Below are 144,179 nucleotides of genomic sequence, written 5' to 3'. Positions count from 1 at the left end.
CACCTTCCCCTTTTCTTTGCATGCCTAAACTCTATTTCTAAATGCTCAACTAAAGTTTTAAATTACTTCAATTCTAGAAATTTGGGACAGAAGGAAAATTTCATTTGAAATGGCAGAATTCTTATTTTGATGGGGCAATGCCTTCATTTTGCCCCTTCTGTAGTTACTTCTTTGGGATTGAGGGAAATGAATGGCCTAGAAACTATTTCTAGCTGATAGCAAAAGGTGCCACACGATTGCTTCCCCAACTTTCTTTCCATACTTTTTATACCAGTCATTATATTAATTTGAAAAACTAACATTGTTACAGTCTCTTTGCCCTGCTTCTAAAGTAACATGCTATGTCTGGCATTGTTACTTCTGATGTGTTACTTCCAATTTCCAAAGACCAACAAAAACATTAAGAGGACTTTGCCATTTGCAGGATAGAGGTAGATTAGGACAGTTCTGCAAAACATATTTTTGATTGAGGAAAATACATTTGAACAGCACTTCAAAAACTTCATGGGAGTAAGTATGAGGAGATGGGTTCTTGGTCTTGCCACATATGTTTTTTGCACTACTTTAGATGGCTCATTGAGTATGTTTGTTTGTTTGAATTTCTTTCTCTACCTGTCTTCCAAGGTTTGCTTTACTATGAAGACCATCAAATGTAAATAATTAGCCAAGCCAAAAATCCTAGCCAACAGTTATGCAGAACCTCCCTATTGAATTGCTTCCCTCTTTTTTCGTCTTCCTTTCTCCCCATTCCCCTCTCTCTTTCATTCTTTGTTGGCTTACATTTTAGTATGCTGTAACTGTAAAAAAAGATGAAATTCAGAAACTAGAAAATCTGGCAATTGAAGAAGAAGCCAAGCTGGAAAAAGCAGAGGAAGAACTAGAGAGGGACGCTGCCATGTTTGATGAGTTCCTGAAGGAGAATGACAAAAATTCTGCCCAAGCCCTGAAAATGTAACGGTAGCACTTGAGCTCTATATGCTAGCACTTGAGGGGAAGGAAATATGTGGCCATCCAAGTTCTGTTGTACTATAGTCCCATTAATCCTGTAGCCTGTATAGCTGAAAGTGAGGAATCAAGAACTTCAGACCGACAACATATGGAAGGCAATACATTTTCTCATCATTGTTCTAACATAAGGAGAAATTATTGCTGGTTGTTGGAAGTGGGGAAGTAGTGAATGAGCTGAATGAGGCAAATGGTCCCTTTGAGTCCAGTCCCCCCCCCCCCACCTTGCAATTTGAAAGGAAAGGGTTTATGAGACAAACATGAATACTCTCTGTGTGTGTGTAAAACCTCAGGTGACTTGTATATATACAGTATATATCTGTTCATATACCCGTTCTTCACTGTACATAATAAATGAAATAAAAACGTTTGGGTACTTTCAAAGAAGAGTTATAATTTGATTGGGGATGGGAGAAGGAGTCATGGCACCTCAGTATCATCCCAGTAGATTTCCTTTACACCTACATATTCCTTGTCCTTTACAACTACACATTCCATGTCCAAATACTGTGTTCCCTCATTCAAAAAAGAGAACAGCAAAGCTGCTAAACTTTGCTGTTCTTTAACCATCACCTCTTTTTTTGAATGAGAGAAAACAATAATTGGACTTGGAATATGTAGTTGTAAAAACCAGTCTAACATTTAGAGAATAGTAAAGCTGCTAAACTGTCTTTGTTGTTCTCTAAATGTTATACTGGTTTTACACACGCACACACGCACACACACCAAAGAGGAAGTGTATGTAGAGACTATGAGTTGGACTCACATAGGTTCACAGCAAGATCATAGGTGCCTGAAGGGTACATACTATATGGATGGGAATTAAGAGATGGTTTTATCACTGCGTGGTTGTCCCCCTGCAGTGATTTCCAGTAAAACTACTCCCAATGGATGTGTGCCCACACACAAAATCTAGATGGAGAAGGTTGAGGGGGAGGGTATATCCTTAAGCAACTGTCTCTGTCTTTGAAGGCCATTCCTTTTTTCTGTCATTACTTTCCTCTTGCCACCCTTGTGCCCCTAACTACCACATTTCTGCCTTCTTTTGTAGTGCTGAAAAAGAAACCAAAGCCAAACTGGAGAAAATAATTGAGATCCGGGAACTGACAGCACAAATGATGAACCTCCAAAGGTAGCAATAGTTCAGAAAAATATCACAAGTGTATATCTTATTCCAATTTGGGATTTATTTGTTTTTGTCCCTGGTGGATATACAGAAGTACTGATATGCATAGTGGCTAGTTGTGCAACTTCACAGAGGTAGATTGAGTGCCAGAAATTTGGGGGGATGGGTGGAGTGGGGGGAATCTCAGTGAAATCCAGAGCCTGGAGAAGAGACAGTTCAAATATGATATGTCCTATTTAACTATTTGAAGGGGTGTCACACACTAGAACACAGAACAATGGATACAAGCTACAGGAAAAGAGATTCCACCTCAACATTAGGAGGAATTTCCTGACAGCAAGAGCTGTTGAGCAGTGGAACACACTCCCTCAGAGAGTGGTGGAGTCTCCTTCATTAGAGGTTTTTAAACAGAGGCTGGATGGCCATGCATTGATTGTGATTTCCTGCATGGCAGGGGATTGGACTGGATGGCCCTTGTGGTTTCTATGATTCAATGATTCTATTATTTTTTTGATGTGTAACCTATACTCTGGAAAGAGGCCACTGTCAGGACAAATACAAAAAAACCAGAATAATTTTCATTGGCCATGGGTTCAGACAGGAATGCATTTTAATCACCCTGTCTGTTTAATTATACACAAAACAAATCGAACTGAAAGTGTGATTAGAAAAAAGAGGTGCAGAAATTGGAGGAAGAAACAACAATAATTTAAGATATGCAGATAATGCCTTACTAGCAAAGTCTTGGAGCTACTACTAAAGAAAGTCAAGGAAGAAAGATCAAAGGCACATTTACAGTTGAATATTAAGAAAACAAACATAATAACCACAAATGATTTACATAACTTTAAAGCCGACAATGAAAACATTGAGATAGTGAAAGATTTCCTGTACCTTGGCTCAGTCATTAATCAAAATAGAGACACAAAACAAATTAAACAGAAAGTAGGATTAGATTCGGAGAAAGGACGTGTGAAAATTGGAGGAAGAAACATTTCAGATGTGCAAATAACACCAAATTACTAGCAGAAAACAGTGAAGACTTTGTACAATTACTGATGCAAATTAAGGAAGAAAAAGCAGGACATAGCTGAATATTAAGAAATCAAAAATAATGACCACAACAGATTTAAGTAACTTTAAAATAGGTGATGAAAACGTGAAAATTATTAGAGATTTTCTGTACCTTGACTCAATCATTAATCAAAATGGAAGCTGTAGTAAAGAAGTCAGAAAACGACTAGACTTGGATGAAGAAACTAAATAAGATCCTCAAGTGTAAAGATATATCAGTACCAACATCAAGATCATCCATGCAATGGAATTTCATTTACTGTTTGCGGATGTAAATGCTGAAGAAAACTGAGGAAGAAAAAAATTAACTCATTTAAAATTTGGTGCTTCAAGAGTGTTTTAGAGATTCCATGGTCTGCCAAAAGACAGTTGAAATGGTCCAAAATATTTTACAAGAACCTCTCCCTAGAAGCCAAAACTACTACACTACTACAGAATTACTAAAGCTGTTGTGCCTTGGACATACCATGAGACAACATGAGTAATAGGAAAAGACAATATTGCTGGGGGGAAATGGAAGGCAGTATGAAAAGAAGACCACATTACAGGCTGATTGACTCAGTCAAGGAAACCACTACCCAGAATGAGGACGATCTGAGCAAAGCTGAAAAACCAAGGTGCTTTTGGAGGTCTCTTATTCATAGGGTCAGCATGATTCAAAGTCAGCTTGACCAAGCTTTTATAAAACAAAATGTATATATAATTTTTTTAGAAAATATGTTATTTTTCTTTGTATTAAGTACTATTCTATAAACTGCTATGAATAATAATAATAAAAAACCAAAGTCAGCTTGACCACAAATAACAAAGTATCCCCATCTCTGGTGACTAGTGTCTTCTTAGGCTGAAGTAATGTCCCATACCATGGCCTGCCATTGTGTTAGTGACATACACAGAAGAAACCAAGCATTATATCTGTTTATGTACAGTAGGGTTTGATTCCAGGAATCATAGAATCATAGAATTTTAAAATCATAGGGCCATATCACATGCAGGGACTTACGTGGGCGAAACGTCATCCAAACGTTGCAGAAACGTTGCGGCAACGCCAGGGATGTGACCATCCCTGGCTCTTTTAAAGTGTAATTGAGGCTTCCCACTATGTTCCCATAATGGAATCGTTCATGGGAAAGCCAGGAGGAGCCATTTTCTGAATAATGGGATATTCCATTATTCAGAAAATGGCTTCCTTGTGAACAATTCCATGACGGGAACATAGCGGAAAGCCTCAATTACACTTTAAAATTGTGATGGATGGTCACATCCCTGGCGTTTCTGCAATATTTCTGCAATGTTTAGATGATGTTTCTCCCATGTGTGATAAGGTCAATAGAGTTGGAAGAGACCTTAAGGACCATCCAGGTCAACCCCCTGCCATGCAGGAACTCACAATGAAAGCATGCCCAACAGATGGCCATCCAGCCTCTGTTTAAAGATCTCCAAAGAAGGAGACTCCACCACTCTCTGAGGGAGTGGGTTCCACCATCGAACAGCTCTTACTGTCAGGAAGTTCCTCCTAATGTTGAGATGGAATCTCTTTTCCTGGAGCTTGCATCCATTGTTCTGTGTTCTAGACTGTCTCCCTGAGCTACTACCTTCTGCCCACCCCATGGCCATTCAGTGGCAGGCAAGGATGGCAGGTGGGCGAAAGAACAGAAGTTAAACAGAGAGACAGCTAGCTCCATTCCTGGGTAAGAAATAAATATGATGGTGGTGGTGGCAATGAAAATCTTAAGCAAACCACTCTGAGTCTTCATATTTTAGGGAGAGGTAGATTTCCACATGTTTATGTATACACTGTATTCATTTTCCTGTTGGGAGACAGTAGCATTGTGATGCAACAGTTTGCTGCTGCTGTAGAAAATTTAGTAGTTGCTGCTGAAATTAAAAGCCCTCTCTCTATTTTTGATTTTCCAGGAGTGTAGGCTTTCTCTATCCAGAAAGCCCTTTCTCTCTTCAGAGCTGCACTGGAAATGATCCCTTGTGGTGTGATACTAACATGATTTATTGTTCCCCTCCAGTGAGATAGCCAGGTTTGAGGACACTTTGCAGGAGTATGTGGTATTTAAGGACTTCCTCTACCAGCTGTCCCCTAAGGACTGGCGGGAAGATTATGAAAAGCGGCAGATAAAAGAAAAAGAAAAAATAGTGAAAATAACTCCTGGTCTGATGGATGACAAACCTGCACTGATACCATCAAAAAGTAAGCATTACAGCAAAAAAGGCTCCATTCTTTTCTTGCTGTCACTTACAGGGAACCCTGGTGGTGCAGTGGTTAAATGCTGGTACTGCAGCCATAATGTTGTGAGTTCAATCCCTGCAGGGCTCCAAGGTTGATTCAGCCTTCCATCCTTTCATAATCAGTAAAATGTGTACCCAGCTTGTTGGGGGCAATTGGGTTATAGATTGTAAACCGCTTAGAGCAGTGATGGCGAACCTTTCTTGGTTCACGTGCCGGGGTAGGGCTTCTTCCCCTGGGGGCAGGGACCGTGTGCCGGGGGCGTGGCTTACACCCTGGGGGCGGGGACAGTGTGTCAGGGGGCGGGGCTTTCTGCTCTCCAGGGGCAGGGCTTCTCCCCCCACCCTTTCCCTGGCCTCCAGCTGGGGCCCCTTCTCCTGCCCTCCTCGCCTCCCCAAACCCATGGCAGCGCAGCCATGGGTCTGGGAGGGCGAGCGGGGGAAGGAGAAGCCGGCATGGGGCCCCTTCTCCTGCCCTCCTCGCCTCCCCAAACCCACGGCAGCTCTGCCTTGGGCCTGGGAAGGGCAGCAAGGAAGGAGAAGTGGGCAAGGGCCGTTTCTCCTTCCTTCCTCCCTTTCACAAACCGAAGGCAGCGGTTTGTAGATGCAGATTTTTTCAGATAGTCTCTTTAGTCCCTGAAAATATTCCATAGAGGGATGAGGGACACTATTGAATGGGGTAGGCGGTGAAGATAGCCAGCTTCGTATAGTGGTTTCAGTGTTTGATTATGACTCTGGAAACCAGTGTTCAAACTCCTGCTTGGCCATGGAACCCCACTGGATGACCTTGTGCAAATCTCACTCTCTCAGCCCTAGACGAAGGCAAGGGCAAACCCCTCTGAACAAATCTTGCCAAGTAAACCCCATCATAGGTTCACCTTAGAGTCACCGTAAGTTGGAAACAACTTGAAGGCACACAACAGCAACAAGGTTGTGATAAGCATAAGAAGAGCCGTGCTGGGTGAAACTGAAGGTCTGTCTACCTAGTCCAACATTCTGGTCCCATAGTGGCCCACTAGATTTCTAGGGGAAATCCACAACCAGAACATACATGCAACTACCACCCTTTGCGATTGCCAGCAACTGGTATTGAGAGTCATACTAACTCTGATACAGGAAGGAATGCAGCTCACATGACTCATAGCCGCTGTGAGCCCCATATTCTATTAACTTCATCAACCTTTTAGAGTCAGCTAGGATTTGAGCTATCAGTAACAGTGAATTCCATAGCTGGTTGAGGAAGCATGTCCTGTTCTCTTTCTTGACCATCCCACCATTCTCCTCTCATTGGATGAGCTCAAATGCTAGTATTCCAAGTGGGGAAGAAGATGTTCTATCTACTTCTTCTCTATCTATCATAATTTTGAAGGAAAAAAACCCAAATAGTTGTGATAGACACTTGGCTATTTGCCCTATCCCTAGTTTTAAAAAGCCTCAGATCCATAGGTTTCTAATTTTATCTTTTCATGAGATTTTCTGTTTTTGTGCTCAGTACAAGATCACCGAGAAAAGAGCAGGCGGCGGGCCATGAGTATAACAAAACGCTCCAGTTTTGACCTGTCCGGAACAGACCTTAGCTCCTCCAGGACACCAAGTCAATTTATGGCTAGAAGGGACTCTGTCAAGCAGAGCCGAAGGTCTTCAAGGCTGACTGCCCGCTCATCTCAAAGCAGAAAACAGTAGGTATATGAACAAGTTGGGGTAGCATGGTGTGAGTCAGCAACACTATAGCACTTAGAATCCAGATAATCCAATGATGCATTACCTGATCTCACCTTTCGAATGGCGATATGCACTCTAGGTCTCTCGAAGAATAAAAATAAATAAAAGCAACCAAAGGCTGGGGAATTTTTGGAAATGAACATAAGTGATCTATTACTCTATAAAAGTCATTCAACCTCAACCTCTGTCAATACTATTATTATTAGAAGGGATGTCTTGCAGAAGATAGAGCCAGCTTATTTTCTGCTGCTGCAGAAACTAGGGCACAGAGCAATAGATTCCTACTGCAAGAAAAGGGATTCAACTTAACCTCTTGACTGTAATAACTTTCTAACAGCAGAACAGACTGTTCCTTCTTGGGGTCTTTAAACAAAGTTGGATGGCCATCTCTCAAATGCTTTAGTCATGAATTTCCTGCATAGCAGGGGGTTCGACTAAATTATTCTTGCAGTCCCATCCAACTCTATGAGTCTGTGATTCTACAGCTGCCTATCAGCTGAAACAGTGCTACGAAGTAGCATTGTTAGAAATGTGTACTTTTGACACTTCTGTAGAATTTTCTACTATAAAATAATTTTATACTGATTGTTTGCCTTAAAACAAAACCAATCCCCCCCCAACCAAGCCCTATGGGGAACGACCTAGGGAGCTGGGGATGTTTAGCCTGGAGAAGAGAAGGTTAAGAGGTGATATGTTAGTCCTGTTTAAATATTTGAAGGGATGTCATATTGAAGAGGGAGCAAGCTTGCTTTCTGCTGCTCCAGAGACTAGGACCCAGAGCAATGGATGCAAGCTACAGGAAAAGGATTCCACCTCAATATCAGGAGGAACTTCCTGACAGTAAGGGCTGTTTGACAGTGGAACACACTCCCTCTGAGAGTGGTGAAGTCTCCTTCCTTAGAGGTCTTTAAACAGGGGCTGGAAGGCTATCTGTCGGATATGCTTTGATTGAGAGTTCCTGCATGGCAGAATGGGGTTGGACTGGATGGCCCTTGTGGTCTCTTCCAACTCTACAATTCTATGATTCAAGTGGCTCACAGTAAAACATAGATAGCCCTCTCCTCATGCATGCAGTAAATCCATCAAAGTATAGTACAACTGAATATATAATGAAATGAACTATAACACAGGCCTGTTACAGACAGCCAAAATAAAGCTGCTTTGAGTCACAGTGGAGGTATGGTGTTTCAATGATGCATGCATCCTAAAAGTCCAGAAGCCACACCAAAGCCATGCTCCAGTCTGGAGCGTGGCTTTGGTGCGACTTCTGGACTCTTAGGATGCATGCATCATTGAAACACCATACCTCCACTGTGACTCAAAGCAGCTTTATTTTGGCTGTCTGTAACAGGTCTCAGTTAATAAGATGAAACAAAGATTCAGCCCATAGTAAGAGACAGCTTTTTTCAAAAGCCTTATGAGTTTTCTTTACATAAACAAAGGAGAGACCTAGACAAGTCTCTTGGGGTGGGGACAAAGTTCATGTATGTGAAAGGTGCCACAGTATGAATATTTGACTTGCATCTCAACTACCTATACCATAATGAGGAATGTGGGTAACAGAGCATGTGCCGCCATTAGTAGGAATGCTTACCTTGCCACCCCTTACTAGTGTCAGGACATACAGCAAAACCACAGATTATAAATGCTGTGGGTGGGGAGGAGCATATGAGAGGAGCTGGCCCATCCTGGTCTCAAACCTTTCCCTACCCTACCCCAAGAATCTCATATATGTTCCTAAGCCAACTTTTCACCTTTTCTGAGAAAAACATGAAAATCTGAGACACTGGTTGAAATATGAGGGACTAAGTGAACATAACTTTAGCCATGTGTATGAGCAGCTGGTGCAGTGAGATGCAATGGATAGCTTCTCAGCCACAAATGTGTTCACAAAGCAAACATTTAGTCCTGGAAGGGTTGGGGGAAGGCAGCCTATGTGGTAATAAGCAAAAGTGCCCCAGTGCATGCACATTTCTCCATAGTTAGAGAAAAGTGTGCAAAAACTGTGAAGTCGAAGGCTTTCACGGCCGGCATCCATAGTTTTTTGTGGGTTTTTCTGGCTATGTGGCCAAGTTCTAGAAGAGTTTCTTCCTGTCATCTCGCCAGCATTGTCTAATGAGCACTATCAAGCAGACACTAATCCTCTTTTGCAGACCCTCCCACCCTGAAGCCTGCCGTTAGCAACAAAACAATACACATGCAAATCACTCCTGCCTTTCCAGGTCACACAATATATATATATACCCAAGTCCTTTCCAGGCAAGCATTCTCTGAAGATGCCAGCCACAGATGCTGGTGAAATGTCAAGAAGAAACTCTTCTAGAACATGGCCACATAGCCCAAAAAACCCACAAAAAATGTGCAAAAACTGTTTTCCCTCTAAGATTCAGGCCTTCTTTTTCAAAACCAACGTTGTTAAACTGATTGCTATGTCGAGATAAGGAAACATTTGGAATCAATATTATATATGATCCCGACAGCTCAGATTACAATTGCAAAGGGATGGAAAGGTGAAAGGTTACCAGAAACAGATGAATGGTTAATTAAAACCCTAGATATCATGGAAATGGACAGACTAACAATGTATTTAAAAGGAGAAGAGATAGACTCAGAACAAAACTGGGTCCCTCTTCTAAAATATTGTACAGAAAGATGGAAATGAAGTGACCAGACTCGGAATAAGAGAGATAAACTAAGATATTTAAGGGAAAATTCTAGAAGGATGTAATAAAGAACAAAATAGAACATTAAGTAATATATGTATACTTAAAGTGAAATAGATTAATGATGTTATCTGTAAAACAAACAAATGCACTTTCTCTAAAAGCAGCAAAAGCGACAATTAAAAACAGTGAGAAGAGGAAGCAATCGATAGATATGATTTGAGGAAAATAGAAGTATAGCTAAAGAATATGGACTGCTTATTAACTAATATCCAGAAGTAGAAGATCTAAACAGGGAACTGGGAAGGGGGGAAAGTAGAGGGATGTAAATATGTACGCGACGCTACGATTATAAATATTTTGTATGTGTTATTTTAAATGTTTCAATAAATTTTTTTTAAAAAAATTGATTGCTATGTCAGTACCATGCAGCTACAAGCGAGAGACAGAATGAGGGTGTTGTCCTCATAAGAATTCTGCCCCTCCCTATGATATTTTCCTTCAGTCCCCAAATTTCTAGCATTGTAAAAGTGAAATACTAAAAATCATTTACTCTTTGAACTCATATTTACTATGTTGACATTCCCTTGGTAACTTTGTCTGCCCCTTTTCTTTGGATGCCTAAACTGTATTTCTAAATGTTCAGTTGATGTTTAACTGCAAAGCAAGCTCTCCAGGCATGTGTCCTTGGGCACATTTCTGTCATATCTCCTGTAATGAGTTGGGTCAAATTTGTATGGGGGCCTAATTCCACCATTGATTGAGAGATGCTGGACTTCATCAGAGAAAGCTTCTGTGCTGGGCACCGCCTGCTGCATCATTTATCAACAAAATTTATGCTAAAGTAGTAATTTGTGTCAGTGTCTGGCATGGGCGGGGGGGGGGGGGAACCTTGGAGAGGCTTGCAACTACAACCAGTTCTGGAATAAGATACTTGGTTTCCCCATTATCCAGTGCTGGAGTTCTGCTATAAGAGAATTACTAGACTTAGAGGTTTCTAACGCCAGTGGAAGGAGGGTCTCTTCTGCAGGTGGCCTTCTCCTTCTTCCCTTAGAGAGATCTGGCATATGGAATACTCTTTGGCACTTAGGATGGTCTTCCAGGCATTTTAAAATTGTAGCAACACTTGGGGGTTTTGTTTTTATTGTGCTTTTGTTTTATGGCATTCATATTATTGCATGGCACAAGATCTTGAGATCTTAAATAAATCAGCTTAATAATGTGTTATCCATAGTATGCACTGCAGGCAGTCACTTTATACAAGTATCTAACTCTGCCGTAATCTCTGCAGGAGCATGCAGGTTCCCACAACAGATGAAAAGTTTACTCCAGACCTATCTGATGATGATGATGATGATGAGGTTAGTGACCCTGACTCCAATTTCTTTAACAAAAAATGGTATATTTTGGTTTTCTATACACATTTACTATATGACTGATAGATTGATTTAGAGAAAAGAAGGTTAAGAGGTGATATGATAGCGCTGTTTAAATATTTGAAGGGATGTCATATTGAGGAGGGAACAAGCTTGTTTTCTTCTGCTCCAGAGAACAGAACCCAGAACAATGGATGCAAGCTACAAGAAAAGAGATTCCACCTCAACATTAGGAGGAACTTCCTGACAGTAAGGGCTGTTCGACAGTGGAATGCACTCCCTCGGAGGGTGATAGAGTCTCCTTCCTTGGAGGTCTTTAAACAGAGGCTGGATGGTCATCTGTCAGGGATGCTTTGATTTGGATTTCCTGCATGGCAGGGGGTTGGACTGGATGGCCCTAGTGGTCTCTTCCAACTCTACAATTCTATGATTCTATGATTACATAACAGGTTGTTTTTCAATCTGAGCCCTGCAAATGTGATTGAAATTCAAAAAATATGACAAAGTAATAAAATATGCCAGCAAAGCAAATTGTTATGAATTCAACCCTCGCAGTACACTATGCCCCTGGTGGAATCTGGAACCAGGGGGTAAAGGTGCTGGAAACTGCCTTCTCCCCCACTTTCCACTGGGAGGACATTTCAAATAAAATTCCACTGAGAGACATCTTTCACTAGTGGAATGAATACTGGATCTACAAGATGGTTGTTGCTGTCATGTACCTTTACATTGACTCTGGCTTATGTTAGGCTTTTCTTGACAAAATTCATTTAGAGATTTGTGATTGCATTCCTTTAAGGCTAAGAAAATATGACCTTCACAGGGTCGCCTAGTGGGATTTTAGGACCAAGCAAGGATTTGAACCCTGGCCACTTTATACAACACTCAGACCACTACACAACAGTGCATCCAACCAGGGCTTCCTTTAAAATTAAGACCTCACTTAACTACAGAACACCTGTCTAAAAATCATCTTAACATTTTACTTCAAGGGGAAAACTCCATTTTTGCTACTCTTATTTAATGCTATTTGAATATGTTTCTGAGAGATATTTTTAATGTAGCTTATACAGGAAAAGCTACTAATGCTTTGTTACCAAAGTCACCAATCAGGCACTCCAGACAGGTGTAAATTAGCAAGGCTGGTGGAATGTATGTGTATCTGTATGCAGGGGTGGGGGGAGTGAGTGAAATCTGGTACAACCTGCATTGTACCAGATGTAGTCACTGTTGTACATTTTCTTTGTAATACATCTCCCCTCCTCCCCCCGCCACCAACCCCCCCCCCCCAAAATCTGAGAAACACTGATTTCTATCAGTGACATCATTAGGATTATTGTCATCCTAATGTGGTAACTCACGGTGTCATCCACAGGCAGGCAAGGACCCCACAATTCTGGTCAGTGGGAGCTGCCAGCAGAGGGAGGAATCCAGCCTTGGTTGCCTCCCCTCAGCCCCGGAGCAAAGAAGAGCAGGAGAGAGCCCAGACTGAGACCCTGTGGATCCCTCCCAGTCCTGCAAAAGTGGGATGGGACAGATCGGCATGGAAGAGGAGTAGGAGGATGCTGCCACTCCAGCCCAGAGGAGCTCAGGGAACCAAAGGGAGGGATGAAAGGCGAGAGAGATTGTTCAAATGACAGGATGACAGCAATATTAATTAAAATTATAGCCCTAAAAAAAGTGAAAGAGGAAGGGAAAAAAGGAGGGGAAGTGGTTTTGTCCCTAGTTAACTTCTTCCTAGGTCAACAGCCACACACACACATGCACCATGACGGATATTTTCCTTGCCACTTGTCTCTTGTGCATCATCTATTCCACCTTGCACACTGCCAGTGCAAGCAGCAGGACTTTGCCCTCAGCAGCTTGGAGCTGAGCCGGTGGAGTAAAAAGGATCCTGCCACCTTCTGGGAAAGCTGCCACTTTCCAGGGAATCTTGTGTGTTTCTTTCCCAGTTAGAGTGGTGGTCATATCCTTTTCATGTATGTCATCAACAGGATTCCAGGTCAGATGCAGCTGTGTAAATTCTGGATCCCTTCTAGGATCCATTTTATCTCAGGCAGCAAAATGTCCTGCCCTGGTCCTGCCTAGCATTAAAAAGGAGCTGCCTAATAGGAGGGCCAGACCTTCTGGCTGTATGCATCTGGACTGTCTTTAGCCCAAGCAGTGTGAGGCACTACTCCAAGCAGGCAACCCTAGCTGGTGGAAGGAGAGCAGGGGTTCTTGAGATAGGCAATGAGCAACTACTCCACTGGGTGTCATCTCCATCTGATAGTATCACCTTGTGCAGTCCACACATCCAGCACTCCTCTGTGCTGGATCCTTCTTTACACATTGCTGCTGCTGCCACAGTTGCTGATAAATGTGTCATCTCTGACTACTTGGCATCCAATTTTCCATTGTCTGATCATCATTTAATTTCTTTTACTCTTACTTATATTCCACCTCCTTGTCGTACTACTCAATGCTATTTTCGTGGCCTTCAGTCTGTTAACTGTGACCATCTCAGTCAGTTCTTGGATTCATCTCTCTCTTCTCTATCTCTTGGGGACTCTGCTGACTCAGCAATGTCTTTATTTAACTCTACTCTTTCTTCAACTCTTGACAGCTTTGCCCCTGTTTCTGTACGCATGTCTTCCTCTACAAATAGGTCTCAGCCCTGGCTTACTCCCATTGTTAGGTTCCTCTGGTCCTGCTCTCGAGCAGCCGAATATCTTTGGAAAAAGTCCCGGGAGTGGGCCGATTTTACTCATTTTAAATTGGTTCTTTTATCCTTCTCATGCGCCTTCTATGGCAAAACAGAACTACTTTAAATCATTGATCTGTACCAATCAGAGGCCCCCACAGCATTTGTTCTCCTGCTTCATCTGGCCATCTGTTGGGGATGCTTTGATCTGGATTTCCTGCATGGCAGGGGGTTGGACTGGATGGCCCTTGCGGTCTCTTCCAATTCTATGATTCTATGATTCAACTCCTTGCTAAAACCTTCCTCTCTCCTCGTCTCTTCATTATTTTCCCCTACCGACTTTACCAACTACTTCATTACTATGATCACTACTATCTGATCTGAGATAGTTCTTCCTGACTTGTCTTCTATCACTAATCTTCTGGTACCTTCAACTAAAATATTCTCTGTGTTTCCTCCTGTTTCTTTGGACAAACTTTCTATGCTGTTGAATTCTTCCAAACCTGCAACCTGTTCTCTTGATGTAATTCCCTGTCACTTTCTAATCTCTATAGCCCCCTCTTTCCTCCCCTCCCCTCGCTTCTCTTTATCTTTAATCTCTCTCTTTCTACGGGCTCCTTTCCTTCGGACTTTAAACATGCTCTCGTTTCCCCAATTCTGAAAAAATCTTCTCTTGACCTCTCCTCTTTGTCCAACTATCGTCCAATTTCTCTTCTTCCTTTTCTTTCTAAGGTTTTGGAACAGGTTGTTTATTCTTGCTGTCTTGAGTTTCTTGAAGGCAACTCCATTCTAGATGCCTTTCAGTCTGGTTGCTGCCCGTGGCATTCTAGAGACAGCCCTCTCAAAGAATTCTAATGATCTTTTACGGGCCAAGGCTAATGGCCTTTACTCTATTCTTATTCTCCTCAATTTGTCTGCGGCCTTCAACACCGTGGATCACTGTCTTTTAGTTGATGTACTTTCTGACCTCAGGTCAGAACCCGGAACAATGGATGCAAGCTACAGGAAAATAAATAAAATAAATAAATAAATAAATAATTTATTTCTATACCGCCCTTCCGTTGATCAGGGCGGTGTACAACATATTACAAAACACATACAATGAACACAAATGCAATATTAAAATACAATAATAAAAACAAATTAAAAACCTAGTCAGCCAGCCAACTTGACGGGAAAAAGAGGGAGGAAGCCATCAGGGGCTTTATTCGGGGAATGCCGCTCGAAATAAGAAGGTCTTCAAATCCACCTGAACATTAGGAGGAACTTCCTGACAGTAAGGGCTGTTCGACAGTGGAATGCACTTCCTCGGAAGGTGATAGAGTCTCCTTCCTTGGAGGTCTTTAAACAGAGGCTGGATGGCCATCTGTCAGGGATGCTTTGATTTGGATTTCCTGCATGGCAGGGGGTTGGACTGGATGGCCCTAGTGGTCTCTTCCAACTCTACGATTCTATGATTCTTTGATTCTATGATTCTTGAACTCTGTTCTTGATTGGTTCAAATCTTATTTGTCAAACAGATCTTTTGCAGTGGTCATGGGTGGTCAGACTTAGTCCTCTGTTCCCTGTTGGAGTTTCTCAGGGCTCTGTTTTGGATCCCCTACTGTTTTCTCTATATACATTGTCTCTAGGAAAAGTTACCAGCTCCTTTGGTTTTTCCTATCATCTGTACGCCAGTGACACTCAGCTGTATCTTTCCACCCTTGACCTTTCCCCAGGGCTTGAACAACAAGTTTCATCTTGTCTCACCACTGTCTCTCAATGGATGTGTCATCAGCGTTTGAAGCACAACATGTCCAAAACGGAGCTTCTTGTCTTTCCACCTAAGTCCTCCCTTCAATACTCCTTTTCTGTTTCTGTTTCTGTCGACAGCACCTCTATTAGACTAGTCCAGGAAGCCTGAAGTCTTGGTTTCACTTTTGATTCCTCTCCATCGTTCATCCCCCAGATCCAGGCCACAGCCAAAGCCTATAGATTCTTTCTTTACAACATTGCCAAAATCCATCCATTTCTAGTTTTTTTTGTGGGGTTTCAGGCTATGTGGCCATGTTCTAGAAGAGTTTTCTTCCTGACATTTTGCCAGCACCTGTGGCTGGCATCTTCTCAGATGCTGGCAAAAACATCAGAAAGAAAACTCTTCTAAAACATGGCCACATAGTCTGAAAACCCCACAAAAAATATGGATGCCAGCCATGAAAGCCTTTGACTCCATCCATTTCTCTCAGCCTCTACCGCCAAGACTCTGGTCCACATTCTGGTGGTCTCCCGACTAGAATACTACAACCTCCTTCTGGCAGGGCTTCCTCTCTCTCATCTTCGTCCTTTGATTTCCGTTCAGCATTCAAGGGCATGCATCATCACATCAGCATGCCGCTTTGACCATGTTTCTCCTTTATTATCATCCCTCCCCTTTCCCTTCCATATCCAGTATAAACTTCTGTTGTTAACTTTTAAAGCCCTGTATGAGCTGGCCCCTCTTTATTTATCTGATCTTCTTTCTCCATTCCCACTCGTACCCTCCATTCTAGTAGTCAAGGTCTGCTGTCCCAGCCTAGGATTTCCACTGCCCCATCTCAGATTCATCCCTTCTCACTTGCTGCCCCTCACTCCTGAAACCTTCTACCCCTACAAACACGGGTCATCACTTCTTTGACCACTTTTAAATCTGAGTTGAAGATTATCCTAATTAGGAAGCGTTCCCAGGAACTGTATGATTATCTATCTGATTTTTGATTGGATAGTTGATGTTGATGTTTTTAATTGTTGCTTGCTTATTTTAACGAATTCTATTTTATATTATTACCTATTGCTTTATATGTATTTTTTAGATTGGCCAGCACTGGCAGGTTTTATTCTTATTGATTTGATCATTTGTATGTACAGCGCTATGTACATTTACAGTGCTTTAGAAATAAATAAATAAATAAATAAATAAATAAATAAATAATAAGTTATAACAAAGAAGAGGGCACATGGAGATAATTTTTCCTACGCACCATCTTTCCACAAGAGGAGAACAAGGCAGTGATGTGGGGAGGCAGGGGTTTATATATGCCTGTGAAATGTGTCCTGTCCCTAGTTTAAACAATTGATACTTCTTTCAGAACACAACATAGAAGGCCAAGAAACATATTTTGCGAGAAGATTGCATTCAAAATTATCCCACTAAGAAGTTACTGAATGAGAGGACTGATTTCACAGACAAAAGGAAATTGCTGAGATGGCGAACTATAAAACTCTGGAAGAACTAGCATTGGTTCTGTATTATTTACAAAGAGAAAAATATACTGAGAAATGGATTTACACTCTGGGTTTGTCATACCAGCACAATCTGTATGAGTAACTTTGCGGGGAGGGGGGCAGCTATTCACAGGGGCAATATCCTTTCATTCTGTCTACATCTTACAAGCAGGCTGATAAAAATGCAAGCTGTACCAGCAGATAGACTAGGTCTCAATAAGTAGGCTCAGAGCAGGCATTGAGAGAGCAGGTAATCTATTCCTCCACTATTAATAGTACTGATCAGGAGAGATTTCCCACCAAAACAAATACAGTACTAGCTTCAGAAGAAGGATACAAAAGAACTGAGTTTTGCATAAAATCTGAATGTGCTAATTTATATGTTTAGATGCAAATTGAGAGAAAAGTCAATTATATAGAAATTTTTAAAAAGCTGTTAACCTGTGTGCCACCTGAGTCTGCTGCCCAAATTGTGATGGGCAGCTTCATGACCTCAGCTCTTCCTTCTGGTTCTTTATCTTTAAACTGGACAGCCCTTGAGACAGAACAGGCATGGGCAAAATAAGGCTTCTAAAAAGTTGTTTTTGGTGTTATCATTCCTATAACCCTTAAAGGAGGAAATTCTGTTTTCCAACAGCATCCAGAAGGGGTTATTCGCCTTTTAAATAGGTCATGGGGCCTTCCTACACTGTTTAATGCCAAAAATATGTTTTTCAGACCCAGAAGCAAATGTGAGCCATGTCGGAGTTCCCCCTCCCCACACATTTTGTGTCTCTCTTGGCAGTCCATGCAACCCCTAGAGTATGCCAGGAGCAAAACGTTCCTGACCCAATGAAATTGCCCACCCTCAGAAAGTGAAGGAAATCATGATTCTGGTGCCACTATTTTATAAATGTATAGGCACAAGGTGATGGATAGCACATACACTATAGGTCTCCTATAGGCCTCCCCAGGCCCTTGTTTGCTATGCAAAGAGTGGTGGTCCAACAGTCACTCTGAGCTTTGGTTGGCAATGAAAAGAAAAAGTCCCCCCTCCCCCCCCACACACACACACTCTGTCCCCACTCCAGGGTGGATAACAGAACAGTTTCCTTGATGTTAACTTTTCCTTTTGCAGGAACCTGAGCTATACTTTACACATCCAGAGCAACTGTTGAATCTATTCACTGAGCTGGAAGAACAGAATCTGTCCCTAATTCAGAATTCTCAAGAGACAGAGGAAACCTTGGATGAGCTTCGACATACGTTGACTAACACACGGAATAAAATGTAAGTGATTAAAGCCTGTTTCCCACAATGAATCACTACAATTCACTGATATGCTGCATCCCTCCCCACCCCATCCAAATGAGAATGATCATTGGTGCAAAACACTTCTTTTGCAAGTATATTCTACTATGACTGAGAAATTGCTTCAATCATGTGCACAAAATAAGACAGTTTATAAAATAATGCAAATAAAACTGCTGTTGTTGCCATGCTACTGATTCCAAACCATGGCATCAAAATCTATTCTGAGAAATATACCTTGGAGAAAGAGTTAGGAGCCAGTTTGAAAGACTTGCAACAAGTTTCCCCATTACAGAGGGATGCAAGGGTGCTGGTGATGGGTCAGCTGTCAGTATGGTAGGGTCTATGTAGCATTCATTCATCTAATGAAGATGCTACTTGAAACCATCCAGATGTCCCAGGGCAAAAAGTCTAAGTTGATCACTAACACATTAACAAAAAATATACATTAAATTTGTATATGCCAATTTAAATAACTGCAAATTTGCAACCTCTTACTATAATTGAAAGGAAATATACCATAGATGAAAAGACTGTGAACAGGTGGCCTGTACGTCTGCTAAGTTTGCTATCTTGGCCTTAACTGTTGATTAATAGCCTGCTTCTACTTCCTTCTTATGGTTCTTTAAATAAGACACAGACAGGAAAGTCCATGTGTCCTCTCTAAACTAGAACACACAACTCTGTCAATCCAAGTTATATAGAACCTGTTTACAAAGAAGTTGAATGCATTTTGTGTCACTTGAATAACATTTCACATGGACCCTGCCAGTGTAATTGAAACATATTACTACAGTATATGGTGTGAAAACTCGTACAACTGAGTCTCCCCTATCTGAAATGCATGGAACTAGCAGTGTTTTGGATTTCATATTTTTGTTTTGGATTTTGGAATACCTGTATTTGCATATACCTACATAATGAGATATCTTGGAGATGGAATCCAAGTCTACACACAAAATTGATTTTTGTTTCTTATATACCTTATACAAATTGCCTGAAGGTGGTTTTATACAATATTTTAAAACGATGTTGTGCATGAAACAAAGTTTGTGTATATTGAACCATCAGAAAGCAAAGGTGTCATTTATCTCAGTCACCCATGAAAAATGCTTTGTGTTTTGGAGTATTTTAGATTTTGGAATTCTGGATTAGCGAGACTCAGCGTGTAGTGTCAGAAATCCTTCCAATAAAACTTGCTTCCATTTCTTCTGGACCAGGGACAATGAAATAGAACAGCTGAAACAGCTGACTGTCACTCTTCAGACCAACATCATTAAAGAAGAGGAGACCGCAGCAGAACTTGAACTCAAAGCACGTGTGTTTTCCTTTGGAGAATACAAAGCGGAAGTTCAGGTATCATGTGGACCATGTCAGTGAGTAAGATACAGGAGCTAGGAAAATGGATAGTACATATCTGGCTTGTGAACACCTGTACATTCTATGGAGTAGACTCTTGCTAATGTGGGATGGACAACTTGTAGCCTTTTGGAAGTTGCTGGACAACCTCCATCACTCATTATACTAACAAGGGATCATGGGAATATCTTAAGTATTATTTGCGAACAGTTGTCAATATCAATGCAAAACAATGGTATATTAGCTATACAATTTCTTTTCAATGCCAGGAGATTAATATTTGCACTTGCCTGCAGGACAAAATGTTGGTGAGCTTGCATCGAAAAGTGCTGGAAGTCTATCGACGCTGCATTGGAGAAAATGAGGCAAACCTAGGAACCGTGCAGATGCTAACTGTTATAGAACACCAGTTAGATGACTTGCTGGAGTGTCTTGAGAGGGTACCTGCAGCAAAGATAGAACAAGCTGAGAAAGCCAAAGAAAAAGAAAGACGGATAAGGTGAGAAGGCTATCAGAGTGGCGGAGTTATATCCAATTAGAGATGTCCACCAACAAAACCACTTTTGTTGGTGGGGCAGGGGCAAAGATGATGGCTCCCTTGAGCCCTTCCAAATCAGTCCCAAGGTTTGGGTTAGTCTGTGGATGAGATTTGGGTTCAGTGGGGTGCTACACCCCATTGCAAAAGTAGAAGAGTCCTTACTCAAGTGTGGATCTCACTCAAAATTGTATCACCTCTAATCTGGGTGAATAGATAAAGCTTTATGGAAAACTGACCTGTGACTGAATCAGAATCAGTTGGGTTATCCAGATCGGCATAGAAAAGACTGAGCTCTAGTGAGTGAAACAGAGGCGAAGGTGTCAGTTTCCATTGCACGGCCTAACAATGGGGCACAGAGAAATGTGTACATCGTTTTGTACTTAATACATTTCCAGCTGTATAGTGACACCTGAATTAGTATCATGATGCAGATGTAGGTAGCAAAGTCTGTTTCTACCTGTGGATTTTCCTGGCTGGGTTGAGGCTATATTACTTTATATATCCACTGCATCACAACATTCTGATACCTGGTGTTTACTGATCCATTATATATATTTGTTTAAAATATTTCTTTCTACCCATTAATGATCTCAGAAGGAGCTAAAAAGAAAATCAAAGACCATTCTTAGAGCAAAGTTGATGATACCAACATTCTGACATAGTTAAGTGAATTAACACATGCAGTACGAGAGAACTTGGTTTTGATCATACTGTTTGTTAATTAGCTTATCATAACCAGAAAATCAGGAATTATCAATACTCCTTTGTGAGTAGTTGCTTTTAATAGTGCATTTAGCAGCAACTATTCACAAAAGCACTGCTGTTACTGTACTTACTGTATTCTTTTTCTGTGACTTTACTGCTCACAATCATCACAAAACAGCATGTCCATCCCAAAACTATACACCTTTTAACAGGTAATAGAAAGCTATGGTGATTATTTGAAGGCTAAGTAAATATATTTATATAGATAAATAAATGTTATAACAACGATTTAGTCTGAGTTACAAATTTCATCTTAAATTGCAACTTCATGTAAGGTGTTGAAATTGCCATCCCTGTGCAGCAAAACAGCTTGCGTTGTTGAATCAGGGAGGTACAAACCTCACTTAAAAGTTTCTCTTGCAGTTTTGTGACACTTCTCTACTACTGTAATCTTTAATTCTTCAAGTGTATTTGGTTTTGTGGAGTAAGCTCTATTTTGAAGATACCTGACAAGAAATTATTAAGGGTACATATGGTTTTTTGGGGACACCATGTGTGTGTGTGTGTGTGTTCTTCATGGTCTCTGTGAATCATACAAATGGGAAGCTTGCATCATAATAAATGTGATAATCTATAAAGTTCCACAATTTTTGTGTGTGTCAGCATGTAATTAAAAACAACTGTCTGGTACCTCTGAATATAAATGGAAAGGAAGAGGCAGATTTGGTGCAGGAAGGAAGGTGTTAGTGCACTTGTATTGTGTAAATACCTTAAAGGTACCAGATTCTGTCTGATCTTGAAAATTAAGCAGGGTCTGCCCCGGTTAGTACGTGGACAGGACACTGCCAATGACTACCAGGTGCTATGGGCTATATTTCAGAGGAAGGAACTGACAAAATGACCCCCAACTATTCTTTGCCTAAGAAAATCCTGTGAAATTAATGAGGTTGCCATAAGTTGATAGGCGAATGGAAGATACATACACACATTGCCTAAACCAGGGGTGAGAATTATGTGGCTCTCCAGATGTTGACCTGTAACTTCCAGCAGTCCTCACCACTGGCTGTGCTGGCTAAGGCTGCTGGGAGTAGCAATCCAATAACAGTTGAAGAGCCACAGAACCGCCATCTCAGCCTGAAGCAAGTACAGTTAAAAAAAATTGTTGGTTGGTTAGCAGTAGACATTGTATTTTACTGAGAACATTTCAAATTGACAGCTTGGATTAATTCACCAGTCTACTAAATTAGGTGTGCAATACATGTTAATGTAGTGTCAACCCTCATTTTTCAAAGGATAAATTATAACTGAACATTTGGTAAGACTGGACAAAAATATTGAATTGCATCTGTTCAGTTGACTTAGATAATGTATGTCCACATTCCTTGTTTTTCTACATTCAGAAAAATAAACTGGCCTCTTTGCATGCCCTTGCAGCACTTTCAGCTGTATCCCAGTCCTTGATTAACCTATCTTAGTAGGAATTCTGTTAGCCTAATGTACCTTATATAAGAGCTAGCATTGGACTATGACTCTGGAGACTAGGGTTGGAATCCCTGCTCATCCATGGAAACCACTAAGTCGTCTTGGGCAAGTCACTCTCTCTCAGCCTCATAGAAACAAACTTTTCCAAGAAAAGCCCATGATAGGTTTGCCTTAGGGTCAATGTAAATCAGAAACAACTTGAAGCACAGAACATGGTTTTATACAGCTCACAGTTCTAGCCTTTAATCTGGTTCCTCATTTTGCCAGAATGAGAGAAGAAAAGATAAGGCAACAGAGACTATTGCAGGAGGAGAGGTTGCAGCGAGCGCTGGCAAGAGCACAAGCAGATATTAAGAAAAAGGTAAGTCATACTGATTTATTTGTACCCACTTTCATGATTTCATAATTTCAGCTAGTTATATAAGCTCTTCTCTTCGATGTTGTGCTATGGTTCCAGCGCCACTGAACTGTGTCTATAAAAAGGATAGACTCTGACTCAGTATACTGCATGCATCTGTACAGTGTTCCTGAGATTTGCCACACATTATATGCCCAAAGTAACTTCTTGATGGGTAGCTTCACTTATTACAACCCAGTGAAAGAGTGTGATAAATACAGTTGTGGTTCCAGTATACATAGCCTACTGCCACATTTAACTTGTGATCAAAAAGCTTCAGGTCAAAGTAATCTGTCTTTCAAACTGTTTTAATGCATCAGTCTTGTCCAGTCTTGTTTAAATTCATTAGTCAAAGGAGGAATGGGTTGTTTTGTAGGGCATGGGGAAGGACAGCTCAAAAAGGCCCTTGAAAAACTTTGTTCTGGATTAGAATATAAACTTCCTCTCTTAATATTTGTGAAATGCAGATTGCAGCTACATACCATTTAACTCAGAGGCTTGAGTTACTGTTCTTTAGAACAACTATGGAAGACAGAAAATTTTATCCTTATCTAGTTAAGACTTCTATAGATCATACCAAAGGCCCATTTCATCTAACACATGCACACAGGAAACCAACTACCAGGAATTCATGACATATGCATCCTCATCTCACATTCTCCAGCAAGTGATATAGAGAGGAATACAGCCTGTAGTATACAGCTATCCTAACAATGATGGCCTTAAGCTCCATGAATTTATCTATAAAGCCATCCAAATTGGCACCCTTCACTACATCTTGTGACACTGAATTCGTTTAATTATGCATGATTATCAGTCTTGATCTCCTATTATTTGGCTTCAGTTTATGGCTTTGGGTTCTGATATTGTGCTAGCAAAAAGCTGTTTCTGACATTTGTTTTTGACATCTTTGCATTATTTCCTACAAATCTGTTTTCCAAACCAGTCATAACTTTATGCTGTTTGCCATGTCCTCTATTACTCACCATTTTATTCTAGCTAAAAGGCCCAGAAGCTATTACTTTTCCTTCCGCCTGAATAATTTTGGATGTCCATCAGACCAGTCTGACATGTTTATGGTTAATTCCTTTCATAGTGAACCCTAGTACTTCACTTTTTTGCAGCTGCCACACATTGTTTTGATCAAACCATCTACCCAAAATTTCTTTAACAGCCAACAGCAATTCAAATCCTGGCCTATGTAAACACAAAATTAGAATTTTTGTCCCCATGTGTTGACTTTATCTTCATCTGATTACATTTGCCACTCTTATAATCCATTTTTGTCAGTTTGAATTTATTGTCACCTGCAGATTTTCACTTAAAGGTCAGAAAGCATACATCCTTCTACAGATGTCCAAACCTTACATTCCTCCATTAAAAGGTTTATTCATAGTGTTTTCTTCCTGTTTTTTAATGACTTATTGTTGCACAAGACCACAGTCCTCTTGCCAACATACTGCATTACTGTTTTTGTCAAAGGCTTTTTGAAAGTCTTTTAAGTTTACACAAGGATGGGGATGATATGGCTCTTCAGATGCTGGGGACTACAACGTCCAGAAGTCCTAGTCTATTGTGAGAAATGTTGATAATTTGGAGAGTCACAATTCCCACTCATTTTAGACATTCAGATCTTTGTGATCTGAAGACTTGTGATATACTGTTTTGGCAGAAAAGTTGAAACAGAACTCCAACAGTGGAATTTTATGTAAAGGTACAGAATTTCTCCCTGTTCATAAATGCAAATGTTTACTACCAAAACCGATAACCCAATACAGAAGCAAAATAGCTTACACCTTTCTTCTCTGATTTTGCCAGTCCCTTTGGACTGTTGTACAGTTGCCCTGGCTTTCTGTACAACAGCACTCATAAGATGCCTAGAGGTGCTTCTCTGGATGTCTTTAAAAAGAGGCTGGACAGCTACCTGCTAGAGATATTCTAGCTCAGTGGTTCCCAAACTTTGGTCCTCCAGGTGTTTTGGACGAGGATCCCAACAATTATCATCCAGTTAGTCTGACATCAATACCAGGAAAGATTCTAGAGCAGATCATTAAACAGAGAGTCAACATGGGTTTCAGAGAAACAAATCATGCCAGACAAATCTGATCTCTTTCTTTGATAAAATTACCAGCTTGGTAGATGAAGGGAATGCTGTGGATATAGTAAGTAAATCTTGATTTCAGTAAGGCCTTTGACAAAGTTTCCCGTGACATTCTTGCAAACAAGTTAGTGAAATGTGGGCTAGACAATGTAACTGTTACATGGATTTGTAATTGGTTGACTGGTCGAACCCAAAGGGTGCGCAATAATGGCTCCTTTTCATCATGGAGAGAAGTGACCAGTGGGGTCCCACAGGGCTCTGTCCTGGGCCCAGTGCTGTTCAACATCTTTACCAATGACTTGGATGACAGAATTGGGGGTATACTTATCAAATTTGCAGATGTCACCAAATTAGTAGGAGTAGCTAATACCCCTGAGGACAGGATCAAACTTCAGAATGACCTTAATAGATTAGAATGCTGGGCCAAAGCTAAAAAAATGAATTTGAACACAGAAATGCAAGGTACTGCACTTAGGGTGGAAAAATGAAATGTACAGATATAGGCCGGGGGACACCTGGCTGAACAAGACTATGTGTGAAAGGGATTTAGGAGTCCAAGTAGACCACAAGTTGAACATGAGCCAACAGTGTGATGCGGCAGCTAACAAGGCCAATCCAATTTTAGGCTGCATCAACAGAAGTATACTGTCTAGATCAAGGGAAGTGCCACTCTATTCCACTTTGGCCAGGCCCCACCTGGAATATTGTGTCCAGTTCTGGGCACCACAATTTAAAAAAGATGTTGAGAAATTGGAGCGTGTCCAAAGAAGGGCGACCAAAATGGTGAAGGGTCTGGAAACTATGTCCTATGAGCAACGACTTAGGGAGCTGGGGATGTTTAGCCTGGAGAAGGTTAAGAAGTGATATAACCCTGTTTAAATACTTGAAGGGATGTCATATTGAGGAGGGAGCTGACTTGTTTTCTGCTGCTCCAGAGACTAGGACCCAGAGCAATGGATGCAAGCTACAGGAAAAGAGATTCCAGCTCAACATTAGGAAGAACTTCCTGACTGTAAGGGCTGTTCGACAGTGGAACAAACTCCCTCAGATTTGGACTGGATTGCCCTTGGGGTCTCTTCCAACTCTGATTCAAGGATTCTTGGCTTTTGACCATAGTGACTGGGCTTCTTGGAGGCTCAAAGTTTGGGAATCACTGCTCTAGCTGGACATCCTGCACTGAGCAGACATTTAGAGCTGATGGCCCATGAGGCCCCTTCCAATTCGAGTCTACAATTCTATAGTTGGACAGCTCTATATAATCCATGGCATGCAATCTAGTATAGTTTAGACATAATGCCAAACGCACTTCTCCTTTCCAAACCAATTTTGACAGTGCATCTGAGCACTGCTGTTAGGTCAGAAAAAATACAGTATTCCCAATGGTGCTCTTAAGTCTCATTTTAGAGCTGTAACTGCCCACTGCCCACACCATTTAGAGCATTTACAACTACCAAGCTATCAGTTTTATAGTCGCATTAAGGCAACTCACTAGTCACTACTTCAGAAGGCATTTGCTAGCTAGCATTATCTCAGAACCAAACTATCTATTCATTCTAAACTAAATGTGCTCAACCACATTTGCAACAGCATCACTAAAACATCTGCTACATAAAGGGTTCTGCTCATGTTTAGCTGTGCAAAAAGGTACTATGATTTCTTCCAACAACTCTTTCAGTTTTGGTGGACATTGTCAATTTTTGCCCTTTCTGCTCTTCCAGCCAAACATTGGCAAAGACTATTTGGTGTTCTTGCATTGCGTCCTTCCCAAAAGATGAAATGGGATAGGAAGAAAGCTGAAGCAGGTTCTGCTTTTGCTGATGGACCTGTAGTTCACAATTTGTTATCTTATGCGCATCTTTCATGTTTATTTTTAGACTGGCAGAAGATTGATTTTCCGTTCTGAGCCTCCTGCCTTCAGAGAGAAGGAAGATGAGGATCAAGGGCTTATCGACAAGGAAAAGGAAGAACTGCTCTACTACTTTACTTAGCAGCTGAAAGCTGCAACAAACTATGAAGCATGCAGAATGTGACAAAACTGAATGGGGAGGACTTTGGGAGAGTCTGGAAATTATTTGAGAAGAAAACTACACCTCTTTTAAATTGCATTTCTTAATACTAGTTACACACGCAAGATGACAAGAGAGTGCTTTATGCTGTTTTAAGTTAGAAAATCAAAATCCTTTCACAGTGGCCTTGTTAACAAAAGTTTACAAGATTGCTGAAGCAGTAGGACCCCCAAGGTTAGCAACAGAAAGCTAAGTTGCACATATATGTAAATTCTGGAACTAAAAAAAAAAGCAGTGGCATGAACAAGTTTCTTCTGCTCAAAGCTGAAGTCTCATAATTGGGAAATCTTATATAGTCAGTCTTTTGTAGCCCATATGGAAATAACACAAAAAGCAAATGAAATGGAGAAACTGGACATTAGTTGTTTTATTAGTCCTTTTATCTCTGCAATGTTTTGTCTGCTGCCAGCAGCAGACTTTGCTGGAATCAATCTGATGCTTATCCTTCAGTCATTAGGAATTTACAGTGATATACAAAGCCAAGTAAAGAAAATTTTTAGAAGAAACACATTTACATGTCACATAGTAGTGTTGACTTGTTCTCCAGCAGGCATGACTCTGTAAAAGAAGCACCACTTAAAGTGGATCCAGTTCATACGCTTATCCAGTCAGCGATCTTCTTTGAGTGGTAAAACTGCAGCGGGGCTACTCACAACCCAGTCCATCATGCATCTAAAGCAGGAGTTTGCAACTGGATGAGATTCAGGAAATGTACAGAATCTTCCCCACACCTTGGACAGCTGCATCCAAAAACCTTCAAAATATTTTTAAAATACTGTATTTTTTAAATTTGTGTTGCCATGCACTTTTTAGGGAGGTGTGCAATAATTTTGCCATATTTTCATCTTCTAGCCCCCAGATTGTGTAGGCATTTTAAGTCAATTGAAGTTTTCTTTAAAATGTTGGGGAAGCAAAAAAGAAAAAGAAAAAAAAATAATTTATCTCCCTTAAAGAGATAAGGGACAAAGAGAATATTATATCTTGAGGCCTTACCATGAATTGCCTGTTTTATGCTAAAGCTAACTCTGCTGCTTAGGGAGGGCAAGGTTTTCCCAAGCTCTATGGAGGATCACTAACAAGATAACTGTGTGAACCACCCCACTGAGTAAAGAATTTGAGGTGATCAATTTCTGAAACTGGCATACCCTTACAGATTTTAATTTCTCTTAAACTGAACTTCAGTGTTGTAAAAGTGGGAAAAACTAAAAGGCTTTAAAATTAGTAATTTCTTCACTCCTTTTGGCTTGAAGATTTCATTTCAGGGAAATCAATAATAACTTATGCATGTTTGCTTTTTCAAAAGTACAGTAATAGGTCAAGACAGTAGCCAGGCAGATTTTGTACAGCTGAGAATGAAAAATTAAACCAGTTAAGAATGTCTTTTTAAAAGGATGATACTGAAACATGGAAATGCAAGGTAAATAGTCCCTACAAAATGTTTTCAAATACTGTAGCTGTATTTTTCTAGACATGGAAAGGCACAGTAATCAACTAGTACATATCTAATTATGGGCAAGTTGCCCCTTCCAAGTAAAAACAATTAATGGTCCAATATAGTAAGACTGGAAAGCAGTTGTTTTCAAGGCCATTTCAGCCATACTGTGTTCTTGATGACATAATGCAAAGTGACATGCGAATCAAGTAACATGTGTTAGCTATTCAAGGAAAAGTCCCCAGGGCTCCTTGGATCCCTAGAAAGGATCATAATAGCCCATGTGTTCAGGATGCTACAGCAACAGTGCTCAACAATCTACCTCTTTGCCCCTGATGCCAGGTAAGCCTAGATGGCAATAGGACAAATCCAATCATGAATTTCTCATAGTATGAGGGGCAGTTGCCAATCTGGAAAATTTGCTGACACATGCACCATTTTTCTTTCTAATTGACATACATCACTGCAAATAAATATATGCAAGGTTAAGATGACAAGCCTTCCTGTTGGACATCTTTTTTAAAAAATATAGTTCATTTGCACTCAGTCAAAAAGAATAAAACTCCATACGTACAACACACTGCTTTTTAACAAAGTCCTATATATGTGTAACCAATTGGCTAAAATTCCAGCCTTAAGATTTGTGGTTGAACACTGAGATCTTGTTTGTTCCTCTGCTTAGTTGAAATCTCAACATTTGCTCCCTATGTCTATATGATTATCTTCCTATCATCTACAATAAAATGGCTGATTTCTGTTTAAACATGCACTTTCCTTCTCAGTTAAAAAGTTACTTACCTGTTTTCTCACACACTAGTTGAAGGCTCTTTACTAAAGCAGTCTGAGTGTAAATGGCCAACAGAGGCTACAGCCTTTTGAATACTTGATATTAAATCCCACAACTCAGCAAGACTTATTTCCAAGCAAACACAGACCAGATTGGGCTATAAATAATTAAAGTGACAACTTCAAAGAAAATGGCAATACTGGCTTGTATTACTGTAAACTGGATCAACAGGTATAAGAATTAAAATCTGGTAGGCAGCTTCCTAGTGACCAACGAATAATGCAAAATGATCAGTGACATTAAGAAAAAGGAAATATTGTTCTATTTCACCTTTTACTACTATTCTTTCTGCCTCTGGCTCTTTGACACTATATCCAGCATTATCAGTGAACTGGCAGTTTCTGGCAAAATAAGAACATTTAAGTTGGGGCAGGTAACTCTGGAAGGCCTAGGGGCCAAATTAGCCCTTTAGGGTACTTTGGAGGCTGGCAAGTGCTACTGCAAAAAAAAAAAAATAATAATAAAAAATGGCCCCAAACTTTTTCACCATGTTGGGTTTCAAAAAATGCCTCTTCTGAGATTCAGTTGGCCCAGGGAGCCCTTAAAATGTGGTGGAAATGCATCACATGCTCCTAGTGCACCTTTTGGAACATTTCAGAACTTTTTAAAAAAAATATGTTGTTGTTGTTGATGATGATGATGATCTCTGGCAGGCCCAGGCGGGAATGTGATGGCAACGCCCTCTACATCACCTCAAGTTTATTTGGAGGCATTCTGGAGCAAAAGAAAAAGGCAAAGAAATATTTTTGACCCTTAGTAGCCACAAAATGGCCGCAGGGGCCACATGTAGCAGGCAGGCAGCACTTTGCCCTTCCAATTTATGTAGTCTTCACTGTCATGCTACCATCTGAATCCCAAACAGAATTGAGAAAACCTCTCATCACCTATTTCTTTGAACATCACCAAAAATTGCCAACATAAGTGTTCATTAAGCATCAGTATGGAATATTGTCACAGTATGTTCCCTCTAAGACAGCATTCCAAACGATCCACTGCATAACCTAAAAAAATTTCTGTAAGTGTCTTTTTATGACTACCAAAGAGAATATACCAAGATCTCCAAGAATCTTATCAAATAAAATTTACTGAATATCATTGCACAATAACCATCAAGCAAGCCACAAGGCAGCACTGGTGTGTGCATGCTCCCAATTTCCCACTTTGTTTTGTAGAAGAAAAAACAGTTGCCTATTTTTCAAGATTCTGCTGCACTTCAGTATCTTTTCCCCCAACAAATTCATTCAAGGTCTTGTAAATTAATGGTGCTTCCTGTAAACTGAGAATTATCAGAACTGGCATCCTCTTCAGCAGAGTTGTGTGTCTCCTGTTCAAAGACAAATAACAAAGAGAGAGAATTTCACATATAGCTTTCACTGCAGCTATTCAACTAAACTGCATAAATCACATAGGCATTGCACTCTGTGAAGCTCATGGATATTTATGCTTATTGGATTAAAATTGTAAATTTTCTCAAATGGCAAGCTTACACATATGTAGTAACAAAAATAGATAGCTGTATGCAGCATGTTTTTGTTTTTGTATTTACTGCTAAACCCATCAAACTCAAACAAGCAACTAAATTTATATACAGTAGGCCCTCCATATCTGAGGACTTGCCATCCACAGATTCCAGCACTGCGGATCGCATGCTCATGGGGGGAGGGGCAGAGGAGGAAGTGGTGGCAACAGGGAAGAGGAGGAGGAAGGAAGAGGTGGCTGCAGCAGCAACAGGGGAGAAGAGGAGGTGGGAGGAAGAGGAGGCCGTGGCGGTGGCAAGAGAAGAGAAAGAGGAAGGATGAAGAGGAGGAGTCCATGGTGGTGGAGGGGAGGAAGAAGGAGGAGGGAGAGAAGAGGGAGGAAGAGGAAGCTGTGGCAGTGGAGAAGAGAAGGGAGGGAGGAAGAGGCAGCTGCGTGGCGGAAAGAGGGAAGAGGAGGAGGCAGCCCCTGCCGCTCTGAGAGTGGCGAAGCAGGCTTCGGGTGGCTAGGGGTGGGGGTAAAGTCCTATTGTTCTTAATGGTGGTGCAGCTGCATGGCCACATTACCATTGAGGGCAATGCCACTTGAGCATTTTTGGTATCTGCAGGGGTATATGGAATGGATCCCCCATGTATATACAGGGCCAACTGTATATGGCATCTTACTGTATGTTTACAACTATCAAAAGAAAGAAAAAGAAAGAAAGAAAGAAAGAAAGAAAGAAAGAAAGAAAGAAAGAAAGAGCAGCAAAACTGACTGGCAGGACTATTGCCTTTAGCATTCAACTTGCAATTTTAAGGAGTTCTACCTGAAGAATATGAACAGGTAAGTCCACTGTCAGCTGAGAATGTGAAGAGGACGACTGAGCACTAAGCTGAAAGGGCAGATCTCCCTCTCCTGGGGAATCATCCTAAGGGAAAGGAAATAAATAATTAGATTCCCAATACGGACAATACCACAGCAACCATGCAATATTCTGCTACCAGCACATGGATATATGAGTTACTAGTCATGCATTATTAAGTCATCATTTTGAGCAAAGGAAGAGACACATATCACACCTGCATTGAATTATGGACTTGATAGAATTCCGATTACTGTCAGCATTCACTACAAGAAGGCAATTAATTAGAAAAAAGTAATTACTACTGTAAACTAATGTTGCAACCTTACACATATACTTCTTCTAGAGTTACTTTATTTCTCCAGTACTCACTACTACTACTACTACTACTAATAATAATAATAATAATAATTAGTAGTAGTAGTAGTAGCAGCAGCCGTAGTAGCAGTAGTATTAGTATTGGTATTCTCCAATTGCACATCAGTGGTCTCTTCTCTCAATACATGATGTTCAGCTTTGTACAAATTAACATCCATTTTCCAGTCTCATCGACAACCCTGCTAATCTACCACCATAGGAAAAGGTAGTTTCCTTTAATCTACTACCACCTGCTTTCCCACTGGTTTCTATGGGAGGGAATTTTGCTAGGCCACCTCAAGGGATGGAATAGTACCTGGCTCAATTCATGGACAAGGCAGCAGCAGCAGCATAAGAAAACTTAGGTCTTTGCTATATCAAAGACATTTTGGATACAGACCTCCTTCCCATTTGCGGCTTTGCTACTTACTTCTAAACCTATTCACAAAAATGTTTCAAGAGAACATGCTTCCAATAAACATAAGAACAGAAAAGTACAGTTGGCCCTTGGTATCCATGGGGGATCCATTCTTAACCGACCCACCCCCCCCCCACACACACACACACACCAATCTGCGGATGCTGAAGTTCCCTCATCTCCAATGGCGGTGTGTGCATGAGGCTGCACCGCCATCAGGAACAAAGAGATGGGTAGGTAGCTGGGTGGAATGCTTAGGAAACATTGCAAATTTATACAAGTTTCCTGTTCCTGTCTCTCTACTTCCTTTCTTTTTATTCCCAATCATAGAACAGAGAATTACAGTCACCATCCTCGCTGCTGCTGCCTCTCTTGGTAACCATCCACCTCCTGCTGATCTCTGGAAGGGGGCGGCACCTTTGGCCAGAAAGCAAAGAGGCCAGTCTCAGCAAAAGAGACTTGCAGGAAGTGGAGGAAGGGGTCACCAAGGGAGGTGGTGGTGGCCATTTTCCCTTCTGAGGAGACCTCTGCTGGGAGGGGGACCCAGGAGGTCGCTGCTACTGCCAGAGAGAGAGGAGGAATAAGTAAGGGGCTTCCAGGGCACAGTGTCACCTGGAGGGGAGCAGAGATGTCGGGGTTTTCCCTCCCCAAACTCCCCACTGCCATCCTGTCAGCCCAGTGGTTGTCCTGTGTTGACCCCACCACCACCACAGCCCGCCCACCCATCATTTTGTTCCCAATGGCAGCACAGCCTCATGCATGTGCAACCATTGGGAACAATGTAGACTGCGGATACTCAAATCCGCTGATGGCAAGTCCACCGATACCAAGTGCTGACTGTAATTTTCTGTTCTATGACTGGGAATAAAAAGAAAGGAAGTAGAGAGACAGGAGAAGGAAGCTTGAATTATTTTGCCATGGTTTCCTGAGTATTTTTTAGGTGCACATTACTGCATGAGACTATGGCCTCAAACAGACAGGGCAAAAGGAGCAGCTAGAGGCTGCTCCTGCCTTGATCGGTGTGGGATCATGGCAACTGCCCATGCCCAGCTCTGATCCAGGCTGCTACCACAGTTCTGAACAGGACACCGGCAGAGAGAGGCCTTTGTCTGCTTCTTTTGTGGCCAGCTTTTCGAAGCAGGCCGCGCTCCCTGCACATCTTCTGGATGCTCTGGGGGTATGCATCATCTAAATGCCATGCCCCCAGAGCAACCAGAAGCCACATTTACTACCCGACTGTTTTGGGCCTATGTTATGCATCTTAGTACAGTGTGAGAATCACCAGTCTGCCATGATTATTTATACAGTCAGGTGAGATTCCATAAATCATGTAAATTTTTCTTACCTGAAGCAGCTGAATTTGGACAAACTGTGTACCAGCTGATGCATCTCTCACAGTTAGACTTCCATTTGGCAAAACACTGTTGCATAACCGGTTTCCATGGCTACAAGAACTAATTTTATCAATTTTGCCTTTTCTTAGGGCAGAGTTAGGGCTCCCTGAAATACAGTATTTGACATATCTATAATACAAAAGTATGTTCTGAAGAAAGTACTCTTTATGAAACTGGGCTTCCAAATTATTTTTTCAAAGAGTTTTGAGTGTAATATATGAAGAAACCACATGATTTTAGTACTAAATAACATAAAAGCATGAAGTTGAACAACGAGGTGCTTTTTTGACATAAAAGCACCAAGTTGAATAAAGAGGTACTGTGAGTGGAATTCCAGTAAAAGGAAGGGAAAAAAGTAGATTATTCTTCTTCCTGAAGAATGCTTCATCAGATTTTCAAAAGGTTAAGGTCCAGGGACTATCTGGAACAATGTGAGAGGTTACATTCAAACTGCAATGGTAAAGTTAAGAAAACCACCTTCTCTGCCACCTCCATGAGCCTTTACTGAACCACTAGCCCTTGCACTAACATTAAGACTACTCTGGATCCAAGCCCCAGTGTAAGGTGTAACTAAATAGAACAATGCCTCAGGTACATAAGTGCTGGAAGAAGATGGTCAAGCTTTATTTCTGCCTGAAGTAATCACAATAAATTTCTCTTGAAAAGAGATGACGGCATCATCTCTTCATTAATAATTTATCCAGACTATCTGTGTACAAGAAAGGCTACAAGCAGTGAACCATCTCTAGCTTGCAAATACACTTGGGTCTTTTAATGACAGAACTGGATTCAGAAAAAACTGATAGCTCTGATCCTGCTCTTTTAGACAAAGTATGGGGCTAAACAGACAGGCAAAAAGAGGTGCTTTCAGGTTGACTTGAAGGTGTGGTGTTTAGAGGACATGCCTTGAAGCCAGCAGGAAAGTGTCCTCTAGGCGCCTTATGCAGAGAAAAACCATTTAAAAAAGAAGCAGGTTTTTTCATTTTCTTCCTGGCTTGAAGCCATATCATGTGGTCATGACATGAGCACTCCAGCTGCCTTGGGAGCCACCGGTGTGGTTGGTGGGGTTTCAATGTGGCTTCAGAAAAGGCAGCTTCAAGCCACTTTTTCCTGCCCATCTGTTTCGCCCCTATGATTCCCTCCAGAACTGACTAAATACTAACTTCATGAATATAGAATTCAGATATAGCTGTTAGTCTGTAGAATCAGTATGCAGAGAGATCTTGTAGACATATTCATGAATATAGGACCATTAACCCATAGTATCTCTTTCATGTCTCACAGGGTTGTTCTTGAAGGGAGGAACCTCTTTTGACAGCAGTAACCCATCAGGGTGACTCATGACCATTTTATGATAGAGGTAGGACTAAAACTGGAGTGCAAGGGGCTTAGTTTTAAAGTGGGAAATATTTAGCTCTCAAAATTATTTTGGATTACAACTCCCATAATCCCTGACCAATTGCTTTGCTGTCAACATCTGAAAGGACTTGTTGTTCAACAGCTCAGATAGATGTGACAGCCAGGAGTGTTTACTATCAACTTCAGCTGTTATATCAGCTGCACCCCTACCTAGACCTGGAGGACCTAAAGATGGTAGTGCATACACCGGTAACTTCAAGGCTGGACTTTTGCAATGTGCAGTGCATTGGGCTACCTCTGTACCAAGTTCAGAAACTTCCATTAGTTCAAAACACGGCAGCCAGATTGATTACTGGGACATCCAGGAGTGAACATATAACACTGATCTTAAAATCACTCTACTGGGTGCCAATTAGTTTCCAGGCAAGGTACAAAGTGTTGGTTATTACCTTTAAAGCCCTACATGGTTTGGGTCCAGGTTACCTACAGAATCACCTCCTTCCATATAATCCACCCTGTACACTCAGATCCTATGGTGGACATTTAGTCCAGTCTGCCAAGATTAGGTTGGTGACTGTCAGCCAGAGGATGTTTTCTTCAGCTGCCCCTAGATTGTCGAACAAGCTCAGGGAAGAGATCTGACAGCCGAAAACTCTGTCCAAATTTAAAATAGCATCGAAGACCAGTCTCTTCCAGCAGGCTTATCAAGATAAATTTAAATTGTGAATTAAGATGATGAATTTTAAATGTAGACTGTTTTAAATAACCTTTATCTCTACTTGAAGTCTTCACAATAGATTTATCTTGAAATTGTTGTTGTTGTTATTCTTCCCACTACTAGTCTAGATCATTTGTCTCCTTGAAGAGATTCTGGAATTCAACAGCAAATAACTGTTCAGGTACCTTTCCTCAGAAAGGGATGTTTGCACCTTAATGGTTACTAAAATCATCCAGGTCCAAGACAGCCTTCCTAAGCAGTAGCTGAATCACCCATTCCTTCAACAGATAGATCTCATCCCTTTCTCAGTATGGCATTAATAATTTTCTAAGACCACCCTGTCACTAGATCCTATTAGCTATAAGAAGCAAAGGCAGAACACACAAGAGGCTAACTGCATCCAAGCACCATGTTAAGATTCCTGTCACTATAAATGAAACTAATCCCACAGAACTGAAACAGCTAGTGCCCTGGTCACACCCATGGAGACCATTTCAGTAATTGCATCAAGGACAAAGTAGGTATAAGCAATTGTAGCCAATGGAAAAACATGGGATCATATTATCAGAATAAGCTGTCAAACTGAACAGGGAGGAAAACAAATCTACTAAGTGACCCTGGAACATTCTTCCTTAATATTCACTTGCTGTAGCCACTCATACAGGTTTTTTTTTAAAAAAAAAAAAAGGGGGGGGGGGGATACTTTTTCTCAGACATAAAGTTCTGCTCACCAGAACTGTTAGAAAATAGTCTTGTGTCAATTTTGTTCAAATACTTAGACCTATTTCATTGTGGAATGGTCCCAAACAGCCAGGCAGTAAACGCCAGTTTGGGGGCTGCATGGCATTTAGAAGATGCACACCCTGATGATGCCCCCAAGCTGGTGTCATGCTGCCTGCCCACCCAGACAGCAGGCAGCATTACAACACTCCAACAGTGTGACATTCATACAGTGCACGCCGCAGGAGCACCACAAAGCTGCAGCAGTGGCTCTTTGCTGCCTCTTTTTGAGCCAGCAAATAGCCTGATCAAGGCCGCAGTGTGACACTGCTGCAGCCCTGATCTGGCGCTCAAAAGGGCAGCATCATGCCGACCCTTTAAGGCCATCTGTTTTGGCTCAATTTCCTGAAAGAATACTTACCAATGTCACTCCCATTTCTTTTCTGTTTTCTTTTCTTAGCAAGCTGAATGGCTCGATAATCTGTTCTTGCAGACCCACCACTCTCCTGATGAGAAAAAAAGGTTTAATGTGTGTCACCAAAACAACAAAACTCCCAGGTCCCATTACATTTCTGTTTAAAACCATGAATATGCCTCCTGACTCCTAAACATCACGGAATAGGTCCCTAGCATTTTCTCTGAACATTCTAGACTGTGTTGTATTCAAACATATCTGTCTGACAATAGAATTAGGTCTACTAGCAGAATGGATTCCACCTTCCCACTACTTACCGCCACCCTTGAAAATCTGTTCTATAAAACTGAGACCTTTTAGAGCAGATGTGCAGGGATGGTACTTCAGAACAGAGGAACATGAAGTTCCACTGAACAAGATAAAATCTGCTTACAAAATAGTAGATTCAATTCTTTATCTTTGCTGTTCAGCTTAACATTTTAATGGTAATGATTCATGCAAAGGAACATTCCATACTGAGAAGAGGAAGCCACACATCTATCTGAGTTCACAGGACACTGGAACAAGTAACAACTGTCAAAATGCACTCTGCAGATGCAATCCATGATTATGCACATTGTCAGATCTTCCTCAAACTGCCCAGTGCAACTCCCAATAGGAAACCCTACTCCAGCTTCATTACAATCCAATTTTTATCACAAATGCAAAAAGCATGTGTGGAAAAAATAGGAACTAGAAGGAAGGGAACATTTCACAGTCCATTTACCTTCTTGTTCTATAAGCAATGACAAATGCACATCTTTTGCTCAATCGATCTCTAATCCATCTACTTCCCAGAGTTTAAGTACTTACAACTGCTTGGGAAGAGAGGTAATAATACTAAGTTCTGGGGTGGGGCTATTCTCTTTCATCCAAGTATGATGCACACAGTGTAACTGGATTTAATATTAGCACAGCCAACCACAATTTATACCACTTACATTGTACAAAATATACGATGACTTCGTTCATGGCAGACATTCCACAAACTCATTTGATCTGGTAGAAAGGATGGCTCATACACGGCAATATAATATCCTCAAAGCTAAGATACTAATGAAAACTACAGTTATTGAGAGTTACTGCATACCAGAAAGGAGCTGCCAGTCACGGTGCTCAGATCAGTTTCTTTCTGTGCACTGTAACTTCCTGGAGGGTTGGAGAACACAAACTGAGTCACCACTTTACTGCCTTCTTGCTGTCCCACAACATCCAGGCTAGGAAGCAAAGTCTGTTCTGATTTACTTGGAGCCAGTAATTCAGATCCACTGTTTCCACTGAGGCTGCTGGACGGGGTTAAAGTGGCTGTGTCCACAGAGAGGTTATTGCTGGAAGGCAAACCGTGCAGGTCTTGATTGGAACTCTTTGTAGACAAAGATGCTAATGAGCCTAAAGCTTCTGCATTTACTGTCTGTACATCATCCAAAGTTAAGGTGCTTTGCTGTAAAACTGTGGCAGTTGTTCCCAACAAAAGAGAGCTATCCAGGCTGTGTGGAATGTCACTGCCAGCCACTAAAATCAGTGGGTCAACCGTCTGACCAAGAGAATTGCTACTAACGGAAAGATTGCTTCCAAGTGTGGACCCCACAGAGGCAACATCTATAGTGAGAATTCCAGAGTTTATCAGAGCCATATCAGTTGAAATTCCAGAGGTGTTCCCGGACACACTAGAAAAGAGGGACACAAGATCTACATTGCTGAGGTCACTTTGTCCTGAATTGGTGAGTTCACTGCTAGGTGTTAGGGAACCAAGAGTTTCCATCTGATTTAAGAGATCTGAAACAAAGATTTGGTATGGTTACTTTACAAAATTAACAAGCTATTTTCATCTTGCCTATGGAAAATGAGAACCAAAGCCCAACAATAAGTCCCAAATGCTACCTCTATCCACAAAAGGGCCATGCTCCAAATTTCATATAGTCTGCTGCCCTCCCAGCTGTAGACAGAAACATGCATTGCAAAGGCTTGCTAGGATCCCAGATTGGCAAGGTTTGCTAGGATACCATTTGTCTATGAAACTATGATTACTTTCAAGCTGCTTTACAACTGAGGTAATTTGCTTCCTGACTCCCACTGGAGAAACTAAAGTTTATACCTATATATAGTGCTATGGCTACTATTTGAAATCATTTTCATACAGTCAAGTCCCATGAATCTGTGGTGTGGTTTGAACCAGATTTCTGCACATGCCAGCTTGACTAAGTGGGAAGTGCTACATGCCTCCAAAAGCCTACATGAGTACCTAACCATTCAGTTTAAGTGAGCCACATGGGAAACACAACCCACAAAGTTTCCAACCATACTGAAGTAGCTTTCAGTGGCAAACAAGTCATTAAGTAATATAGCTGTGAAGTGTCTTATCAGAATGAGATCAATGCGAGAAAAAAACTAAGATTTTTATTTATTTATTTATTTATTTATACCCCGCTCTTCAGTCAAAAGGTTATCAATCACTGGCTCCTGCCTAAGCTAAAAAAGAAAATAATAATAATAATATTAAGTGTTTGGGTTTGTTTTTGAAAGGATACAGCACACTGTGGCAGCAATATGCCTAAGTCCTGGTACATACTGCGAAGCAGTGGCATCCAAGCAGCGATTCTAGAGTTAAGGACCGCGCACCAACTGCATGATACCTAACCCTAGGATTCACGGTGGTGGTGTAATGACGGCCTCCCATCCATACGGGGGCCGCCATCGTGACATAAGCGACATGCAGCGTACAGATGTCATTGTGCGTCACTTACGTCATGAGTGCACCAATGGCACACTCATGATGTCTGCGCGGCGTCTGAAGAAGAACCCTTTTTTCGGGTTCTTTTTAGGGTGGGGGGATGCAGCAGACTTTGGCTGCTGCGGCATCCCTCCAGAGGAAAACCGGCTGCCTACAGCCTGCCCTTTTGGGGTGGTATGCACTGGGCCTAAGACTCAGGAGAAGAGAATGGGCAACCACAATATCGTAGGTCTCTACAAACACTAATACGTTTCAATGTTAATGTTTCAATGTTTTCTGAAACAACATTCTCCTTGAGCCATTGGAGATAACCTTCACATTACGCACATCATACCTGTACTAAAGTTGTGTTGTTTGACCATGTGAGTTTTCATACTATGCTTGGATGTGAACAGTTTATTACAGCTGGAAACAGGGCAACGGGTCTTCAACGAGTCCACATCTTGAAGGTGCTTCTTTGAGTGAATATACAGACTACTGCGTGCCGAGAACTTTGCACAACAGCCTGAAATAAGACATGATGTTTAGATACTAAATCTAAAATACTACAGTAATTTCAGCCACGACATTACTTCAAAAATGACCCAAAATTACAAATAAGATGGCATTTATGCCTTCACACTCAAATAGAGGCCTCTTCCATTTATATAGAATCATACAATTGGAAGAGACCACAAGGGCCATCCAGTCCAACCCCCTGCCATGCAGCTGTAATCCAGCAAAAGCCTGTGTCTGCCTCACTTTCCTTCAACAATCTCCCATTTCTGGTGTGGCTAAAAAAATACTACAGCAAAACAGAGGACAAGAAGAAAAAGCGGGAGCTAGGAAGGCAATAAAAAGACTTTGTAAAAGTAGTTTCTGTCAGAGGCCTCATTAACTGAGGTATGCCTGTATAACCAGTCTGAGGCTAAGATCCTACACTGAGCATTGTGCTTATAGACTTCTACATTCCTCCCATGCTCCAGCAAGTGTCAAACCCCTAAAACTTTTGCCTAGTGGAGGGGACAGAAGGCATGTCAGATGACAAAGCAGCAGCTGGCCTCAGGTAGAAGAGGGGATGAAACAAGGGTGGGCTCACAGATTTCTCTTTTTTCTTCCCCAGTAGCATCATTATTGTCAGTACTGCCTCCCCAACTAGGCTTGACAGTTGCAGGGGTGACAGAGCGTGAAGGGGTGGCTGGATAAAGCACAAAGGGATAGACAATAGCTTCCTATGCCCCATCCACAGAGACATGGGTGCATAAGCCACACTTAAACGTATGTATGTCAGTAACTCTAGAGAACAAGGTGTGAATACCCTTTCAACCATGGAAACCCACTGGATGATCTTGGGCAAGTTACACTGTCTCAGACTCAGGCAAATGCAACCCTGCCAAAAAACAAATATTGCCAAGAAAACCCTGTGATAAGTTCTCCTGACAGTGGAAATGACCTTAAGACAAACAAGAAGCTACTTTGAGTCCCAAACTGGGGAAAAGGTGGGATATTATTATTATTAGTCACAGGGGGAATCCCACAGGCAACTCAGAGTCACTAGCATAATCCAATTGGAGACAGTAAAGTACAGCACTGGGTAAAGGAAGGGGCTGAGTCTCATTGCAAAAACTGCTTTTTAAATAAGCTTGTTCTTTCTCAGCGATTCCCTCTCTCACAAGAAAGATGAAATTATGGAGAAAATATGCCGTTGGGGGCAGGATGTTTCAGCTCTTTTCTTTCAGCTGTGCTTTGATGGTCTTTCCTCCCCATTATAAGATTCAGTAACAATTCAATCATGATGCAGAAGCCTGCTACCATTACATCTACTTTGGCTCTCTCTGTAGAACGCACAATCAAGGAAGCAAAGATAAAGATACACAATCATAAGTACAACCAATACCTTCGACTGGGCACTCAAATGGCTTTGTACCAAGATGAGTTATACTATGGCCTTTCAAGTGTTCAGCTCTCGTGAAGGATTTTCCACAGCCTTCTACAGAACATGTAAATCTCCTGTCATCTTCATGTTTCCTGCAACAAGAATTAAATGGGTGTTATATTATTGAGGGCATTGTGTACAAAAAGTCATGTATCAGTGTGCTGAAGACTAAGATTTAACTTCTCAGTTGGAAACTAGCATTTATTAAAAACATCAACATAAACTTTAATAAATTCTAAAGGACCTTTTAATACAGCGTATACATCATCCCCAGCTACATCATCTTCACATCTCTCTCCTCCTCCTCCTCTGGCTAAGACCCTCCATATTCAAGAATTAGATAGAAGCCACCTGGGGACCTGTACAATTAGACTTCTGCATCAAAACAATTAATCAAGAGTTTACCTTTTGTGTCTTAATAACTTAGACATGCTGGTGAAGGACCAGCCACAACCTTCAAAGTCACAGATGAAAGGTCTTTCTCCTGGGGGGGAAATTAAAATAAAGATACTAACTACCTTAAGTTATTACCTTAAGGTCATTCAAGAAACAGTATGATTCAGAGTTCTCTTCTATGTAAACTACATGTTAAATTTAATATTTACACTAATTCAGACCTGTGTGGCTTCTCATGTGGATTTTCAATCGGCAGGCTTTGTCATACTGCTTGTTACAGCCTGGGAATGAGCAGGAGAACAGTTCTTGCTCCCTGAAGTGGACTCGATTGTGAGAAAATAACGCACTCACTGTTATGAAGGTCCTATCACAACCTGGAAAAGAGGGGGGAAATTAAACTGTGCTTTTGGAGGAAAGTAGACAAAAACAATACAACCAGTTAATGTTCACAAAAATCTAGAAAACATTATGATAATAATATTATTTAAGATAATAGCTGAAGGCAAAGTGGATCTGAATTAAATTTATCCAATATGGTAATATATTTTTCTTTAAGCTGATAAATAAGTGGCAACTTGCATTTCCTTTTATCAAGATCTTAAAAGTTTTTTTCCAAATTTAATTAATTTCCTTATTGTTTTACTAAAATTTTTCACATCTCATCTTTTTGCCAGTTTTGATGGTTTTGCCATTTCCTTCCTCTGAAATATAATCTTCAGCAGCTGGTATTCAATAAGATATTTGTGTCTTAATAATAAAAACAGTTTTGAGTATGATTGTTAAATGCAATTTTGATTTATACAGGTCTTTATACTCAGCTTCTGAACTTTCCCATGGATGACTTCTTTTGAAAACAGAATCCTGGATTATCAGCTCTGCAGTGAATGGTGAAGGGTCTGGAAAGCATGCCTCAATGAGGAAAGACTTAGGGAGCTGGGTATGCTTAGCCTGGAGAAGAGACGATTAAGGGGTGATATGATAGCCCTCTTTAAGTATTTGAAAGGGTGTCACATTGGGGATGGAGTAAGCTTGTTTTCTGCTGCTCCAGAGACTAGGACCTGGAGCAATGGATGCAAGCTATAGGAAAAGAGATTCCACCTCAACATTAGGAGGAACTTCCTCACAGTAAGGGCTGTTCGACAGTGGAATGCACTCCCTCGGAGTGTAGTGGGGTCTCCTTCCCTGGAGGTCTTTAAACAGAGGCTGGATGGCCATCTGTCAAGGGTGCTTTGATTGTGTCTCCTGCCAGGCAGGGGGTTGGACTGCATGGCCCTTGTAGTCCCTTCCAACTGTATGATTCCATGAAAACAAAGTAAGCAAACAGCTTATACGTCTTAAAGACTCAAATACCATAAAGGCACAAAAACCTGTTTGATCTTGGAAGCTAAGCAAGTCAGCTCTGATTAGTTCTTGGAGGGAAGACGGCCAAGGAATACTAGGTGCTGTAGGTTGTATTTCAGAGGAAGGAACTGGTAAAACCACCTCCAAGTATTTTTTTGCCTAAGAAAACCATATGAAATTCATGGGGTCACCATAACCTAACAGGCAACTTGAGACCACACACACAAACATACACACAGGTGAAAGACTCCCTCTACAAGCAGTTCTGCATTTTAATTTTAGATGTTGCTGTTTTGGAGTGTCCACATACGAGTCATCATTGCATTGTTTACATTCCATAATGAAACATTATGGAAGCAGTAGAGTAGTGCTACTCAAAGTGGTGGTTCATCCATGACCCACTGGCTGCTGCTCTATGTCAAGTTGGTAGGAAACACAAAAAAGAATTGTAGCCAATGGACATAAATATGGTCAAGGTGCCTGACATGCTGAAGAAAAAAGTCTGCCACTCCCACGCACAGGACAGCTAAAGCAGCACTGCCTTCCTTACAGGAGACAAGAACGTACAGCTGCCTTGGATCCCATTTTGAGAGAAAAGCAGGATAAAGTGCAGTAAGTAAGGCCCCATACCGACAGGCCCAAATAAAGCTGCTTTGGGTCACTGGAGGTATGCTGTTTAAATGTTGCATACATCATTAGAGTCCGGAAGCCGCGCGAAAGCCACAATCTAGTCCTAAGAACTGGAGCACAGGTTTGGCGCAGCTTCCGGACTCTTAGGACACATGCAACATTTAAACAGCATACCTCCAAAGTGACCCAAAGCAGCTTTATTTTGACAGTCTGTATGGGGCCTAAGTAATTTAAAATTGCATCCCATGACAAAAATGTGGTGCACAGAAGTGCTGGAAGACAGGTTAGTTGTGCAAGTCTACCCAAGGAGGTAACATATCCAGGGGTAGCTGTATTTGCATGAAAGGGCATTAAAATGAGGCTAGTCCAAGCAGTCATATTCTCCATTATGATGTATGAGGTTGACAGTTAAGAAAGATACAAAGAAAATCAACTCTTTCAAGATGTGGAGCTCTTTGACTCTAAAAATAAGGCAGGCAGAAAGAAACAAAAAGGGAGGAAGACCACATGATGGATGGCCACAAACATGAGTCAGCAGGGCCTAAGCAAAGTAGAGGAGGATGCAGGGCTTGCAGATGCCTCATCTACAAGGCTGCCACAAGTCGAGGACAGATAACAACAAGTGTTAGCCATATAGGAAAGCACAATAACATCCGGTAATACCTTTATTGGCTCAACCAAAATGCATAAAATACATGTCAAGCTTTTCACGCTCCACTTAAGATGCCAGTGCTGTGCGGTTGGCCCAATAGAAGTATCCTTGTTGTATGGACTTGGGGTGTTATCGTGCTCCAAGGAACCTGCACATCTTGCATCCCTTTAGGCCAGGGGTCCCCAAACTGTGCCCTTTTAAGGGATTTTGGACTCCAGCTCCCAGAATCCCAGACTACTGGCCAGTGCCCTTGTGGCGCAGGGGTGAAACGCCTGTGCTGCAGACACTCACTCACAAAACCACAAGACTGTGAGTTCAATCCCAACCAGGGGCTCAGGACCGACTCAGCCTGGCATCCTTCCGTAGGTCACTAAAGTGAGTACCCAGCTTGTTGGGGGCAATCAGCCAACACACTGTGAACCGCTTAGTCCAGTGGCTCTCAACCTGTGGGTCGCCACCCCTTGCGGGGGGTCAAATGACCCTTTCTTTCACATGGGCCACCCAAGACAATTGGAAAACACATATTTCTGACGGTTGTAGGAACCGAGACACTGGGTCACACAACATGAGGAGCTATATGAAAGGGTTGCGGCATTAGGGAGGTTGAGAACCACTGGCTTAGTACATCGTTAAGCGGTGTAGAAACATACACTAACCCCTCCAGAGTTGCGGATTTGATTATTCATGGATTCGATTCCTATAGACACATAGAATAGGGAAAGACCGCAAGGGCCACCCAGCCCAACCCCGTCCTGCCATGCAGGGCCTCTCAGTCGAAGCATCCCATTGACCCATGGCCACCCAGCCTCTGCTCAGAGGCCTCCAAGGAGGGAGACTCCACCACTCTCCCGGGAAGGAGTGTGTGCCACTGTCCAAGTGTCCTCTCCTGGCAGTCTCACCGGGGAACTGGCAGCGGTAGGGCCGCTCGGGCTCGAGGTGGCTGCGGCGCTGGTGCGCGGCCAGGCGGGCGGCGCTGGGGAACCTCTGCCCGCAGGCCTCGCACTTGTGGGCGGCCTCCTGCTCGTGGGCGCGTCCGTGGGCGCGCAGGTTGTAGACGGTGGTGAAGCGCTTGCTGCAGCCGGGGGCCGGGCAGGGGAAGGGGCGCAGCTTGTCGTGCGAGTGCAGGTGGCGGCGGAGCTTGTAGGCCGTGGCGAAGGCCCAGGAGCAGCCGGGCACCGGGCAGCGGAAGGGCCGCCCGGCAGACGGAGGCGACGAAGCCGAGGACGACGCTTGGCCGCCATCTTGGTGCGCCGTCATGGCGTGGAGCCGGAGGAGCTGCTTGCGGGGGAAGGCCTCTGGGCAGCTGGGCTCGGGGCAGGGATAGGAGGCGGCCGGGGAAGGAGACGGAGCCTGGAGGGGGGCCCCGAGGCTCAGGAGCCCGTTCTCGAAGCGCACCAGCAGGCTCTGGTTGTTGATGGTCAGCGTCCCGGAGAAAGAGGAGGCAGCAGGCGGCGAGGAGGAGCAGCAGGAGGAGGAAGAGGAGGAGGAGGGCGCCGTCGTGGCTGCGCTGCCCCCGGGCTCCTCCTCCTCCTCCTCCTCCTCCTGGGCCGCTTCCCCCGAAGCCCCGCTCCCTCCTCCCTCGCCCCCCGGAGGCGGCGGCTGCGGCTGCGTCTCCTCCTCCTCCTCCTCTCTTGGGGCTCCTCCCCGCACGAGGTTCACCACCAGCAGCACAGCGTCGCTCTCCGCCGGAGGCAATGGCGGCTGCTGCTGCTGCTGCGGCAAAGCAGGAGGAGGAGGAGGAGGAGCAGCAGGGGGCGATGGCGCCGCTTCCGCCACCTTCTTCCCCTCCAGCAGCAGCAGCACCGGGAACGTCATGTCCAGGCCCCAGGCTCCCGCGGCCGGAGGTGGGTCCCGCGGCTGCTGAGGCCGTCGTCGCCTGGGCGCGGAATGGGAGAGACGTTGCCCGCCGCTGAGGGGACGGGCGTCTTGGCGGCGGCCGCCATCTTGTCTGGCGCCGGGCTCGGGCCCTTCTTCCTCCTCCTCCTCCTCCTCTTCGTCGTCGTCTTCGTCTTCTTCTTCTTGTTCCAGCGCCGCAGGCAGCCCCTGCGATTCCATCTTGGGGGTCCCTGTAGCAGCGGCGGCGGATGAAACCGGAGCCGAGGGGCGGGGCCCGAAGGGGAGGAGGGAAGGAGGGAGGGAGGGAGGGAAAACCCGGAGTGCGGAACATCATGGAACTGGAGGGCAGGGTGGAAAACCTGGAGGCAGGAATCCAGTGGGAAGGAAGGAGAGGTGGCCTTGCTGCTGGAACGGAGTTGAAGGGAAAGAGAGGAGGAGGATTCAGGGACTGTAGAGACAGCTCTCCACATTACGGCTTTGATGATTAATGGATTTGCTTAATACGTTCTCTCTAGGAATCTCTCTCTGGGACACAGGGGCTCAAGTGGTCAAGGCACTGGCTCTGTGGATTGAGGGGTCAGCAGCCTGGCTGTCTGAGGCCAGAGTCATGGGGTGCGCTCCCATCACTAGTCCCAGCTTCTGCCAACCTAGCAGTCCCAAAGCATGCAAAGGCAAGTAGACAAATAGGTACCTATTCCCAATAGGATGGTAAACAGTGTTCTGTCAATCATGCTGGCCACATGATCACAGAGTAGTCTCTGGGAACGCTGGCTCATCGGCTTAGTAATGGAGATGAGCAGCGCCCCCTGTGGTCCGACACAACTTGACAACCTTGTCAGTGGGGAATATCTTTACCTTTAGGGATCTCTAGGTCCTCCCACATGACTCCATGGTCAGCTCTCATCAAAAGCTTCACTAGAGGACCTAGCAGTTCCTTCTCTGGGCATTTGTTTTTAGCTGAGAGGACACCTGTCTGGTGTCACAGCGGTTAAATGCCAGTACTGCAGTGCAATTCTGTGCTCAGCTTCTGGCAGATGTTGACCCTAGTGGACTCTGGGGGATCAGAGATTCCTAGAGAGCAATGGCAATGGCAGTAGCAAATACATTTCTATACTGCACTTAAGCACTCCTTAAGTGGTTTACAGTGTGTAGGCCAATTGCCCCCAACAAGCTGGGTACTCATTTTAGTGACCTATGGAAGGATGTCCAAGGCTGAGTTGACCCTGGAGCCCTGCAGGATCGAACTCACAACCTTGTGGTTTGTGAATGAGTGGCCGCAGTACTGGCATTTAACTGCTGTGACACCAGACAGGTGTCCTCTCAGCTAAAAACAGTGGGGTTATTTATTTGTGGTTTTTCCACTTTCACAGGGGTCCTGCACCCTTAATCCCAGCAAATGTGGAGAGCTCACTGTATTCCCCATTATCATGTACAGCTGTGACAGCTGGACAATGAACAAAGCAGATAGGAAGAAAATCAATTCATTTGAGATACAGCACTGAAGAAGAATGCTGAGGATATGTAGATGGCCAAAAAGACAAACAAATGGGTCCTTGAACAGATCAAGCCTGAAATCACCCTAGAAGCCAAGATGATCAAACTGAGACTGTCATACTTTGGACACATCACGGGAAGGCACAACTCATTGGAAAAGGCAATGATGCTGGAGAAGGTAGAGGACAGGAGAACGAGAGAAAGACCGCATGCCAGACAGATCAGGGAGACCATGAGCCTGAGTCTGCAAGATCTAAGCAGGGAGGGAGAGGATGGGAGGACTTGGAGATGTCTGATCCATAGGATTGCCATGAGTCAAGATTGACTCGAAGCCAGCTAACAACAACTAGAGAGGAACTTCCACAAGTAAAGGATTGCAGAGGAAGAATTAGATCCTGTACTGCAATAGGAGACTCAGGGCTTATTAAGCAAAAATAAGCACATGTTTGAAGCATCCAGGGAATGGGGACACCACAGCAGCTTTCCATTGCCAGATTTACCGCTGCAGCAACTGCAGGACCATAGCACTACCGTATGTACTCAACTATAAATTGACCTCTAAGTCGAGGGCAGGCTGTGGAGCAAAAATTACGGATTTTGATATGACCTGTGGATAAGTCAAGGGTAAAATTTAGGGCCATGTAACAAAATATGTAAAGGATGAAGCAAAAGAAAACAATACCAAAGAACCTGCAGAATTACAGTAGGCGTAACAGTTTGTGCTCATATTAAAAGATCAATTGATGAGAGAACAGAAGGAAGTCAGTGCTTCCAGGACAGATTATTCTCTTGCTTTTTACCAGGGGATGGTTCCTTTTCATATAATGAGTTAAAGTACAATACTTACATTGACCCATGGATAAGTCAACTCAGATTTTTGGGGTCACTTTTTTGACTAAAATTTCTAGACTTATACATGAGTACAGTATATACAGTAATTTCCCTTACAAGCAAAATTATGGTTAAAATACTGCAACATAGACTCTGGACACATATGGAGAGAGAAATCCCAGAAGTGCAAGAAGGGTTCAGGAAAGGAAGAGGCATTAAGGACCACATTGCAAACATACGATGGCTAATGGAGTGCGACAAGGAATTCCAGAAGAAAATCAGGATATGCTTTGTAGACGCTAGCAAAATCTTTGACTGCATCGATCATGAAAGGTTATGGAATGTTCTTGCTGCCTTGGCACAGTCTCCATGTGGCTTCCACGTACTTTGGGGGAAATCACATGTCATATAAATGTCATGCCCCGGAAGCAGCTAGAAGCTGCTTTATTTGCCCTATCTGTTTCGGGCCTAAGATACACAGAGGACACCATAATACTAGCAGAAAACAAACTTGGTACAACTACTAAGGAAGGTCAAGGAAGAAAGTGCAAAGGCAGGCTTGTTGCTGAACATAAAACAAAAATAATGACCACGGAGGATCTACATAATTTCAACCTAGACAATGGGGAAATCAAGATAGTAAAAGGGTTTTCATACTTGGGATCAAACATTAATCAGAATGGAGACTGCAGTCAAGAAATCAGAAGAAGGTTAGGAATGTGGAGGGCAGCCATGAAAGAACTAAACGGGATCCCAAAGAATAAAGATACACCACTGAGCGCAAAAGTTTGAATCATCCAAGCCATTGTATTCCCCATCACCAGGCACTGATGTGAGAGCTGGACATTGAAGAAAACTGACAGAAAGAAAATAAACTCGCTAGAGATGTGCTGGAAAAAAGTGCTGGAAATACTGTGGATGACCAAAAAGACAAATGGGTCCTTGAACAGAGAAAGCTTGAACTCTCCCTGGAAGCCAAGATGGCCAAATTGAAGTTGTACTTTGGCCACATCATGAACAAGCAGGACCATTAAAAAAGACGATAATGCTAGGAAAGGTAGAGGGCAGAAGAAAGAGAGGACAACCGCAAACCAGTTGGCTAGACTTAGTTAGGGAAGTCATGGGCCGGAATCTGCAAGACTTGAGCCAAGCAATGGGGGACGGGGTCTTGGAGATGTCTCATCCGCAGGGTTGTCTTGAGTCAGGGTTGACTCAGGGCAATTAATAATAATAAATAGGGGACTCAGGGCTGGATTAACCATTAAGCAAAATAAGCACATGCTTAAGGCATCAAGGGAAGGGAGGTACCACAGAAATTTACCATTGCTAGATTTACCAGGGGCAAACTGCAAATGATTCAGCTAAACCAGGTTCCACTAAAAAAAGCTCCCACAATCAATAAAACATTATGTACACACACACGATAATAAAAATAATAATAAAATAGCAATAATAGAGAATAATGATGTACATTAACCTTAGGAATACAACAAAATTAGAATCAGAAAATGATTATATTTTATTTTATGACTTATTGTTTATATTTTGAATTAGATATATATGGGGGCACCAAAATCTTTTAAGTACTTAAGTCCTCTAAAGGTCCTCTACCTGTGGGTACTGCACAAATAATAGTAATGGAATTTGCTTTTTAAATGCTGTGGAGACCTAAATATGTTTCCTGAGACACATATTTAGGAAGTCCTAAATATATTTACTAAATAAATATAAACATATTTAGGAATCCCTGAGGAAGTCCTACTGTGGGGCTTATTCTGTTGGAAGTGGGCAAAGACTCCAGGGCTTGTGCTGCTAGCAGCCTAGAACAACAAAGCAGTGCTCACTTAACATCTATTAAAGTAATTGGTCAGTCTTCAACTGTTTCTAATGTCCGCTGTTACGTAATGTTTCTGCAGTCTACTTAAATATTTAGGGACTTCTGTGAGGTTTTTAGTTTTGTTTTGCCTTTTTTAAAACAAGACTTAAGAGATCCAGGTTTATGTCTTCACTTGTGTCAGTCATTCTATCCTATTCTGTTTATCTTAGCATGACCTCAAAGCAGCTTGACAGTACTGACAGGGTCACATTTAGTGTAAAGTAGGAAAGAAAAAAATCCTTCTCTCTGAAGGAAGAGTGGGATATAAATGTAACTAATAATGTAACTAATAAATCTATAAGAAAGCTACAAAGAGTGTTTCTGTGTTTCTGTCTGTAGCCCCTGTAACTTATCAGGACATCTCAAAATTTGGTGTTGCACAAGTTGTATCAAGTTTCAATCAGATTTCTACACAAGGAGTAAAAAAAAAAGGGGGGGGGAGGTGAGATAGTCACAGCTTATCAACAAATAGTGGTATATGCCTCAAATTTGGACATGGGATTTTTGGAGGAAGAGGTTATTTACATTGCAGTGTCCAAAAGGTTGTTAGAAACAAACAAGGTGTGTGTGTGGGGGGGGGGGGGGGGGGTGGGGGGTGGGGACGACACAACCCTGCCATAACTGGAAATTTTAAGGGCAGTCCATGTGCCTTCTTTGCAAGATCCCAGGAGCAGACAATTGATCCCCAGACCCATTGCAGTTGCCCATCCAGTTTGAATTCTAGAAAAGATGCACTGCAGCTAGGATGCTACAGCGGTCTTTGGTCACACCGGCAGTAAACAGAGTGGTATCTTTGCTTCAGATGAAATCTTTGAAAAGCTGTTTTCATTAGTACTTGGACTCGGTTTCCACTGATATAAATGGGTCTCTGAGTGAAGTCAGGCATTCTAACACACACAGAAGGGGAGCCTGCAACAAACCTTGTAGTGTAGAGTGGCCCAGTCCACTGTTTCAGTCAGCCATGTGCTCTAACAGTATATTCTGTCCCATTATCTGCTTTTCTGTTTTTCCCTTAAGCAGTAAGTATTGAGTTGTGGTGCTCAATGCCACGGATTGCCAAAAGACGAATAAATAAGTACGAGAGCAAATCAAACCTGAACTCTCACTAGAGGCCAAAATGGCTAAATCGAAACTATTTCTGCATTGCATAAGTAATGTAGTTTGCCATGGCTCAGTGCTATGGAATCCTGAGATTTCGTTACTGGAAAAAGGAGCAGCTCTTTGCTGTCCCTTTTTGGGGCAGCTTCAAGGCAGTGGTCTGTTTCACCCTAGTCAAGCCACTACATCTTGCTGGTTATCGGCTTTGAAATCAAAGGCCCAGGGATACAGCAAATGTATGCACACATTGACCATACTTCAAATGTAATTGCCTGAGACATGTATAACAATCTCTGAACTGTGTCATTAAATCATTGTAAAATCTTAGCAATATTTGCTTGTCTGTGCTGTGAAATAAATTATTACTGTAATTACAACAATTTTTGCTATAATGTTATTCAAACAGCAGGTGGTGCTGTATCATCTTGCAAAACAGTGGGATGTAGAACTAACCGCACCTCTGTGAGTTTCAGTTTGAAATCGCATTTAAATCATAATATTTTATTGAAACAGGATAATAAAACAGATCAAATTCTTCTACAGAATTTTGCTTAATTCATCACTACAGTATTAAAGTTTTGTAAAACATAATGAAATTACCTTGGTGTTCTGTAGATCTATATCAGTGTAGTTCAGTTATTGAATATATATGGGGTATGCTGTTATTGTTGTGTACCTTTAAGTCTTTTCTAACTTATGGTGACCCTAAGGCAAACCTGTCGCAGGGTTTTTTGAGACTGAGAGTGTGTTACTCACCCAAGGTCACCCATAGATTTCCATGGCTGAACAGAGTTTCAAACCCTGGTTTCCAGAGTCATAGTCAAACCACTACACCATGATGGCTCGCTATCTTGGATATATTACCCTACATAAAGCTTGTGTCTGTGTGTGCATATGGGCCTTCAAGTCAACTGTCAATGTATGGCAACCTCATGAATTTCATAGGGTTTTCTTAATGCAAGGACTCCTCAGAGGTGGTTTTGCCAGTTCCTTCCTCTGAAATATAGCCTACAGCATCTAGAATTCATTGGCAGTGTGCCGTCCAAGTACTAATATGGGCTGACTCTGTTTAGCGTCCAAGATCAGATGGAATCTGGTACTTTTAGGTTATTTAGATCCCACATAAACCCTATTCAGTCTTTTGTTTTACACTGAGACAAATAAATGGCTCCAAGAGCAAATGAAGCCTGAACTCTAAAGTAGAAGCCAAAATGATTAAACTGAGGTTATTATACCTTGGGCACATTTTGTAATGGACAACATTACTCTCTAGAAAAGACAATAATGCTTGGTAAAGTAGGCAGCAATAGGGGGGTGGGGGAAGATGGACACTAGATGGATATACTCAAGGAAGCCACAGCCCTGAGCCTGCAGGACCTGAGCAGTGTGGTTGAGGAAAGGATGGCTTGGAGGTCTCATTCATAGGGTCATCATAAGTCAAACCAGACTTGATGGCAATCAAGTGTCCCTTCACTACTTGCCCTTTTCTAACCCAAACACTGTTCCCAAATTATTCCTCCACTTAGTTTTTATCTGTTCCTTCTCACCACTGCGTCGTATCTTGCCTGAAGCAACTTGGGTCACAGTCAGGGAATCACAGCTAATGTTCTTTCCATTCACCAACCCTCAATCAATATAGTATATACTAAGTGCTTACTGTTTAAACCTGTATTATTGATAAAGCTTCCATATTTTTAGCACTACCACACACAGATACAATAATCCCATTTTGAGTTGTGCTAGGATTGACATTCTGGGCTGTTCTTTTTACCACTCAGTCATTGTAGTGCCTTCTCTACTGTAAAAATATGTACATATTTCATTGTTGTGTGCCATCAAGTTATACTGAATGATTTTTAAGTGTTTGGAAAGGGATGGGTTTGTAGAATTCTTTATCTTTAAACTGATATTACAGGCTGCATTTTTTACAATAATAAAACAATTCTTAAATCATTTAAAAGACTCTAGTTGTAAAAACTATTCTGAAATAATTTGTTTTACACAGATTTCTTTAAATGACTCATAGAATTGGAAGAGCCCACAAGCAACATCCAACTCAACACCCTGTCATGCAGGAATACACAACTAAAGAACTTCTGCAAGATGCCAGTCCAACTCTTTTTAAAGTCCCCCAAAGAAAGAGAACCCAAACACACTATCAGTCTATTGCAATTTAAATTAATTTTATTTTTACTGTGACCTCATGCCAAGGAGCTCAAGATGACGCTCGCGTTTCTTCTATTCTTCTCTCCTCCTCTTCCCATTTTATCCTTACAACACTACAACAATACAGTGGGCCCTTGGTATCTTCTGGGTTCTGGTTCCAGGACCTCCCATGGATATCAACATCCTTGGATGCTCAAGTCCCATTAAATACAATGGCATATAAAATGGAAAAATCAAGGTTTGCTGTTTGGAATTTATATATTTTAAAAATATTTTCAAGCTGTGGATGCTTGAATCTGTGGAGACAGAGGGCTGACTGTACAATAAAAATGTCACATAGCTTTTTCACAAATTTGATATTTTTATCAACTCAGTTGTCACTCAGCTTTGATTAAGTGGGGACACTGGTGTTACAGTGTGATTTCTTTTACTAGTACATTTAGCTAGTAGGAAGAACTGCAATGGCAGTTCTCTTTTTTGAGTTTTTCCGAGGTTGACCATGCCTCGAGCGGCCCATCCGCTTTTGTTTCTGGTTATGTCATTGTGACAGCTGCATGCTCCTGTTTTTCGCCATGATGGAAATAGCGTATTACAGGGAGGTAATCATTACGAGATTCGGTTCCACTGTCCCAAAGGGAACATATAACAAATTTATTCCATATATATTTAAACACATGTAACACCAACACAATAACATATAATTAAAAGGGCAAGCATGGTCCCCCTTGGGTGAATTTATCCATTTTCCCACATCTTTAACATCCTCCCTGAGTACTGTATAGTTCTTCTCACAAATATCTCAGCTAATTGTACAGCCCTATAACCTTTTATATCCAAATGGTCTAATACCTCAAAATTGCCCTTAGGCCATTTCCCTCTGGTTCCGCAGATGAACCCATAAAAGGACACCCTATCGACATCAAATTGCTTTTTCACTATCCCCCTCAAGTTTTCATAGTAACATACTTTAGCAGCTTTTTCCAATGTATCTACTTAATTTTCCCATCTCACGGTAATGTCCACAACAACCGCTTCTTTCTTTCCTACAAACACCAAATCTGGTTTTCTTAGAATGTTCTTACTATTCCTGATATGTGGTTCTCTATGTACCATCCAATTAGTGCTTTTGGTGCTGTTGAATGGATTTTTGTGTTTCATATCAGCAAATTAAAGTGTTTTCGAAGTATATTAGAAGACTTTAACCCCCTTTTTACTCTTTGCAGGACAATTCTTTGCAGGATCATTTAATTCAGTCATATTTTGCAACATAGAAACCAAGATGGGATGAAGCAAACCTGAGGTCACTATAAAACCAGCTTACATTGACCCTCAGTTTTGCAGACCTGTGTATTTAATGGCAGAAGGTCACTTTCTAACATTTATGAAAAGGTCCAGACAATGCAACTTAGTACAGTTTAGAGACATGGGCAGTGTTAACACATTTCTTACAACGGAAAGCCTTCTCTGAAATTGAAATGCTAATGAAACAACAGGAGAAATGTATTTAATTCTGACACTGCTTTTGTATCTACTGAAAACAGTGGCAAAATCCCAAATCATTGTACAAGTACTTTTTTACTTCAGGCTGAGCCACAGGCTGTGCAAGCTACTTAACTGGTGGTTGTGTTTTATTTGGCAGGGATTTTTTTTCTACTCAAAGCAGTTCAGATTAAGCACAGCATGTACTTCACAGATCATTTGGCTGGGATATAACTCTGTCCAACAGCAAGCTGATGCGCCCCGACAGGATTGTAAGCAAAACAGCGCCACTGAGAAGCAAAAAGTAGATACCCCTTAGTTTTCAAGCAGATCACAAGTGAACTGTTCACAAGCTTGGTGCACGGTTTGGGACTAATCCTATTAGCTGTGTTGAAGGAGCAGGTTGATTGCATCAGCAAGGAATTAGTTTGGACATCTGCTGAGGTCCCTACCAATTCTTTGAATCTGATATAAAAGCAAACCATACAGCAACCTGGTTATAGTTTTATATTTTTGTTTCTAAACAAGCTATATGTGGTACAAATCAGTCCCCATCTTCAAACGAAACAGGATACTGCTATACAGAATTACAGTTGGAAGTACTGCATCTCACATTTAGAGAAGGGCCAAAGGAGGGATGAAAAGTTCAAGGATCATAGTTTCTAATTTTCATTGTTATATCTGAATCAGGCTTTGATATCTTTTCTGCTGAAACCTGAAAGTGACCTCCCATCAGACAACAATGCATGTACACATCACTTCAGCCATTATAAAGTACCTCTCTATACCCAGTAGAGATAATTACATAGTTGGCTTTGCCAGTGTAATTTTATTATACCAAAGCTACATGAAAAATTGTGCACATGAATGTGTTTATGTTGTTATGCCTTGTCCAGTATGCATGAAATCTTTATACGACTAATTTCCTTTTGAAAAACAAACACCCCTTACTGGAAATCAGAAGTCTTCCTACTTCCTTATAGAGCTAGCTTGGGCTAGTCAATGTTGAATGATTGAGTAAGAGCATAGCTTGTACTACATTTCACTGGCACAGACCCATGGAACAGAAGCCCTTGTAAAGACTTGCAGATTTGAAAGAACTAGAACTAATCTCTTGAAACTACAGCATGAAAAGTTGCTTTTTTGGACTGTAACTCTCAGCATCCTCCAGCCAGCATGTGTGGGAATTTCATTTTGTTTGTATTTTAATGGTTCTCTGGTCCATACTTCCCAAACCAGTGCACTTGTCAATATGGTGTGATACAGTTCTCCACCCACCCACCTCCAATGCATATAAAATATGTATGGTGCAATATACAGTGGTCCCTCCACATTCACTGGGCTTAGGAGTGAAGGACCCCCGTGAATGTGGGAAAACAGCAAATAAAAAACATTATTCTTTTTACCTAAGAGAAGGCTTCTCAGAATTTTCAGGTCCTCCAGTGTAACTCTGTGGTCAACATCTACTAGAAGTTGATCATAGAATCATGTTGGAGGACCTACACATTCCTAGAAAAGCATTTCCTTCAGGAATGTCTAGGTTCTCTGGCACAAATCTATGATCAATTTATGGCAGAGTTTAAGGCAGGTCATTGTATGACGTTGTGACTTACACTGTTGTAAACAATAATTTACTCCAAAAATGAGTTGTGATAAGTGGCAGAAATGGAATTGGTGGTGGCAGACAGCTTGCACATCTTCAGGATAAAGAATACACTTTGGGGTTTAGACTGAAGGTGCTGTCCAAGGTACCCAGTTAATTTGGGGGACAGGGTTCAGTACCTTGGATGGCTTCTGTGACATTCAGTCTAAATCCCACAGCAGATTCACTGTCCCACTGACATGGAAGCCATCAGTTGTTGCTGAACAGAATTATGACTTCTGTGTTTCTGAACTTTGCTTGGATTTCTAGACAGATAGCTAAGAACAGGTTTGATTTTGCATGACTTTATGTTTTCCTTCATATACTCTTATAAGCTACTGGGGGAAAAAACTTACATTGATGCTGAATGTAGCTGGATTTCCCCAAGCATCAAAACTAAGGAGGGAGAAAGTGTGGTCTGCAGGCCACATGCACCCCCCCCCCAAAAAAAAAACATTTCAAATTTCTTGCCCTATAAAATGCCCCCAGAACCCTCCAGGGGCATTGGGAGCACTTTTAGCATGCCCCACAGAAATCATTTGTTCCTAACAGTTTTGCTCTTTTCTAACAGAAAATCACTTCCAAGTCATTTCCTGTTGTAATAAAAATACTTCTCCTGGGCCTAAAATGTCCTGGGGGTGAAAACAAAATTGTCCTACACACCACAGAGGATATTTAGGGACATTGTGGTGGGGACAGCCCTCCAAGTTTCCCTTGGAAACTAATGCAACCCCCAAACATTTCACAGTTGCCTACCCCAATCAAAACACGGGGGGGAAACCTGCTTACCTGGAAGACAGTTTCGGAATGGCATTTATTACATCATAAAATGAGATTCATTGCAAAAAGGGAAAAGAGCAATATTCAAAGGCAGAATGAAAGGCTGACTAGTGTGAGGTTAACACCGGAGTGCTTGCTCCAGGATGCTGACATCAGTCACTTTATGGGGAAGAGTCACCTTGAGTTTCTTTTCTTTCTCCATGGCTTGGCAGATGGTTTCATAAGCATTGTTGTTACCTGACCAACAGCGTCTAGCCACCTGTCAATACAGAACACAAGAAAGTATGAGACATGTGTATTATATCTCCAAGCTAGAAGTAGCCAGTTTATTAAAATATATCTAGCCAGAGTTCTAATTCCCAATCTTTACTCATAGCAAAATGAAACCGTATTTATGGTCAAGTATGAAGAAACTAAGGAAGAGACCACACACACCTGTTAGTGTAAGGAATTCACCAGTTGAAGGGCTACTCTTGAAAAGACTCCCTTCCTACTATCTGAAAGCCTTGTTATCTCTTACTGCTAATCCCAGTGGCTAGGACCTTGTCGATCTTGAGGTCCACAAAAGTTTATAAAGGATACTGTAAACAACAACAATTCTTCCATATGATGGTGTAATAAAACTGAAATCTGTAACTTCATAGTCTAGGATTTCTAGGCCTGAAGTGGTGCTCAATAATAATCATAGATCACATTGAATGAGAATGCTTTGGGTGAATTAACATAATTTACAAGATTTGCAATTACACCCACATTCCTTTAGGCTTGGCTTTTGGCTTTAGCTCTTGATTATCCTTTTTCTAAAAGTTTTCTGTTCATCATTCTACAATTGTGTTTTTTTAAACAGAGATGAGACTTTACTAGTGATAGATTTCTAGAGACCTCATCAGACTTCCAGAAGGTAAATTTCATTATACAACAGCTAGTAGAGGATGGTAAATTCACACAGTCTTGCTAAAGACTTGCGAAATCCTGTATTTGGACAAATTAAAGAAAATGCCAAAGCAGTATTTCAAAACAAGCTGATCACATGAACTTGCTTACTCCATTGGAAACATCCCAGCTCAACATCATCTTTGCACGTTCTTCTGCATCAGCTGAGCCATCCAGCACAAGACCAAATCCTCCGTTGATCACTTCTCCCCTTTAAAATTAACCAAACAAATTGCATTCTTGATTTATTTATTTATTTATCTTGGAATTGATCCTATGTCATCATCACACTTCAGTATGACACATTCTCAAGAGGAAGGAGGGAGACATATTAGGCTGAAGGAACATTGCTGTCATTGAACATATGGGCACATGCCCAAGGATGTTGTAGTTGCTCAATTGTTGCACATAGTTAGGAAGCAGGACGAGATGGCCTCTAATAAACATGTGTTCCTATAACTGATGGCTGCTTCATTCCAATGTCAGGCAGTGAGACTCCTAGTCTGGTACAGTGAACCACATATATTGCATTTTCCCACACTCCCCAGATTTCAAGCTAAGTTCTTACTCAAGTGCCCGTGCCAAGAGTTGAGCCTGTTGTAATTCTCCTGTGTACAGGACAGCTTAAAAAGCACTTGTTTAAACAAATAATGAAAATGCCTACATGCCTGCTGATTAAGTAGCTAATATTACTAAGTTTCTTGAAGGTCAGGCCATGGTTATTTAAGTTTATTACCCTGCCATTTGGTTACTGTAATAGCAGGGGCCATGCTGGAATCCAAATCGCAATTAGTTTTTCATGTGGCAGTTAAGTAGTCTTTTTCGGCTCCAGCAATTCAGATGTGATAGACCATGATTCCCAACATCAGACTAATATAACCACTGGACTTGTTCTGGGGATAATGGAAATAGTAGTATAATACATTTGGAGGCTGCTCCAACATATGTATTTAGGAATTTAGAATCATAAACTAAACTCCTAGATCAGCTACTTAGTCAAGTATATTTAACTAAGCAGTGTCTTTTGGTCCACTTCCTTTCTGTCACCCCTGAATCTTGCTTTACCAGGCATCAGCCAATGTGAATGATGGAGGTCTTTTCTCCTGGTCAAGCAGAAAATTGAACCCTGATTTCCCAGAGGTCCAGTCCAACACTCAAACCATGATATCACAATGGCTTTCCTTTACTGCCATGTTGTTCAAAAAATAAAAGCACAATGGGGGTTGCAATTCTGTGAACTCACTGACAAAGAATTCTTTCTGTCCCCTACAAATATAACTATGAATATTACCACATGAGCCCTATTCTCACTGCAATTACACTTATCAATGAAAATGGAATTACTCCTGTTTGTATAATAGCCATTATCACATCTTCTCAATTATGCAATTGGAGCTGCTGCTGCCATTACACTTTCTTCTTGACTCCTTCTTAACCCCACCACCTGCACCTCCCTTAAGCTCACCTCCCCACCCAGCATGCCTTTTGGTATTATTTTTATTTTCACTTTTTAATGCAATTCTGGAGCAATGCTCCTGTGATGGGGGAGTGGATAATAAAAGAAAGAAAGAAAAGAAATAGCAAAATAAAGCTAACCAGCCTGCTTGGGAGTTGGAAGCAGGAGGGGGGAGAAGAGGAGACACTGACACCACGTGACTGCCAACATCTCATACCTGGGGACTTGTGCAATTGTCAGCTCATTGGTGGGTTTCCACTGTTAATGAAAAGGGACGCAGCCGTTACGGTCAGGGACACAGCTGCTATGGGTCAAAGGCCTCATAGTGTGGTAAGTATTGCCAAAGCTGTTTGTTTCTGGGTCTAATCAACATACGAACATGAGCAACCAAGCCATATTGCTTCCTGAGACTAAGGACACGACATCCTGTTCCATTCCACACACTGAAGCAAAATGGAGCATTTGTTGAACACTGATCAGTCAACAACAGCAGCATAGCTGTGTCTTCCACTACCCCAGCTTAAGGACTGTGTGATAGGGCATGTGATACACACTGACTCTGTCCTCCAAAAGAAGGAAGTAACTAGGAGACTCAAGAGAAAGTGGCTAGAGGACTCACCAGCGATGGCTGGGAAGGCTGCCTTCTCACATGTAGTTCCCTTCCCCTGACTAATGCATAGGGCCTATATAGGAAGTAGCCTCTTGTTGAGCCAAATAATTGATCCCATATAGCCCTACATGGCTATCCAAGCTCTACTGGTTGTGATTCTTTAAGCTGAAGATGTCGGGGAACAAAGAATACATTCTATGCCAGTCTTCCACAATTGCAACATTATATTTTTGTACTATTTTACCTATGGAGTTTATCAAATGAGAGGAATTTCTCTTAAATTCGAATGAAAAGAAAGTGGGGCCAGAACTCATTCACTTAAAGTCGCTAGTTTAGCACAATTACATGAATGCGCCTTGCGTTCGAATAGGCTTCCCATTGCCCAAATTTGCATGTGGCAGTCTATCATTCAATAACGGGAAACCACATGATTGCGTTTGGACTGACTTCCCATTGCCCAAATTTGTGTGTAGTGGGTTATCATGCAATAACGTTAAACCCCATGATTGCGTTCAGATTGCCACTGGATTATACTTCCAATTTCCCTTGTCTGATAAACTCCTATATTGTGTCCTTTTTTAAAGTATATGTCCTAAATTTTTCAATATTGTTAATAGCTTGATTGATTTTAATGTTGAGATTTGGTAAGTTTTAACTATATTGCAATCATTTTAATTTGCAAGCCATCTTGAGTCTAAATAATAAATGATGAGGATGAGGACTGATGCTAAGCTTGAAAAGGTGCTTTTTTTTAGATATCAACTCCCAAAACTTCATAGCAAGCACAATTTGGCTTTGCCATCTGGAAGATTCTGAGAATTATCAATCAAAATAGTTTCTTTTCTAAACTGTATCCCAATCAATACGGCTAATCAAGCCAGCATAAGAATATAAAACAGCACAAACAATACTGTGATTAAAGAAGACCTAGGCCACTGATGTAAAATGTTCTTTCAGGGACTAAATGTCTCCCAAAGATCTCTGTATGGTGCCTGGATTGAATCAATGTTTAGGTCTCCCGTGGCAAACCGCCTCTGAATGAATCTTGCCAAGAAAATCCAATGACTTCGGGTTGCCATAAGTTGGAAATGATTTTAAGGCACACAACAAGATACTGGATCCAAAACTTAGAATTATGTAATGTATTTTGATCGCAAAACCAACATAAATCCAAGGTCAGGGAGAGCTAGAATTGCCCCAATCCACTCACCTTAAAATGCCCATAAATTAAACCTACAACAAGTCATGTTTGTTAAGTTAAATTTTCCAACAAGTCTTCTCACTTTTATAGGAGAGCGCTTTGCCCTCATTAGCACTGGGTCATATATTCAAATAATTAAAGAAACATGTGGCATTTTGACCTAAGCTACCTCCTATAATTTCCAGATGTCTCCAACCAAGGTGATCAAAGAATTCCAGGCCCCTCTTGCAATCAAGACATCACACTGTTGACTGTGTACTTCAATCGGTAAATTGCTTCTGTCTCTTTGTTGGTACAAGTAGCTCTGGCCTCCTGCTAATAAACAGGCTTTCAGAACTGAGCTGCTGTAACAATGGCTACTCTTCATATAAGTCTATATGTGGTCTAATGAAAATGATACAGATTTATATGAGAAAAAAAATCCCTGTTACTGTTCAGGCTGCGCTATTGATAAAAACACAGAAAAGATCATGCTTAGCCTCTGAGTCCAAAGGAAAGATTGAAATGGGGTGAAATCAGAACACACATAGGAAAAAGGGCTGATAAATCCATGTATTGCCATGTATGTTTGTCAGTTCTCTAGCCAGCAATATCCTAATGTCAAAGGAATGCTCACACCCACCCGTACCACACAGCAAACTCAATTATCAGTGGCTAATGCTGGGAACCAAAGGACCAAAACATTTGTATGGGGAAATTTGCAAGCACATCTAATGCATCTGATCATCACAAGCCTCAAATGGGTAGTTCATCCTGATCCCTTCCCATCTGCACTAGAGATGGCAGGAATGGACAAATCTTGTTTCATTTGCTCTGACATTTGGATTTGGGGGGTTAAAAATATCTTCCTGTCAAATGTATGAAGAAATTCTTAACCATCTGCCCTGGGCAAATTCAATAAGTACTCTACCCCATGGAGAGGATCATGTCATACCGATCTGTTGTATGCAACAGAGGTTTAAAAAGAGGACCTTATCAGGAGAAAACAAAAAAGGCAGGAGCCCTAATTCAGTGTTACCTGCATGGTTGTGATGCCTTGACTAGGTACTGGAATTCAAAGGCAGATTTTTAGAACTAGACACTCAAAATATTCTGCTTGATGGGTGAATCAGACCACTCACATTCCACAATCAACTTTTTTTAAAATCAAGTTCTTTCTGTTAAATGTGTGAAGTAATTGCGGATTTTGGGAAACTCTTATTAAAAAAATATATCCAAACAAAATTCTTACCCATCCCTCACAAACAGTTCCTGTGGGGGATAAAGAGATTTTACTAATGTTTCCCACACTTCCATCTTAGTGGAAAGTGGCAAATTAAATGTATAAGATACTCACATACTCATGTGCCCTAAATCACATATTTAATATGTTAAAGACTTCATACTATATTGTCTGGTGGCCAGAACTATCTCACTGTAAGAAACACAGAGCTTGATTGAACCTATCACTTTCTCACTCTCTCCCTTCTTCTTGGTTGGCACATCATATCAGTTGGTTTATTTATTATATCTTCAGCCAAGGTCAGCAGCAGCATCTGTGGCAGATCCCATTGTTTTGCATGCAAGGAGCTGAAGATTCAATGCCTCTCATTTCCAGGCTGAGCTGAGAAATATTTTTGTCCTGCCTGAATTGCTGTTGCTAGTCAGTGACAGCAGTACTGAACTATATAAACAAATAGTCCAACTGAGTACAGGACAGATTCCTATGGACATATCCACTTTTATCCTAATAAAAATCATAATAATAATAACAGGAAAAGAGTGTTGTTAAATGAACATAACCGGCATAGCTCTTACAGTTTCTTTATCCTTTACCGCAAGTAAAACCAGGCTAGCAGAATGCATGGAAATGTCCAATGCACAGGTTCCACAGGATGGCAGTACAAGTAAACAGCCAGGTCTGTTTCCCTTTTTTTTTTTTTTTTTTTTTTTTTGCCTCTAAATGTATTTATTTGTCTTCAAAAAGAATGGGCTGCATTCAGAACTTAGAAAATACATGAAATGAAAAACACAAAGGGAACCTTCCAGATAGGCTTTTCCTATACAATAGCCTTGCCTCATTTGCAAATTATCTGGCATGTTGTTGTTATTGCTGTTGTGTCAGGTCTGTTTCCTTAAGACAAAGAATGGGCATCTTGTGGTCCTCCAGTTGAAAGACTGCAGCTCCTATCTTTCCTCACCACCAGCCATGATAATGAGAGCTGGCAGGAATTGTAGTAGGACACCTGGAAGGCCACACTGGTCTTCAGGAGTATGCAGGTAGATGATTTTATTTAATCATCTTATCTGGGGCAGAATACCTGCTTGAAAAGTAATGTGTATAGTTTCATGTACTTTAAAATACAGTTAGTCATCCTTCCTATGTTTGGAGAACTTCCTGGGCACCTGGATACCTGCCCTAAAGTCCTATCCAATCCGGATGACATTACTGCCATTAAGAAGCCTGATCTGTGAAGATATTGTGCTCTATGAAAATTCATACAGGCTCATGTTCTGCAAAAAGAGGTTTGAATTAGCCCATCCTTTGTCTTCAAAAATATATATGCTAGAACTAATTGGGGTTGGGAGTGGAGAAAAAGATGGCTGGCACCTGACCTGTTTTGTATCAGCAAACTCTTACTGCATTTTAGCATATGGGCATGTTATACTGGGGTCCAAAGGTCACAGGTTTAAATGTAGCTGGAGGGGAGTCTAAATAGATCTAACTGAACATAACACTGGAAGTAAGGTCTGTTTTAACACACACACACACAGTTTTTGCCCTTCTTTAACAAAGAGATTTTTTCCAAATAGTGCTATATATATACAAATGTATTTGTAAAACACATTTCAGACAAAATAGAAAAAAACATACAGACCATAGAGGCTGTTCTGAATGGTCAGTTTGTTGTATAACAGTTTGTATAACATTAAATGTATAGCTCCAATTCATCTGTTGCTTGCATTCCAGACCCCCACACTTAGGAGAATGAGAAACAACTGACCAAATGAATTTCAGGAAATTTGGAAAAGGTTTAATGAGAGTATCCCTCAATATTTTCACAAGCAGGCTGTTAATATATGACCAACCTTTCTTACTACTCTTACTTGTATCTTTTCCTTTCAAAGGCAAATTCTCCTTACCAGCCAACACCACCACCATTGTGTAAGGCGATCCAGGTAGCTCCTCTGAATGAGTCTCCTACAAAGTTTTGAACAGCCATATCTGTGGGAAAAGAAAGGGATGACTGAAGCATGGGAAATATTCGGTTGAAAGTTGGTGGGGTGGGGCACAAACCACAAACTATTTTTGCAGCTATTTGGCAAAAGCTTTACTCTTCCATTTAAAAGATCATTTCCAAGTATTGTGCATAATCACTGTTTGGCAACAAAGCCAGCAAGAAGCTGACAGTCTGGATGAGTCCCTTCTGTATGATCGTATTATATTTGTTACCAGTGGCCAATATAAATGTGATTGCAGATGATCCTTGTACCATGTCCGAACTGCTGTCAGATCCCTATTTTTAAAAATTATTTAGTGGAGGGACAAGGACCTTATCATACTAGATGAATCCCACTCAGAAATGGGATTTAAAAGTAGATAAAAAAACCCACAAATATGGGAGGTTTCTCAGATGACGTTTCTCCCAAACGGAAATAATGCAAAAATAAAGCAAAAGGAAAGTGTTGATTTTGTCCATTTTCCATTCGCTTTATTTTTGCGTTATTTCTGTTTGGAAGAAACATGTCCGAAAATCATCCCACATTAGCGGTTTTTTTCTACTTCTAAAATCCTATTTCTGAGTGGGATTCGTCTAGTGTGATAAGGCTCATAAAATGAGGCCAATTGCTAATTCCCATTCCTCTTTTGAGGAGAATGAAGAATAGGCCTCTCAGTGCACTGACTAGGTCAGACAGCTATTGCTGCTTCTCATTTGTGTCATCAGCCCATTTGTTTACCTGTCTACTTCCCCTCAAATGAAGAAGGTGAGCAGGTTGGCAGGAGCAGAAGTCACTGCTCTCTCTCTCTCACTGTCTCCTTGTTTCATAGCTTGGAAAAGTTACAGCTTTGGAACTACAAATTTCAGAATGCCACAACGCACATGTCTTGTCCCTCATGTCTTGCCACACAAAATAGGACTGCTGTTTTGTTATGCTCACATGGGATTTCCAACTGGTGCTGCTTCTGACTCAGGATTGAGCAGGCAAAGGCATCAGATGATTTTTATTTTCTTCCACACCACTGCCAGCTATTTTCTGTCCATTGCCCTAGTCCAATGAGTTCACTACAAATAGGTAGAATACAAATGGTATCCTGCAAGCCTTGGTTTTCTGTCTCATTCTCTCAATAATCAGTACCATGTGGCCACTTGGCATACTCATTCCTCGTTGGGATGTTTTGGGGCAGCTCCTCCCTCAGGCTGGGGGGGGGGGGGGAACCATAAAGTTGATTTGTGTGTGTGTTGTGTGTGTCTTTACTTCTCAAAACCTTGAGATTCTTCCAAGCCTGCCAATACTGGGCCTTTCTTGTGCACAGGCACTTGTACCACAAATATTAAAATGGGGGAAACAATCAATTCCATAGCATCATGATGTTGTTCCATACATTTATATTCTCATGTTTTTCTCAGTTAACAAAATCTCTGTCAGTTAAGCTAATTTTTACAAAGGAGTTTATCACACTGAGATTTATGCAGTTCAGATCTGGGGTGACTCCTGGTTCAGCTATACGAATTCATGTCATAATGTGAGTGTTTTATCATACCTGGCTGCCCTTCCGTTGCCCTTCCAAATCAAGGGGGAATCCAATCCAAGGCAAGTCACGTGATACAGATTCATGCAAAGCAGAGTGAGTGCACATTGTATCACCACACTAGTACATACCATGTGGATTCAACTTGATTCAAATCAGCACCCTTGCACATGCTCAGTGGGGGTCTGAACGCATCCTGAACCTTTGCACTTCCGAGATAAGAAGGGAGCCTGGTTCCACTTTCACGTGAATGCTAGCCTCACATGAAAGACTGCTTCACGTTTCTTCCTCCCTTCTATTTTCCCACCCTGGCAGCCAAATTCAAACGGGGTCCTCCATGTCAGAGCCCCCTTCCTTTCATCCACATCCACATCTATCCTCCTGCCATTCGCCTCATCTATTTCAGCCACATCTATATCTATCCTCCGTGTCAGAGCCCCCATCCATTTATTATTATTATTAAGGAATTATTATTATTATTATTATTATTCACTGGAAAATAGAAGTAGAAGGTGTACATTTACTTGGAAGTAAATCCTTTGGATCTGAATGCTAGCCTCACGTGAAAGAATGCTTCATGTTCTATGGGCTTTAGAGTCCGTCTTGGCATCCAAACTAGAACTCTTTTTTGGGAGATCGGGTCCATCTTGGCACCCAAACTAGAACTCTTTCTCTGGTATATGTGGTCCGTTTTTTTCCTGTCACACAAGGAGCCTTTCCATGGGAGACAGATAGGGTCCCCTGTGTCACCCAAACTAGAACTCTTTCTCTGGGATATGTGGTCCATTTTTTCCTGTCACACAAGCAGCCTTCCCCAGTGGCATCGGAAACAGCGCCAGCAAGTTTCCTGTCCATGTTAAAACGTGAATACATTCATTCCCCAGTAGCTTTCTGCCTTTTCCCCAGCATTTCCACTGTGGAAACTACATTTCCCCTCAGCAGCAATGGAAGCGGGGGAGGGAGAGTACCAGAAGCAAATGGAGCAAAATTGCAGCATGGCATCATGGGAAATGTGGGACCTTGGAGGTTTGGAGGGGTGTACCGGGACGGAAGCAAAGTTGCATTCCACACCAGACCAATTTGGAGTGAAATCGAAGCGAGCTTGAATACGAATTCTGTGAATTCTCTTTTTTTCTGATTTCACCAAAATGAGGGGTCACTTTGGAATCACTGCGGAAGCGCCACGGAAGGAGCTTCCACAGAAAGCAATCGCATCTAAAAACACAGTCACGTTATGACGTGAATCCAAATCGTGGACCCGCACTCACGATGGATCTGAGCTGCAAACCCCCCAAAAAACATCAGTGTGATATACTCCATAGTCTTCCCCTCTTTCCTTATTCTTTGTCTAGCTGCAAGTTATTGTTTTTTTGTTTTTTTTAAAGGTAACATTGGCTTTAGAGGGATAGCGAAGGAGAACTGGAGAAATACAGACTGATGGTGTCTGGTTGCTGCCTCATGTCTGCAGTAAACAATGTAGTAAAGAAAGTTTCAGCTGGGAAAGTGCAGGATTTTACTGCAGTTGATCCTACTTCAGCTGTGGGTACCAGAGATACCTACAATAGGCAAGGTAGATAGCAGCTGCCTACGGAATCCCTTACTGGGCATGTGTGAACAGCAAAACAGAGGAATGTGAGAGCAGATTAGCCTGCTGCACCATCTACTCCCAACATGTTAAAAAAAATCCCACAGATCTAGAAAATTGATCGTCAATATGGAAATAATAAGAAAAGAAGAGGCTCATGAAAGAAAAAGTCATTTCTGGATGCATTTTGTGAGAAGCCTTCGAGTGGTCTTGTGTTTCCCCTTGTTCAAAATATTAGTTGTTTCATTTCATGTGTGAATATCGTCAGTTTTAAATAAAAGGTACTTTATTAACTGAGGTCAGTCAGTCAGTTAATAACTTGGACACTAGCTATAATGATGTGTGCTGTATTATTTTTTCTTACAATTTCATTATTTTTAGCTCTCATCTAGAAATATTTTATTTAACCTCTGCCTGTTTCCTGCCTCTGTTGGAGTAGATGGTGGCTTATGAAAGCTGAGATCACAACAACCTAGTTACTCTTCAAGGAGTTGCACCTCTTTTGATATCACTGAATTGTAGACAACATAAATGTAACAGGAAACCTTCGGACGATGGAAAAATTATTTCCAGAAGCCCCAAGCCAATCATGCCCAGTGGGGGCATGGGGGGGGAACTTTCCCAGGCTTTGGAAATCTCTACCCAGCCAAATTTAAAAAGAAGGTTTTTAAGGGACATTTGGTGACATTTGTTTCCTAATCTCAGGGAATTCTAATAATCACAGGAAAGACAAGCCTGCAGCCACCCATCTGACCTGCACAAAATGCAGAACCATCATAGATGTTTGACGTTTCTCTGTAAGGACTGTCAGTCCCACTTACATCGTGGTGGTCTCTGCTAAGAACCACTGGTGCCTGTAAAGAACAAAAAAGCTTATAAAAAGGTAGTAAAGATAGTATGATCATCGCCAGTCAAACAAAAGATATATGCATAATCTCTCCCATAAAAAAGGTCAAATATAAATGCAGTACAACATGAAATTTAAAAGAAGTTAAATACAAATGTAAATGAAAATTTAATTACATTTAAGTTAAATATAAATCTAACTACATGAAGCGCACAGGAAAATCTTTACCATGGAAAAGAGACAAAGTAAAGTCAAAATGAATGTCCCCATTATCACTCCCAGAGTACTTTATGCCAGTTGGTACAGATCTCTAATGCGGGTCAGGGCAGCAGGGCAGACACAACAGATGTGGGCCAGATTAAAAAAAACTGACAAATTTTGACTCTGATTTTCTGTTAAGATTAACAGATTATCTTCATCCTCATCATCCTGCTGTGAATTAATATACCATGGAGCAGAGACCAGCTGTGGGTACTAGCTGATTTCTCTGCATTGATACCATCTTCTCAGTGCAAGGCTTGTGGCAAGAGGGATTTTTTTAATTTATTTATAATGCTGGTGGTGTGGCAGCATTTTGTATGGTGCACATGTGTTGTTACACATGGAGACATGTGTCAATGCCACCCACTTCCATGAATCATGGACTGTCATTCTTATTGGAGTTCTCTGAGTAGAGTAAATGCTGCTGATGGCTGGAGTATTTGTCGGTGTAGTTCTCAGGTGTTTTTTAAAAAGTAATCATAGAATGTTTCTATATTCACAGCATCGCTCCCAAGCGCCCTCTCAGGCCCGCTTCCAAATGTAAGCCCTGGTACACGGAAGATCTCCGGGCAAGGAAGCGGGAACTGCGACGGCTAGAGTACCGTTGGCGGAAACACCTTCGCTTAGACGACAAGGCTCTCCTAGACCAACTATTAGAGGACTACGGAGAGGCAATACGAGCAGCAAAGAACTCGTTCTATGGTGCTCGTATTGCGTCCGCAGAGTCGCGTCCGGCAGAGTTGTTCAGGGTGGTTAGGGAGCTAACTCAGCTCCCCCCCGCCCTGAACCAGATCCTTGAACCTTCGAAGGCCTGCTGTGACCGTTTTAACGACTTTTTCGCGGATAAAACCTCTCGGATAAGCGAAGGTCTTGATGCCGACATTCAAGCAGAACCTAGAGTAGAGGTATCCAGAGCCTCCGCGGACTCCATTAAACTGGATCAGTTTGAGTTGGTAAGTACCGATGATGTGGACAAGATCCTCGGAAGTGTTCGGAAGACAACCTGCTCTCTCGATCCCTGTCCCTCGTGGCTTGCGGCCCAGGGGGGGCCGGCGGTAACCTTGTTGTTACGCCGGATTATTAACACATCTTTGAGGGAGGGCCAATTTCCATCAGAACTTAAATTGGCCATTATAAAACCTATCTTAAAAAAGCCCCCCCTCGACCCCCTGGTTTATAATAATTATCGGCCAGTTTCGCTGCTGCCATTTTTGGGAAAGGTCATCGAGAGGGCGGTTGCAATCCAACTTCAGGCGATCTTGGATGAAACGGATTATCTGGACCCATTTCAAACTGGCTTTCGGACGGGTTACGGGGTTGAGGCGGCCATGGTCGCCCTGGTCGATGATCTCCGTCTGAGCATTGACGGGGGAAGCGTGTCCCTGTTGGTGCTCTTGGACATCTCAGCGGCTTTCGATACCATAGACCATGGTATCCTTCTGGGACGCCTGGCAGAGGTGGGAATCGGGGGCACTGCGCTCCAGTGGTTCCGGTCCTACCTCTCTGGGAGGTCCCAGATGGTGCAGCTGGGAGACGTGTGCTCTGACGAGAGGCCCCTTAAAACTGGGGTCCCTCAAGGAGCCATTCTGTCTCCCATGCTATTTAACATTTACATGAAACCGCTGGGAGAGATCATCCGGAGACATGGGGCGCGGGGTTATCAGTACGCTGATGACACCCAAATCATTTTCTCTATGTCTCCGACTGATGCAGTGACTGGGGATGGCGTCTCTCCTCTCGTGGCTTGTCTAGAGTCAGTAATGGGCTGGATGAGGGAAAACCGACTCAAGCTGAATCCAGAGAAAACGGAGGTACTAGTGATAGGTTCCCCTGGGTCAGGAATGGCGGTGGTTCCACCCGTCCTGAACGGGGTCACGCTCCCTGTGAAGGACTCCGTGCGCAGTTTGGGGGTGCTTCTTGATTCGTCGCTTCACCTGACTACTCAGGTGAATGCGACGGTCAAGAACACCTGTTATCAGCTGCGGCTTATTCGCCAGCTGCGCCCATACCTGACCCAGAGGGACCTAGAAACTGTTGTACATGCTCTGGTAACCTCAAGACTGGATTTCTGCAATGTACTCTACATGGGGCAACCCTTATACCAAACCCGGAAACTACAGATGGTGCAAAATATGGCAGCCAGGCTGGTCACTGGTGTTCCCAGGACCAGCCATATAACACCGGTGCTTAAAGATCTTCACTGGCTGCCTATTCGTTTCCGGGCCCAATATAAGGCGTTGGTGATTACCTATAAAGCCCTAAATGGCTTGGGTCCAGGGTACTTGAAGGACCGCCTCTCCCCATACATTCCGTCCCGCACCCTCAGAACATCCGGGCAGCTACTACTGAAGGTGCCAGGGGCTAGGCTTACCTCCGTCGCAAGGCGGACATTTTCCATCGCCGCCCCGGCCCTTTGGAACACGCTGCCCGCCGAGCTCCGCTCGATCACCTCCCTGGCCCAATTTAAAAGGGAGTTGAAAACCTTTTTTTTTCCAGCTAGCATTCCCCGCATAAAAACCCTGCGGGCCTCCCTCCTCTTCCGTGGCTGTGAGGATGGGCTACTGGGGTTTTAGCTGGTGTCATTTTACTTTTATTCTTGTACTTTGTATGGTGTTGTTTTTAACTATTGTATGTGTATTGTAATTTTATGTAAACCGCCCTGATCTATGGAAGGCGCGGTATATAAATAAAAGCTTTATTTATTTTTATTATATTCCAAAAGCATCACTTTTGTAAGCATGTTCTTTATTCTACTGGTCTTTTAAATTGTAAGCTGCTCTGAGTCCGTTTCGGGGGGAAATGGGATGATGATGATGATGATGATGATGATGATGATGATGATGATGATGGTGATGGTGATGATGATGATGCTATTTCACTGGACTATTTTATTGCAATGCAGTGGCACCAGCAGCAAGATTTTATTCCTTTCCAGAGGATGGCTACCCCACCCACCCACATTCCAGGACATTTCAGAGCAACAATAACAACAACATAGGGCTTGTGTATATCAATACCTGTTGCTCACACTGGGTTTCCTGGCTACTAAAACCTCCTTGCTGCTACTATGGAAAGAAGTGGAGGTGGGCAACTGGCAGCTGGGACATTCTCTTGCAGTTTCTATAGAGGATTTTAGATTATTGTTCCATTTTAAAAGAAGATACAACCACACTGGAGCCAATAGTGAGCAAGGCACTGAAGAGATGTGAATAATAATTAGTCAAGTTGCTTAAAGTATACTTCTTCTTTCATCCTGTGTCCCCAACCCCACCCCTGTTTTATTTTTAGTAGGGATATAATTCTTCAGTAAGTTTCTCATTGAAGGGAGCAAATAATTTTAGCAATTTTTCTTCCTCCTGCAAAAAAGTCTCTGAAAACCATGCAATTTTCAAAGCCTATTTGAAATTCAGTACTTATTCCATGCAAATTTTGCACATGGTGGTTTTGCACAAAGAACAGTATGTCTGTGTAAGAAACCACACATTTGGGGCAGAAAATAATATTTCTGCACTGCTGCATAGAAAATGTTGTTTTCCAGGCAAGTCAACCATGTGTAAATTTTACACAGAATAAATATTCAATTACAGCAGGAGCACTGTGATGCTGCGCACTGTATGGAGTGGCACACGGCATCACACTACCCTGGGGGCGGAGTCGGGCTGTGCCTCATGTGGCACATGCTGTGACTCCGGCCCCAGGCTGGCCTTTATGGCTGGTGTGCATAGCCCCTTCAGCTACAGTACTGAAAGGTATAAATTGCACTGTATTTCATAGTAACTCTTTTTTGTCCTTGAATACATTTTCACCTGCTGATAACCTCACAGTGTCTTCTAAAACTACTTTTTGGGAACATCTTAGACTGATAAGTTCTGATGTGTATTTGGAAGAAAACACAAGGGTTGTTTTTGCCTTGGACATAAGTTTCATGAAGTCAGCAGTTGGGTGATGCAGTGGGTTGCCAAATATTACTTTCTACTTTAGAATTTCTGTAGCCACTGGATGGGATTTCAGTTGGCATTTTCAAGTTGAGCTGCACACTTGAAAAGCTGGCACCTAAAACTGAAAGCTTTGACTGATTAGCAAAAGGTAGAAAACAAGTAACCTCTTGGCATTTATACCAGGCTTAGCCAAATTAGAGCATCTAAACTCTCTACCAGCTGGAGGGTATGATATTGCACACGTCTGTTTCCTTTTTGCTGCTGAAGGCCCTGAAACCTGAACAAACAAAGACTCTAGATTGGATGACCATCTGTTGGGTATGTTTTGATTGAGAGTTCCTGAATAGCAGGGGATTGGACTGGTTGGTCCATGTGGTTTCTTCCAACTCTATGAGTCTATGATCCTATGGTTCCAACCATGGAGTTCCCATTACAAGCAGCCAATACTCATAGTAATTTCCCAATATGTGGTGTGGTGCCTACGATAGAATAGACACCTGAGCTGGGGCACCCCTTTTCGGATGAATTTCTGTAGTGCAGGAAAGAGGCAACATTTCCATTAATTAAAATTCTGTATAAACCACACCATCAGTCATTGATGTCCATTAATCATTACTAATATCAATGACCATTAGTCATTATGTCAATGATTGATGACTATTAGTCATTACTAATAGGATTAGAAAAAGGAGCATGGGTTAGAAATCTTAGAAAAAAGTCATATTTGCACAGCATGTGTTTTCTTTCACTTGAGATGGTTTATATTTTGATAGGACAGATCACTGCCCCTTTCTGAGTTTATCAATCTAGTGTTAACCATTTAAAAAAAAAACCCACAGAGAACTGGACTATATGGCTTTTTCCATTACGGGACAATCTCATATGTCAGAACTAAATGAACAAGATGTAATGAACGGAAGGGAGGAGAGGATAAAAAATCTGTACCTTAATTCTTCCTTCAGCTATACCTTGATTAATAGCTACTGCAATAGCCACACGGCCTTTCTGATCCGAATACAAAATTCTTGCTTGGGATCCTACAACCTAGAAAAACAGAAATAATACAGTAACAAAGTTTCTTCTAAGTTCAGATGTGTGGGTCTCAAAGAATTTTTAAATGGAAAAAAGCAGGATTAGTGATTCATAATAACACACATTTCATGGCAAAGGATTACCATCTGACTATGTGTATATCTACAGTCATGAAAACTGATTGTAGCTGCTACAAGCCAGTATACTGAAAATGACAGATGAAGACCTACAGTCCAGTGTTTGCTCTTTGCTTATTGTCCCATAAGCATATATTGGGAATGACAGATGAAAATGAAAAGTAAAAAAGGAACTATGATCCCAAAGAGTGTGAAATATTTACTATTCTCTCTCTTTTTCTGTTTATTTCACTAGGCTTTTTAGTATTCCATAGCTGAGGCCTAAAATGGCGAATATTGGCTCCCAACAATGTATTTATCTGAGGATTTGTATTCTGTTGTATATCTGAATGGGATGTTTTCCTAGTCAAGCAAAATTGAAAAATAATTAATTATTTCCTAGTATGTAACAACTCCTTCAAATTAAACATTTTAGTGGAGTGCCTACAGAGAACTAACTGGGAAATCTAGTAGCAAAAACAAAGTCACCAGTTCTGGACCTATGTTTTTGATTGTCAGGGTCATGGGAGCTAGGAATGTGCTCCAGGCCCAAGATCCTCAGGGTCATTTGCTACAACAACATCATAAAGCTAGGGTAATCCCATTATTCATAACATGTTAGCAATTTAGAACAATGAGAAGATAACATTGTTCTTTTCTCCACAATTTAATTGTAATGGGACATTGTTCCATTTGTGTCATAACAAGTTATTGATATTCCATGAATGTTCTCTCCAGGACAGGCTGAGGGTCTGCTCCTCTAAAACTGTAGTGAATTTCTTTCTTTAAACCAAAATTCAAACCATTTTGCATTTTTGTAAATCTAACAGTCTGGAAAGCTTCTCAGATTCTTCATGGGGCTTATAAACAAGATACAGAAATCATGAGCCTTGTTTCTAGTAGAACTTTCAGAAGTAGTGAAACATTAGATTGCACAGGATTTCAAGCTTACCTTTGCAAGAGAAAGCATGCATTTGAAATCCTCCAATGGGCGGAACATGACGGTGGGTGGGAGGGAAAGCTGGCAGTGGAAGACGTGCTACCAACCCATCCCTTCCATCTTTCTGCTGTTACTCACTCTCTCCTAGAATTGCTTTTCTAAAAGCTATAATGAATCTGGTGCTCTATTATATCTAAAGTTGGTGTGAGGAATATGTGGCCCTCTAGATGTTGAATGACAACTTCAATCTACTCTGTGAGATGATGATGCCAACAGCATAATCAACTTTGTTCTTACAGTTGCTAAAAGATGTATACTCCACTTTTGGAAAGATCAACACTCAGCATCTATTGTCCAGTGGTTAGAAGATTTTAACTGCTGTAGCTGTGCATGAACATGTATTGTACAGATGTCAATTGCAGGAAAGTGTATTTTTGGAAATATACTCTCCACCTCCAAGTTCTATTCTTCCTCTTTATATTTATACTTCAAAAACCCATTAAAAGAAACATGACTGCATAAATGTGCCAACAGCTGTCAGACTCATGAACACCTACTCCACAGTTTGCATCAAAGCAGGAGATAAATAAGCCTTCTCAAATCACATGCAATATACAAGACTGCATACTTGTCACCAAGCATTTCAACAAAGTAAAACAAAAGAACACAGAGCGAAAAATACATTTTTTGCTTGGAAACAATAACTTTCATTTGGAGGTGATGTTCTTTGAGCATTATTTCAGCTTCCACATACCAAATTGTGCCTCTTGGCTTCCTGAATCCACCGGATGTTATCACAGTATTGCTGCTTTACAGATGCATTCACTAAGTAAGAAGGAGAAATAATGATGAAAGTGATATTACCATTACCATAACATTATAGTTCTAAAGGCCAGGGCCAGTATTCAAATAGGCTTTAAGATGAACATGAAAGAGGGTTAGACATACCACATCTTTAAAATGGCCACATGGATACAGAGGGCCAAAAGTATTTACCTTTGAGCCACCTTTGACATACAGCAGCCCCATGAATGAGCCCAGTCATCTGCAGTCCTGCCCTCCACATACTAGAGGTCATGGCTTCAGAAACTTCAACTTGTACAAAATATGGCAGCCAGGTTAATTACAGGTACTCGTCGTACCGATCACATAACACCGGTTTTGAAATCCCTTCACTGGCTGCCAATTAGTTTCCGGGCAAGGTACAAGGTGTTGGTGATTACCTTCAAAGCCCTACATGGCTTGGGTCCAGAATACTTAAGAGATCGCCTACTTCCATACTGTCCGTCCCGCACTCTAAGGTCCTCGGGGAAGAATCTACTTCAGCCAATAAAATCTAGGCTAACTTCAGTCACCCAGAGGGCCTTTTCCATTGCAGCTCCAATGCTATGGAATGACCTGCTGAAGGAGATCCGTGACATTTCTACTCTTACAGCCTTTAAGAAGGCTCTTAAGATGGATCTCTTCCAGCAGGCCTTCCCTACCTAGTTCTACTCCCCATTTACTGTGACTTATGTCACTCTGTCCACCAATTCTTCTCTTAAATTTAATGAGAAGAATTACATTAAAATTAATTAAAATAAAATCCTTGCCTCAAGAAGAAGAGCCCTCCCTCCATGACATCACCATCAGACCTGGGAGGAAATTAAAAAGAGAGGCCCAACTTCCATCAGGCCTAACTGTGAATGTACTCACTTCGCTCTCTTTAATTTTATTGTATTTTATTTATTTATTGTATTTTATTTTATTATCTTTATTTTTACTGTTGTAACCCGCCTGGATTCCTTGTGATTGGACGGGCTATAAATAATAATAATAATAATAATAATAATAATAATAATAATAATAATTATTATTATTATTATTATTATTATTATTATTATTATGGCTTCCTTTATTGAACCAATCCATCTGTAATGTAATCATCCTCTTTCCAGACTGCCTTCTACTTTACTGAGCATTATCATCTTTTCCAGTAAGTCACGCCGTCTCATGATATTTCCAATGTATGTTATGTATCTTCTTTGGGGCTTTTAGTGACAATTCAGGCTTGATTTACCTCTCAGACCTCTTTATTTGTGTTTTTGACAGTCTACAGTATCTGCAGAACTCCCCTCTACCACAACATTTCAATTGAATTGCTCTTCTTTCCCTGTATCACATGTATTCATTATCCATTTCCACTTCTCTCTGTGCCTTGGTGTGAGGACTTCCTATCACCCCAAACTGCTTTCCTATATACATGCCCTCCATTCAGATTTGAGTATATGACTTACATTGATTTGAATACAGAGCGGGGAAAAGGAAAGCCAGAGTTTGCCGAGGACTTTCTTATCCCAGAGGTTCTGGCAAAAGGTGAGATTTATCCTAACCAAACACTTTTCTTCCTGTGCCCATCCCTCCATCCAACTCAGGATCATTTTACAGTACTCAGTTACAGCTGTGTGATTCTACTTTAACTGCCATGGCTGCATCCTATGGAATCCAAGGATTTGCATTTTATGTAAAGGCATATCAATGCTCAACAAGAGAGATCCTCTAGTGCCTCCACTTCACCAAACACCAAACCCCAGGATTTCCCAGGTTGTTGCCATGGCAGCTGAAGTGGAATCATACTGCTATGACTGTGTAGTGTGACAGGACAAAGAATGAATATTTTACTGGAAGAAATACAGAAAGTAATGACAAAATAGTATTTTACAAATAAAAAGAAACAATGAAAATATCTTAATCTGAAATACAATAGGAAAAAATACCCCACAACTCACAGTGAATACATGTAATTGATAAATAAACAAATAATGTCCATGAGTAAAATTCACAGAAGAAAACTTCTCAAGGGACATGTTTCTACTCCCCCTACCTGTTTATCTTGATGAATACTACCACTAGGAATGGCAATGCTTGGTTTCACCTTTTCTGCATCCAAATATTGCAGTTCATTTGTTCTTTCTAGGTACGTTATTAATTATACTTTGAAAATAATTTCTTGAGTTGCTGGATCCAAACCTTTTTCTTTCTTGCTTGCTTTAAAGGTTGCCACTTTTTTCATGAAAACATTTCTACATGAGTTTACTTTGTTGTCCCTACGATTTGCTGATCTTTATTTAGGTTCCAGAAGATACTAAAAAGTACATTGTGATCTCATTCACATTATCTGTGTCAGCAAGGAAGTTGACTCCCTAGCCTCAGAGCTATTTTATTTTCTTGTATTTTATTTTTTACACCATCCAAGCCTTCTCAAATACACCCAGAACAGGAAGCAAATTCTTCCCTTACAGCTAGTTCATACCATTTCACTCCCACTGCCACTCTGATCTTATGAATAGAGCTGATCTATTTCTCACCTCATTTCCCCATTCTTACAGAGCTACTGAGTGTTGCTTGAAAGGGGAGATATGGGCAGGCTAACCAATTAGCTAATTTTGACTTTCGGAAGGTTATAGGAAGTATAGGGCCAGCCTAAGATGTTTTGTAGCTGGAGGTAAAGAAAATGTCTCTACCCCTCACTATTCAATATACAAAAATAAAATGGATTGGCACCTGAACCTTACTTCAATTGTTGCTATGGCCAATGCCCTACACCATCCTTGGCAATGGCAAGCTAGTTTGGGTGATTCTGTAAAGGTATCATCATTATCCTCAAAGAGCTCAGGGTAGCTTACAGGTAAAAATAATACTAACAGGTTAAAACATTTAAAATATTAAAGTAAATAAACAAAATCCATTTTAAACATAATTAACAAGTTAAAACAGATTTCAGATATTGAAACAGTTTAAAACTGTGAGCAATTAGTGTTTGAGAGAAATAAGTAAGGCGCAAAGACTTTGAAGAGGAATCAGGTTTTTATTTGGCACCTAAATGAAATCAGTGTTTGCACTGAGGTTCCAAGAGGAGGGCATTCCATAGTTGGAGTGCCACAGCTGAGAAGGCCCTCTCTCATGTCCCCATGCCCGGGACACAGCCAAGTAGCCTAGGTGGTGGTGGTGGGGAATGGATGCAGCACTCCCTTTTACAACCTTTGCTTTCACTGCTAGGACTCTGTGATTTTTTAAAAAAAAAAGTAAATTGATTTGTCATTTTTATTTGTGACATGACGGAAAGTAACAGCCACCATTTAAAGGGTGACAGCTTGTTTTAAAAACAAGTCAGGACTAGGCTTATTGTTGCAGTGTGCCTTGAAGTCATTTTCTAAAATGAACCTATCACAGGGTTTTCTTGACAAGATCTTTTCAGAGGGGCTTTGCCTTTGCCTACTTCTGTGGCTGAAAGTGTGTGATTTATCCAAGGTCATCCAGTGGGTTTCCATGACCACTATACCATGCTGGCTGGTTGAAAAGTTCAGGGAATACAGGAGGACAAAATACAACAAAAGTCTAATCTGGAAGAGACCCCCAAACCTTCCCTGATGTGGATTCTCAATTATCACAGTCAAGCATATTACTTAAGCAATTCTGGGCAGGAGGGACAGGCTGTATAGTAACATGACCCTTGACAAATTTAATTTTAAAATATTTGTGTTATGGGCTAGAGTTAGACTTCAACCCCTTTGCTCTGTTTTTCTGCTTTCATTTCCATTATGTTCTCTACCCAGACCAAACAAGATGTAACACTGGCAGGATTTAATAAACATGGTCATGAGAAGTAAGTTACCAGTCTCTGAAATTGCAGAAAGAAATCATAGATATTATGGCAACTGTTCTTCAAGAAGACATAATACTAAACATAATATTTACATCGTAATACTAAACATGTAACTTCCTCAAAAAGTTGTATTAGTTACAAAAAGAATTGTGAACATGAGGCTTTGGAGAATCCAGTATGTGAAAAATAGAAAAGTTTATGAATCTTTGGCCTTGGCTGCATAGGCCCAGTCCAAACCCTGGTTCTGATGTGGACAGTCCGGACAACATCTGGCACATCCTGCACCATAACCAGGGCAAAAACTGCGTTAACATGGAGTAAAATAACTTACCTTTTGCTCTGGATCTTCCAGGAAGACTCTGAGCCTGCTGTTTCTGGGGCACAGCAGTAGTCGGCCCAGGCATCCCAGTGGCCCCCCAGTGCTTCCACCACCACCATGGGTCACTTGTTCTAAGGTCAAAATGAGGTGCCCAGCATGTCACCTCAGAAGCAAGCAACTTCCCATGGCGGTTGATGTGTCATGAAGCAGAGTGGAACATGCGAGCAGATAACTGCTACAGTGCAGAAACCAAAGTCAAAGTAACAGAGTAATTGTGGGAACAAGATACACCGGGCTGCCCATGGAGTATCCTGGCCAGTGCAGACAAGGCGGCTTTACACATAGTAACTACCACCATGGCTTCTGAAGCTGTATCTACAGGTGATACAGAAAAAAAGAGTTTTGAAACCATCCAAATTATTATGGCAATGCTATGATGGAGCAAGTGTTGGGAGCAGAGAAGGAAGAGTGTGGGCCTTTAATCAACAAAAGCTTCAAAGAAAAGTCCCACATGCCCACTCAAGTCAGCACCATCTCCATCTGGTTACTGAAAAAGCTGTAGGCAATATAAAGCCTGTCAAGAAATATTTTCACCATTTTGTTATGCTTCACACATTTCTTTTCTACCATGGAAAAGTTCCAAAACAGTATGAATAAATGTTGGGATTTTAGAAATTTCACACATTGTTTAGCAAACCAAAGAATAAGATCTGTAGGACTTGGCTGCCAATGTCAAATCAGTAGTGCAAATAACTTTAGAACAGTGATACTTTTCATGAAGACTTTGAAGAAGCTGAAAAACAGCAAGACCTCAACAGTGAACAAGAAACTCAACCAAAAGATTTAAGATGATAATTATAACCCTAAAAGAGAAAAGTTAAGTAACAAAAAGATTAACAGAAAAGATTAATGAAAAAGTCATTGTTATTGTTCGTAGAAGGAAAGGAAATCTTCTGAGGATAATGAAATAGCCATGGCAGTGGCATCAATGAAGGTCTTGAATTTTGGGCAAGTAAATTCATATTTCTCTGGGAATCAAGATGAGTTTTCTGTGGCCAAAGATTTCTTAGAAAAACTGGGACACATACATGTCAATAAATTTGCCAGGAAAGAGTGGCCTTTTGAGATGCATAACAACTTCTGCTTGCTGGAAAGATTTTGGCCTTCAACACAGCCATCTGTGAATCAACATTTTCATTTCTATCTTGGATCATTTTCCAGATTTTCTGTGACTCATAAGCATTCAGCAAATCTGCATTGTTCTTGTATTTAAAAAGGATAGCCAACCTTAATTTTCAATCCATCAACCGTTTCATTTAGGCCCTGCTCTTTTTCCAAGACAGAGATGCAAAAAAGCATGCAACATAAAAAGAAAGACAAGTAAAACCACAGAGTTAGAAACATATAAAAATTTGAGATTAAAATAGTATTAAATGTCTATGTAATTAAAAATATTTAAAACATAGATTTAAAAATACAGAATAAAAGTGGTATAGCACACTTTTTAAAAAAGAAAACCTGTTACATGTAAAAAAAATCTGTTCCCCAAAGCCTTTTGGAACAGAAAGTTCTTCACCTGCTGATGAAAGACCAGCAAGAAGTTAACCTAGCATGCTAGGAATTGAGTTGTAGAGTCTGGGATCATCCATGAAGAAGACCCTTTCCCACATTCCTACTAGATGTGGCTGTGAAAGTGATGGGATCAAGAGAAGCACCTCTCCTGAAGATTTCAGAACTCAGGCAGGGTTATATAGTATATTGTTGTTGCTGCTGCTGCTGCTGTGTGCCTTCAAGTCATTTCCAATTTATAGTGACCCTATCATGGGGTTTTGCTGGCAAGTTTCTAGAAAGGGGGGTTGCCATTGCCTTCCTCTGAGGCTGAGAGGATGTGACTTGCCCAAGTTCATCCAGTGGGTTTCATGGCCAAGTGGGAATTTGAACCCTGGTCTCCAGTCATAGTCCAAAACTCAAACCACTATGCCACACTGGGCCCTTACATAGTAATATACAGTCCTCTAAATAGCCTGGATCCAGGCTGTATAAGGCTTTATAGGTCATAACCAGCACTTTGAATTGTGCTCAGAAACAAAGTGGCAGGCAGCTGTGCTGCTGGAACAGATGCCCCCTGTAATCAGTCCTCATTGCTAATTTGTCTGCAGCAGTTTGGACAGTTGAAGTATCTGAACATTCTAAGGCGGGTTACAGACCGCCATGAAAGTACGTGCAGAGCGCGTACTAGGGTTAGGAAGGGGCGGTGCTTCTGCACCCCCCCAACCCTAGTACGCGCTCTGCGTGTACAAAATGGCGGCAGCCGTTTCACATGGCCGCCGCCATGATGGCGTGACGAACGTGCCGCCTCCAAATGAGGCGGCGCGGACGTGACGCCATCGCTCCGTGCGAGGGCGCTTAATGCGCTCTTTGCGCAGAGCAGGAAGGAGCAGCAAGGAGCTTTGCGTTGCTGGGCACAGCCTTCAGATGGCTGCGCCCAGCAACACAAGGGAGAAAGGGGCCAAGCGGCCCCTTTCTCCTCCTCCCCGTGGCCGCGGGGTGTCCTTGGGGCTTGAAGCCCCAAGGACACCCCTTTCCAGGCTGCGGGGAAGCGGCCTTTTGCGGCGGATTGGGGCCTCGGAGGCTGCCGCTCTGGCAGCTGAGGCTCCGATACACCAGGGAAAGGTGCGCCTACAGGCCGCCCCAAAGGGGCGGTCTGTAACGCGCCAAGGACAGCTCCACATAGAGCACATTATAGTAATCCAGCTAGGATGTAACTAGGTTCTGTGTCACCATGGCCAAGTTAGATGTCCCTAGGAATGGGTGAAGTTGATGTACTATTTTTAATTGTGCAAAACCACTCCTAGCCACCTATCCATCTTTACAGCTGACTTCCAGAATACACCTAAACTGTGGACCTATATCTGCAAATGGAATGTAACCCTATCCAGCACAAATTGAATTCCTGCTTTCTCTCTCTCTCTCTCTCTCTTGAACAAAATAATGCTATGCCTTGCAACTGACCAGGAAAACCTTATCCGGATTAAGGTCCAAATTATTGATCCTTATCAAGTATACCAGTGTACTTTATATGAATAAATAAATTGGATTTTAATTCAGATAAGACAGTGGTTTTCCTGGTCTGTTGTAAGGAACAGCAGGGAACAAGGATTCAAATTGCTCTGGCTAGGCTTACATTCTGTTTGTAGACACAATAAAGAAGATAGGAAGAAAATCAATGCATTTGAGATATGGTGCTGAAGAAGAGTGCTGAGGATTCCATAGACAGCCAAAAAGAAAAACAAATGGATCCTAGAGCAGATCAAGCCAGAGATCCCCCTGGAAGCCAAGATGACAAAACTTGGGCTGACATACTTTGGACAAACCATGAGAAGATATGAATCACTCGAAAAAAACAATAATGCTGGGGAAGATGGAGAGAAGTAGAAAGAGAGGAAGGTTGCTTGCTGGATGGATGGATTCTATTAAAGAGATCACGAATATAAGTTTGCAGGAGCTGGGTAGAGCAGTGGAGGACAGGAGGTCTTGGAGATGTCTCATCAGTAAGATCATCATGGGTCGAGATTGGCATGAAGGCAATTAACAAAAACAAAAATCATACAAATATTGAAAAATAAAGGAGGATAATATAATTTATGGAGGTATAATTGGAATATATGTTGTAGTGGTGGTTATAGGATTGAGAGAAGTCATATTTTAATGAGGACCAGCAGGGAAGTAGTGGGATAGGCGATATATAGACTATTAAGATGAATTTCTTTTTTTCTTTTTCCCCCTTGGCTCTGTTCCCCCCCCCCCCATTTTTCTGCTTTGTTTTGTTTTTGTTTTCTTTTTCTCTTCTCACTCACCTTCCTGTTTGTTTTTATGTCTTTGTTTTTGTTCATGATATATAATTTGTATAGGTATGTTGGCATTTTAACTTTTTAAAATTATTAATAAATATTGTTTTGAACAAAATCCATCTAGATAATTTATCTCATCAAGAAACCCCTGGAGCTGGGAAGCCATTGAATGCTCTAGTACCTTGTCCAGAAAAGAAATATTGTAAACTGGCTGGTAATTATCCAAAAGATTGAAAGCCTTTTTCAACAGGGGTCTTTCAAGTACAGTCAGCCCCCCATATCCACAAATTATGTATCCATGGATTCAACCACCCACAGCTTGAAAATATATATCTTTTTAAAAATCCAAAAAGAAAACCTTGATTTTTCCATTTTATATAAGGGACACTATTTTATTACACCATTATATAAAATGGGACTTGAGTATCCATGAATTTTGGCATCCACAGAGGGTGCTGGAACCAAACCCCAGCAGAAACCATAGGTCCACTATACCTCCTTTAGGCAATTCAGAACATTGCCTTGCTGGACACAGGCATTATTCTCTCCCTTTACCCAGCCAGCCTCCTCTAGCCTTTTCACTAAGCCAGGAAAGGCAAAATCCAACATGTATCCAGTGGCTCTCACTTCTCCAGAGATACTATCCACATCCTTAGGATATTTTGATAGTTTTTTCACATGGATTTTGATAAATGTTTAAATGTAGGTAAAAATTAAAGCTGCAGCTATTCTAAAGAATTATTTTAGGTGCTATGGCGCGTTACAGATGGGCCAATGAGACGCCGTCATTACGTGCGAGGGGCGGCGCTTCCTGACGCGCCTTGCCCCTCATGCGTAATGAGTACGTCAAAATGGCGGCGGCGCCATTTTGACATCGCGGACGCACAGTGTCCGGATGTCGCGTGCTGGAAGTGGCGCCGCGAGTGCACGCCTCGCACCTTGTGGCGCCTCTTCCGGGGCACAGGAAGAAGTGCCATTTTTGCGCTTCTTTCTTGCTGTGCCCGGGAACTGCACAGTTTGGCTGCTGCGGTTCCCGGATGCAGCAACCGGCAGCGGCGCGAGACCACCCATTCTGGGCAATCTGTAACGTGCCTAAACTTTCTTTTCTGTATATTATGAGATTACCATTCAGAAAGTTTTTAAAAAAATATTTATCAAGCATTTGTATAAGTTAATGTACGGAAATGTATTTATGTAATAAATACAGTGGGGTCTTGGTATCCACTGGGGTTTGGTTCCAGGATACCAAAATTCATGGATGTTCAGTCGCATTAAATAGAATGGATGGTAAAATGGTGTCCCTTATATAAAATGGCAAAGTCAGTATTTGGTTTGTGGAATTTATATATTTTGGGAATATTTTCAAGTTATAGATGCTTGAATCTATGGATAAAGAATTTGTGAATATAGAGGGATAACTGTAAATACAGTGGACCCTTAGTATCTGCTCGAGTTTTGTTCCTGGATGCTGGTGGGCACCAAAATCCGTGGCTGTTCAAGTCCTATTATATACAGTGGCATAGTAAAATGGTGTCCTTCATTAAAAATGGCATAGGCAAGGTTTGCTTTTTTAAGGAATATTTTCAGGATGTGGGTGATGGAATCAGTGGATACAGAATCTGTGGATAAGGAGTGCCGACTGGATTTTACAAAGTGAAGGATATTCATTATGTCAAGATTTTGCATGAGTGGGGAAAAATGCTAGTAGCAACAACAGCATTTTTTTTTCATTTTAAGAAAAAGCCTTCCACATAAACCATGCCAACCCATCCCAAATTATGAAAAATCATCTTAAAATGCACATAAACTCCTGTAATTTTGTCCAGTGGAGAGAATACATATGCATTTTGTTCATTCTTGCATGCAAGGATGAAATAACTGAAGTTTTACATGTCTACTCAGTCACAGTTTTACTGTTTAACCTACATTTACCACACTCTTCAATCACACGACCCACTTTGGGCTGTTTTCTAATAGTGTAGCTAACATGGATGGGGTTATAATAATAATAACAATAATAATAGGATTTATTTGTATGCCGCCCAATCATTGGGAATCTGGGCGGCTTACAACAGAGGGGATAATAGACGGTTCCCTGCCCTCAGGCTTACAATCTAAAAAACAGTGTATACACGCTGGACACACACTCACAGCAAAACTTTCACACCCTCCCCCAATGTTCCTAACCCTGTAGAGACCCATCCCACTCATTTTCTCATCTTACTAATATGTCACTGTCCAAATTTAGGACTGTAGTTGAAGTGCTACTTCTAGCTGGCAAAGGTAAGCTAGGATCAGAAGATTCCATAACAGAGAGAGGTCAAAGGGGATTCTATTAAAAGGTCATTTTAATAGGCATGGTTTCACTGAGGTTCAGTTGTCATTTCTCTCTGAATTCCTCCATGTACTTGTCTGCCAAGCACAACAGTAAACCCAATAAAAGAGCTGCCATCACATCTGCACAGTCAGCTGGATTTTAAAATATCTTTACACACACACACACACACACACACACACACACACACACACAATTTAAATGCCATTTTCTTTGAGACATACATCATTCTAGCTCTCTCATGTACTAAATATTTGGGACCTAGTCTGAGTTTCAATTGTGAGATAAATTCAAGGTGTTTTTTCTAGTGTTATATGCCATTCCTTTACGGAATATCTGCACTGTGAGAAAAAGAAGATCTTGGCTTATCATTGTGTTGGTTGTTATGGGACACTGTGATTCTCAATACAGTTTGCATAACTTTAGTTGTCATGCAATTGCCACACCTTCCAACATTTAAAGACGACACCCCTCCTATCCTCTCCCCCTCATGAACTAATTAAGTTCAAACTACTTTTGCACTTTGAACTCAGTTTGCAGCAATTGAAGTAAAGAGAGGGGAATGGAAGAGGAGGAAAAAGAAAATGGGACATTTTAAAAGCAGCTGAAAACGTGGAATGAGAGGGGATAATTTTGGGATTATCCTTGCTAAATGGAAGATATGAATTGCACAAATCAAAAATTGCCTATTACAAGTCCCATGTGATGACAGGAAAGCAGGGAAAAGACAGCAATAACTCAATAAAGCTCATTAGTAGATCATGTGCTTTACATACAAGTGCTCCCAATTCAATCCCCCTCATCTTCAGATAGGACTTGGTAAGCGTCCTGTCTGAAACCATGTCAAGATGCTGCCAATCATGGCAGACTAAAGGTCCTTAAAATATTTGGCCCATGGGCCATGGACACCGCTACAAATGTAAGAGCATTGGCAAATCACAAAAGAAATACTATGGAGGGATGGATGCCCAATAAGAAAATAGCAACAAGAAGTTAAAAGAAAGACTTGTTGTTGTTTTTAAAAAGACAATCAAAACAAGAGTTTACATTGATGGATAAAGCCTGCACAGTAAAAATTGCAGGGCCACTACTTGCGACTGCTGTCATGTCACAAAGGCATGGAGCCAAGGCACAACCACTCCCCCATGTTAATTTATCTTGCCATCCCCTTGGGTTGCCAACAAAATCCACCCTGAGTCCAGTGCTATATCCTTCATACTGGCCCTCACCTTAGGCATCTGTTTATGGTATCTTGTTTTTGTCTGAAACAGTGGCAACACTGGCTGAAGAGCCAGACCTGGAATGAGGCAGGGTGAGGTATCTGCCTATAGCAACAGATTTGGAGTGTGGAATGTCATAACTTCAAGAATATCTGCATGGCAGCAAATTGTTAGTAGTTTACGTTGTTTTTCTTTCTTTTTTTTTTACTACCAGGAATGGGGAGAGGCACTTGTGGGGTTTTCTTCCTCATGTGCCAGAATAACGTGGCTGGTTTTGGTGATTATAAATCTTGATGGGTGGGTAGAACTGCATCATTTTCTCCTCTGCCTCAGGCAGCATATCTTGGGTCTGCTCAGGTGTCTGGAAATTTAAACTATCTGAACACTTGGTAGGAAGTGTCAAGAGTTGTAACAAAAATATATATGTTTGTCATAGAAGAGGGGGATGATATGCTGAGCATGGAAGTTCTCCACATAAAAGATAGATATGCCTGAAAAATCTTCCACAAAGTAACCTGAAGTGGATAAGAATATTACACCAAAAGGGTGAAAGAACTGGAAACCATGTCATATGAGGAGTAGTTTAGGAAACTCAGTATGTTTAGCCTACAGAAGATAAGGTTAAGAGAGTATATGATAGCCCTGTTTAAATATTTGAAGGGGTGTTGTATTGTTTTCTGCTGCTCCAGAGAGTAGAGACCTTATCACATGTGGTCCAAACATCGTCCAAACATCATCCAAATGTGGCAGAAAAGTTGTGAAAGCGCCAGGGATGCAATTATCTGTGGGGCTTCTAACGTGTAATTGAGGCTTCCTGCTATGTTGCCATCATGGAATCGTTTGTGAGGAAGCTTCCTGGCTTCCCTGTGAACAATTCCATGATGAAAACATAGTGGGAAGCCTCAATTACACTTTAGAAGCACTACGGATGATCACATCCCTGGCACTTCCACAACGTTTCTGCCACATTCGGATGATGTTTGCATGATGTTTCGCCCTGTGTGTGATAAGGTCCTAGGACCCAGACCAATGGATTCAAACGACAGGAAAAGAGATTCCACCTAAACATTAGGAGCAACTTCTTGACAGTATGTGCTGTTTGACCATGGTATACACTCCCTCAGAAAGTTGTGGAGTCTCTTTCTTTGGAGGTTTTTAAACATCTGTTGGGAGTGGTTTCGTTGTGTATTCCTGCATGGCAGGCAGTTGGACTGGATAGCCCTTGTGGTCTCTTCCAACTCTATGAATCTATGACATTCAAGCTTAAAATGCAAGGCACAATGGCAAGTCAGTTTATCTATACTCCAACATTCAATTTCCATGCTACATGGCACAATTTTCTTACCTTCCTCGAGGACAGCTTCTTCAAGCACTGATGAGGCAATACAGTCAGTGGATGCCAAGTCTTCCGGGTTGCCTGAGGTACAAACCCAACGAAATGGGCCAAACCCCAGAGAAAAAATGTCACTGAGAAGGAAATATGTACAACGATTAGAAAATAGTTTACATTCCTGCCATATTTATCCTGGCAGTAAGCAATGCTTTTCTTTCATTAACTGAAGAAGGAAGCATTTCAAATATTTGAAACAAACTAATCCAAACACAAAGCTCCATGGGCCGTTATTCCAGAATTTAAAATCATTACGAACAAACATACGCTACTCTCTGTGTGGCTGGGAAAGGTTCCTGGGGGACATCTGGAAGCTGTAGTCCAGAAAAGTAACTCTTCCAAGGTCTAGTGTAATGCATCACAGGAGAATGTAATCTGAGATATACATCCTACAGTTCAACCTATATCAACAATTACCTAATAAGTTTGCCCACATATCAAAGTGCAGGATATAGATAGTTAAGCCTGCCCCCTGTATCATCTGTCTGCTGGCTCATCCTGTCCTCAGTGGACATTAGGGTGCAAAAGGTGTGCTGGAGGTGATGACACAGAAAGAACCCTGGTGTGTATAGTGGAATCCTTTTTTGGGGCATACTTTCACTTAATGTTGCTGGTTGGGAAAAACTCGGCGCTCTTGAATGCACCTAGGAGTCCACTGGGTTACCTCAGAAGACTCTAAGCAGATGTAGAAAAAATAATATTGTCTCAAATCTACAGTATATTTCCTACACGAGGGACTTGGGGGGCATTCTTGGATTCTGTTGCCCTGATACATAAGCTGCTCTAAGAGCCTTTGCAGTTGTATCACAAAGTACAAATACTGTAGAGAAAACAATAGTACTAGAAGTAGAACAGAAGAGGAGAAAAGTTGTAGTCCTTGTTAGTCCTGTCTGTCTCTCTGTCTGTCTGTCTGTCTATCTATATACATTCTCATATATATATATGAGAACGAGAATCATACACACTGAAGGTTCCCAAAAGATTTGTAAACTGTAGCATATGAAAATCTTTGTTCAGGGGCCATGCTAATCTTCTCTGTATTGTTTCAATTTTAGTATATGTGCTGCTGAGCATGAAAATCATGTTCAAAATTCACTAGTCTATTGACAGTCTACTTATTCACAAAAAACAGCTGAGAGGATCACTGGGATACACCAGAGCAAAGTTTAGAGGGGGAATGGCTGGGCAGAGTAGTCCCCATTTCATTCTCTTCTACATACCCCATAATGTGCTGAACATAGGAAGGGTATCGGAAATTTCCTTTGCTGGTTCCTCTGTTCTCAACATCAGCACCTTCAAAAGAGTGTACAGGTCAACTATTAAAGAAAGGAGAAAACCCTAGGCTATTTTCAGATGAGTAGGACCTAATAGATCTGCAAGAAGCTAAAAGCAGGATGGCATGAGACTTAGGACTTGTTTGCACTCCACAGATATAACACTACTATTCCACTTTAACTGCCATTGCTGTATCCTATAGAATTCCAGGGGTCATACTCTACTGTAGCACTATAACTCACTAGCTAAGAATTTTAAATAGCTCTTTCTTAATCATAAATCCCAGCAATCCATAGGATTCCATTTAAAGTGGAATCACAGTGCTATAATTGTGTAGTGTGAAAAATCCCTTGCTTTCCATGCCATTGAGGACTTACTTTCCACACTAATTCCAATTGCCATTGTTGAAAATACAAGACAGGAATCTATAAACAAATTGATGGTGGTGTCATTGAAAGATAGTTGTAGCTCTTTTGCCAGAGTTAAAGGGACTTGGGTGAACTGAATTTATAGCTCTTCACAGCTGGATAACAAGTTTAACTGGAAAATGTTGTCTTTGTCATTGTTGTGTGACTTCAAGGAAGTTTTACTTACTACAAAATTCCCCACAGAAATCACTTTCACAGAGGTGCTCCCTCCCCACACACATCTCCTGGACTATGAAATTTGTCATCTGCAGCAGTTATGATCTTCTCCCTGCTGTGGCACTTTCTTGCCCCTGGCACCCTCTCTGAGGTTCACAGGCTTCCAAAAAGGAAAAAAAGGCCAAAAACAATTACAATAAAAGAAGAGGTGGCCCAGGCTGCCAATGCTTTTATAAAACTGGTAATTCTTTTCATGTTAAAAAGTGTGGCCAGGGTGGGATGGGAGTTTGCAATTTATTTAACAGGTGAACTGCTGCTTCTGGAGGCTTCCCAGAGAGGTGTCAATTAACTTTTTGTCAACATGGAACAGAGCACACTGGGGAGTCTGAAGAGATCACGGGTCACAAAAAACCTTTTCTGTTTTTGTGCATGCCACTCCTGGGCTGCCCTCTGCCTGCCCCTATATTCTAGCTGAGTGGACCTGAGTGAAGTCTAGAAGTCTTCTTGGAAGAGCCCACCCCTTAGCCAAGCAAGGCTCCTAGTCTTGTCCAATTTTCTCACTGCTGATGCCCATGAAAGCCAGTGTAGTGTGGTGGTTTGAGTATTGGATATGGCTGTGGAGACTGGGGTTCAAATCCCCACCCAGTCATGTCAACCCCCAGGGTGGCCCTGGATATGTCATACTCTTTCAGCTTCAGAGGAATGTAAAGGCAAACCCACTCTGAATAAATCTTGCCAAAAGAACCCTGCAATAGGTTCACCATAAGTCAGAAATTACTTGAAAGCACACAACAGCTACAACAGAAGTGAACCCACAAAAACAATGCTAGATCTAGGAAAGAGATCCCAGTCACTTAACAAAGATAAAACCAAGCTGGCCTCTCATGGTCATGGACTGCAAAACAGGTGTCCAAATAAATCTGGGTATTTCTTTTTAATCTGTTGTACTCAGCTGCACTTGCAGTATGATATATTAATTTCAATGCAAAAAAGAAAGAAAAAACTCTGCATACTCACCAGCTCTCTGAGCTTCTAGAAGAAAAGCATTTCCATAATCCCAAAAAAACATTCCTTGATCAGAAAGTTTGTTGATTGCAGCCACTTGTCTCCTCAGACTGAAAAAAACAACACACCACTGAAGTGTATCTTTACTGTTAAGCCCATCTTTACATAGAGAAAAAAAAAGTTTGTGAAGTCAAAGGCTTTCATGGCCAGCATCCATATTTTTTGTGGGTTTTTCGGGCTATGTGGCCATGTTCTAGAAGAGTTTCTTCCTGACATTTTGCCAGCATCTGTGACTGAATTCTTCAGAGAATGCTTGCCTGGAAAGGACTTGTGTGTGTGTGTGTGTGAATAGATAGATAGATAGATAGATAGATAGATAGATAGATAGATAGATAGAGTGACCTGGAAAGGCAGGAGTGATCTGCATATGTATTGTTCTGTTGCTAATGGCAGGCCTCAGGGTGGGAGGGTCTGCAAAAAAGGATTAGTGTCTGCTTGATAGTGCTCATTGTCTGCAATTGAGAAATCTCCTAGCAGACAATGAACACTATCAAGCTGACACTAATCCTCTTTTGCAGACCCTCCCACCCTGAGGCCCGTCATAATTCAAATCCGTATTCCAACTAAAACAGGATGTTACAAGTGGAAACTGCAACAGGTTGTTCCAGGTTCTGTCCCAGGTTCCATTGAAGCATTTATGCCTTCTTTTAGGATGCACTGAATCAGTAGATCCATTGCTGCAAGAGCAGTGAATCCACTCTCAGTTTTTCAGCCACTTCTCCAGCAGCTTCTGTAAACAGTACAAGAGCCATCCAAGTGCTGGATCTTTTCTCCAACAGAGATTAACCACTGGGAGAACTCCCATACAGCCTGAAGCAACTGCAGGAGGGGCAGCTGTAAAATCAAGAGCCAATTCACGGACCCCAGATAAACAATCTGGGGGCAATCCCAGGATACTTTATTCCATTCCAACCTCCCACCAGTATAGTGAGAATTTCATAGCCTTTGAGTATGCTCAGTCCAGACTGGACAATTTCTGGGAATACTCCCTTACAATATTCAACAGCTTTCAGCTGATGTGATGATATACACATGGATCCTGCAGTAGGGCTGGGGCTATATTTTAGTGTTTGTGGCAAAATATAGCAACTTTCCCATTCCATGAAGCTGACCAAGTGGCACTTGAGTTTTCTTCAACACTGGTGAAGAGCCAGGAATGCCACTATTCCACAGGACAACACAGTAGCTTGCGACATGTCAAAGTCACAGGCATAGTCCCATCTTCAAACATCACACATCCATTCCCAGCATCTACCATCTGAGGCAGACACCTCACTCTGCCTAATAGTATCATAAGTCTTGTTTTCATTGGAAGCAGCAGCCCCACGTGTACTACTCTACTCTTCTCCAAAGTATTTAGAATGGCAAATTACACAACACAATCCCATCAAATTGCTAATTTCCCCATTGCTACTTTATTTCATTCAGTGCCACTTGTAGGAACAGGAAAGCATACTTTATGATGCTGATAGGGGGGAGTAGTTATGCAGTTCAACCCTCTGCCATGCAGAAATACACAGTCAAAGCACATTTCAGACCTTTTTGAGAAAAAATTGCTAGCACAAAAAATTTATAATTTGCAAAAAGCATTGGCACAAAATATATGTTGTACTTTGAGTGAAAGACATTTTCTAGAAAAATATTTTGTTTAAAAAATGCAGGTTTTTTTCCCCATAATTGAAATTTTAGCACAAAAAGTCCTGAAATATGAAAAATCATTGGAAAATGGGAAACAAATCTCATAATCTCATTTAGAGGGAAGAAAACTTTTCATTCTTATGATAAAATGAGAGAAACAAAGATTCCCCTCCCTATCAGTTCTACATGCATTGTAATGTCTGTTTCTGGACTCAGCCCTGAAGGTTCATCTTCAGCAAGTTACTATCTAGGAGAGTGACACAAATATCTGTCAGGAAAAGAGAAACTACACCCACTCCCACAAAATTTAAAAATGTTGGCCCCAAAATGCCCTTTAGAATCATAGAATCATAGAATCGTAGAGTTGGAAGAGACCACCAGGGCCATCCAGTCCAACCCCCTGCCATGCAGGAAATCCAATTCAAAGCATCCCTGACAGATGGCCATCCAGCCTCTGTTTAAAGACCTCCAAGGAAGGAGACTCTATCACCCTCCGAGGGAGTGCATTCCACTGTCGAACAGCCCTTACTGTCAGGAAGTTCCTCCTAATGTTGAGGTGGAATCTCTTTTCCTGTAGCTTGCATCCATTGTTCCGGGTCCTGTTCTCTGGAGCAGCAGAAAACAAGCTGCTCATGTTTAGGGAACATGAAGGCATGTCTGGAAGCCTTTCTGAGCCCCTAGAGGGCATTTCGGGACATTTTGAGGCAAATAAAATATTTTTAAGAAAAAAATCTTTTTTTTACCCCTGTGGAGCTCAGGCAGGCTTCAAATGTGGTGAAAATGCCCTCCACACCCTTCAGATTTTTTTTTACACCCAAGAGCATTATTTTTTCATAAATAAATGTTGATCTCTGAGGAACCCTGGGGGGCACAAAAACATCTGTGGGGGATCATATGTGACATGGAGGCTGCACTTTGCCCACCCTTGCTGTCATTCAAAAATTACTTTTCTTAAACTTTCTTACAGTTTAAGCAATAAGTAGGTAAAAAATATAAACAAATAACTGAATTATCTGCAAGATTATAAAATGAAGGCTATACCAGATCTCAGGAGAGTTTATGTTTCACTTGTGTTAGGTGAAGTATAATGTCTTTTAGGGGTGGTGGGTTTAGATTAGGGTAGTGGGTCAATGTTCTATGTGTATTTGTATGTAGATATGTTTTTTATCATAATAAACTTATTTTGTAAAAAAAAAAAACTTTTCTAAGCTCCACTCGATCAGAAGTGGCTGATTTGAAAAATCAAAAATAAATCTCATGAGAAGACAATAAGCCAGCTAAAGCACCCTCAATTGCTCATTGAGAATATAGGAGCTGTGGTCCAATAAAAGTGACTTTTCCAAGCTCTGGTGTATAAAGTGCAGAGTGAGAGAGAGGCCTGATTTTACCAAAGGAGCAGGTAGGTAAAGCTAAGTAAATCCTCCCAACTCTCACTGCTCACCTTCTTCTAGTCTGGTACTCCCAGTCCTTCTTCCCTTGCTCTGCCCCATCAGTACCTGGCCCCTGACTGAAAGGCAACCTAGCTTGGGGAAGAGTGCTGAGCAATGAGAGCAGGGAAGGTCCAGTATTCCTCAGCCCAAACAGCACCTTTTATCCTTTGATCAGATTCTCGTCTGATCTTTTTCTGTGACTGTCTCACATCTAGTATGAGCCATCAAGTTCCAGTCAATTTGAACCAAAGTTTCCATTCCCAACATTGAACCCACCTCATTATGAAAGACAGACTTATTAGGAACAAGCTACAGCAAGAGACTTATTTCAACTAATCTATATGGTTTAAATCTCTCATTCCTACTTTCAAAGAGTATTCTTAGGAAAAAGAGGCAACTGGCTATGACTCAAAATCAATATAGCTGGATCACTAAACATTTGCTTCACTCTCAGAAATAAGACTCTTCTTCCTGCACATTTGTTGATTTTATTGCATTATAAAGGCTAAGAGGGGAAATAATGAAATTTCTGCAGCCTTTCTTCTCCCCTCCCCATGCTCAGCTTTGCAGGAAGTCTCTGATAATCACAACTCATTTCCAGTTGCTACTTGTTTCTAATGAAATCTTGGTGGGTTTTTTTTTAGTGTTTTTTTTTTAAAGCTCCAAGGCTATCATAAGACTTTTTTGTTGTTGTTGCCTGAGGAGGAACAGCAATCCAAGTCAAATTTCATATTACTTAAAGCCAGACAAGTGATTTTGCTACATGATGCAGAAAATCCCTTATACACATGTCCTCCAACTGTCCCGATTTGGCACAGTCATGATTAATCCTTAGTTGTTCCACTTTTTCAGCTGCTTTTTAAATGTGCCATTTTCTCTCTCCTCCTTCAATTTCCCCCTTTGTCCTCCGATTACTTCAATTGCTGCCAACTGAGTTCAAAGTGCAAAAGTGGTTTGCACTCAATTAACTGAGCAAGACGAGGGGGGGAATAGAGGAGAGGGTGTGTCTTGCCCTTCCCAGTAGGCTCAGGCAAAAGCATAATCAGGAGCGATGAATCCAGGAGCACCCCCAGACTGCAAACACAGCCCTTGGAGGAGAGTGTGACCCAATCCAAGACTGGGGGTTGTATCCCAATACCTGGGATCGGGGCTGATACTATGAGTACCTCCATTTTGTGTGGATTCAGCTTCAATTTGTTTTTCCTCATCCAGTCTTTTACTGCCTTAAGACAATCATTGAGAGGGGAGATGCCATCTTAAGTCAAGGCTATAGGCTGAGACATGAAGAAATATATTTGGGTGTCATCAGTGTACTGATAACACCCCGCCACATGCCTCCAGATGATCTCTCTCAGCAGAGAGCATCAGGGACAGGATGAGGGACGCCACAATTAAGCTCTTTCCTTGAAGAACAACTGTCTCCGAGCATCTGGAATCTGAGAGGAAGGAACAGAACCACTGCAATGCACTGCCTCCAATTCCTAACCTTCTCAGGCGATCCAAGAGGATGTCATGTCGAAACCCACTGAGAGGTCCAGTAGCACCAACAGGGTCACACTACCCCTGTCAATGCCCAGGCAAAGGTCATCAGCCAAGGCAACCATGGCAGTGTCAACTCCAAATCCTGTCCTAAAGCCAGTTTGAAATGGATCAAGATAATCGGTTTCCTTCAAGACAGCTTGGAGCTGAATAGCAACCACCCTCTTGATCATGCTCAAAAAAGGTAGTAAAGAGACTGGCCTGTAGTTGTTCATATCCAGGGGATTAAGGGAAGGTCTTTTTAGGAGCAGCCTAACTGCCACTTTTTTTTAGACAAAATGGAACATGACCTTCCCTAAGAGATGCATTGATGATGTCCCTTAAGAACATCCACAAGGTATCACCCCTCTGGACAGCCAGCCATGAAGGGCAGGGGTCAAGAAGGCAAGTTGTTTTCCTCACTCTACCAAGGAGCTTGTCCACATCATCAGTACTAACAGATTGAAAGTGATCCAGTATAACCACATCAACAGAGTTGCTGGACACCTCGTCAATTGGTTCTGTTACAACACCGGCATCCAAGTCGGCTCTTATCTGAGAGATTTTATCTTCAAAGAAGTTGTTAAAAGCATCACAGCAGGCCATTGTTGGGTTGAGTAATGGGTTCTGCACAGGTGGAACCTGTGTCAGCTCCCCTACCACCCCAAAGAGCTCTGCTGGACAAGACTCTGCAGATGCAATATGTGCAGAGAAGAATGATTTCTGCGCTGCACATATTGCCTCTCTACAGAGTTTTATCAGATAAGAGTCAAGTATCACACCAGGTGCACTCTAGTCATTGTCCAACCCGTTTCATTTTCCTCAGATCTTCAGTATACCATGGGTGATGATTTGAAGCGGGTTAGAAAGACAGAGAGAAAGAAAGAACAAATACATTTCTTGCCCATATCCTCCCTAAAAACCTGGGAGAGGGGAATCTACTCCCCCCCTCCAAAGTTTGGGCACCCCTTTCACTTCCTGAAGAAAAATAAATTGATTTGAAAGTTTAGAGCTTTGTTGATTTGATTCTACTTTGGTTAAAACCACTGGTTCTCAAACTTTGGTTGCCAGATGTTGCTGGGTGACTATTCCCAGCATCCCTGATCTGACTGGGGTCTCTAGGAGGTGAAGTCCAACAACGTCTGTGAATCTCAGTTTAGAAACTGCAGCTTTAAACAAATGTCACTGTGAGTTGAAATATAATTTTGCTGCTGTTGTTAACTGCCTTTGAGTTTCCTTCGACGGCAGGTGACCCCTTAAGTGACCCCAAGCTGCCGGTCCTCAATTGCTCTGCTCAGGTCCTGTGGGGCTCAGTTCTATGGGCTCGTTGATTGTATCTTTCCATCTAGTATGTAGCCTTCCTCTCTTTTTATGACCTTCCACCTTTCCTAGCATTATTGTATCTTCCAGTGAGCCATGTCTTTTCATGATGTGTCCAAAGTACGACAGCCTCAATTTGGTCATCTTGGCTTCCAGGAGAGCAATCAGCATGCTCTAAATCAGGGATAAGGAGCATGTAGCCCTCCAGATGGCACTAGACTATGGCTCCCATGATCCCTAGACAAGGCTGATGAAAGGGACAATCTATGCGGAGGGCCACATATTTCTCACACCTGTCTTATCCTGACACTGCATTTTGGCCCAATATGATCAGTTCTCAGTATGCAATGTTTGCTTGTCCTTCTGCATTCCTCTTTTCCCTTGAGCCATATTTCACCACTTTTCATCACTTGCATTGGCATCCATAGCTAAAAAAAACAGTTGTCTAGTTCCTGGAGTACTCCCACATTGTCTTTGTGTGTGTGTGTGTGTACACTTGATGAATAAAGATTGTGGGTGAGAAGATTAATGTTAGGGAGAATGAAAGACACATCCTCAAGTATATCAAACTGCAAGTATAAAGTTAGGAATTTTATCAACTATCACACATACTGGTACACTGATGCACTCATATATACATGTATAACTGATTTTGTCACATGGTTATGTGGCTTAGAAAAAATAATACTTTAGACTTAATTTACCATAAAAGGGTAGATCTTAGAATATAGGTTTTATGACTAACATTTTTTAAAAAGCTTACTTGCGCTTTACAAAAATAATAATAATCATTCCATATTTTTTAAAAAAACAAAATACAGTATCTAGGGAAGGAAAGTCTATTGCAAGAGACATCTGAGTTTGGCAAAGGCAGACACAGAATTTTATCAATTATGCATAACTTGCACAAAGTAGTGAAATACCTTTCTTGCACTAGGACTCGAAATTTTACAGGATTGCTGGACATGAGCTGGTTAGCCTCCTTAAAGGTGATCTGTACTGGGTAGTAGCCTCCATTGAATGGATTGTGACAAGATGTTTGGTCAGAACCCAAATCAGCTAACAGATCTCCAGTTTTTTCAAATTCCACAACAAGTCTCTCCCTGTATATAGAAGGTGAACTGTTAAAGAGCAATGGTGAACAACTACAGAACAATTAATTTCAACTTAGCATGAAGACTTTGATATGAATATATCAAAGGCACCTTGACTTCAATGACAAATCGTAACTGACCTATTAAAATCAATTTGACTATAGCAGAACCCACCTCAGGGGCAATAAGAGCTTGAGGCATTTTTATTGGGTCTGCAGTATGGAAGAGGGAAAGTGGGGAGTTATCTATTCCCAACACTGTGGTCTTATGTCAGATGATGAACCCTCCATACAGACGCATATTTTTCTTTTCTTTTCTATGTAAAGACATTAAATGCAGCTAACTATTTAACATATAATTTACTTTGGCATCTTAAAAATGCCCTGCTGAAACAATACAGAAACATTTGTTGGGTAATATATTCAACAATTAAGGGAAGTACTTGCTACATTTGCTTGTGATGTTTGATCACTTTGGTGTGTGTGTTTTTGCCTTTAGTAGTGAAGATGGATTTAAATACATATCACAACACAAGTCTGGTATAGAATAAATTGAAAGCTTGCATTAAACAGTAATTGTTAATGCATTGTCCAAATGGTCATAGGCCAGCCAGTACTTACCAGAGATCAACCACATTTCCATGATATCCTAAACTCAGAGCTGTTTTGTTCTTCTTTGCTTCTCTGAGTAAAAGTTTAAAAAAAACAGTGACATTTTAAAATGACAGCATACCAATTTTACAGAGACCAAATAGTGTTCTCCAAAATGAAATGTTCTGATAAGTTTTTAAGCACTAGTAATCTTTCCCAGCAATGGTGCCTTTGTGTGTGCGTGTGTGTTGGGGTTATAAAGTGGGAAGTGGGAATTCTATGTTAATTAGTTAATTTATTAATACAGTAGTAGCATATTCACAGGTCATGGCTCTCTAAATGTAAAATATCTTCTGATATGGTATATTCCTGTCTTCATCCCCTGAATATTTTTTTTTTTTTTTGGTTTTGCAGTCCTCGTTTGGCCTCCCTGCTTGTCTTGATTTTCGGGATGTAGTTGGCTGATCTTCTCTGATGTTAGAACAAGCCTTGGCAGAAATGTGCAAACTTTGGTGTTTTGATACTGAAGGCATGGCCAATTTTAGGCTGAGTGCTGAGGAGGTTTTAAAAGATTTAAATAAATTGCTCCAAATCCAGGAAGGCTTGTTAAACAAAAAACATGTATGAATTAAGAAGATATCATGGACATCTGATTGGTGCAAAACAGATTAGTAATTTTGGAACATTTCAGGAGCAATTTACCAATTCTTATTCTAAATCAGGGGTAGGCAACCTGCGGCCCGGATGCGGCCCAGCGAGGCCTTGGGACTGGCCCCAGCCCGGTCTTGCCGCCGATTGCCGCTGGGGCCTTTGTGGGGCAATTGTCTATAGAAGCCTCAGAAACATGCATTTATATTAACATTTTTTTAAAAATCAGCAAATTTTTTTGCATGTCCTCCATTTTTTTTAAAAAAGTGTCTTCCATTTGAAAATTTTGTCCTACATTTGTCCTGGTTTATTTATATATTTTTTTTTAAAAAAATTATTTAATTATTTATTTTTTGGCTTCGGCCCCCCAGTTGTCTGAGGGACAGCAACCCGGCCCCTGGCTCAAAAAGATTGCCTACCCCTGTTCTAAATCATTGGTCCCCAAACTGTGCTCTTTAAGGGATTTTGGACTTCAGCTCCCAGAATCCCAGACTATTGGCTAACATGGCTGAGGCTTCTGGCAGCTGAAGTCCAAAATCTCTTAAAGGGAACAGTTTGGGGATCACTTCTCTAAATGATAAGTTTTGTTGATTTTCTTATATGGTAGTGGTTCATAACAGAAATTCTTCAGGCTGAGGTTAAACAAACAAATAAACAAAATAATTCCAACAGAACCCTAGTGATGGTATCAGTAGAAGCTAATGGCAACTCTACAATTCTATGATTCCTTGATTCTAGACAAGGCAAATTCATACTGAGGTTTACAGAAGCTTGGTTGTTGTTAATTGCCTTCGACTTCAACCTATGATGACCTCCATGAATCAGAGACGTCCAAGTCACTCTGTCATCAACAACCCTGCTCAGGTCTTGCACAGCACTGTGGCTTCCTTGACTGTCTTCTTCTTGTTGTTAACTACCCTCTAGTTGATCTTGAGTCATGTTGACTGTGTAGATGAGACTTCTTGAAGCCCCTCTACCCTCTGCTTTTTTGCTCAGGTCCTGCAGATTTATGCTTGTGGCCTTTCTGATTTAGTCCAGCTATCTGCTATGTGGTCTTCCTCTCTTTACATTGCCCTCAACCTTTCCTAGCATTATTGTCTTTTCTAATGATTCATGCCTTCTTATGATATGGCATGCCTCAATTTAATCACCCTGGCTTCCAGGGGCAATTCGAGATTCATCTGTTCTAAGACCCATTTATTTGTCTTCCTAGCCATCCACAGTATTCTCAGCACTCTTCTCCAGCACCACATTTCAAATAAGTTAAAATTTTTTCTATCGGCTTTCTTCGTTGTCCCGCTCTCACATCCACACATGGTAATGGGGAATACAATGGCTTGGAAAATCCTCACATTGGTGTTCAGATTTTTATCTTTACTCTTAGGATCTTATCCTGTTCTTTCATAGCTGCCCTTCTCAGTCCTAGTTTGTTTCTGAATTCTTGACTGCAGTCACCATTTCAATCAATATCTGACCCAAGGTATGGGAATTCTTCCCCTTGTGGTCTTCCTACTGCCTTCTACCTTACCTAACATTATTACCTTTTCTAGTGAGTCATGCCTTCTCATGATATGGCCCAAGTACCACAACCTGTTTAGTCATCTTAGCTTCTAGGAAGAGCTCATGCTTGATTTGCTTTAGGATCCATTTATTCATCTTTTTAGCAGTCCACAGTATCTGTAGAATTCTCCTCCAGCGTCACATCTCAAATGTGTTCTCTTCCTATCTGCTTCCTTCACTGTCCAGCTATCACAACCATACATAAAAATGGGAAATACAATAGCATGGGCAATCCTAACTTTAGTATTCAATTATATAACTTGACACTTCAGGATCTTGTCTAGTTCCTTCACAGCTTCACTTCCAAATCTTATTCAGGGTTTTACATGAATATTTTTAAGGAGGTTTCCATGGTACTGAACCTTCTGGGTTCAGCACCATGGATAGCTGCCATAAAACATGCTTATAAAACACGAATGCAACAGAGCCAGAGGCACATTCTTTATGCCAAAGGGGAAAACACTGAAGATGTCAAGTCAAAGTCAGACTTGATTCTTAGATACATGTGTGAAAGACTTCATGGCAAAATTTCATAGCAAATACAGGGAACAGCTGTCAATGATAAGAATGAGGGCCAGTGTGGTGTAGTCATTACAATGTTGGACTCACTCTTGGAAGATTCAGGTTCAGGTTTCCACTGAAACATAATGAAACTTACTGAGGGACCCTGAACTCTGCCTGCCTTACCTCACAAGCTTACAATGAGGATAAATCAGGGAGGAGAAGAGCTTTAAGCTCAAAGGAGGGGATAATTCAGATATTGTGGATTGTATGGACTTTTTTTTTAACTGCAAGCCACTTCAATTGTCTTTTTTGACAGAGAGACGGGGTAAAAATAAAACTATTATTGTTTATTAAAGTAGGAAAGGTCCATTGTACACCATTCTACCTTGGCACAGTGGCTAGTGAGAAGTTCTCCCTCCATTTGCCATTGCTCTTGTCTCTGGGGGAGAGAAGAACAGCCAGCATTTGCTGGACTTCATATCCTCCCTCACAGTCATCCCATATACTTTATGTATCATGTCCACTCCCCATTGGCCTCCCATTCTACACCATACAGATCCCTGTATAGTGTAGTATGGGAGGAGGTCAATGGGGGGATGACACCATGAGTTACTACACCGGGTGACACCAAGCCCAGTGACACCACTGTATGATACTGTAATTTGAAGGTATAATTTTATTTTTGATAACTATTTATGTCACACCTATTACCATTACATTCAGTAATATATGGGCAGTTACTGTTAATGAGTAACTCCTGACTATCACTGAATGTAACGGTAATAGTTGTGATATAAACAGCTTGCAAAATTAAAAATATACATTTAAATTACAGTTTCATACACACAGCCTAAATATATTTATGTATACATAATTCCATGCAATAAAAGTGGTAATGTTTTTAAAGAAAATTTCAAAAGAATATATTTTTAAAAAAATAAAAATTAAAAAATATATGTTTTAAAAAAATCCTCGGGCCTCTCTTTTCTCCGCACACTGAGCCTCACCTCACTCACGCCATCTCTTCAGGGTTCCAAAGAGATGCAGGCAAACTCCACAGGCCATTTCTACCAAAAAGCAATGGTGTCATACCTGCCTTAGGGTGTCACCTGGTGTGATCCCTGCTAGTGACACCCATGGGTATTTAACTGTACCTGGACTTTTTGTCGTTAGGGTTGTTGTTGTTTTTTTACAAGTTTGTTGTTGTTGCGTGCCTTCAAATAATTTCCAAGCAACTTATAGCAACCCTATCATGGGGTTTTCTTGGCAAGGTTTATTCAGAGGAGGTTTGCCATTGCTTTCCCCTGAGGCTGAGAGCATGTGACTTGCCCAAGATCAACCAGCAGGTTTCATGCCTGGGTGGGAATTTAACCCTTTTCTCAAGAGTCATCGTCCAACACTGAAACCACTATACCACGCTTGCTCTCTCACTTGTGCTAATTCATGAAGTAAGCCACCTTGGCTCCCATGTTGGAAGAAAGGTAAGATACTAGACAGACAGACAGACAGACAGACAGACAGGAACTGAATATGTAGAATTAATACCTAAGCCGAACAATGCAGTGATCCAGACTCTTAGTGATTTCCATCAACCACCCCTGCTGATGACGCTTTAAAAGAGCAGCTTCATCCACCTGAAAGATTAGATTTTTTTAAAAGTGACTAGAGAACTTTATAAGATTTCCCCCCTTATTGTAAGCTGTAAGTCAGAGATTCATCTAACCAACACCATTTAAATCTGAGATCTAATGTGGGGCAGGCCACTCGCAGGTTATAAAACACAAATTACCACTCAGTGAAATTTACTGTTAGAACAAATATAGAAACAAGATTCTGTTCCCATCATCAACGGTAAAGTTACATGGGCCACTGAAGTGCTTTATTGCCATGTTTAATAGCAGTGCTATAAAGCTGCTATTATAAAGCTGCTATAATGGTAGGCTTGTTTCACATGAAAACATTTCAGCTCCCAGGGAAATGTTTTATCGAGTGAGGAAGACTTGGTGTATCTGTCAACCACTACAGTTGCCTGCCTCACAAAATCCACATTTGGCAAAACATTCTCTCAACAGCATATCCCCTTCATTACTCTTGGAACTTTCCCCCCCAGATTAATGGTTGATTAAAATAGACTGAGGCAAAGAAAAAGTCTAGGCTTGAAGTGGATATGATGGTGAATAGTTTATTTAAGATCATAATCTGAAGCAGAGCTAAACAGGATAAAGATGAAGCTACAGCTGTGAAATTTCCAGAAATGCGGAAACTAAAAAGAAGATACTGTATGAGCGAATGGTTTAAATCTGAATGTTTGAGGGAAACTGAAAAATAAACAATACTTAATTTTTAAATCACCTACGACAAATATTAAGTTTCTTTCTAATGTATAAATGATGTCTACACTGAATTGTTTATAAAATTATAATACTCAAGTGTATTAAATTCAATAAATATAGGATGAGACTCATTGCTGGTAAAACTTCTTCTGTCAGCTGAAACCAGACAAAGTTGAAACCTTTCACATTGCAGCAGCACAGATGCCCTCAAATCCTGCTCCAGAAAGCTGAAAAGCTTTTGAAGTGATGGAAAAAACAACAGGCGAGAGGAGAAAAGAAAATCTCTTTGCATCAACATGCATCTCTTTATGAAACACTGGAGTTTAGCATGCTATAATTAAGTCATAGGCTTCATCCACACTGCAGAATTAGTCCAGTTGGACATCAGTTTAACTGCCATGTCTCAACACTATGGAATTCTGGGAATTGTAATTTGTTGTGTTATCTAGAGCTCTCTGACAGAGAAGGCTAAATGTCGCACGAAACGCCAATTCTCAGGATTCTATAGCATTGAGCTATGGCAGTTAAAGCAGTGTCAAACTGCATTATTTCTGTAGTGCAGCTGCAGCCTACATTTCTGAACTATATAGCTTTAGCTGCCACTAACAAATTCTATATAAGCTTTCTTCTTAAAAGCCACGTGTTCATTAATACGCCTTAATAAAGTAATTAATGGAACTACACATTGAATTGTGCACATTGCCTATACAATTTTGTTCCGGAAAAGGCTGTAGAATTCCCATCATGGATATATATTATCAACTGAACAGTTCCATGTTTTGCACTTAAATATGGTATGCTGCCTGTACGTTTATTGTTGGTTTGTGCCTTCCAGTTATTTCTGACTTACAGCAACCTTAAAGCAAATCTTTCACAGGATTTTCTGGGACTGAGAGAGTGTGACTTACCCAAGGTCAATCAGTGGGTTTCCATGGCTGAGCAAGGAATCAAAACCTGATATCCAGAGTCATAGCCCAACACTCAAACCACTACACCATGTAACCAAAAATGAATGCACTCACTTTTAAATAACCCAATAACAGATAAAGTATAACCAGTGTAAAAATAACTATGTTTCGAAGATCTCATTTTACATTAAAAATACAAATAAGAGGTTTTAAAGTGTGTGTCTTGCTTTAGAGGGTGCAATGAGCAGTGCTTTGAGATGGTTGCTTCTTCCAGCAATGGCAGCACCTGAGTGGAAGTGGTAACATTTTAATTGCATTTTAATAATAACTTTTTGTAGGCTTTTATTTCTGTCTTTGCAAGTGCTTTTAACTGTATTTGTTTTAATTTTTGTTAGCTGCCTTGAGACCCAGTTTGTGGGAGCAGGGAGAAGCAGAATATAAATGAATTAATTCAAGAACAAGGAGGGGGAAAGAGGAGGAGGAAGAGGAGGAAGGAGATGGAGAGGGAGAGAAGAAACAACAAAAACAGCAAATGCGACAACAAAAAAATAGCAAATGCAAGGAACATCATATGTGTGTGTCTGCCACCTGTGGTGATCTTATCATTCTTCTAGTCTGTACACCCTTTGACATGTCACAGTTGAAAACCAGGATACATGTGGCCAAGCAACATCACAGTGTGGTCAGGATGGGGGAAAAAAACATTGTCCATAGAATCATAGAATCATAGAGTTGGAAGGGACCATGAGGGCCACCCAGTCCAACCCACTGCTATGCAACTAAAGCACACTTGAAAGATGCACATCCAACCTCACTTTAGATAAGAAAAGACAAGCTGGGGGAGGTTGCAGCAGGTTGCTTTCTCCCAATCCTACAGAGAAGGCCAAGATTCCACCTCCTTCTCTCCTTCATCACTCCCACTGAGTTGTACTTGAGTCCCACTCATTCTTCCAAGGCAAAAGTATTTTTGCAGGGTGAACTCAGTTTGCAGTTATTGAAATAAGCAGGGGACAAAAGGCCAAAATGGGAGGAGCAGAGAGAAAAGTAGAAGCAACAGCAACAATATCAAATACATGGTACTTCATGCATGTTCCGTGTGTGTGTGTGTGTGTGTGTGTGTGCGCGCGCGCATGCACACACAAACTGTGGTGATTCTGTCATCCTCCTAATCTGCTTTGTCAACTGTGGAGTGTAGAGCCAGTGGTTGTTGTTGTAGTGTGCCTCCAAATCATTTCTGATATGGCAAACCTAAGGTAAACCTATCATGGGGTTTTCCTGGCATGATTTGTTCAGAGGAGGAATTGCCTTTACCTTCCTCTGAGGTTGAGAGAGTGTGCTTGCCCAAGACCACCCAATGAGTTTCCATGGCTGAGTGGGGATTTGAACCCTGGTTTCCAAAGTCATATTCCAAATACTCAAATCATCATATTGCACTTGCTTTCCAGTAGTCAAGGTTCAAATACACTACAAATGAATATCTGATATCCTGGCCTTTCCCCAACAATTTCCAAAATGGATGAATAATTTAAAGGGAATGTGGTGAAGGAAAACCTAGAAGGGAATGGTGGTCATAAATAATAGTGATGGCAGCAGCAGCAATAACAACAATAACAAAAAGCAAAATCATACAAAACCATAACAACATCTAGGGTTACCTCAGCAATAATTCCTACGCAGCCAGCAATGACTGCAGCCTTTGCTTGAGCCCCACTCATTCCTCCAAGGCCAGAGGTAACAAAGACTTTCCCAGCGAGGTTCTCCATCCCCAAGTAGCGACGCCCTGCATTCAGCACTGTTAGCTAAAACAATATAGCAATGGGGAAAGGCCATTATTGCACAGAAGGGATCCCCTTAATGTAATTTCCCAATTATTTTACTAGTTCTAAAGCAACATTTGATTACTATTTAGAACTGATCATTTCATCTTTGAAAGTACTTGTAGGTTTATTTGTTTTTAAATGTATTTTAGGCAAAATGAAGGCGGCTTTGATGACATTTCAACTCAGGCCTTGGTGAGAATGGAGGCATGCAGTTTCTGCACTTTAAATTTGGTTGTTGCCACTACCATGTGTGGGTTTAGCAAGGCAGCCAAGGAAAAGTGGGGTCATTAGACTTCTGGATACAGTGTTCACTTACCAATGCCACATTTAATGGTACTATCAAACAGATATAAACAGGATGCTAATCATGTGGAATTCCACATGGCTAATCCATTGCTTTTTATTATTATATGCAGTCCTTAGTGAGAATGCAGGCATGAGTTTCACAGCGTTTTTGGATCAGGATGCACATTAATGCTCTGCGTACACTTAGATTTTTGGTAACAATATGCAGTGCATCTCCAAAATTGTCCTGAAAGTGCAAGGTTACATTAGAATGGATGAAACTATTGTTTGTATTATTTTTTGATAAGAATTTGCCAAAATCCAAAAATGTCTTCATAATTGGGTTGGAAAAAACCTGATGTCTGTGTACTTTTTAAAAAATAATTAAAATTATCTATACAATTTGTAAGATTTCCTCACCCTCAGACATTATTCTTTTTTGATGCTGAACAACCATGGACAGCTTCAGCATAGGACACTCTCCTATGCCATATACATACTTCTTTGAAGTTGCTGGGGGAAAGGCAGGGAAGACAGAAATTTCTCAACTAAGAAAAATAATCTAGGTTTGAATTTGGATCCTATTTGCATAAAAAGCTCTCACTGGCTGGAAGCTCATAATGTACTGTCACAACACAGCCATCTCTCAATATCAGCGTTTAGAGGAGAAACAATTATCACTGTATGTCATAGCACCTTAAGCCCATTCACATCACAAAATTATAACATTATGATTCAAAAACTGAACCTCCTTCGGAAACAACAGGCTGGCTTCTCCATGAAAAAGTACTGGGGACTCACATTTGTGACTGAATGTATGGCAATGGCTGGGTTAAGTATATTAAAATAAAATCTCTCAGAGTGCCTTAGAACAGGGATGTTAGGATTTGTCTTCACAAAAGTTTTTGACTATTTATGCAGTTTCTACAGTTAAGAGATCAGCACCTGGAAGTAATGTGTTATCATAGGTAATTCTTTACTTTTGGGGGAAATTAAGGCTAGGCCAAGTCACATTTCAAAATCAACCTAGCAAGTGAAAAAAACAGGCACAATTTTCTAGGTACCTTTGCGCATTTCTGTAATATATTAAACAATTAATTCCTTTTAAAAATCAACTTTCCAAATTCTGTAAGAGATATTATATTTATCTCCTTGATCAGAAATGATGTGATGCTGCCCTTTTTCACACAATGTACATTCTGCCAGGCAGAACTTTTGTCTTACCACAGTGCCATGGACTATTCCCTGCGGTCCAATGTAGCAATAGCTCCCTGCTGTCATCTGTCCATACCTGTTCAATAATAGTGCAAGCACCATATTTTTCTCAGTAAAATCTGGATGATATTATAAGAGAAAAAATAAATAAAACATCCCACCAAATTTACTTTGCTTCAAAAAGCAGATCCTAATGGAGCTTAATGTTTTTAATAGATTCATTTTGATTGGTTTCAATTTTTATGGATAATTTAACTGCTTTTTAATAATACTTTTTTGTATATTTCATGACACTGTAAGTGTTTTGACTATGTGTATTTTAAGAATATTAAGCTGCCTTGAGTCCCAATATTGTATGGAAAGGCAGGATATAAATGAATAATTAACAAAATCAACAGCACACTAGTACTGTCTTCCATCTGCAAGCCTGGTATAGTCTTCTCAACCTGCTGCCCTTGAGGTTGGTGTCAGATTACAATCCCCAACCCCTGCAGTCAGTATGCCCATACCCTCTATCATTTCACAGGTGAAAATCTGAGCACCTATGGCCAAACATCATCTGATTGTGGCCGATGGCAAATGTTATTAATGAGGAAAGACTCAAAAGCCAGGAAAGGCTGCAGCCATTTGCTTTTCACTGAGTCTTCAGGAAAGGGCAAGATTCTGCCCCCTGCCAGCTCAATTAATTTGGTGTGAAGTACTTTTGCACTTTGAACACACTTTGCAGCAACTGAAGTAAGCTGAGGACAAGGGCAAAAGTGGGAGGAGGAGAGAAATAATGGGGCATTTTTAAAACAGCTGAAAAAGTAGGATGACAGAGGATTAACTTGGACTGTCCCTGCCAAATTAGAGCATCTTGAAGGACTACCCCCTCCTCCCCACTGTCCATATTGACCAGGGAGGGGGGTATTTTTGTACAATTTACCCAGAGCATACCAAAAGAGGCAAGTCTGCCTGGATGGTTGGATTGGCATCACTAGGGTTGGTAACTCCCTCCACTGACTTCCTCCAATACCACACCATACAAAACTCTTAGCAAGTACTCTTAGTACTTAGTACAATATTACTCATAAATCATGATTCCTGTATGTCACTGAATGTAATAGTAATAGTTGTGACATAAACAACTAGCAAAATTAAAATTGTATCTTTAAAGTATTATATGCACACAACCTAACTGTTTTTACAGGTAGTTTCATGTGGTTAAAGTGGAAATTTGGTAAGCTGTGATGTTTTTAAAGAAAAATGTTGAAAGATTTTTTTTAATTAAAATTAAAATTTTAAAGTTAGTTTTAAAAAAACCTGAGTGTGAACTACTTTTGCACTTTGAATTCACTTTGCCACAATTGAGAAGTAAGCTGAGGACAAGGGTAGAAGTGCTCCCACTGAGCTTTGCCCCACTCACACCATCTCTTCAGCATTTTAAAGGGATGCAGGCAAACACCACAGCTCGTTTCTGCCAAAAGGCAGATGTTTGGGAGGCAGTGGTGTCATCCCCTTTAGGGTGTCACCTGATGCAGCCTGTTATCGCCTTATCTGGCCGACTGATAGAATATTTCCTCCTTCCTAGTTAGCTGGAGCCTTTAGCATGTTTCTACACCTCTCTTATTCTCTTCACATGGACTGTTACAGTGTGATTCTATGCTTGTCCGCTCAAAGGTAAGCCCCACTGAGTTCAAGAAGGCTTACTCCTGTTAGTGGCTTGCAGCCTTAGGCTATACTGTATTTCTATAAATGCATTGCTTTTCAGCCTCTCACATGTTCGTGTCCCATCCTCTCCCATCACAGAATGTATCTACACTAAAACAGTTTGGTAACATAGATTTTGTGGGTTTTTCGGGCTATGTGGCCATGTTCTAGATTTTCTTCCTGACGTTTCGCCAGCATCTGTGGCTGGCATCTTCGGAGAAGATTTCTCTGAAAATGCCAGCCACAGATGCTGGCAAAACGTCAGGAAGAAAATCTTCTAGAACATGACCACATAGCCTGAAAAACCCACAAAAAACTATGGATGCCGGCCTTGAAAGCCTTCGGCTTCACAGTTTGATAACACTTCAGTTTGATATCGCTTCAGTTGCCATAGCTCCATCCTAGAGAAGCCTGGGATTTGCAGTTTGGTGAGAAACTTGGAATTTTCTCCTAGAGAACTCTAGTCCTCTTCCTTGAGCTATCATTCCCAAGGTACCCTGAGAGAAGAAGCTGAGCAGCTATTCAGGGAAGTGGACTAGTCTAGAACTCGCTAGCAGAGAATTCCAAGTACCTAAACAAAACTACAAGTCCAAGGATTCTCCAGGATGGAGCAAAGGCACTAGAAGAGGAATCACATGTAATGTACAGACATTCACCGACTCTGCTAAAAAACTTCCCAATTCTGAAATAAAAGATATTCCATATAAATTAAATAGGGAAATCAAGCAAATTTGAACAGTGGATAACATACTTACATTGTAATCCCCATTGCAAACATTTTCTCATATTCATCTCTGGTGGAATAGTTAGGAATTACCTGAACAAAGAAAAAGTAAAAAGAGATATTTGAATAAAGTCCTGTTACAGCTGATTCTACTATCCCCCCAGCTAAATCCAATCAATCATTCTCATGTAGAAAATGGAAGAGAACCTCACAGAAAGAGTAAGAGAGATCAAATTCTAGATGTTTCAGTCACAACAAGTGTGGCATTGTCAGATATGGGGAATTCTTAACAATGCACATGAATTAGCTCTCTTTTTTTCTTCTCTGATACACAAAGAAAAGATAGCAGAATGATAGAATGAATATGGTGTAGTGCTTAGACTGGGACGTTTGAGATTCAGGTTCCAGTGCACATAGAGTTCAAACTCAATGTTAAGGAGCATCTATATTCTCCTGCATTTATCCATTTCCCCCTTTCCATTGTCGGATTTCATCAGAGCTATGTGACTCAACATTGAAACTTGCAAATTAAGCCCATGCTGACCTTCCAATGATCAATCACAAATAAGCTGAACTAAATGCAAAGTACACAGGTGAGCAAAATAATATGCTATGACAAACAGACGTTAGTTGGCTGAGCACCTCTTTTAGTTACGCATTAAGGTGCTAGTTTGACCCAAAACTATTAAATTCACCGACTTATCTGAAACTAGAAACATGAGCAGTATCTGCAAAGGCTAGAATACTTCCAGATTTGCCTGGAGCATCCAGGTGCTGGAGCTGCACAAACCTTCCCGTTTACCTGGAGCCCTCCATTCTGATGCCTGGCAACTGTTCGTATGTGCATTCCACTGTGCCACATGGTGCCAGTGCCACAGTGGTGTGTTACTTCACTCTGAGATCAGAAAGAGGTGCTAAGCCTTGATCATATGGCCGGGCACCTTGTTTGACCTCAGAGCGAGTTACTAACTGCAGTAGGCTGGTAGCACCAGGTGGCACTGAGGGAAACATTTTAACCAGCTGCCCTGCTACGCAATAGAGGGATCCACATCTTTTGGGAAGAGCCAGAGCAGAGAGTTATTTTAATATGTTTTAAGAGTAGTTTACCCTGGGTTTGACACTGAACAGTCCAGACATCATCTGGCCTCTTCACACTAGCGCTGGGGTTTGGACTGTGAATCATTGAGACTCCCCGCTGAGAGAACTGATGAGGGCAGATTTTAATTGGCCTGTACAGACAGGGCCATAGCTTCATAGAAACTATTAAACTCATTCACTAATCTAATTTGAGCCTGTATTATGAAACTCATTCAGACCTTGGGCTGGTGTCTCTGTCTTGGTGTGACCTACTCACAGGATTTTTAATGAAGATTTCATTGATGTAGGAGAGAGGCATGGAAACTGCCCTGCATTCATTGGATGAAAAGCAGGATATAAAAGTAAGAATTACATTATATAAAAAAAGGAACCTTGGGTGCTATGAGAATCTAATGTGATGAGGAAAAAAGTGTGGCCTTCCAGATATTCTTGGAATGTAACTTTCATCATCCTCCATTGGCTATTTTGGCTATGTTAAGGGAAGATGCAAACAACAACTGGAGGGTCACAAGTTTCCCACCCTTACTCTAAAACAAAACTTAAGTGGCTGAGTGCTGACAGGACAAGGGCCAAAATGGAGCTGCTGAGTAAAAGAGGAAGAGATGTACAGATGAACTCCAAACCAGGGAAGGGAATAGTTCACTGAATGGTGAAAACATGAATGGGACTGGGGCTAAGATGTTTTAGTCAACTTTGATTGTGGGGCCATTTTGTCATGATCTTCTCCAGTGCCCTGCAATAGAGGAATGTTATCATACTTGGTATATCCTCTTAGTTGTTATAGCTTGTGCACTGCAAACACAGGAATGTTCTGGAAACTAGCTGTCTTTATTCCATACATCCTGTTCATGCCACATTCTGAAGCTTCTGTTTTCAGCTTTTCATGGCTGTCCATCTGCCCTGAAAGTAAGGGGGAAATGCAGGCCAAGAATAAAATGCCCTGTCCATCTGGTGGGGGAGAGACAGCCTGAGACAAGAAAGTACCCATTATAGTGCTGCTGTGGGTGAGGGATAGTTTCTACTGCTCTTCCTTGCATTACCAGGGTCAAAGGATCAGAGAGAAAGTGCTGCAGGACCCTATCAGGTTCACTTAAAGTCAGTGCAGGGAAGCACAACAAATAGTGTGCTTCTCTGAAGATGTTCTCTGAAGAGGCCAGCCACAGATGCTGGCGAAACGTAAGGAATAAGCTCTTCTAGATCATGGCCACATAGCCTGAAAAACCCACAAAAAACTATGGATGCTGTCCATAAAAGCCTTTGACTTCACAGTGTGGAGATAACTAACACATACACACAAAGAAACAGGATAAACTGACAGTGAGCGCTTACCATGCCATTGGTGATGACTAATCGAGGAGCATTGCGATGGCTAGGGAAAAGTCCTAAAGGATGTCCACTGTACATGACTAATGTCTGCTCTTCAGTCATTTCAGACAAATAGTGCATCACCAGCCAAAACTAGAGTAGGGAAGGAAATGGAAAAACAACAAGCTGGGTTTCCTTATCTTCAGTCAGGATTCACCGGCTTTTATGGGGCAGATGAGATGAGATGGCAGCAGACCAATGTGACAAAACTGAATCACTCCCACTACCAACTTTCCATAAAATTAGGGCGAGATCATTTGAAATGCAGAATCAACGTGGGAGGCAGGGGTGTGTAATGAGGTTGCCTTCCTCCCATATTTTCCCCTGAGAACTGTTTATTCCAAACTGCTCTGCTCCTACAGCAGCTTTGAAAATGGAAGTAGCCCCTTCATTGTTGGGATGGTGGGAGTGACTGGTGATTCACTGGATGTTTGAAGGGATCTTTAAAAGGTTAGGTGGACATCAGTTAAGAGAGTGAGAGAGACAAGTATGTTAGAGTTAGGAATATGAGAGTCAGAGAGATGACAGTTAGGGTGGGTTAAGATGTGAATGTGCTAAATAAGTAATATTTTAACTGTATTTTGAACTTCTGTTTAATAAATTAATTTTTATATTATACGTTTATGCCTCTATGAATGCTACAGTGGTGATATTGCATTGGAATGGAGTATGCAGACATGTGACAGTTCAGAGGTAGGTGTGTCCAGTGGTGGGATTATATCAATAAAATCTTGCACAAGAACCATAAGTGCATCGAGAAGGCCCTCACAGTTGGTGCCATAGGGGTGGTACAAGTGGAGGCTCTCACATTTGGTGACAGTGGTGGGACTGGTGTAAGACTCTCATAGCCCCCAAAATTGGTTATCTTCTATTTATAGATGCAGTTTTGAGTGCATGTGTGCATGTGAAACTGTAATAACAAGACCAAATCTTGTCGAAATAAAAACACCTCTGAAGATGCCAGCCACAGATGCTGGCAAAATGCCAGGAAGAAAATCTTTTAGAACATGGCCACATAGCCTGAAAAAGCAACAAAAAACTATAAAAACCCCTGCCTGCTGATTCAAAAATGGGCTAGATGGACTTCTCCTGATAAAGAGGTTCAGAACATGAGAGCAGCCATCAATAAAGCTTAGTCTTTCCCTCTTTCTTGAAGTCTCATCAATTGCACACCAGATGTTGGTGGGACACAGTGGTGGCTGGTGGCTTCTACATAAGGATGGTAGTGAACCTGTCCTGGCCTTTAATTGAAACCTTAAATGAGCTGTCCATGGCCTCAGAATAGAAGCTAAGGGGCTGTGCAGACCGCTCCTAAGGGGTGGCCTGCAGCTGCTCCTTTTACAGCCAGATCGGGTCCACGGCAACCACACGCCACAACCCCGATCTGGCCTTTGGAGGGCACAAGAAGAGGCACAAAAAGCGGCCTTTTGTGCCCTGCAAAGGGTGTGATAGCTGTGACACCATGGCTTTATGGTGCTCCTTTGGCGCTGCATCGTGTGAACACAGTGCCAGAGGAGCACTTTGACACCACACGCCATGGGGTGTGGGGTGTGGCATCATGCCACCCTGGGGCTGGAGCTGGGGTGTGTGCCATATGGATGCCACACCCCAACTCTGTCCCCAACCTGGCTTTTCCTGCTGGTTTGCACAGTCTGAATCTATTTTTAGGAAAGGATGGCTCCTTTAACATTTGGACTAAATCCCAGGATGGATTCATAGACACAGAAGCAACCAGTTGTTACTAGTGGGACATAAAGAGAGGGCCTTGATCAAATGTTTAAAACCTGAGTGGACTTCAACAGGACAATATAGTTTTTCAGATAACCTGGGTCCAGGTAGGCCATGACCCAAAATTTTAATGGTGCATGGAACGAGACCAGTTAAGCTGTTGTGTACAACAGGCCTAGCACAATCCCTGTAACTACTCCAGTGGTTATAGTTTAGTTGCTACATTCATTCTGAAACACCTCAGTTTTCTAGGTATTCTTCAGAGGCATAGGACATGTTATATTCTAGTCCATATTAACATCTCATCTAGCTTTGTCCAGAAACCAAGGTTCAAATCTCCATGCAAGTACGAAGTTCATAGGCTTCCCATGGACCACCTCCCTCACAGGATTCCTGTGAGGATGAAATGGGAGAAAAGTGATAACTGAGCACCATGACAAAAGGCTGAGGTGAAAAACTGGAAGTGTCCCACTGTGTTTAGTGAGGCTTAATCCCACATGATGTTTATGTTTAGAACTAAAGACATGACCATTTGAACTGCATTTATAAGTGGCAAAATTCTCCCTGGTATTTAGTAGAATAATGTTCATCATTATTTAGCATGATGAACATAAATGTCATAAAATAGCTTTGTTTATTTTAGACAGAACAAGTATCGGGGCTTCTTAATAACAAAAAGAGACAGGTGGGGGGGGGGGGAGTACCAGCCTGCCTTGTTTGATTCAAAGATGGCCCCAGGCCTTGGTAAAAGATGATAGTGGAATTTCATCCCAAGACATGCTCTTCAGTAACCCTCTTAGGAAAAAAAAAAGGAAGGGACAACATAGATAACAAACACCAAAAATAACATTATAAGGCATATTATTGCTACAGCTAAAACAAAATAGCTACAGCTATAACTAATTTTTAAACGTCTCTTTTACATGGCACCAAGTACTGAGAACAAACTGTCCTTATCACAACTAAATAAAATAATTCATCCGATTTGTGTTCTTAAGTAACCAGTGACAAAGAAGTATTGTTTATTCTGCTGGGAAACCTTTGTTCAATATCATACCCATATCTGAGCTGAACAAGGCTGCTGGAGCAATGGAACAGATAGCAAGTTTCCAAATGTCGTGATGCCTGTATTTCACAGCAAAGCCCAATACACACACCCTAAAGAATGATAGGCACACTAGGTACAGAAGCATGTTTGGCATACATCTTTATATCTTTTGGAAGCACAGAGGTTATTTATAGAAAGATACAAAGCTGAGAGGGCTCCACTCTGCCTGGGAACTTGAGAATCCTACTTTCAGATGGGCCAAGGAATTGTTGTGTTTAGGAGCCAAGTGTATTTTGCACTTGCTCAGGGTCACACATTCATTTTTATTATTCTAGTTTGTTTGAAAGCATCCAAATCTCAAGTCTCATTTGGTCCCCTTTGTTGGTATTTTGCCTCCATTCTGATAATGCATAGGTGGCTCTGCTATAGGCTGGGAAGAGGTACTGCAGCTCCTCCCTTTTTCATGTAAAGGATGCAGAAGACTCTGGCCTGCCATTTGAAGCTGATCTGCTTCTAAGAAAAGGGACAAGATCTGCTGAATATCTATTCAAACAATTTGGGGCTGAATTTTGCATGTTCATATCTCTACAGTATACATGAAAGGATGTTCATATATGCCAGCTATGTTCCAAAAATGCAGCTATAATTACAATTCAGATGGGGAACCTAGGGTGGGGGACTGTGCACTGGAGGAAAGAAACACAGTTATGTGAGATGATGGGGCACAATCAAGATCACTCCTCATTGTGAATTTGCATCTCTATCAGAGATTTAAAATGTTACATCTTCTGGATGTAGCCAGGCAGCAGGGCTAGTGGCTACAGTATTATAGGAGTGGTAGTCCAACTTTTCCAGTTCTGATCTGTATGCAAAAAACTCTTTCAAACAAATGTCAAACAGACATCCATCAAGGAAGCATAGCAATGATTAAGGATATAAATCCTTGACTATTTCACCCTCACATGCAATGATGAAAAAACTCTGGTAGATCTGTGCCTGTCACAGGAGAAAGTGAGCATTCCTCCACAGTATTCTGCCATATTCCAACATCCCAAAATATTGTGAAAAAAATATTCTGCATAGAAAAACAAATGGTTTTTTTACAAAACCCTTTTTCTAAACAGAAAAAACTATGTTCTTTGTGCAGTAAATAGGTTTTACAAAAGAAATAACATTTTTCTACACAGAATCATTTTTCTAGAACATTTCAGAATATTCAAACAGAATCATAGAATCAGATATGGAAGATATTATAGGGACCATTTGATCCAGCCTGCTGCCATCCAAGAATATGCAAATAAAGCCTGTCCAACCTCTGTTTGTTTAAAGATCTCCAAAGATGGTTCATGCACAGCAGCAGAAAACAAGCTCGCTCCATCTTCTACATGCCATCTCTTCAGATATTTAAAGACAGATATCTTTGTTACCTTTCAGTCTACTCTTCTCCAGGCTAAACATACAGTGGATCCTTGTTATACGCTGGGGTTTGGTTCCAAGATCCCCCGTGTATAACAAAATCCGTGTATGCTCAAGTCCCATTAAGTATAATGACATAGCAAAATGGTGTCCCTAATAAAAAATGGAACATCAAGGTAAATTTATACTTTTTTGGAACATTTTCAAACCGTGTATGCTTAAATCTGTGTATAAAAAATCCGTGTATAAGAAGGGCCGACTGTACCAACTCCCTCAACTATTCCTCATTGGACTTGGTTTCGAGAATTTTGATAATCTTTGTTGCCCTTCTCCAGATACCTTCCAACTTGCCAATATCTATCTTGAACTGTGGTGCCCACAGTTGGACACAGTATTTCAGATGAGGCCTGACCAAAGCAGGATAGTGTGTGTGTGTGTGTGCGCGCACACACACACGTGTTGTGTGTCTTCAAGTTGTTTCTGACATATGGCAACCCTAAGATGACCCTATCATGGAGTTTTCTTGGCAGGATTTGTTCAGCAGAAGTTTGCCACAGAGTGGCACTACATTTTTCCCTCAGTAAGGATACTATACTGCATTGATGCACATCAGAACTGCATTGGTTTTTTGGCTACTGCTGTTGCTAACTCATGCTTATTTTGTGGTCTACTAAGATCCCCAAATCCTTTTCACATGCACTGCTTTCAATCCAGTTATCACCCATCCTATATTTGTGCATTTCATTTTTCCTGTCTAGATGGAGTACCTGACCTGTACCCCTCTTAAAATTCATTTTGTGAATCTTTGCCCAGCTCTTCAATCTGTCAAAGTCATTTTGAATTCTGATTCTGTCTTCTGGACTTCCCCCCCCCCCCCCCAATTTGATGTCATCTGCAAATTTGATAAGCGGCTTTCTGTTTCATCATCTAAGTCATTTATAAAGATGTTACAAACGACTGGGCCCAGAACAGAAGCCTCAAGTACCACACTAGTCACTTCTCTACAGAATGAAGAGCAACCATTGGTAAGTATTCTCTGGGTTTGGTCTGTCAACCAATTACAATTTCACCTAATTATAATGCTGTCTACTGGTGGTGGTGGGAGGGGGGCACACTTATTTATTTCACATGTCAAAAAGCCTTGATGAAATAAAAATATACTACATCCACAGCTCTCCCCTGATCTACCAAGCTTTGTAACTCTACCAGAGAGAGAGAGAGAGAGAGAGAGATGGCCAGAATTCACTAAAGAGTTAGTGCATAATCACTATATAGCTACGTAGTGTTTCCTAGTCTGACCTCCCCAATCTCCCCTTACCAGACAGCATCCGCTACAGTCAACAGGGGTCTGTTCTCCAGTCAACTGAGAAGCAGTTGACTGATGTTTCCACCCTTCCTGTGAGTGCTCTCCAAAAGCCGAGTCCCTGCCACAGTTCCCCCTGACATCAGAGACTGTGCGCAGTCACACACTCCTGATCAACAGGAGAACAGACCCCATTAATCACAGTGGCAGCTGCCTAGTAACTGGGGAATACATTGGTATTGTTAATATGAACCAGTCACAAACATGTAACTCTGGGCTACACGTTCATAATTGCCTTAGGAAATTCTGGCCAAGATTACTTTTGCATGACAGGAAGAAAACTGTGGAGGATTCTTGCAGGTCTATTACTTTTATCAATCAGTTTCCTAACGGTCAGGACCCCTGTTTTTCAATCTGGGAATGAATAACAAATATTCTTTCCATCCCTAACATCAATATCTGGTGACCAAAATTGACAGGACCACCCTGAAGGGCAGACCCCCCCACCCACCCTTGACATAGTTATTGAATTCATGAAGTGGTTTTTGTGTGCCCCGTTCATCTAAAATTGCCCTGGTGGTGACTGCTCCTGAGGATATTATGCACATAACACAAATGCTGCACAAGTGATACTGTTTCTTCTCATTCACTCACAAAGCCTGCTGAGATTGAGTCTTCTGGCTTTCTTCTAATCCCATATCATTGCTTTGGAAACTCTCCTGTCTTGCTGTGCAAGGGTTCCTGCAGATCTTTGAATTATAGGAAAGACTGAGGTCCCTTCAGTATTCATCATATTGTGCTCCATCTTGTAGCTTTCTCAGAGCAGTAGCTCAGGGTGCCAGCAGGTAAACAGACTGGGCTTTTTCCCATCCACTCACATGCTCTTTTATTTTGATTATAAATCAAGAGAATGGGAGGAACATGTGTAAAATATGAGTGTGGACACAATTTTTTACAATATTCATGGCAAAAAAAAATATGTATATCAACAGCATACCTGGGCCCAGTTGCTGAAAACTTGTCCATTTCCTCCATAGGTTACGAGTTCCTGAGGAAACTGCAAAGGCATATTTTAAAAATGTATTTTGAAAAGTGCTGCTCTATAAGATTTCAAAATAATTTCTTCATGGGCCTTTATCAGATGACGGGTTTTGCAGCTCAAATCCGAAGTCATTCCTGGTCCAACCATGTGAATGTATGTTAAAACATGATGTATTATCACATGTGATTGCTTTCTATGGGGTGCAGTTCTGAGGCAGCTCTACAGTCAATCCAAAGTGACTCCTGATTTTTGTGAATCCGGTAACAAGTGAACTCACAAAAATTGTTTCCAAGCTCACTTCGATTTCAATTCGAATTGGTCTGGTGTGGAAGATCACCCCAATCTCGCCCCCCCCCTTGGCCCCCTGTGTCCTGATCATCCTTCTCCTCCTCCTTTACAGGTTATGGGGAGACTGAAGCCAACGGAACCAATGGAGGGCACAAGGAGACTGGCGCAAAAATGCCCGGGAAAGGGAGGGAGAGCAAGGCCACCAAAGGCGCCCAAATGGAGACAAAGGGGGAGCTGGCGCCAAACGCTTGGGAGAAGGAGAGAGAGAGAGGCAAACAAAGGAGCTAAATGGAGGCAAGGGTAGGTAGCTGGCACCTAAATCCTGGGAGAGAGGGAGAGGCAACGAGCGGACCAGATAGCCAGGGAACCAAAACAAGAAGAACAAGGGAAAGGGGCCCTCCACCCTTAGGGAGCCCAACCCCCCAAAAGAAGTGGGGAAAGCAGAGAAGAAACCCAAGCCCTCCCACCAGGAAAACCAAAATATGGGCTGGTCTGGGATCTGATCTGCCCCCAGTGGCCTCCTGCATCCTTCTGCTTCCTCCTCCACCTCTTGTTTCACCCCTGCATCCTGGTGCTAAGGAGGGGGCAAGTGGAGGTAGCAGGGAATGATGACAGCATCCAGAGCCCCATTGAGCATGTGCAAGGGTGCCAATTCGAATAGTTGAATCTGTATGGTGTGGTAATTTATTTTGCCCCTGCCTCAGGAATGACCAGAATTTCGCTTTTCACGTGAGATAATTAATCACATGAATTGCCTGGATTGAATTGACTCTGCTTCTCTTTCACTTCGGAATGGCTTCAGATTAGAGTCCCAATTTTCACGTGTGATAAGGGCCATGGTGATCAGCATATTCCATATTTCTGCTTGATAAGAGATAAGTGACTATTTCATCCACACATATTTCATATTATAATACAGAGATATGGTACATTTACCTAAACACGACCTAAAAATTATCTTTTAGAATAATGAAATGTGCCCTTTTTAGTTAAACACACACACACATATGACAAAATTAAGTTAAATTAAGTTAAATTATCTCATTGAAATCAGAGGAACTATATGAATTTAATATGGTTAAATCTGATTGCTAGTCCCAATTAGAATAGACACACTGAACTGCTGGTGAATTGTAGATCAACACTAATGTGAATCTCACTGATACAATGATCTACTCTAGTTGGCATTAGCAGTTGAGTTTAGCCCTAGGAATTTTAACACTGCTGTAAAACAGCTTGTAAAATAGAAAATGTTTCAGAAATCCTTACAGAAACTTTATAACATTTTTTGCAGTGGGTGCAGTGAGAATGTGGCCCTCCAAAGTCCACTGGGGGTCCAATGTGGCCCCCAACAGTTGCCCTGATTTAATTGGTGTCTTATGCCTCCAACAGACATTCCCAAAGGGCCACCATTGCGCCAATCTGGGGGTGGGGTGTGCACATGATGCATGCTCTAAGGCCAAGTGGAGGCTGCACCGGTGCCACCAAATGCAGCCCAAAACTGGCCATGAAAGGTGTGATTTCTTTTTGTTCCTTTTCACAGTCCATTAAGGACCATGATGGTGGGCAACCTCAGGACCATGGCATCTGGTCTCGGGGTGATTGGGGCTCTGGCCACTCCTTTAGCCCTGTCTGCTTCTCCCCTTAGTCTCTTTAGTTGGGTCACTCACTACTCACAAGCAAAATATTCCATAGGCCTAGGCATGGAGAGAATGCCTGGCTTGGGAAAGTTTACATCTGAGTCTGGAAACTTACTGTAAAATTTCATCCCAGGTATCAGAGGCAAGAACAAGATGTCACCTCTTTACCATTCCAGGCACAGAAGCCAATAGAACTGGCAACTAAATCCTTTTTCAGCTCTGTAACATTGCACCTGAAGGCAATGGGCTAGCTTAAAGGGTGTAGGACTTGTCATGTAGAACACAGCTCTCTCTTCCACTGCTTTACTACTGTCTTCTAGCATGTGTTCCATGAGGCAACAGCTCTAAACCTGAGGCTAATGCTAGTTTTAAAAAAAACCCGATGGATTGTCATCAGCCTTACCATTTCTTTCCAGGACTCAGGTTTGATTGACTGTTCCTTACCTGTGCCACTGCAGGGTCTAGATTATTCATAATCATGTGCATTATTGCCGCAGCTTGAATTGTTTTGCAAGGATATTGCTGGATGGGGTAAGCTCTGAAATTTTTAAAAAATAACACATATTCCCATACTTTTTTCATTTGCAGATTTCACTTTATTTTTAATTAATTAAGCTCAAATAAATTCAGAGCAAAATCAGATAAAAATTGCCACTTTATTTTTGTCACCTTATTTTGTCACCTCATTTTTCCTGTTACAATTGGTCTAATGTAGGAGTGTGAAACATATGCCCTGTGTGATGTTGTTGAACTGCAAGCCATTGGTGAGGCATTGCAATTCAGCAACATCTGGAGGTCCATATGTTCTCTACTCCTGAACTAATATAATTAATGAATTGTATTTTGGTTCTAATTTACAGCGTAAATTAGAAAGAGATTCTTGTTGTTTGAGGGTACCACTGATGACAGTTTATAAAACATATGCAAAATGACAATAAAATCCTGAAATAAAATTACAGTTTCTATTTAAATTTATAGTAATCATCTTCTAAGACAGCACTAATGTTTGGATCAGTTCCAGTTTCTGAGCCATTGGCTACCAGTCCTGGCAAGTCTCCCAGAAAAAAACACAAACATTGTATCCAATGGGCACAAAATTAGTGCCAATCCCCTGGCACAATGGGGAAAAATAATTGTCAGTCCCCTGTATCAGATAGTATGAGAAGTACTGTTCTAGAAAACAATTCATTCAGTATAATACTCAACACACTATTGACAATATTTTAAGGGTCCCATCAAAACACGTTCACACCACATAAATTAATCTGATATAAAATGTCAGAAAGCTGTCTGAAAAGTCTATCAGTAGTTATGCTTATTAGTTTCAATATATCACACTTCTTGATAAAAACGGCTGCCTTTCCATATGGGTTTGAATGGTTAGATTCTATTTGCATATGGGGAATCATTCAGGAAGAAAAACTGGGCCAGCTAAGTAAAATAATCAGTTATCCATTGAGCGATTTCAAATCCTGTGTTTGAACTACTTGTAGCTCTAACTGTTTTAGCAGCAGGACTTGCTCTCATGTACACATAGCCATTGATGAAACATATCAGGAGGAAGAGAAAAATTTGTAGTATTGTCAGGTTAGGAAGTCATTTTAATTTTGTTTTTGAAATACTAGTGCCTAGTTTTATGCTCACAAATGGAACCAGCCAGATAATGCTAAGATTATGAATTATAGATATAAATCAAAATTGTTAATCTCAACAAGTATAGACTCCCTAAATCAAATGGAAATTATATGAGTAATAAGATTTACCAAATCCCTGTTGATTTAATGTGACTGTTCTAATTGGCATACCCTCCAACTGTCCCAATTTGAAAGGGACAATCTTAATCCTGTGGCATCCCACTTTTTCAGCTGCTGCCCCCCTCACTTTTCCCATTGTCCTCAGATTACATCAGTTGCTGCAAACTAAGTTCAAAGTGCAAAAGTATTTTGCACTCCATTTTAACTCAGAAGGGTGAAGGAGAGGAGGGGGTAGATTCTTGCCAGTAGGCTGAGACGAAAGCAAACTGCTGCAGCCTTCCCTAGCTTGGTCTATGCCTGAGTTATCTGCATATACCACCCAGGCCTACACTTCAAAAAAGCAAGTGCCTGCTGTGCTGTATTCTGTGCAACACTTCACAGCTGCTCCCATTATGCTAGCCACAGCTACGCAGTGGTGAAGTGACCAATGGGAATCGTGGAAACCCTTACGCTTTGAGAGTATTGGCCACATTCCTCAGCTAGAGTATCTTGGGCATGTTACACTCTTAGCTTCAGAGGAGGGCAATGGCAACCCCCTCTGAACAAATCTTGCCCAAGAAGATCCTTTGATAAGGTCACCACATGTTAGAAATTACTTGAAGGCACACAAGGAGAAGATTAAAATTACTCTCGGACTGGCAGAATTGGTTGATAAACTCACCAGTAAATTGCTTACATGTGAGATTGTCTAATTTTGTGTCCCTCTCCCTAGCTTGCTGCCAGCTTAATTCAGTCATAGCCACCCAATGTGGCCAGGAAGGTGCCATATCTCCCTCAATTCTTAGGACAGGGTAGACCCCCCCCCCCCCAATCTGCACTGAGACCATGGGCTGTGCAGGCCACCTACTTTGTCAGACTTCAGCAGTATTATAATGGAGCCAGAGCTCACAGGGTCAGCACTTATTGATTGGTCAGGTTGGTTATGAGAGCCAGTGTGATGTAGTGGTTTGAGTTATGGACTATGCCTCTAAAGACCAGGATTCAAGTCCCAGCTTGGCCATGAAACCCACTGGGTGACCTTAATTACATGCTCTCAGCCTCAGGGGAAGGCAATGGAAAACCCTCTCTGAACAAATCTTGCAAAGAAAACCCCATGAGAGGTTTGGCTTAGGGTTGCCATAAGTCAGAAAGAACTTGAAGGCACACAAGAACAAGAACAACAGGGTTAATGTTGTCACCTACCATTCTCTTGGTGTTCTTTATAAGCTAATCTGTTAACATCATAGCAGCTGGATGGGAGAGGGGAATGGCTAATCCTAGCAACTATATATTCTTGTGAGCTGAACCTGTGGTAATGCAAAATAGTTTGAAGTGGCTTGGTCCTTAATGTGGAATTAAAAACTCTTGGTTTTAGTAAAACAGCTACCCACACCCCACATAGATCAAGACAGCTGCTTGTTTTTTCAGCCACTTACACCTTGTGTGGTTATGGAGACTGTTCATGATCAGCATGAACACTTCAAAATTTATAACTCTGCCACTGGACTTTAATTTCATCCCCAAACAAAGAATAATGCATTTCAGTCTGAGCCTCAGCATGCAATGGGCAGTTCACTGTACTATATTGCAAAGCATACCTTAAACTCTTACCTCATCACAATTTGGGGACAGAACCTATACATGTAGATATGTCCATAGAGGCTCAATTCTTTGGCAAATTCAAATGCCAGGACTTCATGCAAGTCAGATGGGAAGTAACGCAGGGCATTCTTCAAAGCCAGCTGCCAAAACAGAAAAGGAAGGGAAAAAAGATTAAAAGAAAGTAAATCTAAAGGTGACTAAGTGGGTGGTTATCACAGCTAATTAAACACTTGCATCTTATCAGACTCAATGGGAAATATGCCCAGATCCTAAAAATGTATTCAAGTGCATTGACCGTAATATATACAAGGTTCCAGCCAGAAAATGAGGTAGTGCAGTATTTTGGATGAGATCTTTTCAACTTTTCATAAACACACTGCACCCATTCTCCAAGATAGACAGAACTTCAGGCAGAAACAACTTAGTTAACCAACGCTCTTGGGATGTCATTGTGGCATTATTACACCTAACTCCAAATGATGCAGAATGTTCCATTGCCAATTTGACAGTAGAACTTTGTCAAGTCAGGTTTGTAGCCTCATGTCATGCTGAAAAGGGCACAAAAGGTTCAATGCATACAAAATAAACTAATGGACCAAGAAGATCACCCAGGGCTGTGCCAAACAAAACACAAACTTCTGTGCTTGAAATTGAAATGTGCCAGACAGAGTTATTAAACAGCCAGAACTGTGCAGGCCTGCCCTTTTGGATGGTTGCCTGAAACAGAGGCTGCAAAGCTAGAGGAGGGGGGGGGGGGAGGATTCAAATCGGCTTTTTTTGCTACTAATGTGACCGTGTGAGATGCTGTAGTAACTGGAACTGACAGCAGTCTCAGATGCCACTGTTGAGTTGAAACCTGTCTATAGCCCCCAACATTTCACAGATGAAAAGCAGGCCAAGTGTGCTGAAGAAACAATAGAGTGTATTCACGATGGCAAAAGTTACTAATGAGGAAGGAAAAACAAGCTAGGAGAGCCTGCAGCAGTTTGCTTTTGCCAGAACTTACTGGATTCCTCCCCTCCTCTCCTCTCCCCCCTGCATCATATCGAAACTCAGTTTGCAGCAAACAAAGTAATCAGAGGATAGTGGGGGGGGGGGGGTGGAGGAGTGAGAGGAGAAGAGAAAAATTAAAACATTGTAAAAGCAACTGAAAAAGTGGGATGACAGAAGATTAACTGGGACTATCTCTGCCAAATTTGGAGAGTTGGAGGGTATGTCTGTCTGTCCCAAACCCCCTCTCAGCCAGTGCTTGGATTGGCTATCTCCCTTGGTAGCAAGGCTAAGCATGAAACACATGATGCCAGCCTCTGTCCATTTCTGTTTAGGCCAGCTTTCTTCAACGCATCACACAGATTTTGCACCTCACCTCACACCATCTCTGATCAACACAGCTGAATGATCTGGAAGGCGCAATGTTGAGAAAGGCTGTTCTAGACCTATAAGAAGAAGCAATTTGAAAGATCAGCTAGCCAGACACACCTTGGAAACTTACAAACAGAACATATCCCTCTCTGGATTATCCCTATCATCCAATATTGAGAAAGGGAAGGAACTATAGCTCCCAGCTAGCATGGCTAGTCTAAATAGTAGCCCCAAAAGAAACTTTTCCAAGTTCTGATTATATATTAATGGCATGAGCCCTGCTTGAAAACATGAGAGAGGGAGAGAGAGAGAGAGAATATACAAACTGTATATTATTCTCAGGTTGTGATATCATGATACCCATTACTAAAATGTTCCCAAGAAAGTTTTCTACAAATAATAATTGACATGACAGGCAGTCTGTGGCTTAACTTACTATCTTGAAATCGATACTCAGCATGTACATTATTTCATACTTTCTGATCACTTAGATCTTATATTATGCTAGTTCATATTTGCTTTTTTGGCTGGGAAGCTATGAGCATATGCCACAGCTACACACCTAAGGAAGAATGAATACCACCAGTTTCGGCCACTTTATGGCCAGTCTTTGCTGGTGTACATGGCTTATCATAGGAGGTAACCATGTACCAGCCCTACATTTGAGAGGCACTACCCACAAATGTTCTGGAAGGGATTTGCTCAGCCACATTTTTGTTTTTGACTTTGTATCAGATAGAGCACTTCTAAGACTTTCTCTGAACTAAATATTGGCCTGAATCATATTGTTAGTACCAGCTAGAGTATACTGATTAAATTAGTGGAATTTCCCTGCATTTTTACTTACCTTTCAATAGTTGATTCAGTTACTCTAGTTGGGCCAAGGTGTAACTACAGAATGGGGGCATTGACCCTTCAAATGAGAATTATTGCCCCCCAATGAATTTTTTTCAAATCCCAGGTTTCTAGCATTCTAGAATATGACAAAATATTGCTATTCTAAAGTATAACAACAGAAAATGTGTATAGTCCCTGTGTTCACATTCCTGTGGTTACTCTGCCTGCTGTTTCTGTTTTTGGATTTACTTTGTGAGGTGGGAGGGGTAGGATGCCTAATCTTTATTTCTAAATGTTGAAGTGACATTCTGAGTTACAGTAATGCTAAAAATTGGAGGGAGCAAAGGAAAATTTCATTGAGGGCAATTACAGCGGACCCTTGTTATACACTAGAGTTTGGTTCCAAGATCCCCCGTGTATAACAAAATCTGTGGATGCTCAAGTCCCATTAAATACAAAGGCATAGCAAAATGGTGTCCCTTATAAAAAATGGAAAATCAAGGTTTGATATTTGAAATTTATACTTTTTTGGAATATTTCCAAACCGTGGATGCTTGAATCTGGGTATAAAAAATCAGTGTATAAGAAGGGCCGACTGTATTCTTATTTGGAAGCAAAGCCCTCATTTTGTCATTTCACACACACACACACACACACACTACACCCCAGCTGGAACTAACCAATATGAATCCGAATATGTGGGTTTAAAAAATGAATATGCTGATATTTTTATAAAGGAAAATCTGATGTTTAAGATCTATAATGAATGTACAAAAAAGAACCTTAAGTCAATTTCAAGGGCAAAGGCCAAGTTTAAATATTTTAAACTAGCAAATGCACCCAGATTTGAATAGGTTGGAACAGCCCTTGGTTTGATTCACTATAGGCTTCAAATGAAGTTACACAGCTGTCAGAGCTAGACACATTGTGTCTGCACACATGAGTGGAAGCATGGCAGGTAGGACTCGTAGCCATGTCTACTGCCATGGTGTACTGCTAGAGCTTTCTGCAGGAGGGGTCTGTCTCTAACAACAGGAAAGATGGACAAATTTGTAACTTCATCCTTTTGGCAACTTTCCCTTAGGCTTTTAACTGCATCAACTGCAAAACTATCCAGTGGTTAGGGAAGTCTCACCTGGGGACTGAAGATCATACTGCAATGTATTTAGATTAATTTAAAAAGAAAACTTTTAAAGAATAAATGTCCTCAACTGGACACTCTTAAAGTCCCCTTAGGTGTTTATGTTTCAGTGTTTACAGAGTTGTGGCTCTGACACTTTCATACTTTCTCTTTTTGTTATTATAGATAAGTAACAGATGCCAACAACATCAACAATATCCTGGAATACACGGTTTGTCCAGCTGGCAAATTGGATATAATCGTTTTCTTTGTAAATTCATGTCATGGTCATTAAGTGTTAAAAATGGAATATGAATCAAGAAAAAGCTTTGTCACATGTACTGTTGATTTTTTCCTTTCTCAAGTATAGCCCACACGTGCAGTGCTATGTGTGGGAGCAAGGCCACATGGGTGGAGTAGATATCAATCTATAAAGCTGATGCTCCTGTATCCAAAGTTTACTTCCGTAGAACTGTTCCCTGCATTATCAAATGATTCTCTTCTTCCCCCTGGTTCTGCTTTTTCAGAGCTTGCTGGCCTCTTTCTGCAAGACAGAATCAACAGAGGGGGGAGTAGAGATAGCCATTTCTTAATCTCTTGGGCTCTTGCAAGGTGACTGAAGCACATCAAAACTTTAAAAGAACTGCCAACACTCTCAGTTGTTTTCAACAGGTTAGTGACAGAATGCAGGTCTTTATTTCGACAGCTGGAAGAAGGAGAAATTCAGTAATTGTAGCATGTCATGCAAATTACACACACTGAAATTTCCTTTTCTCCACTAATATTAAAGGTAAAAAATATAATAATTATAATAATAATGATTTATTTATAGCTCGCCTTTTCACGAGGAATCAAGGCAGGTTACAACATCTAAAAACAGTATATTACATATCAATTTTGTGGCCCTCCAAAGGCTGCAGGACTATAGCTCCCTGGAGCCTTTACCACTGGCTATGTAGACTAGGGCTCTGGAAGTTGTGGTGCAACAGTATCTGGAGGGCTGTATGTTGTTTACTTCTATTGTAGACAGTTGAGATCAGAGGAAAATTAAATACAGAAAGTGCAGATGGCAACTAATATTTCCCTATGGAACTTCTGTTTGAAGAAGTTTAGAACTAAAGAACCACAGGATGGGAAAGTGGTAAGGAGTGTGAAGTATCCCCTCACTGGTGAGTACTTGGACAGTTAAACTGAGTAGGCCCACAGGTCACAGTCTGCCCCACTCAGATGATATGTATTGTAATTATTTTTCCCCCACTGTTTTCCTTATTTCTAAAAATGTAACTAAACACAAGAACTATTGTAGCACCTTTGAAACTAACTGAACAAATAGTCTACCTGACTTGGTCTACCTCCTCAGATGCATGTAGGTAGGGTTGCCATAAGTCAGGACCTCCAAACCAGGACAAATGTAGGACAACATTTTCAAATGGAGGACTTTTAAAAATGGAGGACACTCGAAAAAATTGGATAGTTTTTAAAAAAATGTTAATGTAAATGCATGTTTCTTAGGCATGATCAAAATGGAGGACATTTTGGCATTATTCCTAGGCAGATGGCAGAAATGGACTTCCCTTTCTGGCCAAACCACCCCCCTCCATTCCAAAACACACACAACAGCACATTTGGGCATTTCACATGGCTTTACTTAACATGGCCTCTTGCATATTTCAGAGGCTTATTCCATAACCAAACCCCTTGGATTTAACACTTAGCATGGTTTAACATGGCTATGCATATTGAACATGTCCAGGTGGTTTCACAAGAAGTGGATTTGCCGTTTCAGGTTTCTTGCACCAACTATACTTCTCAGAAGTGTGTACTTGGTCAAGAGACTTTGGTTTTTCTTCACTGCGCATGGGTTTGTAAAAATCAGAGCAACTTACATTGGCCATGCCTCAGAGAGTATCAATATCACCACCCTCATCATCATCACTATCATTGTCCAAGCAAGGCAGGCTTGTTAGCATTCAAAGCACCCAAATGCACTTTGGAAAGTCACACCATCTCGGCTTCAGAAACAGTGCACGCATGCCTCAGAAGCTGATTGATATCAATATCACCATCCTCATCATCATCACTATCATTGTCCAAGCAAGGCAGGCTTGTTAGCATTCAAAGCACCAAAAACACACAGAAAAGGCACTTTGGATAGTCACACTATCTCGGCTTTAGAAACAGTGAGCGCAGCCTCAGAAACTGGCTGATATCAATATCACCATCTTCATCATCATCACTATCATTGTTAAAACAAGACAGGCTTCTTTATTTTTAATAATAAAAATAAAAGAAAAAGGCAGGGTTGTTTATTTTTAATAATAAAAAGAAAAGAAAAGAAAAAGGCAGGGTTGTTTATTTTTAATAATAAAAAGAAAAGAAAAGAAAAAGGCAGGGTTGTTGATTTTTAATAATAATAAAAAAATAAAACAAAAAGCAGGGTTGCTTATTTTTAATAATAAAAATAAAATAAAACAAAATAAAACAAAAAGGCAGGGTTGGTTATTTTTAATAATAAAAATTAATAAAATAAAATAAAAAACCAAGGTAGACTTGTATATTTTTAATAATATAAATATGGATTGAGACTATTAGCCACTGTGATAGCCTTTTTAGCTGAAGGGTGGGGTATAAATACCATAAATAAATAAAAATAATTAATAAATAATTAAAACAAAACAAGGCAGACCCGAACTGGCCACTCACCTCCCCGCCTCCTCCTCATCATCATCTTTGCTTGAATTTTGCACCAGGAAATGGCGCTTTTCCCTCCCCCTGACCTTGGTCCTCCTCCTCCCAGTCCTCCTCCTCCTCCTCCAAAACTCACTGGCCAATGGCAGACTGGGGCTGGAAACAGGCCAGCCCCCGCTCTTCTGCCATTGGCCAGAGACAGCTTAGGGAACGAGCGCTCCTTACAAGCCCCGCGTGCGGGCGCGCAAGAGGGGCGAGCACGAGCTGCTGCCGGCCGTGGCCTGGGCAAGTGCCGCGGGGGGCAAAGCAGCAGCAGCGCTGCAGAAGGAGGAGGAGGAGGAGCAGAGGAGGAGGAGGGTGGCGCGGCCATGGAGGAGGAGGAGGAGGAGGAGGAGGAGGTGGGTGTCTGGCCAGCCGCATTAGTGGCCGCAACAATGGCCGCGTGAGCGCGCCCGGCCCAGAGGCCAGGACAAAAGCCATGACTTTGGGTGAACCGGGCCGGGGCAGGCCCGATTTCCCCAAAAGCGGGATTTTCACGGGGGCAGCCGGGATATGGCATCCCTACATGTAGGCCAAGTCTATGATGTTTATCACACTATACTCTTAAACTGCAACTATTCCACTTTGACTCCTGTAGCTGCCTCCTGTTGCATTCTGGGATTGGCAGTTTTAAGGAGGAGTATTTAGAATTCTCAGGCTAGAACTTCTTTCACTCAGTTAGTCTGAAAGCTGCTACAAGATCCCTTTCCATGCCTTTGCATACTGATATTCCAAACACAGCTATGTCTCTGAATGTCTATTTGTGATATATGATGGCAGCAACATGCATGAAATAGGCACATCTATTTCAATTATGGCCCTTCTTCCTAAATGTGCAGCTATATACACAAAGTATCACTTGTCTATTTCATACAAAGCATGTACTCTTTTCCCCCCTAGTAATGCATTTCCTCTGTTATGCCAGTGTGTTAATGGACCACCTTGCAAGACGGTGTGTGTTTGTGTCTGCACAGATAGCTGTGCTGTGCAACTCCCATGTCAGTGGGATGGTGAATCCACTCTGTGCTTTCATATGAACTTTAAAGAATCTCTTCAAAATGCTGAAATTATTGAATGTATAGGATTCAGCATCTTTTATTGCTTCTTTAAAGTCTGGGCTGAAACATGAAACAAATTTATCACCCCCATTAATATAGACGTCACCAGCCTCTAGTGGTTCCAACTATATTTGTTCCTAGGAGATGAAGGGACGAGAAAGTCTCATGGAGTGGTCAGGGAACAAACAGAAAGGATAGATGTGTTTAACCTTTCTCTTATCTGTTTATTTCTGCTCTGCCAAAACTCCCAAAGTCTTGGCTATTTTAAATTTTTCCAACCCCATTTCCCAAGCCAGACTGAGAGGGGGGAAAATAATCTCAAGAAAACATTTACAAAGGAAAATTGGTAAGAGTGGGATGGTTTAAATCAAGGATGGGGCATTGTCTGGATGGTGTTGGATGGCCACTCCCCTCACCATTGTGCATTTTGACTAGGTCTGTTGGAAGTTGTAGTCTGGAAGACCAAATCTAGAAGGCCACCCACCCTTGGTTTTTCCTTCCTTATGACTACTAATTTTCAGCTCCAAATCCTACCCACACAAATACACACATTTATGGTATTCTAGTCTGTCAAAGTGACACAGATTTGTCAAAGTGGAATGGCTAAATCTCTGAACTGTAATTTAAAAAAAAATCCCACTGGTAGCCAATTCACTAAATGATTTGGAATGGAGGCAGAGGTACTGAATTTTTGTTTAAAGAGAAACTAGTATTTTAAATTAATCTTCTACGATACAGTTTCATCCTAAAGAAGGCTTGCCAAGCAATATAGTAAGTAGATCTTCTGGGGAAAGGCCCTGTTTTTTCTATTTTTCTATTCTATTGCATCTTAATCATACCACTGTAGCTGCCTGCCAATTAGGTCACATCTGTTTGAGCTATGTTCTACAAAATGGTGACCTCAGAGAATAATACACTGCATTTTGCTGTTTGAAGCTAAGCGGCAAATGACACCTTTCTGCCACATCAAGGTACACCTTTCCCACAGCTAGTTAAATTAAATTTCCACAAGCATCTCTCCCCATTCCTGTAAAAATACAACATCAACAAAATAAACAAATTACAAATTGCTGCTCGTTCATGATCACAGCATATACTATCCAATGCCTCAGGCAGTAACCTCACTCACTCTGCCCAGTGGTAAGGCTGGCCCTGTTCTGTTGGGGTCTGAAAATCTACTTGTTCTGCTGCTGCTGCTGCTGCTGCTGCTGCTGCTGCTGCTGCTGCTGCTGCTGCTGCTTTGACTATTTACTAAAACCTGTCAGAGCACAATATAACCAATGGAATGACCTGAGAACAACTGTCCCATCTGGGACGTTCCTGCTCCACTCTCAGAATATCCCATTTATATTTTGATTGAGAGTTAATCTGTAGCTTTTACACTTAATTTAAGGGCAAGCATATAGTTTGTATTCTTCCCAATTGCTTATCAAGAAATTAGCCTGCTCCCCCCTCCATTGTTCTGGCCAAGGGGTAGAACATTTTGGAGAACTTGCTGTTTTCTTGTCCAACCGAGAACCACCTCCACAAAACTGCTATCAGTTGACTTGGCCCAGAAAGGCCTCTCTGCTAAGCTCCAGCAATTGCTATAAGTACAGTAAGGCTACAAAAGCCACTTGTTTCCTTCATCAGGTATTATTATTATTATTATTATTATTATTATGCTTTATTTATATAGCGCTGTAAATTTACAAAGCACTGTACATACGATCTTTTAATTAGACGGTTCCCTGCCCTCAGGCTTACAATCTAAGAAGACACGACACAAAAGGAGAAGGGAATGGTTGTGGGGAAGGGGATCAGGTCCTGGAGTTCATCTTTCCCTCTGAGGCCTGGACCAAGGCAGATGGACTGGAGGGAGGACTCTGTTTCTTAAGGGTAGGCCTGGTGGCATTGGGGAGACCTGATGGGATTGGCCCACCCTCTCTTCCCCTCAGAAAGAGCAAGAGAAGCATTTATGAGCATTGAAGATGTCTCTCCCTTGCAAGAATAGCCTATAGTAAGTGTCATCATGCTAGATAGTTTAATATGTTAGGTAGTTTTTAGACTGTGTATTGTTTTATTGCTTCACATTTTAAATTCATTCAAAGTGTTTACGTTGATTTTATTGGATGTCACCAGAGAATCATGCCACAAAAAAGGAAATGCATGACTCCAAAAGAAAGGACAAAACAGTACATGGGTTTGCTTAAAATGTGCATCTGCTGATTTGTATAGAATGAAACTTTACATTTCGTACAGTTTAAACAGAAACATAACACATTCCTGGGGAAGACTGGGACCAGCAGAGTCCTGAGTATTCTGTGCTGCTGGGCAACTTCAAGAACCCTCCTTCTTGATGGCTCCGCATCTTTAAACTTGGACTCAGCCCTTCACATAGAGCAATGGTCTCCAAACTGTGCTCTTTAAGGGATCTTGGACTTCCGCTCCCAGAATCCCAGACTATTGACCAACATGGCTGAGGCATCTGGCAGCTGAAGTCCACAATCTCTTAAAGGGCACAGTTTGGGGTCCACTGATACAGAGGACAGTCCAAAGAGAGTGCAGTCCATTGTAAAGTAGGACAGATGGCCACCCTAATTGCTGGGAGTCACTAAGGCTTTATTGACTTTATTTCTTGTCTCCACCAGCTGCATAGATAGGCAAGAATGTCTAAAAGTCCTGCAAAGGAGGATGGTAAGGTTAGTTTTGATCTTGGGCAGTTGTAGTTTCCATGTCAGTGAAGCAGTGAAACCATGTTAAGTTTTAGTCCAAACTTCAAAGAAGCAATCTAAAGTGCTGAATCTATTTTGGAGCTAGGACACTGAGTAGGGGACTGGACTCCATGGCCCATAAGGCCTCTTCCACCTCTATGCTTCTGTGATTCTAAGCTTAGCACCTTGGACAGTTCTTTTAGTTTAGAATCACTTTCTCATTAATATGGAAGCTGTTACTGGCTCTGGTTCAGCCAAATGAGACTTTCCTCTACCAGACATCTGATCTTATCAGTGCCTGCTTCTTGGCCACTGAAGCCATAATCCTTAGCCATGACTTTGAAAATGTTTACTCAAAAAGGTTTTTAATAAGGCCTTCCTATACATCAAAGGTATATAAATTACTTACATGTGACCTACTAGAACGCTGGTTCCCAAACACTGGTCATCCAGAGGTTTTGAACTTCAACTCCCAGAATTCCTGATTGCTGGTCAAATTGACTGGGATTTCTAGAAGCTGAATTTCAAACACCCAAGTCTGAGGAATCAAGATTTGGAACCACTATTCTAGATGTTAACCTATAGCTCCCATCACACCTCACCACTGGCAGCATAGCTATGGGGGAGAGGTCAATATGAGGCTATTGCCTACCAAATAAGTATTCTGTCTCTCAAAAAGAAAATTTTCTTCCATTCTCCAAATTTTTAGCATTGTAGAGAGTGAAACAGTGAAAATCCTTCCTGTTTAGAACTCTTACATTTGCTGTGTATGCATTCCCTTAGTATCTTTGCCTGGCTCTTTTCTTTGGTTGCCTACACTGTATTTCTAAATGCTTGACTGAAGTTTTCAATCACTGCAATTCTAGAAATTTGGGGACAAAAAGAAAATTTCCTGGAGGACTAAATTCTTTGGGCGGGGGGGGGGGGGACGACAATGCCTTCTGTAGCTAGACCCCATCCCACATGGCTATCTATGTTATAGCACTGGTGTTTCCAACCCATTTTATTGCTTTGTTTCCTGGAAGGAAAGTCAGAAGACCTTTTAACAAGTCAATTCCACTCTTATGGTATACTTAATACCAAAACAGTGTATCAAGATGAGCCTGGATGGGTTCTGAATAATCAGTGAACACAGCTCAGTAGTCTAAAGGAGTGTTTTCATCTGCAGTTTCACTGCTAGTCCTCTTCAATGTACACAGTTATGTTCTTTCCCATGGGGAAGGCTTTTCATTAGCTAATTCACTTCCCTTTGACATATTACCGCATATGCTGGTTTCACTCACAAGAAATAGCTTTGACAGGCAAGCTAGCATGGCCTTTTTGCTAATTTGCAGACAGCTAAATTTTTTAGAGATTAAAGACTCTCAGCAGCAAGTATCAGTTGAAAACAGACTCTGTTCAAAACATGAAAAATATGAAGTGTGTGTTTTATAAATGGGTAAACAACTTCATATAACGAACAGGTTAACCTACTCAATGAAAATAAATCTATCAGCAGCAGAATATTGTATGTGTGTGTCTTCAAGTCACTTGTCTACTTATGGCAACTCAATGAATTTCAATAGGGTTATTTCAAAAATTCAAAAGGAATAGGTGGTTTCACCAGTTCTTTCCTCTGAAATATACCCTGTAGCATTTGGTATTCATTGGCAGTCTCCCATCCAGGTACTAACTGGGGGCCCTGCTTAGCTTCCAAGATCAATGCAATAATGTGAAGAGTTTACAAGGCGCTGGATTTTGATTGGCCATAAACTCTGTAAATCCCTTTCACATACACACATATCCAAAAGCATGAGTTTTACCAATACAAACAAACCAGATCTGTTCAGCTCTAGTTTTACAACTACAGAAGTTTCAAACTCTGTATGAGGGATGCAAGTTGACTCTGTGATGTGGACAAAATGGGACAGGATGCTGTAGATGTGGTTAATATGTCTTCTTTCAAGGTTTTTTTTTAATGGCTTTACCTGCTTTGCACCTCTGAGACTATAAATAAAGAAGGATTCAATGTGCACATGAAAAGCCATACATTTCATGAAAGAGAGGAAAAAAATGTTAGACAATATGCACACATTTTTTAAAAAAATTGACAGACAAAACAACTGTATACATTTCTAAAATGTATGGTGCAGTGGTCCAAATGTTGGACTATGACTCTGGAGATCAGGTTGAATCCACACTCAGCCATGAAAACCCACTGGGTGATCTTGGGCAAGCCACATTTTCTCAGCCTCAGAGGAGACAATGGCAAACCCTTCAGAATAAACTTGCCAAGAAAATCCCATGACAGGTTCATTTTAATCATAGAATCATAGAATCATAGAATCGTAGAGTTGGAAGAGACCACTAGGGCCATCCAGTCCAACCCCCTGCCATACAGGAAATCCAAATCAAAGCATCCCTGACAGATGGCCATCCAGCCTCTGTTTAAAGACCTCCAAGGAAGGAGACTCTATCACCTTCCGAGGAAGTGCATTCCACTGCTGAACAGCCCTTACTGTCAGGAAGTTCCTCCTAATGTTCAGGTGGAATCTCTTTTCCTGTACCTTGCATCCATTGTTCCGGGTCCTGTTCTCTGGAGCAGCAGAAAACAAGCTTGCTCCCTCCTCAATATGACATCCTTTCAAATATTTAAACAGGGCTATCATATCACCTCTTAACCTTCTTTTCTCCAGGCTAAACATCCCCAGCTCCCTAAGTCGTTCCTCATAGGGCATGGTCTCCAGACCCTTCACCATTTTTGTCGCCCTCCTTTGGACACGCTCCAGTTTCTCAATGTCCTTTTTAGAGTCACCATCAGTCAGAAATGACTTGAAGGAAAACAACACATGCATACACACATCCACTCATGTATCCATTGATATACCCATGTCAAAAAGCATACACAACGTGCATATATATTTTATTTCTCTTCTTTTAAAAATGTATTCAAATGAAATGGGCACAAAATGAACTTGGAGGTGGGAAAAGAATATAATCTTTCCATTTCAGATGAATAAAGTACAGCAAGAAGAAAGTCCTGCAGCAGCTCCAAGAGTAACACATTATGTATCACTGAATTTTGAACTTAACAAATAGTTGTTTTTTGCAGTGACAAGCCCTTTATAGTTTCTAAGATCAGGCAAATATCTTTCTGGAGACTGGAAATGGAAGAGCAGAGAGACTTGAACTTCAGGGGGTGAGGAAAGAAGATGGGGGATGTTGATGTTTCAAGCCCCAAGCAACAAAAGGGCTCAGAAGCAGAAGAAGTCAGGAAATGTATATGGAAAAAGCCTGGCAGATATACTTTGCTTGATCCAAGGAGATTAAATTTAGGATGGAAGAAAGAGCTTTTTGGAAGATCCCAGAGCACATAAAGCTTTCTAAATCTCTCATAAAGACTTTCTATTATTGCCAGAAACGGGAAGATGAAACCAAAACATGGGGACACTTAGGGTTATTACTGCAAATATACATTGGGAAAAAGAGCTACACATATCCAAGTATGCTCTGCAGCTTATGTTATCTGGCATATTTCTCCTAATATAAAGCAAGAATGGGGACACATTATGATTTTTACTACCAATACTGCTACCTCTTACACTGTACACTACTAGCAAAGACATTCCCTTTGTCTTCTGTCTTTATGATGCCCAAATAGGATCTTCAATACATAATAAAAATTTTGGAAGATCATCAAGTTTAAGAAAGAAAAAGGAAGAACCCCCAAACTGCCCAGTGACCAAGCATGCTCAGTCGACACAGAATGCTGGTTGTCTGGCCAGGAAATAATTATTATCACCAGGGTTCACATTTACTGCTTGGGACTATCTGCCAGCTCAAATAAAATTAAAAGAGAGTGTTACACAACTAAAATGCAAATCATTAACCAGCTCCTATAGCCTTTGTCTCAGATGAATATGTCACAGTGGCTGATTTCCCTAAAATATTATTCTATTATCATATCCTTATAGCTGATTTTCTCTATTGGAAATTCATTCAAAAGGATCAATGGTAATCTGTTTTGGAAATCTGAATTAATGTCCTTCATTTTGCATGGACTGATTTTGCTGAGAAGGCCTCTCCCCCCCCCCCCCAAAAAAAAAAAAAAAAAAACATGCAGGCTCACATAAACATTGTGTATGCTTGATACTGGAAGAGCAGATAGAGCACAGGCACCGAATCCATTGAAAGAATCTGTTGAAAGGTCTGGAAAATGGGAATTGACATATCCTGTTTACTTGCAGAGTCTACACCTGTTCCTTCAGCTTCTTATTGTGATTTAAGAGTGCATACTGCATGGTTTGGGAATCTTTGGGGCTCAAAGTCCAAATTAGTTCTGAACAAGCTCTGAATGTTCTATGCCAACAATGGGCAAGGACACCTCACTGCTAGCGTATAGACTATTCAATGTCATTGCTCAACCATTTGCACATGTGCACATGCACACTTCCACAGTACAGACCCTCCAACATTTCACAGTTAAAAACTGGGACATGTGTGGCCAAACAATACCCGAGTGTGATCAAGATGACAAAAGTCATTAATGAAGAAGAACAGACAAGATAGGAGATGCTGCAGCAGTTTGCTTTTGCCTGAACCTACTGGGAAGGGCAGGATTCTTCCCCCCTACTGATTTTGGTGCAAACTACTTTTGCACTTTGAACTCAGATTGCAACAATTGAAAGTAAGCTGAGGACAAAGAACAGAAGTGGAAAAGGAGAGAGAAACCAGGACATTTTAAAAGCAGCTGAAAAAAATGGGATGACAGAGGATAGGTACACAGACACATAATATATTCACAATTTTTGATGTTTAAGAACATAACTGTGTTGGCTCACACCAATTGTTCTCTAACCCAGCATTCTGTCCCTATATTAGGGAGGCCCAGAAGGAGGATTCCATACAACAGCACCTTCTTACTTGTGATGCACACACATGCCGTCAAGTCACCTGTCTACTTATGGAAACTCCATTAATTTCAATAGGGTTACTTCAAAATGTTAAAAGGAATACTCAGAGGTGGTTTTGCCATTTCATTCCTCTGAAGTATACCCTATAGCACCTGGTATTCATTGGCAGTCTCTTACTCAAGTACTAACCAGGGTTAACCCTGCTTCACTTCCAAGATCCAAAGAAATAATGTGAAGATCTTACCAGGTGCTAAATTTTGACAGGCCATAAACTCTGTAAATAATACTCTCCCTCACACACATAGTAAAAAGCATCAGTCTTACCAATACAAGCAAACCAGATCTGTTTAGCTTCAGTTTTGCACCTACAGAAGTTTCAAACTATTTATGAGGAAAGCAAGTTCACTCTGTGACATGGACAAAACTGTAGAGTAGGAATGTGCTTAGAATGTTTTCTTTCAGTTTCTTTTAAATAGCTCCATAACAGTTTTTAAAGTTAAGTTGTCAGCCATTGTCATATCTAGTGGCAGTGAATCCCACAGTTTCATAACATGCTGTTTGAGGAATTGCTTTCTTTTCTCTGTCCAAAACCTCCCAGCATTCTGCTACAATGAATGAATCCAGATTCTGAGAGGGAAAAGTTTCTCCCTATCCACTTTCTCCCCACTATACATATACTTCTACCATACAGTATCTTTAACATAGGCCCGGAACAGACGGGCCTTTGAGGCGCCCTCGTCACGTGCAAGGGCTGCCTGGTGGACGGAGTGCCCACACATTCAGCAGCCCTTGCACGTGATGAGGGCAGCGCAGCTGCAGCGCACCCACCAGATGCGGCGCGTACTGGTGACGTTGCAGCTGCGCCACCTCCAAATGGGGTGGCACAGTTGCGACGTCACCATGGTGTCACTGGCGCTTTAGGGCGTGGAAGTGTGCCACAAAAAAAGAGCCACTTCCCGGTGCTCCTTTTTTGCTCTGCAGGAGTGCCGTGCAATTTGGTTGCTGCACGCTCCTGTGGAGCAAAGAGAGGCGCTGGGGACTCACCTCTTTCTGGCGGTTTGTACCCCGCCTTAGTTGCCATTTTCCCATAAGTTAAAAGGTAGTTTGTACCCCGCCTTAGCTGCCATTTTCCCATAAGTTAAAAGGCCTCAGACACTGTAACCTCTTCTCATAGGGTTCATCCTACACTGCAGAAATAAGGCAGTTTGACACCACTTTAACTGCCATGGCTCCATCCTACATAATCCTGAGATGTGTAGTTTTGTGAGGCATCAGCACTCTTTGGCAGAGAAGGCTAAAGATCTTGTAAAACTACAAATCCCAAACTCCCATAGGATGGTGTTACAGCACTTAAAATGGTGTCAAGCTGCATTATTTCTACAGCACCCATATTTGCTCCAGCCTTATAATCACTGGGCTTGCCCTTTTCCACATCTTTTCCAGTAATACAATATCCTTTCTCGGATAAGGTGGTGATCAGAGCAGAACACAGTATTTTGAAAACAGATGTAGCTAGCTACAAAAGTCATTATACAACTGGAAGTTTTATTTTCAGTTCTTTCTGAATGATCCCTAAAACAGAATTTGCCATTTTCACATGGGAGGGAAACACTCAAATCCCGTGGATAAACAGAATTTAAAACCAGGAATAATCTGCAAAAATTGGATTGTTTTCAGATGACATTGGGCTAATTGAGCATAAAACTGACATTAACCCTTGTAGAAAGTGGGCAAAATCAGCCGCTTTTTACTTTTGGGATAAAAAGGATAACTAGTTAATTGCCACAATGGGAAAAATGTGAACAGTATCAATGATCAGCTTACATCAGGGTTAGGGATCATTGTGCTCACCAGACACCATTGGACTGCAAGGTCCAATAGCCCTAGCCAGAACCATTAGTGGTGATGGATGTTGGGATTTGCAGTCCAGAACATCTCGAGTGCCATGTGACTCTTACTACTAGATTTGACACTCCAATTCCTCCTTGTTGATATTGTAAATACATCATAAACTGATACAGAAACCAATAATTGGGCTTGCAAATGGAAGAGCAACAAGTGTAAATACAGTGATTATTTTTTTAAAAAAGTACACAAAGATAAATGCACTTATTAGGGAAAAGTCTCTTTGGACTCACTATGATTTACTTCTATGGAAGTATGCTTAGGGCTGGGTGATAAATTTGCCATCTTCGTACATCACTCTGTGTTCTTATTTTAAAAGACTAAATTTAAAAATGTGAAGTAAAATAATGTTTAGTTTATTTGTCTATCCAGCTGATGTATTTCACCTTTTGGGGTTTAGTGGAAGTTCAAGTAAGGGGAACAGGGAAACCTCTTGTGTAGACATACCAGTCTTTCCATGTTGCCACTGATGGCAGTGAGTTAACTTCTTAGCCTTTGGGATATCTAAATGCTACAAATGGATGGAGATTGCCTTCCCCCAGTATTGTCTGAAGTCTGCCCACAAAGGAGGAATGTCAATGCTCTCTTACCTTTTTTTCCTGCATGGTGAGATTGGGTGTTCTGACTGGAGCATGGGGAATCCCATCCTTTCGTCCTCTGTTCTCAGGAAGGGGGTACAAGGGGAGCCCGCCACAAATTTCTTTCAGAGTGGACATGGCCTATGAAGAAATGTTAGCTGCAGCAGAAGACAGTTCACCAGGAACACTGGTGTAAGGAGTGAAACCTGGAAACAATTCAGCAGGACTTGAAGCAGCAGCTCAGGTGTGACCTGTTATGAAAGATGGCTGTTCCTTTCCCTGAGTTTTGTGTGGGTATCTCCAATCTTCTGTGGAAAGGATACCATGGCTGACACACTGTACAATCCTATTGGTTTCTCCTGCCACCTCCTCCTTGGGAATCATTCACAGGTCTAACTGTTTATTCTCTAGTTGGTTTTGTCCATGAGGTTAACCTTGTCCCTTTGAACCAAATTTGGCCTCCCTTGCAGTCTGCACACATGACTACAAATATTCATTCTCTTCAGCCCACTATGGGCCCTGGAGACCTTTTGCAAGAATACAAACTGAGATAGGGCAAAACCTGGCAAAGCCTATTCTTATAATGCAATACTGTTGGCCCTCAGTATGCAAATTCCACAGATTCAAGCATCCATGGCTTGCAAATATTTTATATATATATATATATATATATATATATATATATTTCAAAAGCAAACCTTGTTTTTGCCATTTTATATAAGGAACACCATTTTACTATGCCATTGTATTTAATGGGATTTGAACATACACATATTTTGGTGGCCACAGAGTATGCTAGAACTAACCCCAGTGGATACCAAGGGGCCACTGTACAATCAGATAAGCAAATATTCAGATCTCTCTTTTCATTTGCTTTGGGCTTCTCTCACACATCTCTGTAGCTCTGTAGCTCTCCCACACACTATTCATTCATTTTATTATATTTGTTTATGAAACTTATGTTTCCAGTATAGCTGCAGAACAAGTAAAATTGATTAAAAATTAATTTAAAATATTTTTTTAAAAAAAAAGGAATCACAGCCTCCATAAACTGAGAGCAATGGTTAAATCTACAAATCTTGAGAGACCAACAGTCAAAGCAATATAACCTATATCTTCCAATTGTCCTAGTTTGGCAGGAACAGTCCCAATTAATCCTCTGTCAACCCACTTTTTCAGCTG

The 144,179-nt window shown here is 41.4% G+C and overlaps 3 protein-coding genes and 1 pseudogene across 6 annotated transcripts in view; 1 reads left to right on the top strand and 3 right to left on the bottom strand.

The window, feature by feature from the left end:
* CFAP100 (cilia and flagella associated protein 100) overlaps positions 1–27,416 on the top strand; it is a 49,298-nt gene extending 21,882 nt beyond the window's left edge. For 3 of the 4 annotated variants that reach the window (XM_089521093.1, XM_089521103.1, XM_089521112.1), the window contains 10 exons: positions 788–951; positions 2,057–2,137; positions 5,227–5,408; positions 6,936–7,122; positions 11,120–11,189; positions 18,245–18,396; positions 19,638–19,773; positions 20,073–20,275; positions 22,769–22,862; positions 26,874–27,416. In XM_089521093.1, coding sequence (XP_089377219.1) covers positions 788–951; positions 2,057–2,137; positions 5,227–5,408; positions 6,936–7,122; positions 11,120–11,189; positions 18,245–18,396; positions 19,638–19,773; positions 20,073–20,275; positions 22,769–22,862; positions 26,874–26,987 — 1,383 coding nt within the window. In that variant the 3' untranslated portion in view covers positions 26,988–27,416. Of the gene's footprint in view, positions 1–787; positions 952–2,056; positions 2,138–5,226; positions 5,409–6,935; positions 7,123–11,119; positions 11,190–18,244; positions 18,397–19,637; positions 19,794–20,072; positions 20,276–22,768; positions 22,863–26,873 lie in introns of those variants that run through there. The other variant, XM_089521122.1, reaches the window with a different exon arrangement.
* Positions 27,404–46,868, bottom strand: LOC149321403 (zinc finger protein ZXDC-like). The gene is made up of 11 exons (XM_089512706.1): positions 46,480–46,868; positions 45,649–46,386; positions 42,348–42,500; positions 42,136–42,214; positions 41,692–41,822; positions 40,150–40,320; positions 38,175–38,860; positions 37,052–37,136; positions 33,785–33,939; positions 31,629–31,730; positions 27,404–30,668 (listed from the first exon to the last, which is right to left on the bottom strand). The coding sequence occupies exons 1-11, from the start codon at positions 46,802–46,804 to the stop codon at positions 30,582–30,584; spliced, it is 2,712 nt and encodes a 903-aa protein (XP_089368832.1). The 5' UTR covers positions 46,805–46,868; the 3' UTR covers positions 27,404–30,581.
* Positions 46,869–57,460: 10,592 nt separating this feature from the next.
* LOC149321401 (urocanate hydratase-like) lies at positions 57,461–143,171 on the bottom strand. The gene is made up of 20 exons (XM_089521078.1): positions 143,010–143,171; positions 125,835–125,965; positions 122,935–123,028; positions 120,518–120,577; positions 113,990–114,118; positions 111,594–111,655; positions 109,159–109,225; positions 107,485–107,628; positions 104,134–104,222; positions 99,907–99,969; positions 99,116–99,295; positions 92,239–92,336; positions 90,583–90,655; positions 89,318–89,439; positions 76,357–76,427; positions 74,460–74,558; positions 69,223–69,322; positions 65,275–65,356; positions 58,996–59,095; positions 57,461–58,210 (listed from the first exon to the last, which is right to left on the bottom strand). The coding sequence occupies exons 1-20, from the start codon at positions 143,133–143,135 to the stop codon at positions 58,070–58,072; spliced, it is 2,031 nt and encodes a 676-aa protein (XP_089377204.1). The 5' UTR covers positions 143,136–143,171; the 3' UTR covers positions 57,461–58,069.
* Positions 90,340–90,436, bottom strand: LOC149321402 (U6 spliceosomal RNA; annotated as a pseudogene).
* Positions 143,172–144,179: the final 1,008 nt, after the last annotated feature.

This window comes from Sceloporus occidentalis, unplaced genomic scaffold (genome assembly GCF_023333645.1).
Source record: "Sceloporus occidentalis isolate IW3139 unplaced genomic scaffold, rSceOcc1.0.p SCAF_1, whole genome shotgun sequence".
NCBI lineage: Eukaryota > Metazoa > Chordata > Lepidosauria > Squamata > Phrynosomatidae > Sceloporus > Sceloporus occidentalis.
This window is presented reverse-complemented; position numbering and strand designations above follow the sequence as displayed.

Bases quoted from the DNA above. Each gene is read 5' to 3' on its own strand.
- LOC149321403 (XM_089512706.1), bottom strand. From the start codon at position 46,804: ATGGAATCGCAGGGGCTGCCTGCGGCGCTGGAACAAGAAGAAGAAGAC. The intron at 31,731-33,784 runs GTAAGAAAAATT...CCTTTCCCTTAG, and splicing joins TCCAAATTCAGCTGCTTCAG to GATGATTCCCCAGGAGAGGG. The intron at 30,669-31,628 runs GTAGAACTCCTT...GTCTTTGAACAG, and splicing joins TACCTGTTCATATTCTTCAG to GAGACACACAACTCTGCTGA.
- LOC149321401 (XM_089521078.1), bottom strand. From the start codon at position 143,135: ATGTCCACTCTGAAAGAAATTTGTGGCGGGCTCCCCTTGTACCCCCTT. The intron at 114,119-120,517 runs GTATGCTGTTGA...TCCCTACTCTAG, and splicing joins TTTTCAGCAACTGGGCCCAG to TTTTGGCTGGTGATGCACTA. The intron at 99,296-99,906 runs GTAAGTACTGGC...TTCTATATACAG, and splicing joins GGAAATGTGGTTGATCTCTG to GGAGAGACTTGTTGTGGAAT.